General features: G+C 34.5%; 7 protein-coding genes across 9 annotated transcripts; 2 read left to right on the forward strand and 5 right to left on the reverse strand.

The window, feature by feature from the left end:
- Window positions 1-922: 922 nt before the first annotated feature.
- LOC128219753 (uncharacterized) lies at window positions 923-44,949 on the reverse strand. 3 transcript variants are annotated; one of them, XM_052927711.1, is made up of 23 exons: window positions 44,822-44,949; window positions 43,052-43,299; window positions 42,407-42,582; window positions 41,901-42,001; window positions 41,475-41,740; window positions 41,033-41,200; window positions 36,331-36,371; window positions 35,569-35,639; window positions 35,159-35,315; window positions 34,444-34,515; window positions 27,797-27,874; window positions 23,191-23,274; window positions 9,580-9,603; window positions 9,096-9,125; window positions 8,612-8,641; window positions 8,118-8,153; window positions 7,671-7,703; window positions 6,327-6,563; window positions 5,349-5,573; window positions 4,866-4,970; window positions 4,124-4,244; window positions 2,631-2,656; window positions 923-2,361 (listed from the first exon to the last, which is right to left on the reverse strand). In XM_052927711.1, the coding sequence occupies exons 1-23, from the start codon at window positions 44,930-44,932 to the stop codon at window positions 2,057-2,059; spliced, it is 2,745 nt and encodes a 914-aa protein (XP_052783671.1). In that variant the 5' UTR covers window positions 44,933-44,949; the 3' UTR covers window positions 923-2,056. The 3 variants fall into 3 exon arrangements, with proteins under 3 accessions (XP_052783671.1, XP_052783672.1, XP_052783673.1); XM_052927712.1 differs by lacking the exon at window positions 7,671-7,703; XM_052927713.1 differs by lacking the exon at window positions 4,124-4,244 and having other exon boundaries at window positions 2,254-2,361.
- Window positions 44,950-56,526: 11,577 nt separating this feature from the next.
- Window positions 56,527-67,059, forward strand: LOC128219446 (transforming growth factor-beta-induced protein ig-h3-like). The gene is made up of 7 exons (XM_052927256.1): window positions 56,527-57,054; window positions 59,503-59,506; window positions 63,323-63,430; window positions 64,418-64,650; window positions 65,142-65,298; window positions 65,798-66,043; window positions 66,941-67,059. The coding sequence occupies exons 1-7, from the start codon at window positions 56,527-56,529 to the stop codon at window positions 67,057-67,059; spliced, it is 1,395 nt and encodes a 464-aa protein (XP_052783216.1).
- Window positions 67,060-68,037: 978 nt separating this feature from the next.
- LOC128220537 (structural maintenance of chromosomes protein 4-like) lies at window positions 68,038-106,504 on the forward strand. The gene is made up of 26 exons (XM_052928970.1): window positions 68,038-68,239; window positions 72,974-73,116; window positions 73,777-73,971; window positions 74,982-75,161; window positions 78,280-78,444; window positions 82,166-82,293; window positions 83,179-83,319; window positions 84,496-84,646; window positions 84,933-85,076; window positions 85,895-85,972; window positions 91,097-91,218; window positions 92,585-92,693; window positions 93,140-93,271; window positions 93,847-94,049; window positions 95,436-95,620; window positions 96,793-96,902; window positions 97,699-97,821; window positions 98,430-98,556; window positions 99,160-99,211; window positions 100,199-100,336; window positions 101,941-102,085; window positions 103,178-103,351; window positions 103,968-104,147; window positions 104,569-104,801; window positions 105,165-105,348; window positions 105,902-106,504. Exons 1-26 carry the CDS (start codon window positions 68,104-68,106, stop codon window positions 106,070-106,072), a joined length of 3,849 nt encoding a protein of 1,282 aa, XP_052784930.1. The 5' UTR covers window positions 68,038-68,103; the 3' UTR covers window positions 106,073-106,504.
- A 1,743-nt stretch (window positions 106,505-108,247) lies between these two features.
- Window positions 108,248-109,537, reverse strand: LOC128219447 (zinc finger MYM-type protein 1-like). Its single transcript, XM_052927257.1, has one exon. The coding sequence runs from the start codon at window positions 109,535-109,537 to the stop codon at window positions 108,248-108,250; it is 1,290 nt and encodes a 429-aa protein (XP_052783217.1).
- Window positions 109,538-111,707: 2,170 nt separating this feature from the next.
- Window positions 111,708-117,494, reverse strand: LOC128220422 (uncharacterized). Its single transcript, XM_052928801.1, has 2 exons — window positions 117,301-117,494; window positions 111,708-114,093 (listed from the first exon to the last, which is right to left on the reverse strand). The coding sequence occupies exons 1-2, from the start codon at window positions 117,479-117,481 to the stop codon at window positions 113,390-113,392; spliced, it is 885 nt and encodes a 294-aa protein (XP_052784761.1). The 5' UTR covers window positions 117,482-117,494; the 3' UTR covers window positions 111,708-113,389.
- Window positions 117,495-120,231: 2,737 nt separating this feature from the next.
- On the reverse strand, window positions 120,232-124,057 carry LOC128220423 (uncharacterized). Its single transcript, XM_052928802.1, has 2 exons — window positions 123,784-124,057; window positions 120,232-121,117 (listed from the first exon to the last, which is right to left on the reverse strand). The coding sequence occupies exons 1-2, from the start codon at window positions 123,962-123,964 to the stop codon at window positions 120,414-120,416; spliced, it is 885 nt and encodes a 294-aa protein (XP_052784762.1). The 5' UTR covers window positions 123,965-124,057; the 3' UTR covers window positions 120,232-120,413.
- A 3,722-nt stretch (window positions 124,058-127,779) lies between these two features.
- Window positions 127,780-131,292, reverse strand: LOC128220424 (uncharacterized). Its single transcript, XM_052928804.1, has 2 exons — window positions 131,017-131,292; window positions 127,780-129,394 (listed from the first exon to the last, which is right to left on the reverse strand). The coding sequence occupies exons 1-2, from the start codon at window positions 131,195-131,197 to the stop codon at window positions 128,691-128,693; spliced, it is 885 nt and encodes a 294-aa protein (XP_052784764.1). The 5' UTR covers window positions 131,198-131,292; the 3' UTR covers window positions 127,780-128,690.
- Window positions 131,293-136,372: the final 5,080 nt, after the last annotated feature.

Below are 136,372 nucleotides of genomic sequence, written 5' to 3' on the forward strand. Positions count from 1 at the left end.
ACGCGTTGTTTGCGGAATACACTACTAGGGGCGTACCTAGGCATACTCCAGTACAATCAGGCGTATAAATGAATTAAGGTTCCCGCGAAATGGCAAGTAAAAATGTCCCACGTCAGGGGATATCGGTCCCGCTCCAACCCCATATATCATATTGGGACCAGAATATAGAAATACCTTTATTTTTTTCACCGCTCTCAAGTGTACGGGCGTACATTTCAAAATGCTTCAGGTACGCACCTGACTACTAGTCTAGGTATGTGATATTTGCATCATATTTGAAGCTATATAACCTTCTGAGAACAGACATAGGAATACCTTTTGTTATAAAATGTCTTCGTCTTTAACATAACACAATAAATATAACATGAACAAGACAAGAGGGCAACTATAGAGCATTAAAACTGGCAAAAGATCACGTATCTATAAATATTAAGTTCTGTCGTTTTCTATCCTTTACTTTAACTGAAAAAAAACAACAACAACGAATTCGACATTTGATTTTCCCCGCCAACTTCAAAAATTAGAAAAGTAAAATTTTGTTCTGAAAAATCAATCAATGGAATAGAAAGGAAATCATGCTTAATGAAACATTGTATAAGAGTAAAGATACTAATCGGCCATCGAAAATAAGTTCATGTTTAAACGATTAGCATTTATTTTTTATATTTAAAATAGCAGTGAACTATTGTAAGTGTAAAAATAATGTTGTTAATATCTGTTTTGTGCCCATATGGCCTATTTGGAGTCGCCATGTTTTACCATTGACAATCAAATACATAATTCAAATACCTGTTGAACCATGAAGTTCTTGATTTCGATTAAACAAACTTGCGAACGGCAATATTATAAAACGTGGAATAACCTTTTAAAGCTTTAACAAGTGCGCTCAACACCGTAGTGAAGCCAAAACATATCAATCAAATCAAATCAAAATCTTTATTTCCTCTTAAAAGGAGATATGCATACATATGTACTAATATATTTATATCTAATTTTTAAAGCATTTCAAGGAAACATGTCAGCAATGTGTAATTTAAAAAAATAATATAAAAACTATTTATTACAAATAAGGTGTCACCACAAAGAATCCCAATTAGTGGGCATCGTCATCATACAGTAGTACAATATGTTCGTAACAATTTACACACATAACAGACAGTCACCAATAAATTGGAACGATATCAGGAGAAAGTCCTTATTTTCATTATTGTTAAGCAGTGGCGCTAAAGGTGCATCCATCAGTTTCATAGTAAACATGGATTCGTCCAATTGAAGTATTTCTGATATAAACTCAATGCCGAAACATGCAATAGCGCACACATATTTAGTCCGCAATTCAGTTGTTGCTGCACATTCACAGACTAGGTGAACAATTTTGTCCGTGGTTTGGACATTACAGTTTTGACAAAGTGTTAAAGAGTCAAGTCGACAGCTGCGACACCATAGTTTTGCAACCTCGTGCATAAAGTTTCTATGTGCAGCACGACAACACGTCATGTACACAATTGACGGAGAGATAGTTGGTTGTAAAATTCTGAAACGAACAAAGTCAGAGTCTGTCATCATTCTGTATCTCCACATTTCTGTCTCGTATACTAATTGCTTGACAGTTCTTTTCCATACATACTTACTCGGCAATGTTGTCGGATCTACTAAAACATTGTTAATAACAGAATAAAGATCATATTTACAGAGTGTGTTACATATATATGGAATAAAACCGTACTTTATGGAAGTGTTACAAGATAGTAATGACAATATCTGTGTATAAAAATATTTCGACATGTTCCTTTTCAATCAAGGCTTAATATCTTGTGTAAAAACACAAGTTTCCTAACAATCACATCGCAGGTAAGCTTTTGCAGTCCAACCATTGCTTCCCACATATCTGATCTTGTCAAAATTTGAAAACCCTGTATTTTTTAACAATTAAATGCTGATGATGTTAATAGTATACATGCTATGTGCAGTGGTTTACATTGTCTGACTGTTCTACACATATATCTCCATAAAGGATTCCTACAACTGGTATCGTCTTTTTACTTGAATATATACACTATTGGTCTGTAGAAGGTTCATTGTAAGTTTCACAGTTCTGTGAAATCCGGCCAAATGCGTAACTAGTGTCGCTTCCGTCTTCTGTAGATACAAACTGCGGTGTATGGAGATCGCTGTTTATACTGTCATAATGGTCATTGTCTAATATTCCGCCGACGACATAAATCGCACTGCTTCCACCGCATGGTATCGCGTCGTTGTCGTCGTCAGGTAGGTGGTACGGAGAGTTTAATGAAGATTCCCTAGAACACTCAGTTTCTAAATCAATTGACAATTCATCGTAATGACCCGAACTTATTGAACCTGTTTTGAATAAAAATTGCAAAGCCTAAGTCGTCGTCAACATATTAAATTCACATTATATATACAATTCGAATCGAATTGATTTATTGTAAAATGAATTTTATTTAAAGTTAAAAAATTAAAACATTTCGAAAAGATAATAGTTTTTTCCCAAGCAAAATCAGTGTGATATATTTCATTTTTATTCAACAGAATTAGTTTGTATTTAACGCTTCAAAGTTCCCGTGTTGTTTTTTTTTGTCTCATTATGACCTCTAACCATAACGTACCGTTTTGTTCCATTGATGCAGTCAATCTGAAATAAAAAAATGTTGACATGCGATGACAAGACAGGCTTTTTAAATATACTGAAATTCTTGGTACAAATTGTTTGTTCTCTGTTTTTAACAATATTTAAACAACATCATCAAATTCAAGATATACACATTCTCATTTATCTGATGTTTGATAATGACAAATCTAACGTGGTACGCATAGCATCATCACTCTGGTGTACGAAAATGGATATATCAAGTATGAACGCAATCAAAGGATAAACTATGGTAATTGTACATAGTAGACCAAATAAAGTAGAAGAATAAACTAGAAGAATACTAACAAAACATAACAATCACGACAGTGTACAGAAGGAAGCTTTGAATCTTATATTATGTCTCGTTTCTAGTAGTTGTCTTTCAAAAATGCCCAAGCAGAACTCGGGTTACGATGATAACTGCACAAACAACACATTTTAAGATAGTTTGGTGCGTCGGTTGTTTCACTGAGTCAGTATTGTCATTGCGGTAGGAGTCAATTGTTGGAACTTGAACAAATGAAATAATAATGAAAATGGTCATCTTGTCATTGAACTTATTAAGACCTTGGACATTTTCTATGCGTTTACAGTAATTCTTCTTTGTGCATTCTTTCTGCACGAAAAATTCAACATGGGTGGCGTGTTTTTATAAGGATTTACAGACAGAATCGTTTTATTTTATTACAAGTGAAATTTCTGATGATTCAATTGATCGAATGAGTTTGAAAAACCAAATTCCTTTCTACGATACGTAGTATTGTATCTCCTTATTTCGGCAATAATGATAATTTAATATCAAAGCTCTATTTGTCTAAGGTTTTAAATGATAGAAATCAAGTCCGCTGAACAGTAAAATAAGATGAGGTTCAATCTACCGATTTTGAAGTTCCAAATCCTCGAACAGTATTTAAATTACACAGACAATATTAAAAAAAGTATGATGTAATTTCGATTTTTCTAAAATCTCTGGTTCTACGTTATAGTTACTGTTTATTTTGGTATTTAAAACTATTAATTGTTTAGAAATCAACAATATATAGTGAATATCTTCGCTTAGATTAACCTACATTTCCTGCCAATTTGATCGCCTTAGGGTTTTTATTAAATTTCATGATTAATTTTGAATTGTTAAGAATTACAGTTATAAAACTTAACAAACAGGACGTCTTAAATTGGTTCTCCGCATGCTGAAACCCCGTTATAAACTAAGTCAGTTTGGACATATTATATAAAATTAAAATGACTAAGAACGACTCGCTCGCTCCGTCAACCTTAATCATTTAGTTTTTACATGATATATACTAACTGTTACATTGAACCTTTAATGTCTCTATATTAGCCAGCGCGCACGCGCAAATCACTTCCGATCCAATTGATGGAGACGCGAGCGTAGATATTGAAATATAACATCGAATGGATTAAACTTATGTGTCACAAGAATACTTTTGAACATTCAAACATTCTTACTGCAATAATTTGTGTTGCTTGTGCTTGAAGAATATAAAGATGGACACTGCTGCAATGCATGTAGCCACAAACAAGCCAGCGGCGACGCTTGCAATGAGTAACACGTTGACTGTAGCTCCACCTTCAGTAAATAAATATGAAATAATCTTGTTCAGTTATGGCATATTCACCATAACAAAATTACACCTTACAACCAAACAATTTCAAAACATTATTGATAAAGCACAAATGTCAACATTATTGATAAAGCACAAATGTCTACCCACGAGTACACCTAATTTATGCATGAAATAGGCGGGATATAAAATGTGGACACTTTACTTCCAACAAAAGGAATACACTTCCATGTTATTTTAAGTTCGAGGATTGGGGGGGGGGGTAATAATACAGGGCCGGTCGAGAAACCAGAAACATGACTGTTTTGGTGTCTACACATTTGTTAAATATTTAGCTATATTATATTAACAACCTTCGTTGACAGTGTTCCAATAGGACAACTAGGTGCCCCTTCCACCTCAAGAAGGTCAATCATGATATACCTGTTTTAAGAAATTTAAATTTGTCTCGTCCATTCAAAATGTAGACAATATAAATCTCCAAACACATTCATTTCAGAACAATTTTATAACAGCAGCCAGACCAACATAAGCCCAATTGGAACATTCCGAAAAATGTGAGATGCGTAACGCCAACAGAAAGATAAGTTCATATGACGTTTGTGTTAAACTAACTTTTTACTTACCTGTAAATGTCTTGTGTACTGCAATAGTGATATTCGAAGGTGGGGCTTCACTGGAGATTGGAGGGGGCGGAATTTCAGGACAGTTCACGGTGTGCAAGTCACTGTCTGTAAAACAATGAAACATCAGATACGAAATGCAATGTATTTACCTACTATTTGAAAAAAAAGCAATTAACAGATCAAACAGATTAAGATGAATAAGATACTGATGGACAAATAAATAGCGGACAACGCTTATGCGATGGCGATTTGCCAGTAGCGAGTATTTCTAAAGGGATGCATGCAGTCACAGGAAAATGAAACGTTAATATTTAGAAAATAAATGGACACAAAAAAACTGCACAAAAATGACAGTTACCAAAACAAATAACGATAATATAGTATTATTGATATATGTTTGGGTATACACTGAAAATATGAATTAATTTCAATATATCTGTTGCATAAATATTTTGTGAATACACCTTTTTCACATGCATTTACCTTTGCTATAAACAAGGAGTTCACAGATAGTAAGCGTCCCATGTCGCAGCACTGTGATTTGTCTTGCACAATGCACTTTATCGAAATTTATTACGTGAACGTTGCGGTATGTTGTATTTTTGTCCTCATACGCCATAAAAAATTTCAGGTCGTCAATCGAAGAATTGATGGATCGATCGTTAGCAAAGTATATTTTAAACCCTCCGAGATGACGGTAGCTGATTTCTGATCAAGAAAGATGATTTGTTAGTGTACAGTTTGTTTGTTATCTCTCAACACTTGCTCATTGATATCAATGCTTCCTGAACATGAACAAGATGTTTTGAAACAGAGTGGTCTAGTATCATCCTCTATAAGCGTTTAGCAAATTAAGATTATCCTCTCACAGGCTTAAAATAGAAGAAGGATGTTATAGGAACATTCCCCGACATGAAAGGAGATGTGATGTATGTTCATTGAATGACATTGAAGATGAATATCTTTTTGTACTGATATGTGATAGATATAAACACTTAAGAGATCATGATATACCTAATTTTTATCGAACACGACTTAGTATATTAAAACTTATTACTCTTCTTAACTCTACGAATAAATCGTTGTTAAACAAACTGGCTATATTTTCTTTTAAGGCAAATCAGATCAGAGACAAAATAGTTAATATTACAGCCTAACTTAAACGGGATGTTATTGCTCTCTTCTTGTTGTTCCTTTTTGTTTGTATTTCATTGCAATGTAGTATGGGGGCCAAATTTAGCAAGGAAGACATACTTAGAATAAACTGCTTAATGCAACATAACAAACGAACGAAGTTTGTGAGCAATAAAACAACAGATGTATTTCTTGAATCAATATTTCAGAAACGAAAAACAAACGTTTCTAAATGGATTGTTAATAGAAGTGTACGTATTATCAAAAGAGTTAAAAGCATTTAACATATCAACTTAACCATTAACGGTCAACATAACAGAGTCATACCCTCACTAGCTGCGTAGAGCTTAATCGTGCTAATTGGGTGGGGTCGTCCAAGATCTATACTTAGCCATGCTTCGGCTTCGTTGATACTTCCAAAACAGCAATCACATAGTTCACAGTCACAAGATCCGAAATCGTCATCGATTGCCCTGCGAGCACTCCAACTATCATACTGTGAAGAGCTATGGCTCTGTATTATTTCCGATCCGAGATAATCAATGAGGTTTGTCATGGCATGACCTACAAATACAAACGAACAAGAGCATGTACAACAAACATACATTTTGAGTGATTAACCTTTAATTACTTACTAAATAATGCATTTATGGAAAATTACTGGTAACAATATTATAATCGTGTATTTAATAGCTGTAAACGTAAAACATTAAATGACTGGTGGTTGCTTAAAGATTTACTGTAATCCACTTTCGTCGCAAAAGGTAGGAATACCGTGCTTTCTACACCTTTCTTTCAAATTATCTCTGTATCCTTTATAAGAATCATTGTTTTCGACATTTATTCATCGTTTTGGTATATTCAAAACAATTGTATTAATAGTGGTTAATCTTATTTGGGAGATCCTTCCATTTATGCCTTGTGAGACTGATTGTAAACATATTATTACTGCAAATAAATTTTTAAAACACATAATATCCTTAAGGATGTATTTGTTCCATCTATGTATGAAACAAACTTTCAAAATATCACTATAATTTGAAAAAGGTCTACGTCAGTTAAAATAAGAAATACAAATATAGCGCAACAACGCAACAGCGTCACCACAGACACGGTCGGATGATAACGAAAGGACGGACGAGCTCACTGGCAAAATAAAGTGATTGACATATATATATATTTTTGATATATTTTGGAATAACGACATCTGCCATCGTCTACATGTAATGTTACAAAAAATGAAAAACGTAAGAACGATGGTGATGTCATCCTAGATTGTCTGGACATAGTGTAAATATAACTTTAAACCTTATCAATTATTATATTGTTACTGATTTACATTTTTCCTGCTATAGTGACTTATGAATATATATATATATATATATTTTTATGCCTTGTGAGACTGATTATATATATAATATAATTTGGATTATCGACATGTGCCGTCGTTTACATGGTATGTTACAGAAAATAAAAAATGCTAGAACGATGTGATGTCATCCTAGATTGTCTGGACAAAGGGTAAATATAACTTTAAACCTTATATAGTTCAGAAGAAATTATCTGTATGTTAAATGATCAATTTAATTTAAGATATGAACTTAAACATTTCCGGATTTTACAATGTAATAAGTAATGTTTCGCCATTGTACGTGTTTCGCTTATGTTTACCTTCGGTACTTGACACTGTAGTCCTGAAGAAACCTAACAAATATAAAAATACGTGCCACACAATATCAAAGTTTTAAAACAATATACCAAATACCTCTTATTTCTTCGTAGATACAAATTCTTATATGATACTTAAAATTATAATTTGAACTTTTAGATTTCCAACCATATAGTTAACAGTCACACGCCGTCAATATCGAACATGTAGTGACCGTAGTTGAAAACGATTCTTTAATGTACATCTGCTAAAGATATACTCTGAAATACTTTATTTCCTCCATAATGTTATGAAAAGGCAAACTCGGATCAGGCAACATACATCATTCATGTTATGAAGGTATGCAATTAAATATGATAATTTACAATAGTTATAATTATTTAAATATCGAGTGAATATATCAGCGCGAACAATACTGTAAAAAATTTAAAAGTCCATTTTTTACTTACGAACCGTTGTAGTCGAGCTTGGCGTTGTGACTAGAGCTAAAAACGATAGTTCACTTATCATATACTCAATATATACTTTGATATACTTTATTCCCTCCATAATGTTATGAAAAGCAAACTAAAGTAAAGCAACATACATCATTCGCGTTATGAAAATATGCAATTAAATACGGTTTTATAAAATATCTAAACAGATTTAAATTTAAAGTATATATATTGTTTACTTATATGTACCAACCGTAAAAGGAAGTTGAGCTTGACTTAAATTTTTATTTCAATATACATCTGCTAAATATATACGTTAACTTCATATATTTTATTTCACCCATAATATTATGAAAAGCAAATTACAATAACGCAACATACAGTAATCACATTATGAAAATATGCAATTAAATAAGGAAGATTACAATATTTATAATTATTTAAATATCGACTGAATATATTAGCGCAAACAACACAGTAAACGGTTTAAAAATCTATTTTTTACTTACCAACCGTCGAGCTTAGCGTTGTGACTGGAGCTAAAAACGACATTTCACTAATCATATACTAAATATATACTTTTATACACTTTATTCCCTCCATAATGTTATCAAAAACAAACTACAGTCAAGCAACATACATCATTCGCGTTATGAAAATATGCAATTAAATACGGTTTTATAAAATATTTATACAAATTCAAATTTTAAGTATATATATTGTTTACTTATATGTACCAACCGTAGAAGTTGAGATTGATTTAAATTTATATTTTAATATGCATCTGCTAAATATATACGTTAACTTCATATATTTTGTTTCACCCATCATATTATGAAAAGCAAATTACAATAACGCAACATACAGCAATCACATTATGAAAATATGCAATTAAATAAGGAAGATTACAATATTTATAATTATTTAAATATCGACTGAATATATTAGCGCAAACAACACAGTAAACGTTTAAAAGGTCCATTTTTTACTTACCAACCGTCGAGCTTGGCGTTGTGACTGGAGCTAAAAACGACATTTCACTAATCATATACTAAATATATACTTTTATACACTTTATTCCCTCCATAATGTTATAAAAAGCAAACTACAGTAAAGCAACATACATCATTCGCGTTGTGAAAATATGCAATTAAATACGGTTGGATAAAATATCTAAACAGATTTAAATTTAAAGTATATATATTGTTTACTTATATGTACCAACCGTAGAAATTGAGCTTGACTTAAATTTATATTTCAATATACATCTGCTAAATATATACGTTAACTTCATATATTTTGTTTCACCCATCATATTATGAAAAGCAAATTACAATAACGCAACATACAGCAATCACGTTACGACAATATGTAATTAAATAAGGTAGATTGCAATATTTATAATTATTTAAATATGGACTGAATATATTAGCGCAAACAACACAGTAAACGTTTAAAAGATCCATTTTTTACTTACCACCCGTTAAGCTTGGCGTTGCGACTGGAGATAAAAACGATATTTCACTAATCATATACTAAATATATACTTTGATATACTTTATTCCCTCCATAATGTTATGAAAAGCATACTTCAGTAAAGCAACATACATCATTCGCGTTGTGAAAATATGCAATTAAATACGGTTGTATAAACAGATTTAAATTTAAAGTATATATATTGTTTACTTATATGTACCAACCGTAGAAATTGAACTTGACTTAAATTTATATTTCAATATACATCTGCTAAATATATACGTTAATATATACTTGGCTATATATGTGACAAAACAGGGCCTAATTGTGCACTTTCTGTAAGAAGCACCAAATTTGACATAGTTGTAGTACAAAGCATCCTCTTTCATTTAAGTTCAGGAGACACGCATGGTAGTGGACATGTCTCTCACAATTGAGGCTCTAACAACGTACCTCGAATTAACTCTGTAACAAAATAAGATATAAATGTTATTTTTGTCGTTCAAGTTTACAAATTAGACAAAAATTGATTTCTCTTGGTTGTATGCCTCTGATAGGTGTCGCTAGTTTTGTACAGGAAAAGCACGAGGATTTCGTGCGTTTGTAGTGTGTTATCTCCATTCAGCCTTTGGGTACAGCTGTATACAGACGTTAATTTTTTCGCTTATCGATAATGCAGCAAAACGGTGGTGGAACTCCAACACGTGATACAAACGATAGTTTTCACGAAATTTTGATCGAGTTGCGAGGACTTAAAAGGGACCTTTCGTCATTGAAAGACGAGGTACGTGAAAATTCTGTCTCAGCAAGTGATTTAAAAAAGTTAAAAACCGAAAAAGACATTAATTGGAGGTTTGAAGGAAACCGTTTGCAGTACGAATTTTACTCGGCAATTGACGATAACTTGAAGCAGTTGGATTGGGCTGTTAAAGATATTGAACTCGAATATGCTTCGGAACTGCCGTCTGAGGTACGTGAGAAGCTTCGTGTCCGGAACATACACATTCGCATTGCCGACGGAAGTGAGGGCGGTTGGACGAGCGTGCGTGAATACGAGTCGCACCCTCTCGCAAGTGCCACGGAAGATGAATCCCGTCTCACTAAAGCTGAATCTCGAGCCATCAAAAAGAGGAAGAACAAGTCCATCAAGAAGAAGAAATCCAAACCTGCTGTTGCTTATGGTTATTCTGATAGCACTGGGTCTACTTGAGTGCTTGGTTCACAGGTCACCGAAACCGGGCATCCGTTTCTTCAACAGTCTACACAGCAGTACGGGGGGAAGCCTTATTCCTTTCGAGGCAACTACGGACCCAGTTTCGCTTGCGGAGAAGCCAACCACATCAGACGAAATTGTCCATTCACCAACTACCCGCTAGAAAGTGATACGTTCCATATAACAGGAAATCCTGACAGTGAGATTCAAGGTGAGTATTCTAATTTTAGAACTTTTACTTATGATCGGGACCGTTTCACGGATGACTTTTTTGTTTACGAGCAAGGTCAAAAAGAAATCATAGTTAGAAATAGGTTAAAAGAGCATTTTAAATTCTGGGAGAGTATAGGAGCAAGCCAGTTTATTCTAGACACTATATTTTTTGGGTACGAAATTCCCTTTTATATCTTACCTAAAAATAAAATTAATAATGAGAAATAATGCTTCGGCATTGAAAGAGAGTGCGTTTGTTGCACAAGCAATTAATGATTTATTGTATAGGAATTTGATTGAAAAATGCTTGCATGTACCTACTGTTGTAAACCCTCTTTCTGTATCCGTATAAAATAACGGTAAATAACGTTTAATTCTGGATTTAAGAATGGTGAATAAACATGTATGGAAACAATGTATCAAATATGAAGATCTCAGGCTTGCTTTGATGTATTTAGTAAAGGGTAGCTGGATGATTAAATCTGATATACATTCTGCATATCACCTTTTAGATATTTATTCTGAGCATACAGATTATTTAGGATTTTCATTCACCGATGAAAATGGTCATACTTCATATTACAAATTTTTAGTTTTACCATTTGAATTAGGTGTGGCACCCTTTTTATATACAAAATTTACTCGTCCCCTAATAGCAAAATGGCGGGGCGAGGGAAAAAAGGTGATTATGTTCTTAGATTACGGTTTTGGAACTTCAGGTAGTTTGGGTAGTACTAGACAGCTTTGATATAAAACAAGATCTGCTGTACTCCGGCCTTGTGGCCAAATTTGATAAGTCGATCTGGGAGCCAGTGCAGATACTTGAATGGTTAGGTGCAATTTTCAACATGATTGAATATACAATCTGTATTCCGCAGCGCAGAATAGATAAAGCCTTGGTCACACTAAATGAGATTAATCATCGGTCACGTGTCCCTGTTCGGACTGTTGCTAGTTTTATAGGCCAGATAATTTCCATGAGCATAGTTATTGGTCCGGTTTCTCAAATTATGACCAGGTATTTAAGCATGGATGTTTTGCAAGCTCGAACCTGAGGATAGCATTTTACAGTTAGAATTTTGGGAGAACACCAAGTTTTTGAATACTAAAATTCTTGATCATTCGGGTGTATGTTCGATAATTGTATATAGTGATGCGTCAGGAACAGGTTATGCCGGTTTTGAAGTTGGCACAGTAAATGGGGTATCCCATGGTACATGGTCTGTAGAGGAGAGTGTTCGATCCTCGACATGGAGAGAACTATGTGCTGTTTACAGGGTGCTAAGATCAAAGACACATAACCCCAGTAATCAGAGAATTAAATGGTTCACTGATAATACTAGCGTTTGCAGTATAGTTCAGAAAGGGTCCATGAAAGAAGATTTGCAAGATTTGGCAATGAAGATTTTTAACATCACTTCAAGGCATTCTATTCACTTAGAATTAGAATTTCCCGTAATGAGAATGAAAAGGCCGATTATTTGTCAAGGGTTATCGAAAAAGTGACTGGGGTATCAGTTATACCAGTTTATCTATGATTCAGGCTAGGTGGGGAATGTTAGATGTATATATTTTCGCCTCGGAACACAATGCTAAGTTGCCAGTTTTTTATTCTAGATTTTGGTGTTATAAATCGTCAGGTGTTGATGCATTTACTTATGACTGGGGTTCGGTTTTGGGCTTATTTGTTCCACCTGTCATAATTGTTGCCAGGGTGCTTACAAAAATGCGCAGTTGCAAAGCAAGTGGTGTTCTGATTGTCCCTGAGTGGAAATCGGCAAGTTACTGCATTTTGATATGTGATAAGTCCGGGATTTTCAGGTCAATTGTCAAGGATTGGATGTTCTTGCTCACTGATAAGACATATTATACCCCTTGCAGAAACGGAGTAGGTATTTTCGAGAAGGAAAATCTAACGTTCAATATGTTGGCTCTGAGAATTAAATTCACGTGATCAGTTACCAGTTTTTACGTGAATTGAAAGTCTGCTCTTGCTTTTATAGATGCAATGCAGTTACTTTTTCAAGTTTAGTGTAAGACGTATGTCGAAATTTTTGCAATGAGCTGGTATCGGCACATTGGTTTACTATGAGCGGGTATCTGCACATAGTGTAAATCTAGCGTATTTTGTTAGATTATTATATGCTGACATGTACATGTATATACTTTTTATGAGTTGTATAAATAAATTCGTTTTTTTTTAAATTAGGGCGTTTGCTATATTATTACAATGAGCTGGTATCGGCACATTGGTTATTATGAGTGTGTATCTATGCATAGTATTTAGATAATGAATTATTCATAAAGTAATGAATATAATAAAGCGAAACAGTTGTTTAATTTGATATTATTAACTTTAGTTATCAAAAAAGACACATAATTTATAACTCTTAATTTCGTCTATGAAATACTAATAAGTTTCTTTTCTTTTTTACATTTATTTTTTCAGTGTTATGCTGAAGATATTGAAGTCTTGGTGGACAAGTCTTTGCTGCCGGATTTACTTAAAGAGTCCCGAGCAAGAAATACGTGTTCCAATTACACTCGATGTTTTAAACGCTGAACAAAATGGGCTTTGAGTAACGGATTTAACAGTAAGAAGACCTTGCCTGCTAAGACGTTTCATGTGGCTTTGTATTTAGCTTCTTTAGTTCAGTCAGCAAAATCACCTAGTCCGATAGTTCAAGCATACTATAGTATAAAATGGTTTCATGATCTGTTTGATTTCCATTCTCAAACGGATTCTAGTTTAGTAAAAAACATCCTAGAAGCAGCAAAACGGAAACTTGCTAAACCAGTTATTAAAAAAGAGCCGGTTACTATTGATTTGTTAACTAAGATTTATGAAACATTATTTGTGGAGGGCAATGTTAAAAATCAGAGGACAATTTGTGCATTTCAATTAGCATATGCTGGCTTTTAACGTAGCGCAGAACTGTTACAGTTACGTAGAAACGATGTTGTGTTTAATCCTGTTTACATGAGTTTGTTCATAGAGTCTAGTAAAACTGATAAATATCACGATAGTGCGTGGATCCTTATTGTTAGAACTGGATCTATTTTGTGCCCAGTTATGAATCTAGAAAGATATTTTTCATGGGCGAACATTCAAAGTGATTCCGATACGTTTGTTGTTTGTAACTTAACAACAACTAAATCGGGTTACAAAGTTAGAAATGATAGTAAACATTTGGCATACAGCAACCTTAGAAGTTAATTTTTAGATGCATTAAGACCTCATGTTAAGGATACAAGTCAATATTGTTTACATTCTCTAAGGAGTGCAGGTGCTACATCTGCTGCGTATCGTGGTATACCTGATAGATTGTTTAAGCGCCATGGCAAATGGCGGTCTGAGAATGCCAAAGATTGCTACATTAAAGACTCGATAAAAGAAAGACTAAGAGTGTCTAAGTCATTAGGACTATAAGGGCAAAGTTTTTTTAGTATTACATATAGTTTGATTCATTCATACTACATTTGCCCGTTCTTTTATGTTCAGCCGGTCTGTTGCACCCACTAGACTAATACCAAAAAAATGTATACTTTTTTGTTTTGTTTTTGGTTTGAGGACATTAGACGGTGGTGGTAAATGTTGCAATGGTTTACCCTTATAGTGTTATGGGGTACCATTGTGACATATACCGCAGCTGGTTTGTCTTTGGGCTATCAGAGGTGTGGTCCATAAGGGAATTATTTAAAATTAAAGTATCTATTTTTTGACATTTTCAAAGTTAACAATTACTTACAACATTATATGGAATATTTCACATAAAAAACTAAGAAAATATAATTGGTTATGAATGCTAACTGAAGCCCATATAGGAGGGCAATGTAAAATAACAGCACTTAAGTTAAAAATATTTGTTTAAAACACAAATAAAAATCAAGAAACATAATTATAACATCACACTGTTAATTAACAATTTTTTTTTATAAAACACCCCAAGAATTTTGATTGATTAAAAAAATAGTTACTTTTTAGAGGCCCTAGAAGAGGTGCCCAATAAGGAATATAATTAATAAATAATATATAGATTTTTGTTTCATTTTGTATAATATACTTTTACAAGTTAATTATATTTATTGATTGCTTTGACATCGATTATAATTGGAGAAAAGTTTATGAAATAGTTATAATTTTCTTATAGTGTAATATGTCATTATGAGGCCCTGAAAGGGTCAAATTAACCTTCACATTATATATTGACACGTATTAATTAAAATTGCAATTTAGTTTAGTTTAAACATTATATATTTTACAACGATTGTGAAAAAAGTTATGATAACTTATACTAAGTCACTCTCGTTGGCACGATGTTGCGCGGAGTGTGGTCTTGTGTTGTGGGGGAAACCGGAGTACCCGGAGAAAACCCAGTTGTCCGGCTTGGTGACCACTAACCAAACTCTCATGGGCCCAGGCCTGGAATCGAACCCGGGTCGTCTTGGTGAATTAAATGCACACATACAATTTTAACATAATTTTGATAAAAGTTGAGCTACTGTAATTTGTCGAAAATTTCAAATCATCCATTCATATATGAAATAGAGAAGGCAGTTCAATTCATAATATACAAACTGTCTATGTAACGGCCACTAGTTACGACTATGTATTCATGAATTAACTTAACTCCTATTTGTAACGCTCAAAAAGAACTATATTTATATAAAAAATTAATTCTTAAAAACAACAAACATTTAAACATAAGGTCCAATATATGGGCTTTTTCAGTGTGTGAGGCCCTAGCAAAGGGTCAATGTTACACACTTATTATCATTATGTCATTTATCTTACAGTTTTAGAAGGCAGAAGTACAATCACCACCACAGAAATATAATTGTACGCATGGCAAATCAATCTCATTAAAATCAGATCCCCAATACACGCTTCACGACGTTACGCTATTCGGATCTGAGGACTTCGCGTAAGGGGTCACCTCAGATTGACCTCTCCACTAGCCAATGAAATTGCTCGTTACGTCGAAGGCAGACACGAAGCTAACATTTTCTCCAAACGTCATGGCCGAATTAAGCTGTGAGTATATGGCAATTTTACAAAAAATAGCCAATTCGTATGCTCAGAATGCTGTCGTTTTGATGAAACTTTCAGGGTTTCTTCCGAAACTACTTTTCTCTCTGTATACCAAATGCCATTAAAAGGACACCATTTTAAGATGCTGCAATAGCCGTTTATTTACGAGGTAAACACCTGCATCCGTCACTTGTAGATGTAAACCGATTGCTACAGGATTAAGTTTATAATAAATATTCCTTTCCATCCTGTATTTTCTTTTAACTGTTTTTTTACGTGTCATTGATTACTGAAGTATTCCCGTAATTAACACTACCAAAAAACAAAATGGCGTCATAATATTACGAACTATTGACCTATTATAAACGATGCGGATACATAAGCGTGAGTAAAATATTAAAAATGAATTGTTTAATACCATAATATTAACGGGTTATTCTGATGTCCATGAAAAGTTATGAACTTGCTGTTTGTCCAGTTGACTGACACTTTCATTTTCACCAAAAATATTACATTATTTATTCATTTCGTAAGTACAAATGTTATGACTCTGCTGCAGCATTCGATACTCTGTAAGGCCTGCTTGGAAAGAATTATTGGAATGAACAGTTTGATAAAAACACCGGAATATGAAACGTAAATACAAAATCGTATTGTGTGTGGGTAAGAACCAGCCGCCCGGTAAGCTCAGTTGTGTAGAGCGTCGTGCTAGCGTTCCGGCAGTCGTGGGTTCGAGCCTCAACCCGGCATACTTAACCTCGCAGGTTACTTTAATATTGTAAATTATTGTAGATCATCATAGTTGATGTGTGAACCAGGCCCTGGCGGAGACCAAGTGTTTATTTCGCCAATATATTGTAATAATAATGTAAATGATAATAATTTATGCCAGTCATAGATGAATACTATTGAATAAATGAGCTGAAATTTATTAATAACCATGTAATTTTATTTTTTTTACAGTTTAAATATGAGTCTTTGAGTTCTCTTCCCCAACCGGATATCCTACAATACAGATATCATAAAAGATTTGAAACCAGATGACCCCCATCTAGGATACAAGCAGAGTTTATTGGAATGTATTAGCAGTTGTAGATTAATTTAAAAATTCCTTAGATTGAAGCTTGTACACTGTCATTTCATAGAGTTTGAAACAAATATGATCTGAGCTATCTTCCCTGGTTGAGTTAACATTTGAATATTTTTATAATGTTTAGATTATTTTAACAGTTGTTGTGATCACATGACTACCACGTGATCACAGAATGAGAGGGCGCTGCAAGCAGTGCCCTGATTGGCTGGCTAGAGAAAAACTGTGGGTTACAACATACAGAACCAGACAGAACAGACGTATATCTTAGCAGTTACTGTATCAGGTATCATGGATGGTAAGTGCTGCTTAATCTGTGTGTAACTGTTCATTGTATTTGTACTTTAATAAATGCAATACAGTACTCTCCAAGTGTATTTAATCTTGTCCCATTGATGAATGTTACTGATGTACTTGTCCACAATAATACATTCTTAAAAAATAGATCTACACTAATATTAAAACAAGTAATTATAATTTCACTGCTTATTTAAAGAATACATTTTTTATGTACATGTTCTTGTGTGCAGAATAAGTTACTAACTAATGTTACATTGACATGACGTGAAATGAATGTGTGTGTTTTTTGACAACTTATTGCTTTTAGTTGAATAATTCAGGAAGTCCAGCTGTCTAAAAGTCTGAGAAGAAGGTGTTCCTGTATTTACCATATCCATATGGTAATCCTTAGGCACAAACAGAACAGGTGAATACATATTCAATTAAAATTTTCATCAAAATTTCTTTTTAATTTTATTTAAGGAATAGAAAATAGGTAGATATAATACTACTTGAAGTTACTGATTAAAGCATCTTTGGATTCCATGTGTTTGCAATATTTGTGTAAAGATAAAAAAAGCTTTTTTTGTAAAAATTTGAATGATATTACATTTCAAGTCTGGAAATATACTTGTTAAGTATTATTCTTTCACTCTGTCAAAGAGGGAAATCAGTGAAGAAATTTAAAGTAAATCATATTAGATGACTTAACATTTTTTATTACTTAGAATCCAAAACACAACACTGATGTAGCTAAGCATTTATCAAGAATTTATTTATTCAACTATTCTTTAAATTCATTTTTAAGGTACACTATGGAAGTGCAGAACAACTGGGACTCTGGCTGCCTCATAACAGCAACCATTATGTAAACCAATATGTTAAGAAAAAAGAAATCAGGAGTCAAAATATTTGAAGTTCACATTAAACATGATCAGCTATGATGAATTTAATCATTTATACAGATCAGTGACATTCACTTCATTAGCTATATATACTGCACATGAATACAGTTTGTCACCAATCATTAACTATTTTATTTGTTAATTGTTGTATTAAATGTGTCTCTTTATGTTATGTTTATGTTATGGTTAAAGTTTATTAGTTTGAATTTACCAAAATAATATGTCTTAATGTGACAGACACACCATTTAGCAGCTTAGTGTTTGAGATGATATTTTGTCAACTGACCCAGCTTCTGTTCAAACCTACTGATTCACTTCATTAAATCAATAAGTACTGAATGCTGATTTACCTTAATAAATGTTTACTAGATTTGAAAAGTACTGCCATCCCAATGGACAAAATATAGTTTTGAACACTAAGGCTACATATATCGGGTAAATCTATTTTATTTAATAAACTGCTTCCAGAATACGATGATCTCATTTATTTTTCCTATATATTTGAAGTATAATTAATCAAATCACCGAGTTAGATACAGACGTTTGAGAATAATTAAGTCACTTCATCCTCCCTCTATTTTGGCTGAAAGAGAATCTATGTTTTCTTTACAGATTGTTCCATTACATGTATAAACTATAAAAGAAATCGAAATATGATAGAAGTTTCTCTTAAGTGAAATATAATGCCTCAATTAATTAAGTAAAAAAAGTTTAGGTGTTGAAAGCATCTAAACACCCAACTGTTGACTGCTTTTAACCAGTTTATCAGATGTGTACAAAAGAAGGTTGTTGTTTTTTGTAACAAAAGAAAGTTGTTTTTTTTGTAAAAAAAAATTCCCACTGCTATGTGCGCTCAGTATTTTATCAATATCGCAAAATACTCCGCTCGAATGATGTGATTAGTGAATATGATGATGAAGTAGATTTTAAAATCTTCCATTTTATCAGCCGAAACACTTCCCAAATATCAAAACCTGATGTCGGGTTGGCAAAGGTGAAACCAGTTATGTCCAATGTATAAATTATTAATATTTAGAATGATAATCATAAACAATAACACCCTAATTCACATTTCTAAGTATAACTTAAATGAAATACCCCACAAAATATTCATATTATTCACCTGATTCAGTCTTTACTCTTCAATCAAAATATTTTTTTGGGCATTCTCTGAAAAATAGAAGAATGCAGAGGCTCCCAGCCTCCTGGGTTTTTCATATTATCTTAAAACCTGTTTGATGATACATCCTTCTCCTAATAAAAGATAATATAAAAAAAATCTTATTTTTTATTAAATGAACCTCACTCTTCTAAGTTCCAAAATATTGCCGCTGCAATGCAGTAAAAACAGTTTATACCACAGGGGTTTCCCTCGTAAAAATAACGAAAAAACCCGACTGAGCTTTACACAATTAAATACAAGTCAAGTTAAAACTTACCTGGCTTACAGTAACATTTACTGTGCAACATGATTAGCATAGATGATATTTTACACATGCTATACTTAGGTGTTTACATATAACATTAACAATGTATCAATATGAACACTTGTAAGCATAGATATGTGCAAATAATGACTAACTTTCAGCATTTAACTGGTCAATCAACGTGATTAACGTCTGAGAACGAAGTTCAGGTCCAGGAATCTAGACAACGATGTTGCTCGTGCTCGCGAATTTGTATTACATTGTCAAATTCAAAACATCACATCAGGTTTGTAGTGGTGTATCATCTATGGGTGTAATTAATAATGTTATTTATCCATTTACACGATATGCTCTCGTTTAAAAGCATTATATAACTTTCTATAATCCAGTTAAGTTTATATTGTCGTTTTCCGATTCAACTTAACTGTCATCCTTGACCTTGTTATTTATTTCACGCTTCGTTAATTTATCAAAGGCTAACAGTCACTGATTTTCGGAAAGAAATTGTTAAAGCGGGCAGGGAGATCCCGGGTCAGCATCGTCACCAACGACGCCATTTAAAGTTTCAACCAAACCTGCTACGTTACGAACGTTATCATTGGACATGATTTCGTGCACATGCTTATGAATATGCAAGTTATAAAGGTTAACTTGAGGTGACCGCTAACGTCATGTTCTCAGATCGTACATAACGTAATGAAATGAAGTGAACGTCACGATATGATTTTAATGAGATTGCATGGCAAATATGCTTTAAAGCATTTGCACCTACCAGTGCACGATGCCTTGCAATTACATTTAATCAAGTGTTGACCATAATGGTATTCATACGTCTTCATACTTTGTCCAGCCCCATTCAGATGGGTAAGGTATGGCTGGGGATTTGTTAAACATATGTCACTTTATTGATCCACTATAGTAGACTACACGCGATATTTGCTGGGTAAGTGCATTTCTTGTGGGTGGTTTAAGGTCAACTCTCTTATTGCTGTAGGCAAACATATGCTTCCTGGCGTCCGTAACCCTTTCAAAAGATGACGTTTTACTATATAATAGTACAACAAAACGCTTGAGTTTCTAATCATCAGATGAAACTTCTGAGGCTGATGATAAGTACTTGAACAGGTTATGCCATTCTGGCTGTGTCTTTCCAAATATTGAATGCACTTTTCATTCCAATTCCTGAAAAGGGGGAGACATAATCACATCCAGTCACGGCATGTAGAAATAGAAGACCCCATTTTCTAACTGACCCAAGGTCATTTGCAATCAGATGTGCGGGTATATATCCAAGATTCTTGTTATGAACATAGGCAATCCATATTCTAGCATCTCTGTACATACTGGCTATTGCCACGGCAAGAACAACCACATCTGCGTCGTCTGTTGATGTTATGCATATTCCTGTGTATCCAATGCTAAATGCATGAATTGTGTGTAGCAACATCCTGTAGTCGACTTCTTCTTTTGTACATGCCTCTATGCTTAAAGTGTCTACCTGTTGTATTTCGGCATTTTCATTTTGCTCTCTTTGTGCCTGAAGGCCAGTTTGTTCCAATGTCGTCAGAACAATGTTGGTTGTCTTCATGCCTGCTATGGATTTTGACAAAACGTTGAATAAACTGCTTTTGTTTTTGTCGTTTTTCAGAAAACTCTTCCAGTTTGGTAATGGGAGGACAGTATTGGATAAAACCCTTACTGTATCCCCACTTCCTCTCATATGCATGATGTGTGACTTCAGTCTGTCATCTCGATAAACATCCCAATCAATATCTTGTCCCTCTATATATAGATATATTGCGTCCAACCTACCAGAGTGGACACATATGAGGACAGATGTTTAACAACTACACAGCCTTACCTTCCCCATCAAAATGGGGCTTGAAAAAGTATGAAGACATATGAATACCGTTGATAAATGTAATTGCAAGGCAGCGTGCACTGGTAGGTGCACTTGATTTAAAGCAAACTTTCCATGTGCACAGCTATGTTTCTGTGGTGGTGTCAAAATGTGCTGCTTCCTTCTAAAACTGTAAAAAAGGGTTTAAGCTGAAGGGCTATGGAATTCTTCACCCTGTCCTCTTCAAAGCATACTTTTGCCTTCTTTTGCCAATTTCTAACATTTTCTGCAAAATTCATAATGTTCGAGTCATACTTGATTAAATGTGCCCTCTTTCCCCTTAACACCCTGTCCCTTTTTCAGCAGCACTCTCTCCTTTTAATTATGGCTAAAACCCTAAGTTAGGTAAGTAAAAACGTAAAACAGGGCCTCACTTACTGAAAAAGCCCATATTTTGGACCTTATATTTGAATGTTAATTTTATTAGTTGTTTTTAAGCATATCTGTATATAGGTTATTTCTTTTTAGGCATTACATTTTAGCAGTTAAGTTCATTTATGAATAAATAGTAGTTAATAATGGTTGCTACATGGACAATTTGTATATTATGAACTGAATTGCCTTCTCTTTGTGTATTATTTTGTATATGAATGAATGATTTGACATATTCGACAAATTACTGTAGCTCAACTGTTATTAAAAGTATGTTAAAATTGTATGTGTGAATTAAATTGCTTTTTTTTATTAAAACTTGTCAATATGTAATCTTTAGCTTAATTTGACCCTTTCGGGGCCTCATAATGACATATGTCGCAGTAAAAAAAAAACTTATTTTTTTTATAAAATTTTCTCCAATATAAATGATGTCAAAGCATTCAATACATATAATTGAATTGTACTGTGATATTATACAAAATGAAACAAAAATCTAGCGTTTTTATTTTTTCAATTCATTATTGGGTACCTCTTCTAGGGCCTCTTAAAAGTAAGTTTACCTTTTTTTAATCTGTCCAAATTCTTGTGTGTTTTTTACACAAACCATGTTAATGAACAATGTAATGTTATAATTATGTGTCTTGATTCTTTATTTTGTTTTCAACAAATACAGATATTTCACATTGTCCTCCAATATGGGCCTCAGTTAGCGTTGATAACCAATTCTATTTTCTTGGTTTTTCATGTGAAATAATTCGAGTTCCATATAGTGTTGTAAGTAATTGTTACCATTTAAAACATTCATTTTTTTATTTAATTTTACAATGATTTTATCTTTGTCTTGTTTTAAAAAGTTAATTTGAGGTACCTTGTTAGGGCCTCAATTGTGAGAGACACGTGCACTACTATGCGTGTCTCCTGGCCTTAAATGAAAGGGAATGGTTTGTACTACAACTATGCAAAGTTTGGTGCTTGTTACAGAAGGTGCACAATTATTTCACATATATAGCCAAGTAATACTTCAGTTCACCCATCATGTAATGAAAAGCAAATTACACTTACGCAACATACAGCAATCACGTTATGAAAATATGCATTTTCGATATTTATACAGAATTAGATTTTGAGTGAATATATCAGCACAAACAACACTTCGCTTTCTATAAATTTAATTTTACCTGGTGTTGTAGCTGCTATACATGAATTTCCGTAATTTCCAAATACGCACTGAGCCTCGCACCTGAGTATGCATACGTAGATATCTGAAAAAAACCACAGTATATTTCAATGCTGAAAGGTCTGGCTCCATACTTTTAAATGAGTTGAGACTGAGATTGAGATTTGTATTCTTGTGATATAAGGGCCTGGATTACAAACCATGCGACTCTAGGGAATGTACATTGTATGTACAGCAGTAATTTATTTGTATTGTTTTCTTGATCTAACTCGAAGTTACGTTAAGGCTTCCTTCATCACTAACTTAAAACCATCGTAACTAAAGCTGAACCGCAATTGCCACCTTCTTTCGGAGTTCCTCGGCCATTTTTATCGAAAACTACCTCGGATGTATTTGGAGGGTTAACGTACTCAGAAATTGGTATGTTTAAGTCCGCTGCAAGGAGATCGCGTATTTATTTAATTTAGCAGTTAAACTTAATGACTAAATTACTTAACTCTTGGGAATCTCAATTATGTGTACAATAAAACACTTCACTGGCAATCAATTTGAACTTAGGTCAATAAATACAAGCTAAAACTCTACATTTAATTAATAATATAATTATCTACGAACTACTTCAACTGATGTACCGGCGTACATCCGAGGTTGCTTTCGATAAAAATGGCCAAGGAGTCCCGAATTATGCCACCTTATCCTTAGCCTAGGTGACTCCATCGACTTCTTAGCGCTCCCTTTGTGCATTTTTAATATGATATTTGGGGAAAGACCCGCTTTGGTAAATAAAACAGGCAATAATTACGCAATATATTTGTTTTAAAAAAAATAGCATGTATAAATGAATTTTGATCATATCAATGTGTTATTAGTTAAGAGTATTATCCATTATTTGCAGTACGTTGTATATGTTTAAAATGTCATGAAGACGTTTATTTTTATAAGGTTAGAAAGCATACCAATTCTGACAATGCAAGGGGCATAATTCTGATGATTTAAATGGTATGTCTTATTCTATGGATCTCCAAATTCTTAATAATCTTATTACATTCGTGACACCGTTGTTGACAAGTTGGTTTGCACCACAATCAGGAATGAGCATTTGAGTTTGTTTATAATAGTCCGTGTCAAAGACTTGATACACTATTGTTTTTGATACGTTCAGACAAAAATAACAAACTAAAATCTTCATCGAATTTAGTTCATTCAGAACTAAAGCACGAGAGCTTTTACAGTATGCGTCCATTGTTTCCTATATCGCATTAGTTCTGGATGTGACAGAGAATCGTTTATAAAACTTTGAAATCTAAAGGCACATACGATTTTGCAAATACCATGTATACATCCTAATGTACCATTTCCATCTTAAATAAACTGAAAATATCTTCATAAAAATATGTTTCTATCTGTCCATGTTTAGTCAAGATAAAGAATCAAATGTAAAACATATCAATTCCTGATAATAACTGACAAGTACAAATTGTTTAGCCCTAATATAGACTCATCTAGTTCGTATATGAACTCCCTGGATTTGCTTAAACAATAAAATGTTAAGGCAGATTAATTGTAGTAATATCGCTGGCTGTAATTTATGTAAACAATATAAAACTACAATATAGAACAATTTAATTTTCACCATTGAAGGTAACAGTACATTTTAGATCGTTATAAGTAGATTTCAGCGTAAGAAGACAGTGTGTGTATACCCCGTGATAAATTACGTCATATACGCTACCGTCGGAAGGCAACATTTTGCTTAAAATAAAGACTTAAAACAAAGTTAACTTTTTATTTCATGCTTTACGATGAAATATGGGGTTTTAACAGTGAAATAACAACAGTGAAAACATCAATTTGATATTTTCACTGCAAAATAAGGAGTGAAAATATCAACTTTCAGAACTACTTTTAAATTCCTTTGTTGTTACATGTACTGATGTACTTGCCTTGATCAAAACAGAACACTGGACTTCAGTAAATTATGTCAAAAATGTTAAAAAGATAAAGAAATGTTTTATAAATTTAAATAAATATATAATTGGAAATAACAACTTACCGTTTATTACCAGTTATCCCGTTTATCAAACATTTTACTGATCTTTGAAGCTGAATGTTCGAACATTTGCTTTCATACCAAACAAATTACAGACAAAAACAACTGTTCGAACATAAATAACATTTGATATCATCGTTTAAATGTATTTTGAACTGTTAACCGTTGTTGTAAGTAAAATGAACTTCCTGGAGAATTCACACAACAATTTACAGATAGATCTATCCGATATTTTTTACCCCACCCGAACCTCAAAATGTGTCAACAAACTAGTGTGGCATTTACTCTTTATCTGGAAAACAAACATTTTAAAGCGAAACAGACTGGTCTCTGACAGTAAGATGACTGAATATTAACTTACTATAAAAACACGCGTACATATGCAGTCTTAAACTAAGAAAAATGGTTAAAATCCAATGAGTATCCACATTTGTTTTGCTAACACATTTGACCTTCCAAATTTTCATTCTTTAAATAGCGGCGTAGTAATTTGGTTATGTATTTATGCCCATCTTAAAATTAAAGGTGTTTTCATTTTTTTTTGGAACATATGTGCACTAATAATACTTCATTGTTTACTGCGAACGAGCGAATATTAAGCAATAAGAATGAATAGCAGAGAACTATTTTTCAGCAAACCGAAAGTAAAAAAGTTCACAGCTATAATTATGCATAAGCGGCGCCCCACGGGTAGCAGCGTAAAGCCTACCCTTTTAAAAAAAGGGGGTAATTCAGAAATAAATGAAAAACAAATAAAACTCCGAAAATAAGCATAAAAGAAACAGAAAATTTCTTTATTTCAGTGTAAGATCGTATTTAATTTCACTCGTGATCATAAAAAACTACATTTTCACTCGTGGCTTCGCCACTCGTGAAAATACGTTTTTCTATGACACTCGTGAAATAAAATACGATCTTACACTGAAATAAACAAATATCTTCTATTCCTTTACTACACCTTTTTAAATGACACAAAGGGCAGTCTATGCTTCTTAAAGAGCCCCGCCTTCGTTTTTTTACCGGAGTTTGATAAGGTGATTAGTTTCATCAAACACTTTGACAAAGCTGTTTCCAAAATAATGTTTTGACAGTGCTCCGTCAGACGGCCGTTTTGTGAAAAGGTTTGTCGAAGTGTTTTAAGAAACTAAACTCTGAATCAAACTCTGGTAAAAGACCGAAGGCAGGGCTCCGTAAGCGGCGTAGACTGCGCTATGCTTCATTTAAAGTAGTGAAGAAATAGTGAAGTTATCTTTGTTTAAAGTCTTCATTCGAAGCAAAATATGGCCTTCCGACGTAGCATTTATGACGCAATTTATCACGTGGTATACACACACTTGAAAAGCCTTCCCAACAAGACCAAACTGCCCAAGCTTGAGTAATATACCAACGTGCCATCGTTCTATTTGTTATAAAAATCGTTTTTTGTACATTAAACCCAGTGGTTACAAAACTGAAGCTCTTGCGGAAACTGTGCTGGTGTGATTCTTTTAAGTATCATTTTTCTAAGATTTTGGCTACAAGCCAAACCTTTTGTCAGCACTAACAGGCGTGCTTTGCATGTTCATTTATACATTTCTATACGTTCATATACGGCGTTTTTCTTAAGTTTTAAACTCTTCACTACGTTGGCAACTTCTTCGTGCATTACATCACTAGTTAACCCTTAAGATATTTCATAATCCTTTTTGTGAAGAAATGGCTCTAATTTGTCATCAATGGTTTTGTCGATTACAGCACACTGTTGCTCATTATTAGAAATTTACTGTAAGAAATCGAGACTAGAGGTCAATATAAGTATAATAAAAACCATGATATTTCGTAAAAGAGGTCTGTTAAAAATTGAAAAGTGTCTGTACAAAAACAATTGGATTGAAGTTGTCAGTGGGGGCTGTTTTCAATTACACGGGTAGATTTGCCAAGAAACCATGAACACCTAGTTGGAAAATCTCTTAAAGCCAAACCAAATTAATGTTTCGTTCCTCGGATTTTTGCCAAAATAAAATTGAGCGAGCGAGCGAAATTTTTTTTTATAATTTTGTCAGTTTTCATTAAATCCGAAGCGAGGGAATAGCGAAAAATGTTGTTTTTTTCCTTATAATCAATATAAAAAGGAAAGATTGTTCAATAGAATTGCCCTTAAACCCATTTAATTGCACTCTTGAACTGAACCTCTAATGGACATTGGGAAAATGTCGGAAAACATTATATTTATTCATCCGTGTTTAGAACAAACATTATATGTATAAATCAAATTTCTAATATAGCTAATGTTGTGCGACCTTAGTGTCACCCTAACTCGACTTTAAGAGAAAACATTAGCAACCGAATTAGGAAAGTTTGAGTTAGCGAGTCCCTGTATGACTACATACTCAGTTGTGATTTTTCCTAGTTCGCAAGAATCTTCCGCATATAAGTGCTACCATTTTTATAACTTGGTTAGCTGTTAAATGCAAAAAGGGTTTTGGAAATTAGAAACAATGTGTACTGTACATGCCTTTATTTTTTTCCATATCCAAGTATATATGTAAGGCTTTTTTTCGCGTCACGTGTCACGTACCTATGCAGCTCCTATGGCCGGCGCGGCAGATCTGACTACATCCGTTATCAGGGAAATCCGTCGCGCACTCGTTGTCATCTAAAATTAAACAAGTTAAACGGCGTATATTATTCAATATTTATTAAATGTAAAAATACAAACAATCTATAAAACAACTGATTGACAAAAAATATATATATTTATATAAATATTAACATAGATAAGCTGCATTTTTTTTATATATATTAGGGTATAGTAACAAGACAACCACTTTGCAATATTTATTTTTGTTAGAGCCAACGAAAAAATCAAGCCAAACTTGTTCGAGCAAACGGGATTCGGCAGCCGCGCTGAAGAGTATCTGCGACTTTTGAAATTAACATTTCGTACAAAATGAACAGAACAGAACAGAAGTTTATTTCGACTTGTGCAACAAAGCATCCCGTCAAACAAATATATACAATTAAATAAGATATTCATGCGTGTGATCATCGTTACAAGGTAGCCAATAACAATAACAATTCAAGAATAGCATAAGAAATATGGAGAATGTTCATGTATAACAATATTCTGAATAATAATAGATATAAGAAGCTGTTTATCTAGTTAATTAGATACATTATGGAAATTCAGATGGTTAGTGGTTACAACAGTGATTATACGATTACGACTTAAACAATATCATTGATTAATAGGTTTCTTCTATTATTTGCCTGGACCAAAAATTTACATAAATTTACAATTTTTGTTTTGTTATTGCTACTAGCTAGTTGAGTAAATTTAAACATGCTGGATTTTGCATAAAAACATTTTTTAATAAAAATTAAACGGAGGTCATCGAAACAGTTACATCTGATAACAAAATGGAATTCATCCTCCGTTTTCTGTATATGACATAATAAACATAATCTTTCATTTCTTGGCAGTCTGTTTTGTCCGTACCTACCAATACGTAACCTGTGCGCTGATACACGTAATTGAGTAAGGTATTTTCTATTAGTTTTGTTATATAATAAATTAAGATGAACGTACTGTGCAGATGCAAGTATAGACTATTAAGTTTCGCACTGTTGATCAGAACGCCACTTTTATAGAAAACTATCGATTAAACGTTGTTTAAAGACTGGGGCAAATAGTTTGACATTATATTTCCCCGGAATAACCCAGACGTCTAAAAATCCATTCTCCTCAAGTAAACATTTAACGTTAGATGCCCAAGTTGTGAGGCCTTCCTCGCTTAAATCAACTGATTTACGGTATAAAAAAATAATAAAATATTAATAGACTGTTGTACTTTGAACCAATATTTAATACTTAGCACGTATCTGTTAATATATATTGGATAACGACCTAATTCTCCGTAATTTGCTAAACTGCTAGAAGCGATATGCAAAATTTTAGGTGGATCCTTTCTATATTTTTCATTTTTGAAAACCCCCAGACAGAATTCGCATAGTTAAGAATCGAACCTACAAATGAGTCAAACAATGGAAGTGCAATTTTCGGAGAATCGTCATATTTGTTAATACTTTTGGTTAATACGTTCATAGCCTTTAGAGCCTTACCGACTACATATTGATTATTTAAAACGAAAGTGCCCGTATAGTTAAATACTATGCCTAGATAGTTTAAGTTGTCAACTACTTTAAGTGGTACGCCACTATAGACCCAGGTTTCATTAGCCCTAACCGGTCCCTTTTTACGGAATACTACAACCTTAGTTTTGGCTATATTTACTTCTAAGCCCCACGTTTGGCAATAATCGTAAAGATGGTCTAAACTTCTTTGTAAATCTTCTACTGGGTTTCCAATTATTACCATATCGACTGCAAAAAGCAAAATCTTAATACATAAATCGTATAGGCTAATACCACAGTCAACGTTCTGTTGTAGAAACAGTTCTAGATCTTCTAGGAAAAATGCAAACAATACCGGGGAATTATTTTGTCCTTGGCGTAAACCAATAGAAATATCGAACAAATCGGAGACGGAATTGCAATGTTTGACACACGATTTTACCACAGAATACATTGCTCTAAATATTTTAAGTAGTTTCCATCCAGCCCCATTTTGAAAAGTTTGTACCACAGAGCATTCCTATAAACAGAATCAAATGCATTGTTTAGGTCTACAAATGCGCATGGTAATTGTAACTTATTAAAGATGGCATTTTCGATAACATTATGTAAAACAAATATTGCATCTTCGTTTTTCATCCTTAAATTTTGCTGTTCTAAAGCTTTTGACTGTATTTTGGATTGTCGGAAGTCCAGATGCTCAACCTTTTCACAAATGCTATTGATTTTCTCATCAAAACCTTTATTTGAATCATGCACCAAGGTCCATAGCTTCTTCAAATCTCTATCAAAATCGTCAGCCTTTTTCTCAAAAGTATTTAGCGTTTCTAGTTTGGCTTCTACATTGTTAGTTTGACCTTTAATCTTCTCCAGCACATTCAAAATTGTCGAGATGTCCGCTTTAGAAATTTTCCGCGTTTCTGGCCATTGTAGCAATTGGGTTATTAATGATTTTATCTGAAGCGCTTGGACTTTTACAATTACTGTTGTTAAATAAGCAGAGTCATCAAAAAGTACAGAGTTTGTTTGATTCAAAATTTCTCAAAAACTTACTGAGATTTGACCCTCATTATTTATAGAACGCATGCTTTATAAAAAAGAAAGGCAAATTGTATGTTGCTTTTGTTGACTTTCAAAAATGTTTTGATACTATTGATAGAAACTATCTAGGAAAGAAAGGAGTTAAAGGAAAATTATTTAAGTCTTTACTTAGTATGTATAATTCTGTAAAATCATGTATAAGATGTAATGGATGTCGAAGTAACTATATACAAAGCTCTGTTGGTTTAAAACAGGGCTGTTTAGCAAGTCCAATATTATTTTCTTTTTTTATTGACGAATAAGTTACTTTTCTAGAAAGTAATAATGTCCATGGAATACAGTTGCATCCAGGGACTGTTAATCTGTTTTTACTTATGTTTGCCGATGATATAGCGTTATTGTCAGATACTGTGTACGGTTTGCAAAAACAGTTAAATTTACTTTCAGAATTTTGTGTCACATACAAGTTAAAGGTTGACGAAACTAAAACCAAAATTGTTGTCTTTAAAAAAGGTGGAAGACTCTCAAGAACTGAGAAATGGTTCTACAACACTACTCCTCTAGAAGTGGTCAATAAATTTTGTTATGTAGGACTTACGTTTACACCACAACTTTCATTTAATTGTATGGTACATGAATTTTGCATAAAGGGTAAACGTGTGCTGGTATCATTGTTATGTTCTTTATATAAATGTGGTCAACTGTCAAATGGAGTATTCTTCAAACTTTTTGATGCAAAAATATGCTCACAACTCCTATATGGAGCAGAAGTATGGGGTCTCGGAAAATATGATGACCTCGAAAGGGTTCATATTTATGCATGTAAAAGGTTTATGTGTGCTAAGTTACATACAACAAATGACACTGTTTTAGGAGATTGTGGTAGATACCCAATGTATATAAAATCTTATAAACGTTGTGTTAAATATTGGCTTAAAATACTAAAAATGCATGATCATAGATTTGTTAAGAAATGCTATATCATGATGTGTAATGATGACTTACATGGTAGAAATAACTGGGTAACAAAATTACGTGTATGTCTACAATCAATAGGTTTTGGTTACATTTGGGACAACCAAAACGTTTGTTCGGAAATATTTTTTATTAAGTCGTTTACAAATAGATTATATGACATGTTTAAACAAGATTGGCATAGTAAAGTTAGTAATAGTAGAAAATTATGCTCATATTTCGGGTTCAATATATAAGCAAAAAGCTACAGACATCATTTGGATACGACAAATATTTAGATGTTTTAAATATCAGAAGATTTAGATTTATATATGTATCTTTTAGAACTAGTTCTCACGATTAAGAAATTGAAAAGGTTCGTTATACTGATACCCCAAGGGAATGAAGATTATGCAAAGTATGCCACTTTGAACGTATTGAAAATGAATACCACTTTCTACTTGTTTGTGATTTCTATGAGGATCTGCGATCCCAATAAATACCACAGAAATATTATGTTAATCCTAGCATTAACAAGTTTAGAATACTCATGGCATCATCTAATATTAATATAGTTAAAAGTGTCTCTACGTATTTGTACCATGCATTTAATAAAAGAAAAGTTCGACTTGAAGAATGAAATTCTAAAAATCAATACCTATATAAAAACAATATTACTGTATAGTTGTTTCAATGTGTTTCATTGTACTGTTGCACAACATTGTAAATATATACTGTATGTCTGTATATTGTAATGGGCCGGTGGCCTTATAGCAAATAAACTTTGTCATTGTCATTATTTTCTACCGGGCCTCCGATTTTGGACACTTTACTCAGGTTTAAAAATTATTCATCCGTACTGCTTCCATTTTTACGTTTAGACACTTTATTCCTGCAAGATTTTCCGATAGCTCATTTAACACAGCTCCCACAAACACATCTTCCCAAAATAGTTCACCTTTTTTCACTGAACAATTGCGAAAATCCATAATACTATGCTAAAAGTCCAGAACAAATTTGAGACGTGGCCATCTTGTCACGTGATCACACAAACCTAACAATAATGAAAACATGATCGCCTTTTATTCATAAACACCGCATTTTTTCAAAATATAAAAACGAGTAGTTAAATTTAAAGGGCCAGGTGTGATAACAAATCGGTATGCAAAAAACGCAAACATGTGACAAGCGTCAAGCGTCTCTACTGAGATTCAGATTGACTTCAATTACCTACGAAAAATGTACCATGCCATTCCGTTTAAACATCCATTGCAAAATAAATAATTTCATGCGTTTGATGGATTCGCAAACAAATTATATTTAATTTAATTGATAATAAACTGTACATGCGTACATCAGAATAAACGGTATGTTATGTTTGAATATTTTTACGAGTATTTAAACTGTACTTTTTAATACTATCGCTGCACTGTTATCATTCAAAAACATGGAAGACAAATTGTGCGAACTTAATCAATGGAAGAAGTAGGAGAAAATGTTTTAGAGCGTTTATTCCGTTAAAAAGTTCATAAAAGAGTTTCCAAAAAGATTTTAATGCAGAATTGGGGGAAAAGCTTGAGAAGAAAAAAGCAGAAATAAAAAAAAACAACTATTTTTTAAAACAAAGTGAATAAACAACAAGCTGTATAAAACTTGTTATACTTGTCTAATATACAGTTTCGTTTCTTTTTCATTGTTTTATTATTTCTCTGTTATCATTATTTCACTAAGAAACAACAGCAGAATATTTCCTAGAAGTTATTGAGAACGCGTGTAGTCATAGTATAAACATTATGTTTTCGGAGTTGATTAAGTTGCAGTACAAGTCGTTGTCCTTAAGCGATTTTGTTCAAATCAATTTTACCTTGCTGAATTGAAAGTGGATTATAAAGCGTCTGACAAGACCCGCTACTGTAATGAGTAGTAAGATACGGCCACGGGAAAAATAACAATAGCGTATATGTTATTTAAAAAAAGGATATTTGATCCAGTTATTCACTGTGATTTTCTAAATGAAATATTTTTAAACCAATACGTACGGGTTAGTGTTTTGTGGAATAAAGATAAAGGACTCTTGTGAGCGTTAAACAGTATCGGATTTTGTAGTGCTCTCCTTTAACACCAATAAAACTTTTCCTGATAAAATAGAGTTTACACATCTGGCAATCATTGGAGTTTTGTTATACGTTAAAAATGTTCAAACGCATCTTTTGGTGTAGTGCCAAGTTGAAGTGGTACGTTGACGGTGTGTATGATCTCCTTTTCCATTTAAAGGTTTATAAGAGTAAAATTTATAAAATCAGGGAATGCAGTTCCACAGGATTGATATATAAATGTAAAACTTGCTAGACCCTAAGGTTGACAACGTCAAAATCTGATGTTCGTGAAAAGTGTTCAGTTCCGTATGTTTTATCAATTCTCGCAAGTATGTTTACCTTTTATTGCCAACGGTTGCCTTGCTACAAATTTAGGAACTTTATTTCATTAAAACAAATTTAAGTATATTTGCTGTTGAAAATCTCTTTTCTATACATTTAGAGCCAATGTATGAATGAAATGAAAGCACAGTATGAAGAATAATAACATTGTTTCATCCTGCACCGTTTTTGTGATATGACAGTGTCAAAACAGAAGATGTTAAAATGTAGATGAAGTTTGTATTGTAGTTTTTGAAGGCGGTGAAGTGTGACCTAGTTATCAAGGTATATTAGGTTATAAATACGTTGCCCATTTAAGAAAGATACGTTACGGGGCTAGAAGTTTCTTTCGACGATAAATAACTAAAAGCTATGAACATGATAGATATCAATTCAGTTGATCATTTCAGTTTATAGTACAAAAATATAGCAAATAACATACATGCCATATGTTTCTACTGGCATTCAGTGTAAATAAATACATAGTAAAAAGTTAGGTATTTTAAAACACACTTATTCGGTGCCTCTTCGCTTAAAATATAAACCAATCAAACCCACATGTAGCACAGCGTTTAATGCTCAACATTTGATTTGTCTAAATCTAGTTCAAACTACATCTTATTCAGCTATGCCAAATGCAAAGTATTATATAGGAGTACTTAGTAAATTGATAACTTACATGCATTTCGAACAGTCAGATTCATTTCTATTGAAGGTTTCAAACAAAATTGTAGTTGGTCGACCACAAAACCTGCAAAATAATTACACTTATTGTATTAGAAAACGATCGGCGTTTAAGTGTAATAACAATAATATTAGAATTAACAAAGGCTTTACAAGATTGTATTAATTGAAGAAAAAAATTGCAGTAAGTATCTCAAGTTTGAAAAGATTTTGGTACATTTGATGATATATGTACACATACTTATAAATATACAATAATAGTACATATGCATGTGCTTTGTTTTGAGTATTTATGCATAAAAACAAGAGTTATGACCATTGACATTGTGATAAAAAAATTCAAACATACAAGTGTTTACTGTTTACTGTCCGTTACATGCCGGTACCTATCAATCCTTAATAAACACACCTACTTTTTTATATAGTTTATATGTACTGTGTTGTTTGTGAAGTTGTGTGCTGTTGTTCCATGTTTCTGGATTGTGATTGTTTGTTTTTGTGTTCTATGTCTTTGGCGTTTACCCTATGCCATTAAGCGGGGTTCATGTTTAAACTTTCGGCTACTGAGCTTGTTTCTGTATTTTTCCATATAAATATTGTATAAATAGTTAACGTTATTAAAATACAGTTGAATGAAATCATGTACTTTTTGTGTTTGTTCCATATAATATATACATCAAATTGTAAAAAGTTTGTATTTATATAATTACCATCTGGAATGCGTAACCTATAAGAATTGGCATCCATAGGAATAGTTTCAAAGTGTACCCGGACTAAATGTTGTGAGAAGCGCTCGTAAAACACGCTTACATATTCCGTTTGTTGTGTGTATAGAATGACTTCCGGTGGAATAGATGGCAGCTGAAACTGGAAGGTCAATGTCAAGGTTACTCTCCGATTTGACACATTTTAACATTGTATATAAAATTCCCTTCCAAAATCCAACACTAATTTTGCCTTTTTTTTTACTTTTTCTACGTTGTCAGTTTCGGGATCTTCTTGAAATCATTTTTGAATAATTAAATGAGAAACACATAAAAGGGTAGCATCGGATAAAATAACCTAGATAATATACTTTTAGATTATATAATTAAATTTGTGGTAGGTAAATCAAACTTACATTTTTGTTCAAGGTCACAATAATTTCGCTGCCACTTACAAAGGCCGCCTCAAGTGGCCTCGGGTCGCCAACTGAAAGTACCATGAGATGGCAAATAGAACGACGTCTTTCATTGTCGTGCACCCAATATATACATTCGGTGTGTTTGCTTTGTTCACCAAAGCAAAGAAATTGAACCGTACACTAGTAAGATTATTTACCAGACATGGAATTAGAATTGGATTGTTGCATTCATTGATATTAGAGCAGTGTATATATTGAACTATTTCTCATATGTGCATGTAATATTTGTTGCCATGGCAATTTTCAATATTCTTTTTTTTTAATTAAAGTCGGTACCAAAATGAAATCATCTAAAACATATTTTAATGCAGAATTATTTTTGATGAATCATATTTGTTTGTTTTGACAATGAAGAGGAAATGTTTGCATGTATTCGAGTATATAAAGAGTATATTTTAATGATATCAAAATACCTCCAAGACATTTATAAAGCAATATTGTTAGCTTCTTAACCATGAACAAACACTCTCGGTACTTTGCATTTTGATGGAATTGGAAAACAATGATCAATATTTCTAATATGACTAATAACTTTTAATATTTGTATTATTTACATTTTTTTCTTTCAATGTTTCAATTTGAATGATAAAGTATGGTCTGTTCATAAATGATCATTCAGAGGTGCGTGCCTAATTCACTAAATCAGGTTTTATCATGAAAATTCTCAAATTTCGCAAGAGTGATCATAGTGACACGTACCTGATACTGGCAAATATATGCATCGTACCTGGCTTGAAATTCTGAAATAACAATACGGTACCTTAATAATAATTGAGTAAATATTCACATGGAGGAATGGAAAAGTCCTGTTGGTAATTTATTTTGACTTACGTCGTCATGAAATAACTGAATATTTTCAATAATGATACAAAGAAAACTAAATGTGTACTGAGCCGATCCTGTTTCATGGATTCCAATTCAGCCACACGATAAAAAGTGAATGGTAAGTGCTGTCACATAAGAATGTATATACATGTAGTATCTCAAATTGTGTAATCAGATTTTGAAATGCTGAATAATATCATAGAATAGACCCGGAAATGGACGTTAGAGAATAAATTCTGCAATTCACACACACTAGCTAACACATTTGATACTACACCCCTCGAAAGTGGATTTCAAAAATACCTAGTTTGATAGTTAATTTAAATGATCATTGTTCATAATTTAAAGAGAAGAGCTTTTCTTTGAAATATTGTGTTGTTCGTGATTCAAATACTTGTGGTGTTGTTTTCCACTCTGTTCCTTTGCTAGGATTACTGAATGCTGTATCAATTGATAAACTGTTTCCAATTTTTTTACCAGTCTTCAACTGATAAGCAACTTTTGCTTAATCTGAAATACTTTGATGTTGATTTTTGTTTTTTGTTATTGCGAGTGGTCATTTACTTGAATATTCAATTGCAGATCCATTTTCTGACAACCACCTTGATGATAATCTTGATGTTAAGATCAGCAATGAAAAGCTATCGATCAGCTTCGTCGTATTAGCATGGATCTTGTAAACTAGATACAAAACATTTCCACTGAGTATATGGACATTTGCTACACCAAATCACTCGTCATCAGATTGTTCTTTCAAACGCTAGACAATTCAAGTAGCCCAACTGGAAGATCCTTTTGGGATGTAAGTGTAAGTTAGATAGAACCTGTAAGACATGATAGATTAAAACGCCATCCATGAGGGCTAAAGTCCTTTCTGATCCATCGTTGTTATGGCTCGTTAGAAAGATTCTACTTTTATATGCCTATACACAAAATATTTATTCATGCTTCCTAGGTTCGATGACACTGTTGACTTTCTCGTTGGTTCAAAGTGTTTTCCAAACTTGGCATTTGTTTAGGTTACTGGTAGGTGAAGATGAAGGTTTCTGGCAATTCACTGTTTTTCTGTTGACAGTCTGGTTGTTTACTAGTATATTGTAATCGTATGGCTTCCGTTTTGGTTATTTAGTGTTCTTTGTTTTAGCTTTGAATGGAGAACAATGGGATATATTTACTCCGTGCCTTTTTGCGATGACTTTTCTAGACAGTGTGACCACAAATGAGAACAAGGCATCGCCACTAATCCCGAAATAAACTCTTCCATCACTGATTGGCCAGCTCCCTCTTTCAGTTCACACCTCCGTTACTTCTTAGGAACTGTCGCTTTTCGTCGCCACTTCATCAAGGACTTTGTCTTAATACCACAACCCATGACTCAATAACTTAAAGGACTAGGTCACAAAAATCTAAGTTAAAGTCAAAATCTTAACGCGAATAATTGTATACTTGGTATACATTGACGCCCAATATTTCTCTTCCTATCTTCTTCAGAAGAACTTCTCTCCATGTCAAGGGCTTATGGTGACTTTTGTAAAGCTTTTAAAGTCTGTTTGGGACAAATGCTTTTGCTAGAGCAAAAACAAATCATACAAAAAGTCATCATTTATTCAAGCCGAGGTATTCGTGGAAATCAAGCAGTGACCGACACATTCAACGACTACCTGTTCGGAAACAAGGTTGTGGTCACGATTTAGAACGATCCGTTGATATATATATTACTTAGACGCATGATAACAAACAGTCGTGGGGTCGAGTCTAGACTCAGACAAATAAAAACATTCTTATTGAATTATACACTTAAGAACCATCTTCATTCCATTCGTTTTACTGAAATAAATTTCAGATTCAAAGAGTGATAAAGTTTGATTGTCAATATTCAACAAGAAGGAAAGTTACAACGAAATTAAGATGCACCACTTGAATCTGAACACAGACTTGAGATTGTTCGTAAGTTTGGCCCATGGTCCGCTAATAAAAGATGGTAAGGGCGCTTGCTGACTGCTGACTGCTCTTAACCTTACAAATGCTTTTGCAGCTTCCGTAAGAGCAAAAAGAACAAAAAGAGACATCGCGGTATCATTCGTAAACAACGCAATTATCCGGCAAATTTATTTGGAATCCTAGCGCGAAAGCAGGCAGTGACCGACAAAGCTGACGACTACCTGTTCGGTAACAAGGTTGTGATCACAATGCACAGCTTCAAAGAGTAATAAAACTGAGCAAATTGCATTGTCAATATCCAATTAGAAGGAAACATTAGAGATTTGCAGTTTCGCCACTCAGGGTTGAGACTGTTCGTAATCATGGCCCCTGGTTCCCTATGTAAAGACGGCACAGGTCATGTGATTTCGTGATTTACGTTTGTCAACATATTATTCAAAAAGCTACAGAAACATGCTCAGTAGCAAAAAGTTTAAACATAAACCCGGTTTAGTGGCAATGGGCAAACGCAAAAGATATAAAACACAAATTCACAAACAAGAAACATAGAACAGCACAAAACTCTACAAACAGCACAGTGCATACCTTATTTCGATTGCAATGAATTAAGTTGGAAACTTCGTTTGTTATCTTGGGCAATGTAAGCTGTTTCTCTCGGTGATTTTGTTTACGTTTCTTATGTTGAATTTTGTCTGGTGTGACAGCTGCTCAATTGGCCAGAGAAAAGATTATATCCCACCCTTTCAAGCAGTCAATCTTGTAGATTGGAAGGCACAATTGTTCAAAGATTCGAACAATTCATTTCCATCCTTCGTTCCGGTTCTCCTCCAAGGGGGGAAGAGATGTCGAAATATATTAAATCCCTTTTCATGACTTGTCACATCTTTCACTCGAGAATAATGATCTATTTCCAACCGTCTGAATAAATTATCATAATGTTCAGCAGCTAATTACCGGACATGTTTTTTTATTTTATTTTATTTTTTTTTTTTTTTTTTTTTTTTTTTGGGGGGGGGGCGCACGACGACGTCGGTCATCCTGGTCGTGCAAAGTCCCTTTTGCACTCTGTCTGTGTTTCTACTGACCCGACGCCACCAATAGCCGTTCAACATCAATGCTCTTTCCTACTCATCTTCATGTCGCTTTTCATTCTCCGCATCATTAACTCACAGCTCGTATCCTAGTGACGCCGCCCTTTCCCCATTTTGTATTGTTAGTCCGCCCAAAGTCCACATTGTTAAAGATATAATTTATTTATTCATTAATGGTTCTTTTTTTCGGTTACTGAGTTAGGGAATTCAGTCTATTTGCTACTTGAAGTAGTCGTACCAAGTAATTTATTAATACAATATCCTGGAACATGTGTGTTTGACTACCAGTAGGAAAGAAACGACCAAATCACTTATACAGCCATATTTTTGTTCATAAATGTTCCTATAATTATTCGATAATTTAAGGATGTATTTATTTGTGTAGATGTAAATTTTGTTTCTTTAAAATTAATTTATCTCGATGTACTATTGTAGGATTTTTGGCAGTGGTGATTCGTATACCTGACAATTCTAGGGGAGAAGTATTGTAAAAAAACGCTTTTCATGCATGTATGTATGTGATCATCATAACGAAATGATTTCCCCCGCTATACTTGGTTCAGTGAGGAAATTCCTTCATTAGTATTGTTCTTATATTCATAATGCAGTTGTATTTAATCTTACTGTCTATTTGTTTTTATATCTTAGACAGAATTAAATTATTTTCATGATTCATTCTCCATAACCAATGTTCTGTTATAACAAGGCACGGCAATATTGATCTTGGAATAACTACCACTCTTCATTTACCATTATGTTTATCTGAAAGTGTTTAAGTTAGAAATGTAGGAGATATTTTAAACGAATAGGGGGAGTATGTTAACAGGCCGATCCCGCTTCAGCAGTCCATTTTGTATTGATCATTTGTTTTACACATGCTATCTTTATGTATGTATATGTGTGTGTGTGTGCGTGTGTGCGTGCGTGCGTGCGTGCGTGCGTGACCATGCATGGGATGTAGACTGAAACAGATTTTTTATTGATTTATCTTACAATTTTAATGGTCGATACTTCTATCTATACTGTTTTATTATAACTTGCTTCATACTATAATCACTTCATATTTTAAAGCCGAACTACGAAATTCATTTCCGATTTTTTGGTATCATATACCATCACAGAACATAATAAATTGATTTTGTCAACTATGCACAGCAGCTCAGATTCGAAAGATCAGCTATATTCTATCCATTTAATATAGAAGGGTTAAAAAAATATTTTTAGATTAAACGTAAATGCATTTGTAACGGAAACAATAAAAATGTCTTCTTTGAATATAATTACAATAACAAGTCGATAATTCTAATGTTAAACATGTGTTGATTGTGTTCCAGATACTGAAATATACACCCAGGGTATTTAAAATCCCTATTAAGTATTCTAAATTTCGCAAATCAAAACCAATTTGCATATTCTGTACACAATAATTGAACACATTTGAGGCACTATCTACATACAAACTCGTCATTCAACATGGAACATGTAACTGAGTTGGAACCCGTATGTCAGCATTTTAAATCTGTATATCGGGTGTAACATCTTACCTTGATATATCTACGACATAGAAACACAATATATGGTTTTCGTTCGTTTGTTTCGCAGTAGGGGTCCATGACATTGCAACAGAAGCAAAATGTGATCCATTTTCATACCCGCGTGTAAGACCGGACCTTTGCATTCCTATCGGGGATGAGGTAATGACATATTGCAGTCTGCAAGGTATACAAAACTTATTTCATGATATAAGGGTCATAAATACATTGCTATCCTTCTGGTCTGGTTTGATCGTATACAGTTTGTAGTATGTAATCATTTATGTGACATTATAAATACTTTATGTTTATGAAAGGAGAGGGTTTTCTTCAATTTCTAAGATGATAGAAGTCTATATTATGCTTATTTATTTGGAGAAATTAGAGCTACAACATTTTTACACAAGATAATAAATCCAATACTTTTCATGCCGTTATTTGCCAATTTACCTACTTTTGTTTGCCTTGGGCTGTAATATTTGCAGAAAACACTTCTCCAACATTCAATCTGAAGCACTGCTCATGCTCGGGGGTTGGCGGAAGAAAAGATGGTTCCGTACAGTTATCAGTTTCATCTAGCTTCAGTAGAAATTGCAGTGGTATGCTACTTAGTGGTGTTCTTTCGTTCCCCTCGTAATCTTCTATTTGAATTGCAATAGCGTAGAATCCAAGAAGAGTGTTAGAATTCTTGGACGGGGTATAATGCAATGTACAAGTGTCCTACCAAAGGAACAGTGTGTTAAATTAATATACATTAAACTGGAAGTTTTGGTAAGATGGTCCAATGATTTTAGAACAAAAACATATCGCTTCGAATAAAATATTGCTACATGTTTTCATATGTATATCGACGACTTGCTAAATGTTTTATATATATTACCTCGTTCAGAATTAGTTCGTCAAATGATTGGCACACGTCACCACATTCATCATTTGATAGTGCCTTTCTGCAGCGTACATTATCGCCATCGATATCTGAAACTATTTTCCAAAACAACGTTAAAGTATTAATCCTTTACCAACGTTGACGCTGTCTTCCAAGCCTCTTAAATCAATTTTGGTATGATTGTTGCAAATAATGTAGTATAGTATTATAATTATATGGTGCTTAGCTATAACTGTATATTGAAACTGGGAGGCTAATCCGGCTTCAAGTTGTCTATCCTACCTAGCGGCCGTTATTTACGCTGCAATTTTAAATATTTTGAAGCTTTTAGGAAATTAGGAACTATTAAAAGGCTTTTTATAGATAAATAGAGAGATCGTTTTCGAAGTTATACTATTGAAGGAATAGTATGTTAATATTCAATAGCTTCGATCATAACATGGAACTAGCTTTTGGTATGTCTTTCTATTGTTTAAACTTCAGGAGGAAACACAACTAACCAGGCAATTTTAACACATGAGAACATCCTCTATGGAAATGAATAATTGCTGGAATATCAACGGTAGGGGAATTATTCACTCTGCCTCCAGGTTTTTTTACTTTCAGGTTAACATCTGTTACCATTGACCAGCGTCGTCCTCCGGCAACCAGAGACACCCATGAATATCCAAACATCCTAAAAGAAATGTGTGTACCAGTGAACTATTGTATCGAAAGAAATAAAGCTAACTTTAAGCAGTTTACAACGAATTGTATCGAGGTTGTTACCAATTTTTGTATGGATAACCTAACTGGTTAAGTACTGGGAAGTATTCTTTGTTGCAGTACTGCTCAATATAAATTGGTTAAATGTTGACAATGTCCCGATTCCCAAATTTATCCGAAATTTCTTGTAAAAGAATCAAGCTAAGCACACTGTTTATGTTCTTCACAAAAAGTACGCAATGATCATATTTGAATTGTTTAGAGACTTTTAAAGTGTTTTTTTTTCAAAATGGTTATTATGACCAACTAATTTTTATTATGTTAAATCAAGCTTAAGTAATTTAGCTGATTAAAATAATAAAATACTTCAGCATGATATGCTTAAGATGTTTACAAGAAACTGAGACCTGGTGTTCATATGGATATGAATAAGACCTAACCTAAGCTCAAAATGTGGTGTATTCGACGTGTACGTAATAAATCCTTGGCCACTTGACACGTCTTCCTCCGCCACAGGGCTAAAATCTGTGCACACCGATGTTTGTACTGCAATGTCTTCCTTGCATCCAAATATACATTGTATTTGTTGCTCTCGACCAACCAAAGCTTGCGCGGTAACGTGTTCCTGATTGCAAAGTGTTTTGAACTCTTCCCTCTGACGCCATGATAATCTGTACCGTAACTGTATCTATGAACATTAAAAACTATAGAGTAAAACATAGTTTTTCATTTTCTGATCATTTTTGCATCATTTGACGGAAAAGGTGATTCTTAAAAATAGATAACCGCTTAGCAGGTGCTAGGGTGAGACAATAATAGTCTTACACTCACCATTGGGTCGGTAAATAAATATGCTAAATCCAAATCTTCCCGCTGGAGGTTCGAACCTGCAACTTCACTACAACTATCATAAATTGCCGGTAGGCTAGCGAACACGTCTATATGACAATTTGGTTATGATCGTTTAAGATCTACATTAACGATACGCTCCAGTGGCTTTGATAGTAAACATATTTAAAGCATTTAGGGTATCTTTTAAACAATTATGTGGCCTTACCTTGCAAAATTGGTTAAAATACACCAATATATATTACTTTTGTTCGACACGGTAGGTAGGCTTTTAAATTTTAGTGATCAAATTTATCTTTATGTATAAATATATATTCTCATTTTTCAATGAACTTCAGACTTTAAAAGTTTGTAAAAGAATATACATTTGTAGAAGCAAAATAATGGTCTAGACAATATTTATTTCAAAGACTGAAAATATAATACAAACATGAATTTAACACCTGAATAAATGAGAACATGTTAAATGTGTCATAATATTGATGCAGACATAATTAAATGAAAGCTTGTAGCTTTTCCTGATTGCTTTTCATCAGGCAGTGTATAGAGGGTTTCGTATAAGGCTTACATAACTCCTTCTTTCATTTGATGAAGTTACCACCGTTTTGTGCTAAGCCTTCAGTATATTTTGGATTTTAAAACATTTCTTTGGATCCAATAGTTTGATTTTTTCATAAGTGGTCTACTTCAAATACAAGTTATTTCAATGCAGATACAAATAAACATCCGTTTAATTTTACCTAGATATTATAGGATTATATAAAATGATATCCCTTAACAATGACTAAACCAATTGTTACGGCTCACTTATCGCCATAACCTGTCAGTCAATATTTTATTTACAGTAACTGAATGCTTCATGCATTTCTATTCATTATTTTATTGTGTTCTACTTTGTACATTTTAAACGAGGCATTAACATCAGTGTGCCTGGGTATATCTAAAATATAAGTCATGCATGAGTCGCATTATTCAAATCCATATACAGTATGTCTAAATCGGGCAATAGAATTCATCTTCATGAATACATGTAAGTATATTCACATCTTGTTTAAACAGATATACCATACTTGAACATTAACTGTAAAAGTGTATTGATACATTCTTTAAACATATATTACTATCACTTATAATAGGCCTATGAAAATTATAATAAAACAAACCATTATAACAATGTTGCAAGAAGTGCCTGTACTTCTTATATCGTAAAACAAAATAATTATAGTACAAAGAGTATTTATATACATGACATCGAAATTTCCAGTAATATTATAATTAACTAATTTCAATATAAAAATAGCAGTTTAGAAGAATTATCTTAGCAACATAGTACTATACTAAAACATTGTAAATATACATACTGTTGTCTCATTTATGAACGTCCATGACAAGGTTCCACCACGAAAATGTGACCCTAGAACGGTTACGTTAACACACAGAACGAATAATACAAAACATGTAGCAGCGCCCATTTTCTTTTCCGTAAACTTCCGTGTTGACGATTCAAACTATTAGTTGGGTATAACCTAAATTATGGGTTAATAATATGAATATGGGAGCTGGGCCATTGCGTAATAATTTGCCCGAATGTCTCAAAATAACTTGAAAACAAGTACCTCGTTTTTATTTTTATCGAAGTGTTATAAAATGTACAAAATTTAAGGAAGTAAAAATTTGCCTCTTCGTCGATTTGGCTTTTCAATGTCAACACTGAATAACAAAAGCTGGTAAACATCTATCTTGTAATGCTTTGGGATTGTGCATGAGATAAAACAACTGCAATGCTTCTATATCGACTTTATTATAGCAACTCATTACATATGTCTATAGGTGGCATGTGCATGAACATGCATGTCATATTACATTAACAGCTATAGACATGAATGATATACTAACTAGAACACAATCGATTTTAACATTATTTCATGAACTGCGCGCGCGTTTGCCTCCCTTAAATTTAACAATTATTTTGTTTGAAAAGTTCATTAGTTAGAGAAAAATACACATGTAACTATAGGAATTCGTTCGCGGCAAAATGATAATTGTTTACATCCGTGAGACTACTACGGCACGTGAGGGCGATAACGATTATGGTATTATTGCCCTGCGGAGACGATCTCTCGCACCTTTGACGTCATTTTCACGAAAACAAAAAATACCGACGGATAGGGAAACAATTGACACAAATTTACTGTTAATGACACGAACAAATATTTTTTATGGGAATTAAACAGAACTATCGATGCAGAAAAGTGAAATTAGTTTTACCGGTAATGACACACTCCATAATGCAGTAATGAGTACACAGACAACCGCTTATACACGTTTATAGAAGTATAAATATCCGATGAGGGTCATTCAATCATAGATTCTTAAGGAATTGTTCGTAGGCTTGACCGACCCTAGACGTGCTCACATATTCAAACGAAATATATGCTCCGCATGTGTAACTGTGTTGGTTTGTGTTTTGTGTTGTTTGTTCAAAGCTTAACACCATCCATTATTCTTTTCATTCCATCGACTCCTTTTTTTTCTTTTCTGGCCATTCCTGTCATTTCTGTTCATCCATAAATAATCTGCTTTCACTTTCGTTTTCATATTTGTTTTCAATTTCATTTATAATATTAAGTCTCTGGTAAATACTTTTTCCGTGCACGGCGCGCTTTGTCGATAGCCTTTAATGAGTTAACATCGTGGTTTATTTGATCGTTGTTTGTCATTAAATTTGTTGACTAGTGTTCTGGATACTTTCCAGGTATGTACTTATTAAGCTACGATCAACCATGATTATTCCAAAATGGCAAAGTCCGGTAATTGCATGAAAGCTGGCCCGAGTGTCCCATGATGGCCCGAGACGTTGTCGAAAAACATTATGAAACCAAGGGCATATCAAGCAACAGTATGGCTCCGCCATGTTTAACCTCTCTATCATATAATATTCCTTCTTTACAACTCACCTTAGCCATAGGCTGAGGGTGAGCTATTAGGATCGATGATTGTCCGTCGTCCGTCGTCTGTCGTCCGTCCACACTTAGTTTGTTTACACTCTAGTGGTCACATTTTCCCCTCAATTGTCACGAAACTTCGTCAGGATGTTTGTCCCAGTAATTACTCAGACGCGTTCGAATATGGATCATCTTGGGTCAAAAACTGGGTCACAGAGCCTAAATATGGAAAAACCTTGTTAACACTTTAGAGGTAACATTTTCAGCCAAAATATCCCGGAAATTTGTCAGAAAGGTTTTTTCGATGATTTCTAACTCAAATTCGAATATGGATCATCTGGGGTCAAAAACTAGGTCACAGAGCCCAAATATTGAAAAACCTTGTTAACACTCTAGAGGTGAAATTTTCAGCCGAAATATCCTGGAAATTTGTCAGAAATGTTGTTTCAATGATTTCTAGCTCAAGTTCTTAATTGGGTTATCTGGGTTCAAAAAATAGGTCACATAGCCCAAGCATAGAAAAACCTTGTTAATACTTTAGAGGTAACATTTTCAGCCCAAATATCCTGGAAATTTGTCAGAAAGGTTGTTTAGATAATTTGTAAGTCAAGTTCGAATATTGGTTATCCGTTGTTGTTTTTTTTGTTATTTATTGTTTTGAAACCATTGAAGGTACCAACTTCAAACTTCATGATCTTATTTACAGTAAATTGTTATTTTTTGTGACGAGTTATATAAAATCCAACCTAAACGTTGTAAGAGTTATTGCCCTTTGTATCTTTTGAAACAAATGCATATTCGTCATGTGTTAAAGACTGCTCATATAATAGTTCCACCTATGGTGTATGGAAAGGCAGACAGGCACCATCCAGTATGTAGTCCGATCAATTACTTTTTAACCCTTTGTCCAATCATGACCAAATTTGGTCAGAAAGTGTATGAACGTGTTTAATAATTAGCAAAATTGCTGTAGTTATCCGAGATTTATTGCGCTTTAATCATAGTAATTACCTAAAATAGCCCTTGTCCTTTCAATAACTTTTTAAGCATTTGTCAAATCATCACAACATTTGGTGAGAATGTGAATGGGCATATTACATCAGAGGAGCCAAATTCCTTTATTGCCCTTTAATAATCAACAAGTCTATAGCACAAAGTTTTACTGAGGTGAGCGATATAGGGCCAGCTTGGCCCTCTTGTTTAAAGTTTACTAAAAAAACGAACTTACTATCAAATTAAATATAGTTTTTGAGAGTGAGCTAAGTTGGAAGCAAAAGAAAAAAGGGTTGTGTTTTGCCAATTAAATTTTCCATTAATTATATTCCTCTTTTACATTAGAACTATAACAGTAAGTTTGAACATAACATAACATATATATAGGAATTTGTTCAATGCTTTGAATTTGATACGACTTAAGAGGAAAATCCACATTGTGGTCATCTGTAGCTTTTATTATGTAACCTCTGTACAGAAATTGTGAAAGTTATATAGCGCCTAAAAAACATCGCCATTTTGTCAAAAACACAAGAGTTACTGCTCTTTAAATAATGGCCAAAAATCATAATCACCAAGAACCATAACTATGAAAATTATTCAAAGAAAAATAATTAAACTTATGTGAAGTGTGTATAACAATAGTGTGGTGGTGCACCCGCAAGATCCATTTAGATGCATTTCTATGTACATATTTATGCAAAAGGCTACAGAAACATGCTCACTAGTAAAAAGTTTAAACATAAACCCGGTTAAGTGGCAATGGGCAAACGCCAAAGACATAGAACACAAAATCACAAACAAGAAACGTAGAACAGCACAAAACTCTACAAACAGCACAGTGCATAAATACTATATATATATATATATATATAAATAATTGGTATGTTTATCAAGAATTGTTAGGTACCGCCTTGGAACGGTCAGTAAAATGGAATTATATACCTCTCAAACGTAAAGCTTGAACTGAAAACTACATTGGGGTGATGATTGTACAAGCTTTGTCTAAATTTGGTACTTGATCGTTAAGTTATGTTCTTTTATTAATAAAAAAAATCATAAAATGTCCTTCGAAAGCTGTTTTTGTGAAACTTACAGATGTGATTTTGTATTGATTGTTTTTGCTTCACTACGGTGTTGAGCGCTCTTGTTCAAGAGGTATTTTAATTATTTATTTGATTTAATATCAATGGTAAAGCATGGCAACCATATATAGGCCATAAGGGCACAAAACAACATTATTCTAACACTTACAATATTCCACTGTTATTTTAAATATAAAAATAAATGTTAATCGTTTAAACATGTACTCATATTCAATGGCCATTTATTACCATTACTCAAACACAATTTTTCATTAAGCATGATTTCCTTTCCTTTCCTTTGATTGATTTTTCAGAATAGAATTTCACTTTTCCCATTTTTGAATTTAGCTGGGAAAATCAAATGTCGATTTTTTTCTTTCAGTTAAAGTCAATGATAGATAACGAGAGAACCTATATATATATATATATATTGCCAGTTTTAATCCTCTAAAGTTCCCCTCTTGTTTCGTTCATGATATGTTTATTGTGGTAAGTTAAAGACGAAGACATTTTATAATAAAAAGTATTCCTATGTCTCTACTTAGAGGGTCAGACAGCTTCAAATATGATGCAAATATCACATACTTAGACTAGTAGTATATACTGCGAACAACGCGTGTAGAAATGTTTGTGGTAGCTACAGTCTATATTCCGATAATACAGTAATAATACCAATCCAATCAGGCAGTCGAAGTGTTTAATCAGTTTTTGATATGCGCCTTCAGTTTATTTTAAGATTACCGAACATGAAAGGTTGTGGGTTTTTTTTTACTTATTTAAGGCCTTTGATCAGCGAAATGATGTTAAGTGTCACAGTATGAATTAGTTTTAATACGTGTGGTGGAAAAATGAGGTTATAGAAAAATAATGTTGTTTTGCAAACTTACTTATGATCATAAATTATAATGTTTATATGGGGAAAAAAGGTTCAGGGTTTACACCCTGAAATTATAATTCGGTAATAATTGATATTGAGCTCAGCATTAAAAGTATCAACATTCTAAGTGTTGTCCGTTTGTAGTCATTGTCTAGTCGGACTTGTTGTATTCCTCGAATATCATAAAGGATGTGTGTCCTTAGTAATAGATAACGTCAAAGAGTAATTTAAATATCCATCAGCCTCGGTTTGATTAAAACTGTTCATTGGTAATAATAATTGTAACGCTGTCAAAGCCCCATTTTAGTGGGGTAGATGTAGGGTTTCTTTAAGACGTATTCAATGTCCTCGAAAGACCAACCAATAAATTCTAGTAAATACACGGTGGATCTTGAAAGGAATTGTTTAAACTTTACTATTTAAGACTTACAGATCTATCTAGATCGACAGTGTTGTCGAAACACGATGTGTTCTTTCTTTAGAACCAAGTATGTTTTTAAAATGCACCTACATAGATAAATCAAGATCAACAGCACAGCCAAACTTTTCGTAGACAGAATCGTTATTATTTTTCTGATCCTTCTAAATTGTTGAACGTGCCTTCAATATTATCAACATGCTATAAGTACTGCTGGGAAAGATTGTCGTCAGATTGAAATATGTCAACGGAATGGATAATTATTTCAAAGCGTATGAAATGCGTAAGATATGATGCGTGAGATCGCGTTGTTTTCTCCATCGGGTAGATGATACTGAGAGTCTAGGAATGCTCCTTCGTACACTCAATATCTAAATCAAGTGTCAATTCATCGAAATGACCCGAACTTGCTGAACCCTTTTTGAATAAAAATGCAAAGCCTAAAGCCGTCATCATATTAAACACACTGTATTTCAAATATTGATTGAATTGATGTATTGTTAATGAATTATTTTTTAGTTAAAAACATTATTATTTCAAAATACATTGATTTTTTTTCAAATAAAAGTAGTAAGAATATTTCACATACTTATATAGCAGAACTGTTTTGTGTTTAACAATTCAAAGTTGCCGTATTGCTGTGTATTCTAACTTTGGATTCTTACGATGACGTATAATTGTTGACATGCGATGACTAGAAGTAGTTTGCATGTCAAAAATAAAACATAGATGGATTGGATTTAGCAGAACAGTCTCTGTGCATTTTCTTAAAATCATGGTTCTAGTAGTTCTCTGGTTAAAACAATTGTTGTTCAACAATGTAATTTACTTAGTTTGAGTTTACGAATTAGAAGTAAATTAATTTCCTTAGTTAAATGTAATGAACGCTAGGTGGCGTTGTAAGTTAGCACGAGGAAAACGAGGTATTGGTCAGTGAATTGGTCATTCAGTTTCGGACAGTCAAACGGACAAGACTTAACTTTCTTTAAAAGATTTACAGTTTTTGATGGGCCTTGTATTGCATGGTTATAAATGTTTCACGATTGTGGATATGTATAACAAATACAACATATTTTTTCATAGTTTGTGACACGTTTCAATTTGTAGAATATCTTAGTGTATTCGATATTGATAACTTGAAATATATGTATGTTTCTGATTGTATTTACATGTGTGTGCATTATGTTGTTCAGTTGACTGTCCAGATGCTTATTCAAATACAGTATTTGTATTTCTCAAAACGTTGTTCGTTTTTTGTTAGAAATATAGTGGTCAGTCATAAGTTTTAAGGTGTGTGTGTCAAGGTCATGAGGTCAATGAAATAAGTGAATGCAGTTGTACGTCAGGAATTACATTTCCAAACTCCAAGTTTGAGCTCAATCAAAGGATTAGTTATACTGGTTGAGAAGCAGTTTCCGACGGAAAGCAGTTTCCGACAAATCGCTTTTTCGCGTACCTTCCTTAGATCTTCATAAAGAAGGTACTGCAATTCAACTATATGGTAACTAGGCAATCTAAAGTTGAAATTCTTACCGAGACACGTAAGAAACTTTTATAATTATTAAATGTTTAATGTTTATTTTTCATTTTGTACACAAACTTGCACGTGGGGGATCTGCACGCGCAGCGTATTGCGCATGCGTGTGAACCTAATTTGCATATCTATGAATAGCTACAAGGTTTTCCTTAATTAACTTATACAAACGATGATCATTGTGTACATATTTGTGAACACTGGTGTCATGCTTGTTTCGCATCTTCATTCACTTAAATGTAAACAAACACAAGTTTCCATCAGAAATGAATAAAAAAATCATTGATATTCAGTCTCTGCCTGATTTTCGAGTATGAATTGAATGTCGTAAATTTTAAGGTTTAAATTTTTCGTAAATGCTGAAAAATTAAATAACATTTCTCTTATTACAGTCTTATATTTACTTTATTAAATAAACGGATAATAAAAACACACAACAGGCACCTTAAATATGCCCCGCATTCAAATTATCGGAAACTGCTTCTCATCATAAGCTAATCAGAACAGTGTAAGTACCCTCTTTGCGCCCCTATTAGATACACTTTATGTGACGTCACACATGTAAGAAATATATCGACAATAGCAGCTTGAGCTGTAGTTATATAAAATATTAACAATTTTAGTAGATATTTAAACACGTTTAAATAATTCAATAAAAACGTTTAAAAACTGTCGGAAACTGCTTCTCAACCAGTAGCGATAATACACAAAATGTAGACAAGTGATGTATGCCCAAAACAGCAGACCACAGTAAAATAGAGTAGAAAGCTTTTTACGTTTATATTATGTATCCATAATAATAGTTCTCTTTCAGAAGTTATCATGGTAACTAAGCAAACAACACAATGTAAAATAGTGGCTGTTTCTGTGCATGGTATTCTCAAATCACTTAGTCATTATTTCCTAGTGGTTAAACTTGAACACATATCTCGATCTTGAACTTAAATCTCCTTCGACATTTATCATGCTTTTCCAGTAAATCTTCGCCGATTCGCTATTTTTATTAGGATTTCAGGAAAAAAAGGATTAGTGTTTGTCTCATTGTAAGATCGTTATACCCTTCACCGAGTGAGCACCAAATGATATATTTCACGAGTGGCATACTTTTAATGTTCAAGGGGTGAAATGCATTGCGATCTTACACTCAAACCAACACTTTTTTTCCACACATATGTATCAACCCGAAATCTGCTAACCTTCATAACTTGTGAATGATAAAGATTGTATGAAATTTCAAAATATTTAATGTATAAAAATAAACGACCAAAAGTTGATTACTTGTTTATTATGTGTATCATAGAGTACCAAAACACATTTTTTCATGATTCTCAGTCCAAGAGATCACCCTAGGGACCAATCGCTCAACTGGCCAAAAAATGCCGTCCAAATACCAAGTAACTGTGCCAGTAATGTAAATAATTTCCGGGAAATCTATCATCCTAGAACCACGAAAGACAGACATCGCTCCATCATCCTAAGAGATAGAATGTTACAACATCGCAGACGACTGCAAATTGCCAGCTTGAAAAACAGAATAAGACAATTTCTTCAACAATGTAAAAGCACAGCATCTTCAGAGCCACCTCCATGAAATCCAACGATACACAACGAAGCACACTTCAGCGCCTTCGTCCAGAAAACAATCACTTCATTTTTTCAAAGTAAGGTAGCTTTTTTTCCAACTCCCACATGCGTTATTTAGTGGTTAAGTGTAGTGCTATGATAGGGGCTTAAGTCTTGAAATGTGCTTTTATAAAATTAATGTTCTGTGCTTTCAAAATGCTACTTTGTAATTAATATGATTGTTATGCATCGTTTTGTGACATCAATATTAAATGTTTTCTATGTCTTAATAGATTAAAAACGTTTGTATGAATAGCATTGAATGTGTACGGGATTAATTAAGAATGACACGGGAAACATGACTAGATATACAAATATGACTTTTGAGAAGTTTGGTAAAAACCTTTGAATATGCAATATCTGCTTGGCTCTGAGTTTTTATGTCACGAAGCTTTCTGATCATGGCGAATGCAAGTCAACGTAGTTCGACTGTTTCGTTATTTACACAAATCTGATTAATTTTAAAAAGATACTGAACTTTATAGAATAAGCAGTATAAATAAAACTTCCATCAGTTTGACATATCTACCAGAATTGGTACGGTCAAAAAAACATAACATTGCAATTTTTAATGTAAAGACATGATGTATTACAAGGCCATTAATACAAGTACACGTCTTACATTTCATTAAAAAAGAAACACTATTGATATGAAAATGAAAGTCTATCGTCAATGGACATGATTTTGTATTAAACTTGTGCAGGTTTCAGCGGTTTATGAATGAATACATTTAAAACCAATCTAAGAATATAATTAAAGTAAATTATCAAGAATGACGGCACAATTTCATCGAACAACGTTAATTTATAAATATATTTATTTCCACTCATTTGCAAACGATTAGGTAAAGGTGTGTCTAAGAAGGAAAAAAGTGATATTTTGTTTGTAGATGGCTTTGTGTGAGCGAGTTAGTAGCCTTTATTTAGACGATATTAATGTGTTGCCCATTTAAGAAGGATTCGCAATGGGGTAAGAAGTTTCTTTTGACGATAAACCACTAAAAACTATTAACTATGGTACTTTATATGTTGATTGTTTCACCTTATCAATTCAGTTAATATAAAAAAAAATATTCTGCAACAAGTATTTTATTTATATGTTTCTTCTGGCATTCATTGTTAATAAATATTTTTGTCTCTTCGTAACAAATATAAACCAGTCAAAACCAAGTGTAACACAGAGTACAATAAATGTAATTTGAACGAAAAAAACTAATTGAATTCCACTCATTTCGATAAAATTTGACATTATAAAAAACTAAACGAAGACAACCTAGAAATAATTGTTGGAAAACATACGTGTGATTTATTTTTAGCCAATATTACTCAGTTTTCGTAATAATTGTGTTAATGTGTGTGTTTAGTGATGTTTTTGTTTTTTCGTTCAAATGTAACCAAATAAGACTGAAATATGTCGAACCTAATTCAATCTTTATCGTAAAAAAAGTTCATTGTTTAATGAAAAGGGTCCGAAAATGTCTTAAAAATCTATATTGATAGTCCGGGTATTTTCTTAGTCCAGCCTCAATTATGAACAGTTAAAATAAAAAGAATCAGAAGATTTTGTTTCCGATTTAGGATTCAGCTAGGAAAATAACAACTTTGTTACCCAACCCAATTTGAAATGTTAGGTTGGGCGGGATTTGGTTCAGTAAAATTGTGTCTGAGAATCAAAATCGCACATCCAACAATACAGGTCTGGATTAATGAAAACAATACATGTAGGTATCAGGATACTTCCAGCGTCCTAAGGAGTGTATCTTAAACTACAAAAGAAATAAACCACGTCAAATGTAATAAAGCATTTAGGACCGACCGGAAAACAATGCATTGTTTGGTAACACCTTATTTATAATGAGGTGAGATTATGTGTGCATCTTAAGCATGATAAGAATATAACATTGGTCTCTTTTGAGGCAATATATGTGTCCTTTGATTACAATTATATCACAATTTGATGTTATTGTATGAAAATGGGTGTACAGATGTGTTGTATATATTGGGCACTGTTGTAATGCTGTGTGTATGTAAATACATTTATGACTACAACAAAAAGAGCACAACGGAATTTGTTTTCGGTTTTCGCGCTCCTTGTCGGGCGCAGGATTAAACAATACTTCACAATTGCCGGATGTGTCACGTTACAATGTTATGTATTTAACCTGCTTTAAGTTTTACGCACATGTGTTAACACCGAGAAAACGACGCCCATAGTTACACCAACATGTATGAGCCTATTCTATTTTCAATCCTATATTATATACTGCACGATGTTGCGCGAAAGTGTGCCTTTGTGTTTCGATAAAGACCGACTTGGTGACCACCTTTTTTAATCATTTCACCGCCCAGGATACTATTTACTTAGCCTTGTTGCTTTGGGTACGAAACCTGTTAAGTTATGAGGTCATTAAGGTTAAAGTCCCACCCTGCATGTGCATGTGGAGCTGATATTGAAGACGCCGAACACTTCCTGTTCCAGTGCAAAACATATTTGATAGAACGTATAGTAATGTTTAGGGAAACCCGTGCCTTCCAGCCACTTAATGTCGACAAACTATTGTTTGGCCTCGACAACCTAACCGATGAACAGAATGAGTTCATTTTTATACAAGTTCAATAATACATAAGTAATACTAGACGATTTTCGTTATAACTGTCATTCCAGTAAATTAAAAAGGGGGTAATGGCGACAAACTGTTCTTTCTTTTTTCCCTTTTATCTTGCAATCATATATTAACATCGTATCATTGTTGAACTAAGCTCATTTTAATATAATTTGTTTACATTAGAATTTCCTATACATAGCAGTTCAAATGTGCTATGTTAACTTGTTTATATGCAATAAAATATTATTAAACTATATATTACGTTTTCAATCCTTCTTGCGGATCTGCCACCATTGTTCATCCTAATTTCCTTCGCTTAGAAATAAGTTCCGAGCATCCCGAGTCAAGTCTATCAACGACTAACTGTTATCCATGTTTCATACTCTAATCATAGGACTCAATTGACGAGGTGAACTGTAACTCAACTCAAAACACGTGTATTATTAGGCACTGTTTGAATACAATAACAATTACAAGGACAAATAAAATATGAACATTAAATTAGCAATCAAAAAAAATATCTTAACAAACAAGTATTATTAAAGACAATATGAATGACTTATAAATGCGGTAATTTACAAGATGTATACAGTCGAAAAGAGACACTAAAGTCTTTAATTTCAAACTGCTGTTTCTCAATACAAATAATCGAGCTATTCAATGATTTTGTATTTCTAGCCTTTTCAGATTAAAGCGCGTTGTAGAATTATATATATAGAATTTTTAAAACGGTTTATAATCATTCATATAAGTTTATGTCTACAAAAGATATCTATTTACCCATCTATCTTTAGGTGAAAGAGCGTTTACTTTCAGATATCGGATAATTCAACCATTAATCTAAAGATATATTTGCGCAATGTCAATAAGCTTTTGCCTATTCATAAAATTGGCTCATGACCAATTGGTATGTCATTGTCAATAAGTTTAATTTATGAATTAGACTCATGAACTAGAAACTTATACCACAGAATTAAGGTTTAAAATGGCGACGTTTAGGAGGAATAGAAGAATTGACTCGAAACTTACAGAGGAATTACATGAGGAAGAACTGCGTGAGGAAGATGACTGGTCTATTTCGGGAATGTGCTTAATATCTGACGAAAACTTATTAGTTGTTTGTGATCGTCCACAGAAGCGTTTAAAACTGTTTGATATAGACAACAACATAATTATTAACCATGTCACTTTAACAAAACAACCTCGCTCCGTCGCGGCCATTGCTGGTGATTGCGTGGCAGTCACGATTCCAGAAGAATGCAAAATATTTACATACAAAGTATGTGACCTTAGATTAAATATGCATAAAATGCATAATTTCTCCGAACACGGAGAATGTTATGACCTTGATTACATGGATGGATACTTGATTGTTACGTTCTACCCTGTTGAAAACGGACTTGCAGCACTCATATGTAAGTATGAGGAGGAGGAGGTGTTACAGATCCAGCAAAGAATTTCTTCGGACGCGAATCACACGATAGGCTATGTGACATTTGACAGACCGGCTTATGTAAAGTGCATATCGTTACCCAATGCGACGCATTCGTTTAAAGTCGTAATTTGCGACGTAAGTGAACGATACGTTTCGGTATATACCGTGAATACCGAAAACAATTCAGAGACGTTGTTGCTATGGAAACAGAGGGACGATGTTCTAGAACTAAAAGAACCAAGATGTATGGTTTCGTTCAATAGCGATACTCTCCTCATGATTGGTAGGCTATCGGGAACTGTTGCTTCACTCAAAATTTGTAACGGACATTTGAAATTCAAGGGCAATATGATCACAAATCTGGTTAGGCCTTGCTCATTCTGCTATTCTCCGAAACGAAAAGAATTGTTCATCAGCTGTTCAAACATAAAAAACAAGGGACCTGATAAGGAAGAAAAGAACAAATGGGAGAGCAATCAAAGGTTTATACAAGTCTGGAGAGAACAGTGATGCATTAGAAAGTTTGGTTGTTGTGTTCAGTAAACCACTTAGAAAATATCAGTGTAATACTATACTTTGGCTGAGAAAAGCCGTGCTTATATTTCAAATAATTTTTGAACGTCAATATATTAAAACGCTTTTATAACAAACTATCAAAACGTGTTAAAGTGTATGTGTTGTGGGAAAAGGGAAAAGGCTCGTCAATGCTGCAATTAGAAAAGTAAAGTTTTTTTCAATCAAATAATAAAAAGTCGAGTATGCTAAAAATGTATTATACAGAAAATAGAAGATGAGCACGTTATAATTATTTGAAAGTGTGCCTTGCACGTATATGTAATTGCACTATGCTAGCTTAAACATCTTTGAACATTTCATAAAGCTATTTTGGTGCATGTGTGGTCTGTATGTGGTGTCCATACGTGTGAACGTCGCGTTTTCACTTTTATGTTGGTGTCTCTCATTAAGTATAGTAACAGGGTCTTTTTTTGAACGTTCGACTACTGGGCTTGTCACTGTATAGTTCATTGTATTGTTGAATAATTATTAAATATCATAGAATTCTTTGAGTAGTTATTAGTACCAGATTTATCAAGCATCTTTGTTTATTGCTTGGTGGCGATGTTTGTTCTATACTAGGCTTCGAAATAAATGAGAAAAAAATCCACTATTTCACCAATATGTATGCAATAAAAACATTTTTATTTAAACAGTTGTCGAAGAATAACGGTCTTAAAGTTGGTGCATTACAAGAAACACTCGGCATTTACGATCTACAAATAACTGTCAGTTTTATATCATGTCACAGGATCTTTTCGCCGAGTATATTTGTAGCTTATAACTCGGTGTGATCCATTCTTTTGATGTACTTGTTAAATTTCCAATATATCAGACAATTGATACAATTGATATATTATTTGGTCACGTTAATATCACCATCGTCAGGTAGGACGGATTTCGTGGTTGTCTAAAGTCACCTTTTTCGTGTAACTTAGTAAGTATTAATAAGTTATTTAGCTCTTCTTACGCTTTGTATGAGTGGTTCATATGTTTGCCCTTATTCTCTATTGTTGTTGTTTTGTGAAATAAGTCTATTTTATTCATTTAACATTATGATTATCTATTTAACATCTTGATTTATGTATATATTGTACTGTCATGCCTTGTCATGTGATGTGTGCTTTGTATGTACAAATGGTTGTATTTATATATGAAAATAAAGGAACCGTTAGGTCGAGAAAAAACTAGAGTAAACTGGAAAGAACATATCCATGTATGAACAAAGCATAGAGTTTGGGTCATTTATTGCTTGAAAATTAACAAAAATCACTAGTTGTTTATCTTTGATGAGTAAGATTGTTAAACTACGTTTCCATTTTACATTTTCAAATATGCTTTAGCATTGGACAATTTAGTACACTCTCACTTCTTTGTCTGATACTTCTATAATAAATAAATGTCTTCTTCCGAATGGTGCTTTTGCACTCACTTCTGGCTTAAATCATTACCTTTCTATTATATCCCTGTGTAAGGTAGGGTGAGCAAAACTTAAAATTGCATTTATGATGTGAATCTCTTAAACGCTCCAGCAGGCAGCTAAGCATTCAGGTACAAAGCGTACTGACTGGTCGTTGATGTATGCCAACAGTTCTAAAGAGATGTGTACTATCACAATACATGCTACTAAAAATGTGATATAAGTATGTTTTATAAGTAAAGAAAACGAGTGCGATATAGGAAATATGTTTACATATCTTATCAAATGTGATCTCTTTTGATACCGGGTCATATAGAAAGTTGGTGATGATTTTTGTACTGATTTATTTACTTTGATTGAACAGTCTCGTCTGTTTGCTTTGATGAAAAGACAATGACCCCAAAATACTTTTATACAGTAAGTAAAAGTATAAAATCATTTTTTCGTATTATTGAGAGAAAAAATGGTTGTCAATAAAAACATTTTTGTAGCTCCAATGTATTTTCTTTTCAAATTGAATTAAATGTGTATATTTACTCTGTATATTTCAGAGAGGTATACCATTATACCATGAGTTATAAGAAACCATACAGTGTGGTTGTCCGGTAAGCGCAATGGTAAACACACTTTAGAGGTTCGGGCTTCGATCCTTGGTCTGAGCTGGTAGTATTTTTGGTACCACTCTCATGACCAGATCGGTGGTCGGGCACTTTCAAATAGGATTTGTTTTCCTTGCATATTTTTGTTTTATTTACATTATTGACACTAAGTGTTTTCTTTAAAAGATCCAAAACATGCTCGATTTGATAGACAGACCTCCGATTGCTCAGGCAAATTGATGTTTTGTATTTTGTCCATTAGAAGTAACCAAAACTGGGCCAGAATCTAATAACAATTGATAATCTCGAAGTCAATATAGCTTTGTTTCAGTTATGCTATTTTGATCATTAATTTAACCAAAAGTCATACATTATGATGTGATTAAAAGTGTTTAAATGTCTTGAGCATAAATAGGTTCTTTATGATTATCATAGTATGATTATGTTTGACCCTTGAATAGCATAACAGTCATTTTCAGCATAGACGTCATTTGATTCTGTTACACAAATAGTGAAGATAACGTATTGCTACTATTTTAAAATGTGATATATTCTTTTCTATTAGCGTGTTCTCGAATCGTCACAAATATGCTTACATAAGTATATACATTGTATGTATTGCAGATCGATATTTTTGTTTTTGAAATGTGTAAATGTATAATGTGTAAAAAGTTCACTTTTCTCAGATTTCTATGTTGCACTATGTTGACACTGTATGCATATATAGGTATATATACTCCTTCTCCGTATATGATGTCGACTTGCACCTTAAAGTATTACGTTGTCTCTATTTATGTCCTTCGTTACCTGTAAAATCGTTCGTAAAATTTAAGCAAGCCTTATGTGCTCCACTCGCTATGTCATTTGTAAATGTTAAATCGTGTATTTTGTTTTTCTCACTGGTCATGTGGCTTATTGAACATATATTCAAAATAAATTATCTATCTACCATCTATCTATCATAATAGTCCGGTCAGTCTGATGACTGTATAATACAGCATAGATATGTTACAAAAGTACGCTTGGGATCTGAAAATGAATTCATGAAGGCTCCCGATAGCATGCTAAGATAATGAATTTCGTGGATATGCCACAAACGAATTAGTTCACTGGAACGATGTGGTTTAAACATGGATCCGATATAGCTACGTCGTGCCTCTGTAATGTTTTTCATTGTTTGGGTTGACAACAACACCACCGTTATGATTCTGAAGACAAAAATTGAAGCACAATATCAGCGCGGAGATTATCTCATTCCTACCATGGCTATAAGCGATCTTCCTACTGGCATAAATCTTGTTCATGTGTTGCTCTCGGTGGTTGTTTTGCTATTTGACAGGTTATTTCTAACGTTGTTGTATATCTACTAACATAATGTCTAAGATTCTTTCACTACAACCCTGCTTTTATTATGGCAGCACAAGACAGCTAGTAAAAGTGTGCAACACCTATGCATTGGGAATCACGACCGACATGGCAAACGTTTTGCCCAGAATTGCATGCCTTCATTTGTTTGTTCAAAATTCATGTTGTTGTTTTTTGGATACTACTATGTATCAAATTAATTCGCTTTCCAATTATTTATTATTAGTAATTATATTTCTAAGAATAAACAAACCTTATCTATCATTTCTCTGTGAACCCTTATGTTACCGTAATAACTACTCCTGACACTTTTGTAAATATGATTAAATGAATCTGTAATAGCTGACACAGACACCGGTCGAGGGATTTATTTTTATTTTCTTCTGATTATGTTTGAAAATATCCAAGACGGCTTTAAAATCGCAGAACCAACCAGTTTTTTTTTATTATCGTCCTTCACAAAACATAAGAAGTTGAATATTGTACATAGCAGTTCGGATTCAAACGATACGCAAAAAATCCATTTAACCAATTAAGATAAGTATGTTATATTAATAAATGCGTTTTTAGATAATCATTTTAAAATAGAATAATTTGGTGAAATTTCAAGGGAAACAAAAACAATATTTTGAATATATTAACAATAACACGTCGATATTTCGAATTTTACCATTTGTGCATGTGATTCATATTCTGAAAAATCTTGCAATGTATTTAAATCTCTATATATTTTTCCCGTTTCAAATCTTAACTAATTAGCTTATTTGGTGACTCGGAAAAGCCTGGGTCACTTTCCACAAGCAAAATCGTCATTTTAACTGTAAATGTCTGACTGAGTTGGTACCCCGTGCGCTCAAAGACACAATAATCAAATTCAGACGATACCGATAATGACATTATGTCAAAAGTCTAACACATGTATATGGGGTATAATATCCTACCTCTATATATCTACAACATAAAAACACAACATATGGTTTTCCTTTGCTTGTTTTGGAGAAGGAATCAATGACATTACAACAGAAGCAAAATAGGATCCGTTTTCATACAGGCGTGTAAGATTGGACTACTGCATTCCTTCCGGGGATGCTGTACTGACATATTGTAGTCTGCAAGGTAAACAAAACATATCTTAGAATATTAAGTTTGATCGTATACAGTTTGTAGTATGTAAGTTCATATCATGAATGAGGCATTCCAAATACTTACAATTATACAGGACCAAAGGGTATTTTTCATTTTCTAAACTTAATGTTTCAAGGATATAACAATATAATTATTATTAGATACTTTAACAATTTAACTCGCAATAATAAAACCTATACTTTCGATGCCGTAATTTGCCAATTTACCTACTCCTGTTTGCCTTGGGCTGTAATATTTGTAGAAAACATGTTAAACTAAAACACTGTTCATGCTCGGGAGTTAGCGGAAGAAAAAGTGGTTCAGCTTCATCTAGCTTCAGTAAATAATGCAGTGGTATGGTACTCAGTGGTGTTCTGCCAATACACTCGTATTCTTATATTTGAATTGCAATAGCGTAGAATCCAAGAGGGGTGTTTGAATTCCTGTCCTGGACGGGGTATAGTGTAATGTACAAGTGTCCTGTCAAAAGAACAGTGTGTTAAATTAATAGACACTCAGTGACACTGGAAGTTTTGGTATGGAATTTCATAGAATTTTGTAAGTTTACCAAAAATATTCATATCCTTCTTAAATAAGCATCCTTTGAAGTATTTTAGGAACTACTGGGGCACCATTCGCACCTTGTTTTTTTAATGTTCATGTTAATACTCTTTTGGAAACGACCGATATGGCGCTGACGAAAACTACAGATCGCAGTTTTGGCACGCTCTGGCGAAATTTTGGTGTCCGGTGACCGGCATTCACGCGCTCAATATCATTTTTCAAACCAGCAAAATACTGGTTTCATCACATTTACGTTTTTTTAACTTCTTCTTTAGAAGCACTTTTGTCAATTTTGAAAAAAGAGTCATATCTTTATACAAACATACATGACTACTAGCTTGAAATGGATTTGGCCGAGATTCTATCGGTTTCGAATCTTATCTTTCAGTACACAGCGAAAGCCAAATCAGAATCGTTGTATAATATTACAGGGCATTTAATGATAGTATCTAACCTCTCTACTAATGTATAATATTACAGGGCATTTAATGATAGTATCTAACCCCTCTACTAATGTTATGAAACATTTGTAAACACGTTCTTTTATAGGACATTATTACACAGCATTCCACATTTAGAACATTCTTAAACACCTACGTCAGTTGATTTATTCCAATATAAACCCTAACGTAGAATTTGAAGATAGCCTGGCATTGCTTCATCAAACGAATAGCAGTTATGCGGCGTGAAAGTTTGCTGTTAGGTATTTGCCTTGCAGTCTGTGTGTATGGGGAAACGATACCGGAACTAGCGACCAAACTCGGGGCCACGGAGTTAGTGAGGCTTGTTACAGAAGCAGGGTTGGCCCAAACGCTATCCGGACAAGGTATGGCTTTGCTAAAGAGGCAGGGTTGGAACAAACGTTATGATAACATGAGCTATGACGTTGATACAGAGGAAGGGAAACCACAAACGCTCTCATGATCAGGTAGATTATGTTATAAAGAGGCAGTGCCAATCAAAATATACTATGAAAAGGTATGACTCTGTAACTGAGGTGAGGGACAAACAAACGCTATCATGATCAGGTATGACTTTGTAACTGAGGTGGTGCACACAAAAACGCTATCATGACCAGGTATGAGCAGGGCAGACAAATGCGCCATTATGACCAGGTTTGACTTTGTTACAGAGGCGGGGCACACATAAACGCTTTTAGAACCAGGTATGACTTTGCAACAGAGGCAGAGCCGTCAAAATCGCAATCATCACCAGAAAATACCCTTTACCGAGGCAGGACTGACACAAACGTTATCAGGGCAATACGGCTTTGTTACAGAGGCAGGGCTGGCAAAAAAGTGACTTGGCTTTATTGCACTTTGTATTAGATATAACCTGAGCACATATATTGAAGTCTGTGTTAATGGAGCAAAATATGCGATGTGTTACCATAAAAAAGACATGCTATACTTTTTTATGCTCTATATACCAATTCAAAGAAGTTAAACATGTAAAACAAAGGGACATATACGTATGTATGGGATAATCTCCTGTTATTAATATTTAAAACAAATGGTTAAATACGTGTTTTAATAATTTTATTTTCAGTTAATGTATAAAGATAAACATAAATGAGATTAGAACAAACTTCAAACCTTCAGAGTAGAACAGTCTAAGGTGATGTTGTCCCTTTAAAAACATTATATTTACACTCGTAATCGGGATATAAAATGTCTAAATAAAATACAGAACTATTGTCATTTTCAGTATACCATTATAATAAATTTAATGATTTGGACCATGACAACAAAAACTCTAAAAAGAAATCGATTTATTTACGTTTTAATAACAATATTCTAATTAAATTTTGTAGGACCTTTCACGGTATTCGGTCCAACAAACGAGGCTTTTGCGAAGCTACCAAAAGCAGTCATTGAGCAATTGGAAAAGAACAAACAGCTTTTAGCGGAAGTGCTAAAGTATCATGTGGTGTCAGGAACAGTTTATTCTTCCCAACTGACCAATGAAATGACAGCTGACAGTCTGGTGGAAATATCTGCGAGCAGATATGCCAAAATACGTTTCAATATTTACAATGATGGAAAGGTGTGTTGGTTTTTTTGTTGTGTTTTCTTACAAAGACATTTTCAGAAACAATTTAACATATTGTGCCTTTAAACAGAGTCATCGTAAATTGTTTTGTTTTTGGCTTGTCCGTGTACTTTCATTTTATTGTTAGATGGATTACATTCGAAACTCCTCGGCCGTTTTAGTTGTTTTCGATAAAAAAAAATGGCCTAGGAGCTCCGAATGGATCGACTATTGAATGTTTCAATTTAAACAAATCGGGATTTTCACATACGGGTATGTCCGTAGTTGTTTATGAAACACGCTGTCATTAAGCCAGACGAGAGACGTTCTTCCACGTTCTCCCCCAACAACTCAATACCACACTCTCGCGTAACATCGTGCCAACGAGTGTGATAAATATAATGATGTAATAACTTGTTTCACAGTACATAAATAAAGTAAGTCAATGCTGGTGAGCAGCAATATATAAGTCTGTATATATAATATATTAAGAATATCTGTTTCAGCTTATTACTGCAGAGGGAAGCCCAGTTACGCTGCCTAATCAGAACGCGTCAAATGGTGTCATCCACGTGGTAGACAGAGTGCTGTACCCTTTCCCATTCACAGACATTCCAGGACTTGTCACTCAACAAATAGAGCGATTTTCAACACTTCTAACAGGTACATATACCGGCGTAAAACCCTCGCCTCGGAAAATTCGAGCCAAGCGGGAATGATTACGATCAGTTTAAAGAAATCGGTCCTTTACATTCAGTTCGAGCCAACCAGGAATTCGAGCCAAGCGAGTTCGAGCCAACGGGGTTCGACTGTAATTATGTAAAGTATATTTTAAGGGAAGTGGTGCAATACAACTGGTTGTTCATTCATGAACAGAGAGCTTTCGAATCTACACAATGAAAGCAGCAGTTTTTGGTTGATTGTAACTATAGAATAACCTTACCGATATTTGCAACACCCTCAAGAAGCATTGAGACATCCAATGATACCGCACGAGACCAGATAAGGAATTACTGTAACGTGCCGTAGATATCGCTAATTCATATTATATTGTGATAGATGATATTATACAAGTACGAATGAAATATGATACCGGTGTAGATTTAGTTGATAATAATTACATGGTACACTTAATATCAATGTGATATTTTATTTTCTGCAGCTGTGGAGGTGGCAAACCTAGCAAACACCCTGGCTGGTGGCCCCTTCACACTCTTTGCTCCAACAAACGCCGCTTTTGCCAAGATACCGACTGATGTATTGAACAAACTGTTGGCTAACGTAACGGCACTCGCTGACGTTTTGAAATACCACCTTGTCAGTGGCACGTACTGGAGCGCCAGTCTGTCCAATGATATGATGCCCAAAACTGTCCAGGGAGAGCCTGTCACCATTAAAATTGAAGACTGTAAGTTGGCTGTTAAATAGACATTTGCGAAGTAAAATGTTGATATTTGAAGCCTTTAAGATGGCCCATTGTGGACTATACACCAAGACTAAATGCACAAAAAGTTAACCAGCGTCCCTCAGTATAGTATGGTATATGTCGCATTAAGATTTAGTATTATATGTTCTTTCATCGTTACGACATAAAAAAGAGTTCGTCATAATTTGTTTACGTACATATGACTAACAACGGATCTTAAAAAAGATAGTACATGTATTACAATTGAAAATGTTTTCATTTTGCTTTATTGAACAAGCGATATTTCAGTGAGCGTAATTAACGTTAGTTAAGACTTTAAGCTGCACTCTCACAGATTGAACGTTTTGACAACTTTTTTATTTTTATTGTCTTGGAACGAGCTAATTTACGCGAAAATACATGTAAACCAGTCATATAAGACTGCTGACAAAAATAAGATAGCAAATTTTTATTTTAAGTTAAAAAATTGAAGTTATATGCAATTTCTTAAACCGATAGTAACGGTTATAGCCATAAAACATTAGTTTTGGAACGAAAATATGCAAATCTGCGATCTGATATTTTGTCAGCAGTCTTTCATCACTGGTTTGCAGATATTTACGCAATAATTTGCTCATTCCAAGACAATAAAAAATGAAAAAAAAAACGTTGGAAAAAAGGGTAAAACTGTGAGAGTGCAGCTTTAAATAACACTTGTTCTTACCTAGTTACGATAATATATATGAAATTTGTACAATTACTCTATAAATTTAAGTAGATGAAAATATTTCTTATTATGTTTCATCAAACACATTCATATACTCATTCATTAACGTTCGATTCTGTCTGTACATGCTACTACTATAACTATGTAGAACATAATTGATTTTCCTATTTCAGCCAAGGTTATGGTAAATGACGCCACAGTCCAAGAAGCCGACGTTCCAGTTACAAATGGCGTCATTCACGTTATAGACACGGTCCTCATGCCGCCCATGTTTGACTCGACCATTTACTAGATGCTTATATGCGACCAGTCATTTATTTGCCGTTTATTGATGCTTGTATGTTTAACGGTTGTATTTATTGATATATGTTGTGTTTACGCAATAAATGCAAAAAGGGAATTAACACGTGCGTTATTGAATACATTTAGATTATTTCGTTTCGCCAAATGTGAAAGTGCTCCATACATAAAAAAGTATTATGTGCAAGGGAGGTAGGCCTCGATGGCATACTTCTGTTTTCAATTAAAAAAAGTGAATTGAAATAAATAGTTTAATTATTAATTTACAAAAAAAGATATGTGCGATGTTGAAATGGTCCTTTTGAATATAAACAATGAACTTCTGATGTTACAGACTGTATAAATACAGGAAAGCAATCAGTTAACGTATCCTGAATGTTATATTTTGGTTAAGAAAGACGTTTGTGGACACATTTCAAAGATGGCCAAAATCTTATCAACGAGCATTCAACAATGATCATGGACCTATTTATTATCAGATGGTTTATATATATGTCCGTGGTCAGTTATTGGAAGACTGGTACCCTACGTTACTTTTTGGTAAAAAAGAGAATGAGGGTACCAGTCTAGTTATTGGGTGAAGATCACAAATTAAATCGAATATTGATTGTACTTGCAAAATCAAACAAAAGAGAAAAGGACTTTCATGGGAAAGGTCTTTCATAAGTTGTTCACCATCTTCCAGTACAATCCTATACTTTGATATTGTATATTTATGACCTTGCAAACATTGTTCCTTTCAATAATAAAATATATTTCAACCAATCAAACAAACTCAACGGTACGTCATGTCAGGTGGGTTTTTACAAACAAACTTTCAAAATCACACTTTAAAAGAACAGATATTTATTTCCGAGCGACGCATAACCGCCCTCGAATTATTATTATTTATTGACAATGCATGTTTACCGTTTGACAAGTTTATAACTGGACGTTTGACTAAATAATTGTCTTGTAGGGTAGCGAAAGTTACAAATGTTTATATTTACTTCCGGAACAAATAGCGCCAGATTTAACGTTTTAATTTGTCAACAAAATGCCATCAAAGAAGAAAGTAAGAGCGAGTCCGAAGAGTAAAGAAACTCCTATGGATGTAGAGGAAGACAATGAAAATATTCCACACATTGATCAGCCCCAAGTCTCGATCGGAAGTCGTGGTTTTAATCCGGAAGGTAACTTTGAAAAATGTCAGAAGTGGGAGGGGAATTGGATATTTTTACACTACGGTGGTTTATCTCTGTCTGTTTGGGTATCTAGCATGGCCACTATTGTCATAAGCTCTATTTGGAATAAGTTATGAAATTATTATATAGTAAAGCACTAAAATGACAATATAATTATATTCATTATCTGTAAGGTCTGTGTCCCTTATATGTCTTCCCATAATGTGGCTGTTCACTGGACATGTCAGGCAAATTTTGTGCGGGTCTGGCAGTGGTTCCATAAATGGAGGAAGGGATAACCAACATACTTCGAGACAACAAAATAGCGAAACGGTACCTGAAGCGAAATGTCTGTAAAAACTGTTCATTGATTATTTGCCTAAGGGGTACATAGAATTACCGGAATCTCCCTAACTACCAAAATCCACCGGAATCTACCGGAATCCCCTGCGAAATAACTTTAAATTTAAAACTTAATATTGTTTTAGTCTATATAAATGTTTGGTGGTGTTTTAATTATTTACTACCCATTATATATCATTATGAGCGTATGTACGTACATACTATCTGAAAGGGTACGGGGATTCCGGTAGTTTTCATGTCAGTATACAATGACTATAATGAGTATAAGTCTGTATTTAAGGAATATGGATAAGGATTCCGATAGTTAACCGCTGATTATGTTATGACCAAGCTACCGGAATCCCCTGTGAATTACTAAAATAACTAAATTTCAATATTATTTCAAGTATGTAATGTTAATGCTTGATTATAGAATGAAGTAAGAGTTTTAATCAGAAAATGACAAGGATTCCGGTAGCTTACCGCTGATTATGTTATGACCAAACTACCCGAATCCCCTGTGAATTACTAAAATAACTAAATTTCAATACTATTTCAAGTATTTTAATGCTTGAATATAGAATAAAGTAAAATTTTAATCAGAAAGTGACAAGGATTCCGGTAGTTTGCCGCTGGTTATGTTATGACCAAGCTACCGGAATCCCCTGTGAATTACTAAAATAACTAAATTTCAATATTATTTCAAGTATGTAATGTTAATGCTTGATTATAGAATGAAGTAAGAGTTTTAATCAGAAAATGACAAGGATTCCGGTAGCTTACCGCTGATTATGTTATGACCAAACTACCGGAATCCCCTGTGAATTACTAAAATAACTAAATTTCAATACTATTTCAAGTATTTTAATGCTTGAATATAGAATAAAGTAAAATTTTAATCAGAAAGTGACAAAGATTCCGGTAGTTTGCCGCTGGTTATGTTATGACCAAACTACCGGAATCCCCTGTGAATTACTAAAATAACTAAATTTCAATACTATTTCAAGTATTTTAATGCTTGAATATAGAATAAAGTAAAATTTTAATCAGAAAGTGACAAGGATACCGGTAGTTTACGATTATAAAGGTATACCTCTTAGTACATAACATATATTAAAGCTTAGAAACACCCCAAACAACATTTAAGTATAGTTTAATTACTATTTCTCAGGGGATTCCGGTAGCTTGGTCAAATCATTATAATCGGCAATCCGACCTACAAACCGGAATCCTTGTCACTTTCTGTATATGGAAATATGATTATAAAGGTGTACCTCGTAGAACATTACATATATTAAAGCTTAAAAATACCCCAAACAACATTTACGTATAGTTTAATTAGATTTTTGTACCAAAAACATTTCAGTAAAGTTTAATTATTATTTCTCAGGGGATTCCGGTAGCTTGGTCAAATCGTTATAATCGGCAATCCGACCAGCAAACTACCGGAATCCTTGTCACTTTCTGTATATGGAAATATGATTATAAAGGTAAACCTCTTAGTACATTACATATATTAAAGCTTAAAAACACCCACAAACAACATTTAAGTATAATTTAATTAGATTATGGTAGATTCCGGTAGATTCCGGTAATAAGGGGATTCCGGTAATTCTATGGACCGTTGCCTAAGCGTTGATTTGTTGATCTCACATTGAAATTTGACGTCACATTACATGGCCAAAAGTCGGCCATTTCCAATATGGTTCATGATGGTAATTGTCAGGGTTTAACAAGTTAATATGATGCATCCGTAACGGCATTTTATTACAACCCTTTTGATTGGTTCTTGGTTTGCAACCAGGCACAATAAAAATTGTCAGCACTTTGTCTCAATTTGTTTTGGCGGCCGTTGGTGGAAAAACCAGAAAACATCTAAATTGCAGCGGTGTTGCAATATTTTTTTGCGAGACTTAGTGTATTAAGTTTTACTTAACAACATGTCCATGTAGTGTTTATATGGTTGTTTTTTTGTGAATTAAATCAGGAACACATTAAAAGCAGTTGATATTCATTTTTTTTACTCTTTGTATACCATTTAATGACATATTTGTTCGGACATGTAAAAACTTCCAACATGCCCTCTTGTGGACAGGCAGAATTATAACGATTTCGGGAATACTGCTATATCAGGAGTACTGGGCAGTTGCCTAATTCCGGATCAATTTTGAAGTTTTCTTAAAAAAACTGTCGGAATTATTAAACATAAGTACATAAAATTTTGATATAATAATGCTGGGTCCTATATAAACCAAAATGGAAAAAGAATTAAAGAAAAAAAACAATTAATTATAAAATATTATTCAGAACGAAATGCATTCAGAGCCTAAATATTCGGATTTTTTAAAAGAACACAGTTAACATCATCAAGTCAATATACAAAAATTTAAATACTATTTAAATATTAATCATGCATTAAATGTTAACCTGTATATAAATTTTATCCTTCTCCGAAGTATTCGTATGTGTATTTTTGGCCTTTCCGAACTACTGATATGTCCGAATTTGCAAAATTTTGAAAGTACGAATCTGCTTCATTTTTGCTTCATTTTCATCAAATGCTACACAACACAAAAACAATCGCATTGTCAATTTATTTACTTTGTATGCATTTGGCATTGTATTTCATGATTGACGATAAGTCATAAACTTCGTATAGTAGGTCTAGTGTTTAAAGACAACCCTGTCGAACCTCAATATAAAAGCTCGGGCTGTTCGACGTCATTCCCCACGTGACTATATATTTACTTCTGGGAAAGCGAAAGGTTAGAAGTATTTATTTACGGGTTATACTAACATAGCTGCACTTTTGTGTTGTTTCTGTTTCTATGGAGGTCAGTTGCGTAGACTGTGATCATTCGATATTGATCACAGTCGCCGAAACGCCTTTTAAATGATTTCCGAATATTTAGGCAAATCCGGAATTAGGCAACTGCCCAGTATGCTATTTCTGTGAAATTAAAAACAATGCAATATTGTACACATGCATGGTAGTTTCCAGAGATAATTCTCACAAAAAATACATGATTCATGCAACAAAAATGGTCTAAATCGCCTTGAAAATACATAAACGTGAGATATTTTCGAACTTGCTCACAGTTTGTGTATTTTCTGCCTTTTCGCTTTTGTTCTTAAAAGAACCACACAGTCATCATCCAGGGCTTTTTCTATAGTACCCACGGGTCCGACTATCGGACCCATTCCCAAAGCAAAATATAAGATATTTTTCCCAATTTTCAGAAAAAAATCCCAATCAATTTTTTTTTTTTTTTTTTTTTTTTTTAGAAGTCTTTTTACATGTACTGGCTCATTTTCAACATCATATCAATTATGTGATGTTAAGTTTTTTTGATAATTGAATTCGGAAATCATTAATTTTCATCACATTCAGATATCTGTATAAAATATCATCTGTCATGATCGATTTATTGCAATAGATATTTACACCCAAGGATTGATATTTCAGCCATTTTGGGTATTTTAAAGGGAAATAAACTAATATAAAACCATTTCCTAATTCGCTGGAGACTAGACAGCTTTTTATTTTAACTGTAAAATTTCCCAATTTCGGCTTTTTCACGACGCAAAATTTCCCAAAATGTCTAGGGTCTTTTTCCCAAATTGGGCAGAAAAAGCCCTGTCATCACATTTCTTGTTTTTAATTGATTAACAGTGTCGCTGTCGACTATTGTCTGCCTGTGATTTATTGAATTTGTTAACTGTTGTTGTATACGCACTTGTTTCCAAGCGTTTTTACAACCCTGAGTAGTTTGATTTACCCGATTTCAATCAGCATTTAATAAGTGTCCACAATATCGGAAGCTTTCTGTAAACCTTCTGGCTAGAAGAAAAGGCAAAATACACAAACAATTGAAATGGAGACATAGTAAATAAAAAACCAAAATGGTTTAATTTGGTGAACTTGATTCAGTAGACTTATTTAACCAATGTTAAAAACTGATCATTATTTGCATGAAGGTCGATCATTTTTTAGAATGAGGAGGTTAAACCTTGCCAAAAATGTGTCCAATTCCCCCTATATTACCAGTTGTTAGTCATACTGCCAACAGTGATTCTTCTTTGTGCAGTTTATTGCCTTCTAAAGGCTTTTCCTCTTGCAAAACAAGGGTCAAAATTTCCCAAAAATTCATAATATTTCCATGAATGAATAATTGCATTGAATTACTTGAATTGAAAAAAAATCATCTTCAATATACTACGGTATTTGTGTTTGCGCAAAAACAAGAAAATCATGTATATTTTAGTACTACATGTATAATATTATTATGACATTAGTTAGATTGGAAGGCACTTTTGGACTGGTGAAAATGAGATCACGTGTCCATCATGGCTTTTTGTAAGGTAGATGTCTGTCTATGCAATTCTTTGATTCATTTCCAGATTATGGTGAGATTGATGTGCCAGCCGCGCCAGAGGGTGTTGCCTCGTACGATATCAACGGTCCACGTCTGATGATCTCAAAGATTGTCAATGAGAATTTCAAATCATATGCTGGAGTAAAAGAACTTGGCCCCTTTCACAAGGTACTAGTTTTGGGTTAAAGGCAGTTATTTAAAGACTAAATGTCGATTAATCATTATAGTTAAGACTCCTTTCACTGATATTTCATAAACATAAGATAAAGTCATTAAATGGATCTTTGTTTAAACTCTGAAAGCTTCCAGATAACTGCACATTTAAACTGGTAGCATACAACTTCAGGGTTTGCCTGGACTCAGAAAACCCAAGTCCCTGACTCAATTTTCAAGCAATGGACTCCCATTTTGAACTTATTGTCATAATTGTGTATTGTGCATGCATGGGGTCACCAAAGTAAACCAATTCCAGTTTTTTTGTCCTTTTTGTGAAAGAGGCCTGGGCACTTTGAGTTGTCAAAATAACAACAAAATTACTAAAATTGTGAGCTTACCATAGTATTTTTCAAACAAAAAAACAAGGCAAAGCCTCCTTTAAGATCATGGATTTGAATAATTTAAGAGAATAATACTGCTTTTAAATATATCTGTATTAGTTATACTTCATTGAGTGCAAACCATAGACTAGGACCCAATATTATTAGACTCCCAATCTGTCAAGCAAATCTGGAAATCCCTGAAAGGTATTGAAACTCAAGCCCTGACATGTGTCATTTGAGGTCATTAGCATCATTCTATTTTCTACTGCAAAGTTTTATTTTGTTTCAGAGCTTCACATCAATAGTTGGTCCCAATGGTAGTGGCAAGTCAAATGTGATAGACTCGATGCTTTTTGTGTTTGGGTACAGAGCATCTAAAGTTCGGTTAAAGAAACTGAGCGGCCTGATACATAACAGCGAAAACCATCTCAACATTGGAGGATGTACAGTGACGGTCTTTTTCCAAAAGATCATTGATAATGGGGTACATGTATATCAAATGATTTTACCATATTATTGAGATTTAAGCAGATGGAAGCCTTTAACTAAACCTATCAAATTGTATATGAATTAGATGTAGACAATTTTGGATAGAAGCTCAGCTTAACAGTAATACTTGTTTAATTTAAACTGTTTACATTGAACAATTAAGGATATTTAATCTCAGGACAAAGCGCTTTAAAGTTCAAGTTATTTTATTTTTTGCTGGATATCCCAGTAAGAAATACCTTAAAGGGACTGTACTCTGTATGATGAAATAGCTAAAAAAAAGAAAATTGTCGAAAACTGACATAATCTTGGTATCAATATGTACAATGCATTGAAACTTACTGACTGAAGTACCACATAGTTTACAATTAATTTATTTTTCACAGTGTTTTCGTATTTTTCCATTAAAACAGATAACTGGGTATGTCTACCTAGTAGAATTCATTCCTTATGCGTGATTGGCTAGTCGATGTTATCACGTGATATTACTGAGTAAGGTGTATAGCTCAATTATATCACCCGTTTAGAGTAAGCCTTTGTAGCTCAGTGGATACAACGATGGACTGCAATTTTGGCGACACCGGTTCGAAACCGGTCTTCTTCACAATTTTTTTTTGAAATTTTGGTATTATTTTTTTTACAATTATGATATCAACGAGTAAAATATTTTATTAAATAATTGCCCTGAGATTCGTTAGAGAAAAAACTTTTTGGTGCCAATCTGGTGTACAGTCCCTTTAAAATGGATTTGAAAGGCTTGGTAAGCCATTACTCGGGAGTAGTCCTTTAACCTTGAATCAAGCCTGAATCCTTTGTACTCGCAACAAAATTTTAAGGAGTGAATTTTCCCATCAGGCATCATAATTGTAAAATGCTAATTAGAAATGTAAGAATAAAATGTAATAATTTTATGAGAAGAATGATAATTATATTCAAACCTTTCTAGTCCAATAATGAGCTGTTAAAGAATTGAACACAGGCATTTATTCTTTCTTGCCTTTTCAGATTGGCGAAGATGACTTCACAGTTGTTCCTAACACTGCATTCAATGTGTCACGCACTGCGTTCAAAGATAATACATCTCACTACAGTATCAATGGAAAACGCTCCACATATAAGGAAGTTGCCACACTGCTGCGGGCTAGTGGAATTGACTTGGACCACAATAGATTCCTTATCCTTCAGGTAGGAAAAATGCTCATATTTTATTTATTAAATCAGGATGTGTAATTGACTTGTCAATCTCCAGACAACGTGAAAACTTTTTTTTCTTCACAGGACATTGCGACAGGTAAACACTGAAAGTTTACCTGTCGCACCAAATTTGTACCTGTCGCAATGTTACAAACAGTATTCAGTAACATCAGCCTAAACCTTGATTTAAATAAGTTTTGTAATTCCCCATTATAACAGGTTTAGATCTTCTTGGTTAGATGTGTCCTACTATTATATATTACATAAAAGAAGCTAAACATCAGGTCAAAAAATCAATATTTCGGATCTTAAGTTATAATATTTTTTTTCCTTCCTTGCCTCCCAAAAACAACTCATATCTGGTTCATCTACCCATGGAGCAGCTAGATCTTACTATTTTAATTCATCTTTAAATTAAAGATACAGTACTGTTATAAAATATAAAGAATTGTACTACAAGTCAAACTCAGACACAACATTTATGCGAAAACAAAAGTAGGGTTCTTGATATTGGCAATGTTAAACAGAGCGGAAAGAGTGTTAGCTCAGTATATTCATCATCATATTTAAATTAACACGATTGCCGGGAACCACTTCACCGAAAAAGAATTAGAGTACGAGCTGAAATCGGAACCTTACGTGTTTTTTCGGCTTTTACGGAAACATGTGCAAAACAGGGTTTACAAATAGTGATACACGGATTAACATGCTGAATAATCATGATATAATAGTTAAAAATAACTGTGAAAGTAAATTTTTTCGAAAATTTAACGGTGCTGACTGTAATTTTTCACCGGACATTTGTCCGACTGTCTGACGTACATTCGCGTTGTCTGAATCTCTAGATTTGAATTACAGGTTCAAACTTAAAGATGCACTCTATCTCTCAAATAAGACTTACCACAATTAATACAATTTTTTTTATTTTACCAAAATAGATGAATATGACATTGTGTAGAAAGCAATGGTTGTTGTGAAGGATACTTAGTTTTATTTGAAAAAAAGTGTGCAGAAAACACAGTATTATTTCCACCTTATGCGACAAAAATGGATCACACTTCATCTTTTAGCACTTACCAATAATTGAAATATTTTTGCTTGTTTACCAATTAAATACACGGCTTCAATGTTGTTTTAAGTACTGGTAATAAATATTTTTCATTAAATTAAGTTTTCCGAACACCGTTTATCGCTATTATCAAAACTATTTTTCAGTCCTTTGTTCTTTATTCCAAAATCACTATTCCGAAATAATCGCTATTCCAATGTAAATATTACTGCCCTATTTGGTTTTTCACACCTATTTATCAATTCTTATTTCGAACTTGATCGTGTCAAAAAAAATTCACACCATACTGCAAATGCACTCGGGTATCGGCTTGAGGTGACAATGGGGCACAATTAGTCCTTGTTAAAGAATTATCTTGAGCAGGCGTATGTTACAAACATTGATGTCAGAAAGTTAGCGATTCATTTAGGTGATGTAGTGTGTATATACAGTACACTCAACGAGTTAGACCCACTTTCCTCGCTCACTCCGAGGGATAAAGTCGACGATCTCGGGTTTCCTCCGAGGGTTAAACTGTTGCCCTCGCTAAAATCCCCCCAAGTTCCTCCGAGTGGCTGGCTTACCACCGAGTTTAATATGAACGATAGCGTTGAGAATCGTCTGATTTTATGATCCCGCGGCGGAACTCGGAGTCTAATCAGATAAGCAAGAAATCATTCTTGTTTAGAAGTTATTTATTTTTATGCTTATGCGCATTGTTAAGCGTAAAAGATTCTTACATGTACCAACATTTAATTTGCATTTATGTCCGTAAATGCCAATTGAATATTGTCTTGTATACATTGAATAATTAAAGTATATCCACCAAGTTATTGCATCATAAATCAGCCGACTATTTACACAATTCTGAACCATGACCTCTGACGTCAAGAGCGTGATCAATACAATGTAGAATATACTATTTATTATTGGTGGTTAAAAGTAGCTATGATGTTTCATGGAATTTTTCACAGAAAACGAGGCAAGAATGCCTTCAAAACCATGCGCTGTTAACTTTGAACGCGTGTTTGACCTCCTGATTTTCCGAAAATGTGTAACCTAGAATTTCTCGGAAGAATTAGAAATGTGTTTATCAGTAATAAGCAAAAACATGTTTATAAGATGCATGTGCAACTAGTGAAATACGACTGCATTCTTGTGGTAAGCTAACTTCATGCAAAACGGGCAGAGGAAAAAGAATATCGGTTGAAAATTTTAATAAAATAAATATAACTTTAGCGTAGATTCTTATCTAGTGTCCGCAGAGTTTCACGGAGTTAACCCCTCCGAGGAACACTGAGTTCGTTATTCTTCGGTCGACTGATCACCCTCCGAGGGCCTTAAATTCAAACTCCGAGGAACGCGGACAATCGATAAAATCATTGTGTTGGCCGCGATAGCAAAAATCCGCGGAGGGAAATGGAAAGTGGGTCTAACTCTTTGAGTGTACTGTAATTACTGGTTAACACAATCTAAATACCATTCGAAAATGTCTATCTCATTTAATTTGATCGCCGCATTGCTCACTCGACCTGCTACCGAACAATCCGAATGCATACATGTGCTGTCATTTTGTTTTAAATGTTTTATGTTGTTTTAATAAAGAAGTATAATAACGAATTATTTGTCAATTATTAAACACTAAATCAACAAATATTTTTGTATACGAAAGAAAACTCAAACCAAGTGTATCGTATTGGTAACGTGTATTCGACATGGCAATCTCACGACTAATTATTTCACGTCATCTATAATTCGCGAACGCTTTCATTTGCGGAAAATTGTTAATTCGAAACACCCCTATTCCGAAGTATTTGTTGGGTCCCTACAATTTTGGATGACGGTGTTCAACTGTATGACATATTTACCTCTTTGTGTGAAAGTTGGCAGTAGAAACTGTAGTGATAAACGGTAGGTTAAGTAATAACGCTTTTATGAACAAAACCAATTGTCCAGTGTAAAAATGCCAACATAAGGATAAATAACTAACATTAAAGTGCCTAAAAATAAGTTGTTACTTTATTTGAAATATGTCTCACTTGGATGAATTATGTTGGACAGGGTGAGGTTGAGCAGATTGCCATGATGAAGCCGAAAGGTCAGACTGAGCATGATGACGGGATGCTGGAATTTCTCGAAGATATCATTGGCAGCAACCGGTTTAAGGAACCGATTGAAGTACTTGCAAAACGGGTGGAGTCGTTAAATGAGCTGAGAGGAGAAAAGGCTGGTTTCTTGTTTTACTTTTTAAAATGGAATCTTTTATTTTATCTTGTTTGAGTATGTATTATATTAAAATGGTCAACAAATGTTTACCTGTCCCAATATTTCAAACAGTTTTCAGTAACATCAGCCTAAATCCAAATAAGTTTTGTAGTTTTACACTTTAACCTGGGACTAATACTCCCAGCCTTAACATGTTTATGTTTACGTGGAGGATGTGTCCTACTGTTAAAAATAACAAAAAAGGAAGCTAAACATCAAGACAAAAAAAATAAAATATTATGAACCTTCATTTTATTCTTCCCTTGCTTTCCAAAAAACTCCTCCCGATCATCCAACAGTTGTCATTCTAAAATGCCGTCCAGGCTTCTTTTTTAATGATATTTAGCCTGGACTAATATTATTAAACAAAAAAACTTGGACAGCATTTTTGAATGAATAGTCCCATACCATACAGTATGGTTATAAGATATAACAAAAAATATTACAAGGTAAAATCAGAAACAACATTTATGCAAAAACAAAAGTAGAGTTCATGTTATTGACAATGTTAAACAGAGCGGAAAGAGTGTCAGCATTGTATATTCATCATCAGTGCACATCTCTGAGAGCACATCACTTACACAATACACCTCAGTTTGGACACACCTCTGAGAGAGCACACCTCTTTGAGGGCAAATCTCTGTGAGGGCAATTCACTTACACAATATACATTAGTTAGGGGATACCTCTGTAAGGGCACATCACTTACGCAATACACCTCAGTTTGGGCACACCTCTGTGAGAGCATACCTCTGTGAGAGCACATCACTTACATAATACACCTCAGTTAGGGTACACCCCTGTGAGGGCACATCACTTATACAATACCCCCCAGTTAGGGCACACCCCTCTGAGGGCACATCACTTACATGATACACCTCAATTAGGGTTCACCCCTGTGAGGGCACATCACTTACACAATACACCTCAGTTAGGGTACAACCCTCTGAGGGCACATCACTTACATGATACACCTCAATTAGGGTACACCCCTGTTAGGGCACATCACTTATACACCTCAGTTTGGACACACCTCTAAGAGAGCACACCTCTGTGAGGGCAATTCTCTGTGAGGGCATACCACTTGCATAATACACCCCAGTTAGGGCATTCCTCTGTGAGGGCACACCACTTATACAATACACCTCAGTTTGGACTCACCTCTGAGAGAGCACACCTCTGTGAGGACAAATCTCTGAGGGCAATTCTCTGTGAGGGCACATCACTTACATAATACACCTCTGTTTGGGTATACCCCTGTGAGGGCACATCACTTACACAATACTCCTCAGTTTTGGCACACCTCTGTGAGAGCACATCATTGTAAGAGCAATTCTCTGTGAGGGCTCATCACTAACACAAAACACCTCAGTTAGGGCACACCTCTTAGGGCACATCAGTTAGACAATACACCTCAGTTAGGGCACACCAGTGTGAGAGCACTTCTCAGTTAGGTCAAATCTCATTGTGATGGTGGTTTATAATTAGTTATTAACTCACATAAATCATCATCAGAGTGACTGCCATTCAACTTAATGCAGGATGTTTGACATTCAAAGTCATGAAGAAATTACATTAAACGCTAAGAACAAAACACATACTGCTTGTGTTAAGCCATGATTTTTGTGCTATAATTCATGTATTATATAAGTCTATTTCCCTTTCTGAAATTTATGTCATTGAATGTTAACATGTGCTTCCTAGTTCCTACTATTGCTGAGATATGTGCAGATTGTTTTCACATCTTTTATTAACCAGGTTTTTAAAAATAGTGAAACCTGGTTATTAGAATGGCGAACGTCGTTGTTCGGGCCGGCGGGCGGCCGGGCGGCGTCAAACTCACCTTTGAAACTGAATAACTTTAGTAAGGGTTGACATATCTTGACCAAACTTGGTCTATAGAAAGAGTTTATGGGTACCTTTGATGGGATTGGGTTTGGGGTTCCTAGGGTCAAGGTCAAGGTCACTTTTACTTAAAATAGAAAAAACGGTTGAAACTGAATAACTTTAGTTAGGGTTGACATATCTTGACTAAACTTGGTGTACAGGAAGAGTTTATGGAGACCTTTCATGGGATTGCGTTTGGGGTCCCTAGGGTCAAGGTCACTGTTACTAAAAATAGAAAAACGGTTGAAACAGAATAACCTAAGTTAGGGATGACATATCTTGACTAAAGTTGGTCAATAGAAAGAGTTTATGGAGACCTTTCATGGGATTGCATGTAGGGTCCCTAGGGTCAAGGTCACTGTTACTAAGAATAAAAAAACGGTTGAAACTGAATAACTTTAGTTAGGGTTGACATATCTTGACCAAACTTGGTCAATAAAAAGAGTTTATGGAGACCTTTTATTGGATTGTGTTTGGGGTCCCTAGGTTCAAGGTCAAGGTGACTGTTAGTAAAAATAGAAAAACGGTTGAATTTGTATAACTTGAGTAAGGGTTGACATATCATGACCAAACTTGGTCTATAGAAACAGTTTATGCGTACCTTTCATGAAATTGCGATTGGGGTCCCTAGGTTCAAGGTCAAGGCCACTTACTAAAAATAGAAAAACGGTTGAAACTAAATAACTTTAGTTCAGGATGACATATCTTGACTAAACTTGGTGTACAGGAAGAGTTTATGGATACCTTTCATGGGATTGCGTTTGGGGTCCCTGGGGTCAAGGTCAAGGTCACTGTTACTAAAAATAGAAAAATGGTTGAAACTGAATATCTTTAGTTAGGGTTGACATTTCTTGACCAAACTTGGTCTATAGGAAGAATTAATGGATACTTTCATGGGACTGCATTTTGGGGTCCCTAGATTCAAGGTCAAGGTCACTTTTACTAAAAATAGAAAAACAGTTGAAACTGAATAATTTTATTCAGTGTTTACATGTACATATCTTGACCAAACCAGGTATAAAGGAAGAGTTTATGTATACCTTTCATGGGATTGCGTTTGGGGTCCCTAGATTCAAGGTCAAGGTCACTGTTCGTTAGCTATCGACTATTTGTATTTCACTCGACTTATAAAGACCAAAATTCGATTTATTTGTTCACTATTTATTTTCTACGACGTGGGGTGACACACAACAGTTATCCGAAAAACAACAGACAACATACAGGTTAACTTATACTATTATTCCTTCAGAACAGTCACTGTTACTAAAAATAGAAAAATGGTTGAAACTGAATAACTTAAGTTAGGGTTGACATATCCTGACACAACTTGGTATAAAGGAAGAGTTTATGGATACCTTTCAATGGATTGCATTTGGGGTCCCTAGGTTCAAGGTCACTGTTACTAAAAATAGAAAAACAGACACAGGTTGAAGTTCTTCTGGCAATCATTAAAAACCTGGTTTCGTTGCATTGCGACATTTCTTGTTATTATAATAAAGTTACGCAATGAAATAACCATTTCAGCATCATTTAAATTTACTTTTTCCTCACACACGTTTTTGTTTATATCGAGATAAATCCAATAGAAAATACATCCAATTTTAATAGTCTAAAATGCTGAAAGTAAAACCTTCTGGTTAAACAGTATTTATAGTACTTTGTGTGCTTACTTGCATTTTTTTTTGTTGGCAGGTTTTAAATAACTTCAATTATCTCAGAAATTTTATCTTAAAAATGTAATGTTATTTAATGCCAGCAATACAATTTATTTTACAACATTTATTTCCATTGACAGATGAATCGTGTTAAAGCAGTTGAAAAGGACAAGGATGACTTGGAGGATGCTAAGAACGAGGCTGTCGAGTTCCTCACAATTGAGAATGACATCGTGAAGCTGAAACACAAGCTCTACCAGAAATACATGTACACTATCTGTTTTTTTTTTATCCTTTTATATCATAAGTTTTGGACTCGTTTTTGTAGGTTTAAATGTTTGTTGTCGAGGATGTCAGTATCATATTTGTTGAGCATACTTGTGGTGAGGTTGACATGGCAATTTCATGTTAGTGTGTCTAAACGTCTGAACCTTGTCCATCTGTATCTTGACCATGCATTATATAGGACTTTCAAGATCTGTCATAAATGTTCACCATGATAAAGGAGCATCTCAAGCACAAGACCCAGGTCTGTACCTCAAAGGTCAAGGTCACACTTAAAAGTTAAATATCAAGTCATTCAATTGTCCATTCATTTCTGACAACATGACACTCAGGGTGGCATAATGTTTGACAAACATCTGCTTTTGGTGTTTAATTTGAATACACTTTTACTCTGAGTCTCCTTTAAAAGAAATTGCATACTTCCAGAAGCACAACACGCTTAAAACTCATCATTGATAAGGATTTCAGTCACAGTCAGTGATAACATTCAAAATCAAGTATGTGGCAATTTAGTGGATTTTTCCACCAATTAAGGAAGGGATGAAGGCCTTTTTGATAGGGAAAAAAAATAAAAATATCCAGTCCTTTTAGAGATTAAAGTTACAAAAGTAAGAATATTTCATGAAATGAATAAAGGAAACATTACACTAATAAGATTTTTTGCTTCACCATTTTTTTTTACATGCAAACGGTTAAATGGGTTTTCTAAATAAGGTTTCTTCTAACATTATGATGAATTTATATATGTTATGGCATTTGGAATATATCTGAATTTTGCCCCGAAGTTGGTCAGAAATAATATTGTAATTCAAGGTACGAGTATTTTGATGATTTACCCTATTCAATTTTGTTGATGCACATGTTGTAGATCTTCATGCCAGAGTAACGAAGAGAAATTCAAGGCCGAGTTTGACAAGGTGAATGCAGGAATGGAGGAATTCAACGAGAAAATGAAGGAAATAACCACGCAGAAGGAACAAAAGAGCAAGAAACAGAAGAAAATTATGAAGTAATGCCTCACTTGACACAGTAGACACTAGCTTAGGCATTCTTTATACTTTTGACAGTTTACTTAGGCAGGGATGTGATTTTTTTAAGCTGATAGAAGTTATTTGGTTGCTTTTTGTTGTTCGAGTTTGCTTCAAATTTGAAGTCAGGAGAGCCCTCAAAAGAGCTTCTTAAAAGCCAGTTTTTCTTCTACAGCAGTGAGCTTTTGACCCCAAGAGCTCCCCACCCCATGGCTGAAATGGTTTCAGCCTTCCAGCTGCCAGGTCAATCACATCCCTGTTAGGGTTTAAGCTAGTTTTTGTGTCGCCTGAAAATGCGGCATATAGGGGTAACTTTTGTTGGCAGCTGCGGTGGCGGCGGCAGTCGCGTCCCTTTTTCGCTTGTCCAGGGCATATCTCTTAAACTATTAGTGGTATCAACTTGAAATTTCATATGTAGATAGCTCTCATTGAGGGCAAGTGCACTGCACAAGAACTGTTACTCTTGCTTCAATATTTTCGGAGTAATTGCCCTTTGTAAATTTTCATGCTTAAAGTTTTGTCCGGGGCATATCTTGAATGATATAAGAGGTATCAACTTGAAACTTCATAGCTAGATAGATCTCATTGAGGGCAAGTGCATTGCACAAGAATCGTAACGCTTGCATCTGTATGTTATGAGTTATTGCCCATTGTAAATGTTTGTTGTTAATTTTTGTCCGGCTTAACGCTGTTACCTTCAGTTCAAATGCCACCTACACTTGAAAGTTAAATGGCAACATCAATGTCTATAAATGTATAAAATGCCAATCTTACAGCTTTAATGTCGACAGTAAATAATTCATCAGGCAATACATCCGGCTCATGGAGTTCTAGTTATAAATGATAGAATGCCAAGGGAGAATAGGGTACATTATACCAAAAGTGACTTGAACATTAAGAATTTGACAGAAAATGCTCGGAATTATGTTTACCAATTAATTGGATGGTATGACATTGTTATAATATATATGTTTATAAAGTTGAAATTATTATTTGTTGAGAATTTAGACATTCATTGTTCTTGATAACAATTTATTTTATTGTATGGTTATATATTAAGATAAGATTTTGAAATGACGCATGTTAATCCTTTTTTGGCACAAATTTACAAGATTGGTAAAATTTTATTCAATGTTTTTGAATTGCTCCAATTCCAGGGCTCATGACGATCTGACCAAGAAGTGTGAAGAAGATAAAGAGAGGTTCTCGGAGTTTGAGAAAACTGACGTGAAAATGCGAGAGGACCTGAAACATTCAAAGGCCAAGGGCAAAAAACTGGAGAAAAGTGTCGAACAGGAGAAGAAAAAGGTTGGGTTCAGTCTTTCTGTGGATGGTTATTAAAAGGATTCGAGAAGCAAGCCTTTTTCTGGACCAGATGTTTTGATCTATTCTCAATTATTTGTGCAGAATTGTAATTTGACAAGTCACTCCTGGAATTTTATATATGACAAGTTGGAAAATTCTCCCAATGATTTTTGGCATTCAAACTTTCAATAAACCTCATTGAATAAAATTCAGAAAATCAGGGCTTGCAGACTTTTGTAAATCCTGATATACATGCATATAAACTGGTAGCCTTGGTCACTATTTACAGATCGTAGAACTGGAGGAGGTCCCCGCCCAGGCTCAAAAGTCTATCGACGACCTGGAGAAGAAGAGATCTCGACTGGAAAAGGAGAAAGAGAAGGAAGAATTGAAGCTGAAGGAAGTCATGGACAGTCTTAAGACAGAGACACAGGTGGGTTTAAACATGTTTTATTTTTAAAAGAAACCTACAGTTTATGCAAGGTCATATATAAAATATCAAAATATACGATTGGACTGAGAGATGGTAAACAACTTATGAAAGACCTTCCTCACTGACACCGTACAAAGGTTGGGGAATGGATGAACTATATTTCCATTTTTAGCGTGTCTGTTTAGCGAAGAGTATTGTGATAACCTTGTTGTGGTTGTCATCATGCATACAGTTAATGTTCAATGGCACTAACTCAAAAAGTATTCAAGATATTCAAATGAAACTTGGTACGGATGCTGCCAGAGACAATACTCACATTTATCACAAGGCACGTTACTAATTATTGAGTTTTGCCCATTTTCGACTAAAAATCAACAGACAACCATTGGCGTTCACTCTGCCTGATCTCGTTTAGCAAAGTGTCAAATTGAAACATCAGATATTGCAAGAGGGTTATAGAGATATACATACTGGTAGTCTGAATGCCTTACCATTTTTGGAAACTTGATTGACCTATGCTATTTTGTCCTTTTCTCTAGTCGAACCAGCAGAATGCAGAAAAATGCTGTCTGACCTAAGATTTATATTGTGTTTTAACATTCAATTAAACAGGATATTCTAAAGATGAAGTCCTTTTCCAAAGTTACCATCTTAAAATGTTAAGAATATATGAAGATGTAAGAAGATATCATATCACTTATCATGAATGTATCTGTTTATAACATCACTTAACATGAATGTATCTGTTTATAACATATCACTTAACATGAATGTATCTGTTTATAACATATCACTTAACATGAATGTCTCTGTTTTAGGGTTTACAAGTTGAAAAAGACAAGAAAGAGGAAGAGCTCTTGGGCTTACAGAAGTCCGTCAATGAGAAGAAATCTAGGGTTGGTATTAATTAAGAGTTATAACATTTTTAATCAGAGCATTGATTTGCAAGATAGTTGAATGCTTGATAATATATTTTTATAGGGATTATTCTAGAGCGGAATAGCGGGGCGCTCCGCCCTGCCCTATTTCCGGTCCCCCACGCTGCCCCTATCCCTACCTAATTAGCGCCACGCTGTTTTAATCCCATCAACTGCCTTGTTTGACACTCGATAATCAGCAATTATGCACAGCTTGTGTCTGTCACTGGCTTGTTTACAACTAGCGTGTTTTAAAAATCGATACACACAGCATGCTATATGCTTTGAGCGCGGTTCCCGGTGTTAATGCTGTACTATTAGCGTATAGTGGTATAAGTGTGAACAACATGTCGGCATATATTGTTTGATGCCGTAGACAGAATTAAGAAGTTAGGAAAGTAATTATCGAAGCGGTATATAATGATAGAGCTGGGGAGAGATGAAATAGATTTATAATGAGGTTAAATAACGATAATTAGACCGAATTACCTCGGCTACTTTTTAATGTTTTTAAATTACTTGAACTCGCTAAAAGACGAAAATGGAGTTGAGAAAAGGTAAGGAAAAGGTAAGAAAATGTGAATTACTGTCCCATATATTCGATTTAAGTCTGATAGATAACACTACTTGTACGTATTATGATATTAAGTTCTAGTAATGCCTTCCTCTAAACGGAAGCTTGTGCAAAAAGATCGTGAGCTATCTAAAATAGCTAGGAATAATCGTTAGATTTCGGACTTTTTTGGAGGATGTAAAAGGTACGTAGATTGTGATTATTCATGATTTTGCCAGTTGTCTAGGTGGAAAAAAAACATTATTGTCTGTGCAAAACATGTAGACCCTGACAAGACATTTGATTTCAGACTCGGAAGACCGACACATATAAGATTATTCATACTTTATAATTTCATTTAGATTTATTGTTCCTATTGGAAAACAGTGAATGCCACTTCGGATATATTTATGAATCTGAGTGTAGACCATGATTACAATTGCAATAATGTGATATTTGATACTTTATAACCAAATAATCAAAACTGAAATATTTCATGTAGATTAACCCTCATTGTTTTCAATTTTCTGTTTATAAGTATCTATGTTTATACGTATCTATCTATGTTTTCAATTATTTAGAAAAGCCTTTATGGAATTTACAAAAAGCAGTGTAGATCTAGATCTGGTATCCCATTTTAATCTGGATCTACTGGATAATGTACGCCTAGATTAAACATTTCCCATGAAAAACCCAATGAAGTCACAACTTTTTTCCACTATGAATTTCACATATGATCAATAAGACACTGGCCCTGCATTCACAAACTTCTCAAAATGAGATATTGCTAAAAATTAAGGGTGGTTAATAAAATCTAAACACGACACCGAAAATAAGACAAAACTTTCCATTTTCAGTGTCGACCCTGGAGATTCTGATAATGGATCGTCTTCTATCGCAGAGACAACCAACTCCCAGCCTCCCACGGTGGTGGAACCACATACATCTAACATCTCAGTGGAAGATTCCCCACCGGCTACACCTACCAGAAAGACTGTAAAAACTAAACACCGGGTGGGGTTTGATTCTAAGTGGAAAGACACTAGGCCATGGTTATATACAAGAAGTGAAGAGTCTGACAAGGGCCAAGTAGATGTAATGTTTTGTAAACTGTGCCAAAAACATAACACTAAGGGTCTCAATGGCAGTGCGATATGGAACATTAAAGGATGCACCACCCTGAGACAGGACAAAGTCGCAGATCATGAGAATTCGGATATGCACAGTAAAGCTATGCGCATCGAGACTGAGGTTCAGTTGGACATTGGCACGGCCTTCCGGGACAGATTACCAATGGGACCAGAGGAGTTCAAGCTGTCACATGTGCAATGAAAATTCTACATTTTCTAATCAAACACAACGTCCCACACACAACCGTATTTAAGGACTTCATTGACTTTGCCACAACTGAACTTAAGTGTCCAGACCTTAAGCACTTGAAGGAGGGGAAGAATGCCACCTACACCAGCACCACAACAACAGACGAGTTTCTGCAAGCCATGGTGGAAGACATTGAGGAGACTGTGAAGGAGCATGTGCTGGAGAGCCCCGGTTATGCGGTTATGACAGACGAGACTACGGATATTTCAAACAAGAAGCATCTCGCCTTCTGCGTGAAATATGTCAACCAGGTGAGCGGTGAGACATGTGTGGACTTTATCAAGGATGTGAGAGTGTTTGATGGCAAAGCAGAGACAATCTTCCATGAGACAAAAACAGTGATAGAGGATCTGAGTGTAGATAAGTTTGTAGCCTTTGCGTCTGATGGGTGCAATACCATGATTGGTAAAAAGACAGGTGTGTCCACCAGACTGAAGGAAATGAAGCCGGAAATTGTGACCATCCACTGCCACAACCACCGCCTAGCTCTCGCCGCAAAGGACAGCTTAGAGTCCATCAAGGTGATGAGGGATACTGACGACCTCCTGACACACATCTTTAAGTACTACCATTCATCGGGTAACAGAACTGCTTCTCTAGAACGGATCCAGAAGATGCTTGATGACAGCGGCAAGAAGAAAATCAAGCTAGCTGCCCACACACGCTAATTGTCACATCTGGATGCAGTCACTTCCTTGAGAGACACTTACCAGGCAGTAATCATGGATCTGGAGAACGCCATAGAGGCTGGAAATGACAATGTGAGACTCAGCAGTGGCCCTAGTGTCAATGGACTCGTAAAAAAACTGAAGATGTACCAGACCATCCACCTCATCTTTTTTCTCTGCGATGCCTTGAAGCCACTGACAACACTAGCCATGGTCTTCGAGAAGAATAACATCGACCTGTCCACCATCAAGCCAAGGAAGGATTCAACAATTTCAGATCTGACTCGGTTGAATGAGATAGAGGGCCCAAGCACCAGGAAAGTTGTGAAGCTGTTAGCTGACCTGGACATCACACCAACAGAGGTCCAGATTGGTGCAGTGAAAGCTGCAGAACATGAATTCATCGACAACCTTATTCACCACATCAACATCAGACTTGCCTCATCAGACATCATAGACAACATGAGTGTGTTCAACATGGATGAAACATCGGCCTTCTACGGCAATGATGAGATAATGCGTCTGGCTGAACACTTTAAAATGGATGTTGACAAGGTTCTATATGAATGGGACAGGCTTAAGGATGCAGTTTCAACTCTGGACTCTGAAGTTGTGTCAGGACCAGTCAACCTTCTGAAAGTGTTCCAGAAGGTGAAGGCAACTACAGGTGACTTTGGGGCTGATGTGGAGAAGCTTTGTACTACAGCAGCAGTTATTCCTGTGAGCACTGCTGAAGTGGAAAGAGTCTTCTCAGACCTGGCCCGCACCAAGACTGACCTGCGCAACAGACTTGAAGTTGAGACAGTACATCATCTCCTGATGATTCACAGGAATGATCAGTACCTGGACTTCAACAGAGCTGTGAAGAGGTGGCACAGCCAGAAGCCCAACAGAAGGATTTGAGTTGATCCATTTACTTAACCGTTGCTAAGGCAGGCCTTAAACAAAATATTTGTGAAAACAGAAAACTTTTCTATCAAAGAGTCTTAATTCATTTTTTAATAAGTAGACCTTGCCCAGAGTGCTCCTTCTGGGTCGCATCTGTTTGCTCAATTCTGCATTTATTACATTGCAAGTATGGTTTAAAGTAGATGGGTCACTCAAACTGTTGTGTCTTGTGAAAAAGTGTTGTGATATGTGAAAAAGTGCTGAATTGTGATTTCAATGAATGGGCTGTTGGTAAAACTTAAACTTGCTGCATAATTTATAAATTATTTATTAGTTGTAACCCATACCACTCTGAAATATTTCCATTTGCTAGGCTTCTTTTTCAAAGACAAATAATTAAATTCTTTATTTTTTTAAATAATTTAATTTATATACTATGGAAAAAAAATGTGAACAATGTAGACTATGTTTTTCATAATTTTTAGTACATGTCTCAGTCAGTACAATTATTTTCCACATTTTCACATAAAACACTACAGGCATGAATATTATGGGAATATGTGTGAAAGAATGGTACTGGCTGATGATTTGATAGCCAATAGATTGTCTTTTAATTAATGTTTTGAGGATTAATGCATCTACATGAATAAAATTCTTAATTATCAACAATTGCTTGTCAAGTTGTTTTTGCTACTTTGATTTCTTGCCATTATTTTAAAATGAGCATGTGGACATAACACTTAATATGTTTAACACTAAACACATGTTGTACTTCTTAAACACTCTAACGACCGGCTGCCGCTACATATGCTACCCTGCCCTGATTTTGGTGCACCCTGCCCTTTTTTTGGCCCCCCCCTGCCCCTTTTTGGTCTCTAGAATAATCCCTAATTTTTAGTCACTTGTTTACAAGTACATTTTGATGAGAAATGTTTTTTCTTTTATTGATAAAAGAAATGGTATGATTAACATTAATTTAAAAGAGTTTAACATTACCACCAAAGGTCTTTGCACTGTATTTGTGAAACAGGTCATCAGGATTTTTTTCTGTCCATTTTGGTAAAAAGACCTACACAAATTGGGAATTTTGTGATGTAAAATTTACAACTTTGGGAAGAAATTGCAGGTCTTTTTTTTGTCAATTTGGGATGAAGTACTTGCAAGAATTATTATTTTTTTGAAGTTGTGTACCGGTAATAATTGGTAATAGTGGGAATAACAATAATAAAAAAAATCATTTTTGGCAACATTTCTCTGTGATATTAGTGTACTTAAGCATTAAGGCCAGTGGTGATCAAATTCAATGCATTTATAATTGTTTAGAATAAATTGTTCCGGCGCTAAAAACCCGGCTAAGGGGCAAGATGTAAGTTGAGAACCCTGGCTTTTCATTACAGCGATTTCATCTAATTTTGGATTTTTTTTCTTTAAATTGGGAAAAAATATATACATATTTGGCATTGAGAATGGGTCAGATATTCTGACCCGTGAGATGGGCAGAAAATGTCCTAGGGTCATACGGAGTTTGGATATTGGACAGTGCAATATGACTTGCTTTAATAAAAGATAGAAATTATGAAAACATTTTATAAGTTGAATCATTGACATGCCCAGTTGGAGGTAGCCCAGTCTGAGCTGGACCTGTACCTGCACAACCAAACCCAGGAGACGAACAAGCTGAACGACCTGACAAAGAAACTTGAGCGAACCAAGGACACGCTGAAAGAACGTTCCAAGTAAGCAGTCATAGAAATTTAACTTCTTGACCAACAAGTCCAATTCATTACATTACTTCTTGACTTGAAATTAAGAATTGAGCAAAACTAATATTTTACCAGTGCAGGGTGTGCAAACTTATTTTGACCCATGAGTAAACACTTTGTAAAAAAAATATAAAGTTTATTTTATTAAAAAAAGTCTGACATTTAGTTGAATTATTGATGAAATGTAATTTGAGAGTTTGATGAGATTTGAGGCAGTTTGGCCCCCATCTCTCTGAAGCAATTACAATTTTTCCTTATTCTTAATATGAATGATGTCATTCTCCACCTAGAAGTCCCCAGTTTGAGCCCAATGGTCCAGTAGCTAATTGAACAAAACTTGGATAAGTTGTTCACTGGTTATCTTTTGGCTAGTTTGCCGACAAATGATTTTCATATCTTGACCTATCAATAATCTCATTAAGATGACCAAACGAAATAGTCAACCAGGCTTATACACTAGGGCCTAAAAAAATAAAATGTTTGGTTAGGGTTACATCCTTTTCAAAAATAGGTAGGGTAGGTAGGCTTTATATAAGAATGTTATTTTCATCATTGGAGAATGGCGTTAAAGTTATCTTCTGTATAAGCATTTAAGGTTTTAAACTACATATTGAAAAGCAATTAAAAAAAAAAGATAAAAAAAAAATTGTTTTTAGTTTTTCATTTTTTTTTTCAAACTGACTATAAAAACGGTAGGTCGGCGCCTATTCCGTAGGTAGGGTCGGGTAACCCGAACCAAATGTATTTTTTTTTTTTAGGCCTAGAGGTGCAACGATTCGCTCCGATGCATTGATAAACCGGTTTTAAACTCGCCAATTTGATTCGATACGGAAACCCAAAATTTGATTTGATCCGCGTATTAAACATGCATGTACAAAATGACCCTTTGTATCCGTATTTTAAACAGACTTTTGTTATGTGGCGTGTGATTGGTTAATAGCATCCAATCAATAATAGAGTTTCATTCTTAATAGCCTAGTCACATAGCGTCTCCCTCATTGAAAGATGCCCCCAAAATACTAAAATCAAGAGAGTGTGCAGATTTCGGGCCTCGCAAGGGATTGATACAAAACGCAACTTAATATTAAATACAGCAATAAGTAAAACATGAATGGAATTGAAAATAATCGAATCGACATGGTTGATATCGGAATCGAATCGAATCGAGATTTGAATGAATCGTTGCAGCTCTATTATACACTTGGCTGCTTAGAACTTTGTAACTGCTTCACCAGGTATGATTTTTTCCCAAGAACTAGAATGGAAAGTGATTCACATCAGGTATCAGTCTTGCATTGGGCAATTTTGGCATTGAATTACGTTGTCTGATTGTTTACAGGGAGGTTAGTGAATTGGAGAAGAGACTACCAGGCCTAGAAAACAGTGTGGAGAAATCTCAACAAGACCTTGAGGCTGCTGGCAAGAGAGAGGGGGAAATAGCTGAAGAGGTAGGCATGTTTTGAGGTCGGGGAGTTCAAGGGGGCTCAGTTGAAGATTGGGTAACAGAGGAGACAAAAGACCATACCTTTAGATGGCTTGCAAGTAAAATTTTAAAAAGACCTTCAGATATCTGACAAGAGGAAGAGGAACATAATTTGTTCCCTTAACAATATGTAACTTGCACAGTTTTGCAGTTTTTAAATACCTGCCCACATTTGGCACCTCTGAGAGTAATTTTGTTGAGGAGGAAAAAGGTGCGCATGTTGTACTTAGTACCCATATATTCTAAATTCTTATTGCTATGTCATGGAAAGTTATTTCAAATCATTGCCATAAATCATAATCTTTTTCCCTTTCTCAAAAAGTGTGTGGTTTATAATATAGAAATACACCACAAACAGGAATAGTTTGTTGTTTAATGTAATAGCTTATCGAAGCTCTTACTCATTTTCAGGTTCAAGTAATACGTAGGAAAGTAGAGGAGGCTCGAAGTTCAATGGAGACAAATAAGAGTCGTGGCAAAGTGCTGGATTTCATTATGAACCTCAAGAAGGCTGGGACACTGCCTGGAGTTTGTGGAAGACTGGTACATTGGCATTTCCCTGTTTGTTTTTGGTTTTAAAGGTGGCCTGTATTCTTAGTAAGGCCTGAAAATGCAAATAACTAAAGATAGTCTTAGGCTTAATACAATTTTTTTTATAAAATGCTGGGAAAAAAGGGTAGGGTATTTGAGGGGCTCATTTCTGTACACATGCTTGAACATTCATTTTAATAAGTTTTAAAAAGGCAGAAATATTTTCGTATAACAACCACTGCTTGTTTTTGAACAGTTAAAGTTATTCTTTCAAATAATTGTCATTCTTTTGTCCAACATATTTTAAGGGTTAATCTTTTACATGTATTTCATAATAAAATATTATCAGAGCCATTGAAAACAAAACATTTCAGTGAGGGTGAGAGTGGTCCAGTGAAAAATCTGTCTATCACTCATGCAAGAGGTTGTTTGTTTGATCCCCTGCAGGGAAACCTTTGCATGGCCTTTCATATCTGACACCAGTTCTGGTTTCTACTTAGGGCACAGACTCATAACATGATTCTATAATATCAGCTTTTGCTACAATCAATCTAACATAAATTAGTATAAACTCTTACACATTTCAGGGAGACTTGGGTGCAATTGATGAAATGTATGACGTTGCCATATCAACGGCTTGTGGAACATTGGACAACATTGTCGTAGAAAACATGGAGACTGGCCAGAAATGTGTGGAGTTCCTCAAGAAAAACAATGTCGGACTGGCCACATTCTTGAGCCTTGATAAAATGGATAGATGGACACAGCTGGCTAATAAAAAGATTAACACGTAAGGATACAAATGGGACTTTGTGGAAATGGTTAAAAGCCTAGTTTAAGCCTTCTATAAGTGACCCCCCCCCCCCACCCCCCAAAAAACATCAACAACAACTGTATAGTGCACAACCTCTGTTTATTGATCTTAATCTACTTGCCTTGATCCCTCTTATCTGATCTCCGATCTGAGTATCCTGCTGTGCAGTTTTATTATAGAAATGGACCCTAAATGGCCATGAGCCAATATACGAATACACAGATTATCATGCCAAACATTCCTTAAACTAGGCCTTTAATTATTTTTTTTATTTTTCTGAAATCTTCCATGCAGAAGTTTTTTTTTATCTAGTCTGGTTTCTAAAGAAACAGTACCCAGTATATTTATTGTCATTAAGCCTTGGCGTTTCTTGGCCATATGATCAATAAAAAAGCGTTCAACGTATTTAAATCAAACATTGTATATATGTTGCCAGAGACAATACGCACATATACAGCAAGGCCAAAATAAAATGTTGGGTCATGCCTCTTGTTTGAATGAAAAAAACAGAGGAGTGATGGCGTTTACCCTGCAGCACTCTTGTGAAACTACAGTGTAAAGTATGGGAAGTGTGAAATATTTTTACATTGATTTGAGAAGATTTTTCAGCAACATAACACAGATATGTACTGTCCTGCACTACACTGCTGTTTAGAGCATGTAGTCAGCAGTTCTGCCAAATCTGACCATGATAAATCTCACTAAGACCTGGAGCCATGATAACCAACAGTCTCAAGTCTGAGTTTTGATTCAAGGGGAATAAATGCAAATTTTCATTTCATTGTAATTTTCTTTCTAGTTGTACTGATGATGAAATTTGCTGAATTATATAACTGCTTGAGATTGGACAATTACTTGCATTTATTTTTGTGAAAACAGATGGAATAAAGACGATTATTTGTAAATGACTAAAAGTGCTTTTCTGAATGTGAGTCTAGACTCAGACTTGCAACTGTTCATAAAACATACACAGAAAAATTGCAGGGGTGAGAATCTTTCTCAGTTTAACAGATATCCGTTTTTTGGGCTTGTTTTAAAACCTGGCCATTAATTAAAATTGACACAATGTGTAAAGTTCCGGGACTTTCGCTTTCAGCCATTCTAAACCCTGAAAATGCAACATGTGCATTCAAACTTTGTCATTTGAATACCAATTACTTCAATAAAATTTCCTCAGGATCCTTTTAAAACATGATTATATTAAGAGACTGGGGGTAGTTTCATCAATAATCTTACATCTAAAAGAAATTAACAACAGTGCAGTACTACTGCCGAAAAATTATATCCTTGGAACAAAATTGCTTCTAAGATTATTTATTATTTACAACCCCCAGATTCTTCATATTCCAGATTTTCTTTCAGGCCACAAAATGTTCCCCGTCTGTTTGACCTTGTGCGTATGAAGGACAATAAGTATAAGAACGCGTTCTACTTTGCCCTGCGTGATACCCTGGTAGCGAAAGACCTGGAACAAGCCACGAAGATTGCGTACGGGGCCCAGAGGTTCCGAGTGGTTACGCTCACAGGGCAACTGATTGACACTTCAGGTATTTTTTTGCGGGGATATTAAGTTTTAAGACCTGATCAGTAAATATAGTCAATTACTGCCACTCTTTCTGTGGTCATTATTATGCCCCGGAAGGTGGGCATATTAAAATCTCACTCTGTCCATGTGTCCAGCTCAACTTCTCGTGTCCTGGCCATAAGGGCATAGAGTATAGGATGTTAATACATTAGTGAGAGGTAATTAGTGTTTTTATATATTCAACTTGTTCATAAACATTACTTTCTTGATCCACACATTTCATTGTTATTTTTTTTCCTTTTTTATTTACTGACATTGTTAGTTTAAACATATTTATTTTACAACGATTGTGAAACAAGTTATTACAACATTATATTAATCACTCTCGTTGGCACGATTTAACGCGAGAGTGTGGTCTTGTGTTGTGGGGGAAACCGGAGAACCCGGAGAAAACCCACTTGTCCGGCTTGGTGACCACAAACCAAACTCACATGCGCCCAAGCCGGGAATCGAACCCGGGTCACCTAGGTGAGAAGCGAGTGCGCTAACCACTGCGCTAACCGGACAACATTGTTCAAAGGTCAGTGCCACATTCAGGGACATTCTTCACATACTGTGACAGCTCCTGTTGTCTTATGTAATTTCAACTACATTTTAATACATGACCAAGATGCTTAAATACATGTATAAATGGCTTAAGAAATCATGGGAGACACATTACTTTGTTCGTTGTCATTGTCATTCGCGTCATACTTCCGTTTCCGATGTGGAACTTTTGAACGACTCTGCGTGAAGACTTTAAACTTGGTATGGTCTGTAGATCACCTCTGTTAATTTGGGGTGAGTAGGTCAAGGTCACTAGAAAAAAAGCAGGCACTTTTGATTCTGATCAATTCCTTGCGAAAAACTTGGTTTAAAGTCTTTAAACTAGGTTTTTCGCATTGGTAATTGTTAGTAGATGACCCGTTTTGATTTTGGCTAAAAGGTCAAGGCTATGGTGACCCTGATTTGAGAAATTATAGGTGCTCCTGAAAGGCTTCTGATATGTGGACCACTTTAAATCTGCAAATTTTACTTGAATCAAATAAAACTTTGTGAATCAAAAAGCAGTACATACAACCCTTTTATAAGTCAAAGGGCACTCCAGAATGAATGGTGTTATTTTTCAATCAACCTTCACTTCTTCCCACCCAGGTACAATGACAGGTGGAGGGAGACAGGTGTTCAAGGGTCGTATGGGCTCCAGCGTTGCCACAGATGTGGACACCAAGGACCTCGCTAACAACGAAACTAAACTGAAAAAGGTAATACTGACATACCTTTATATCATTAAATTGACAAAAAGCCAGCTAGAACAGGCATAAAAAAATATGTTGTTTATCTTAGTAGAATAGTATTTTGTGCATTTATGCAATTTGAATGCCCAGGCTTGATCCTGCTTATTCATGAAGTTTTCATACTGAGAAATAAATAGAAATAGAAGGGTTGATACTTTAAAGATAAAGCTTTATGGTGGTTTTGTTTATGTGTTGCCTGTTACATAGTTTTGTAGCAGCATCTTTAACATCATGCTTTTGTTTCTAATCAATAATTAACCTTTAATTTGTTTTACTGGTATTTTCATTAAACTTGGTATGCAAATTTGTTATGGTCAGTGGAAGACCTCTTATAGTTTTGGGGTCAGTAGGTCAAATGTCAAGGTCATACTGAATCATAATATTTTACTACAGCTTTACTGTGAAAAAGGAGAATACTGAATTATTATTTAGTCAGTTTCCTGGGCAGAAACCAAAACTATATCCTTTTTGTGGGGCCATGAGAAAATACCCTTGGTAGAGATTTAACCAACAGCCTCTTAGGGTGGACATCTATATCACTAGACCATGCTCTCTCTGGTTGAGATCACACCCACATGTTTTTTGGGAGGTGGACACAGATACCACTATACAAGTCTCAACTTAGGAGGGATGGCACCAACAACGTCTTGTTGATCTTCGCTGAATTATGGTGTGCTCTCTATTGGTGACACATTCAATTCAAGGAATTCTAGTTTTTTATGGATATAGATATATAATAGTTTAATTTGGGGTTTTTTGACAGTTAATGACAGAAGGTCAGCAGTGCCGAGGCAATAAGGAGAAACTTGAAGATCAGATCAAACAGAACAAGAAGGATGTGACCCATGTACAACACTCCGTACAGAAAATAAACAACGAGATTAGGGTATGTATGTAGGAGCATAAAAAGGCAATGTTGGATGAATTTTGTGCTTTAATACATTAACAGTTAAAGTATATACCATTGAAGAAAAATTATCGCATTTAATTTATTTTATTGAATTGTTTATTCAATTATTGTCAATTGCACATATTTACAGTGTCAAAACTGATGGTCAAATCTGAATTGCCTAAATTTTTTAAGTTGTTCATATTTTGGAAGAAAAGATAGTATTGTCGTAGCCTTTAGAGGTAAGAATTTTTTCTGGGATTTTCCACATTGTTTTTTCTCCTAGGGAAGTTGTTTTGTTTTTTTACTCTTCACAACACATAGAAATATGTTTAAATGCATGCTTAGTCTCTTAGGATGCTTAAAATGCAGGAGCTTAGTGACCTCCCAAAAAGGCCCTTCGTTAAATAGTGACCCCAATCAAGGCACTGCCATAGACTAGCCAAGTGGACTAACTTGGCCCCTTGAAGCCCTGTTCAAAAGTTCAGGGACTTTTCAGTCATTGTTGCTCATAAGCCTTGGTATTTTATTGGGCAGCAGTGTCATCCTCTTACAGCACTTTAGTCTTCAGAATAACCACTCGACAATGTGTTTATATACTGTAGGCACTGAAGGAGCAAGTTACAACGCTAGACGGACAGATTGTGGACCAGAAGGAACGGGTTAAGGCCGCTGCTCCCGATGAGAAGGAATTGAAACAGCTGGAGAAAACTGTGGCAGAGTACAAGAAAGGTAATAAAACACACTCAAGAACAAAATCAGTATTGCAGTTAGGTCCCTTTACAGTGATAAGAATTAGCATGACTTTTTATATTAACTAGTTTAATTCAATAATTGATTATAAGTTGCCAAAGTTTGATTTAATCAGTTTTAAACAAAATGTTTGTTAATTCCGTGTGGAATGACTATTCAAGTATAATCCTCTTTAAAATAATACATTTATATAACTTTTAGAATTCAGACACTTAACTTTAATAGCTGTCTTAATACTAAAATTTAATTCTCAAATTTAAGATAAAGTTTAGGAGTAACAATTGCATATTACTTCCTTGATGTTTAAAATACTTGATAAGATTAAATGGGATGTTATATAACAGCTGTCAAATATTGATAGAAATAATTACATGGTAGTTAAAATTTGGATAAATTGTGCTTTTTAGAAAAAAGTACCGTCATAGTTTTGGTATCAATGCTGCGGTTTGTTAAAACTTCTGTTGGGGAATGACATTAAAAATATTCTAGCTATTTACCTGATACTTTAAACAGTTGGTTCTCCTGGTATCAGTGACATGTGTATAGCAAGTCCCTTTACTCCGGCTGTTTTGTTTATTTCAGATTACCAGAAGGTTGCTGATGTTGCTAACAAACTTGAAGCTGAGGTTCAAGAGTGAGTCAAGTTCTGTTCAAGGTTTTCACATAACATTTTGTGTCACCTGCCAAGCATTGCAGACACACATTGATTGGAGGGGATTACTTTGTCCAGCCTTTAGTGTTACACTTTTGTTTCCAATCGATAACTTTTGAATCTAATTCTAGACTCCATATTATTCCTATATTTTGATAATAATTGTTTCAGATTTTGATACTCATGGAAAATAGGCATTTGATGTACTTAAAACATAAGTTTCAAGTTTGTCAAATGCGATAGAAATAGCGAAGAATGATGAAAAATGTTTACAACCACTTCAAAAGTAAAGAAAACAATTGATTATTGTATTTTCCATACTAGAGGGGTCATAATAAACATTGTTATGTTTTAAGCAGACAGTCATCGCAGGCATTTTTAAATATGGGCTGGGTGGCTCGTTGAATATCTTATACTGTCAAATGTTTGATAGATTTGTGACGTTTGCATGATACAAGTTTGTTTTGAAACCACAAGAATAGCTTTTATGCTCTTTGACATCCAGTATTTCCATAATGTCTGCTATGTCAGAAAATAGCAGTTTGGCGAGACTACTGTTTTGTGTCAGTACAATTTTCTAACATTCCACTTTGTGACTACCATGGATGACCAAGAGAATAGGGTTATTCAGTATGCCACGAATGAAAGTAACTGAAATTGTCTGTAATACTGTCATATCCACTTTGTTTCTGTCATAAGCTTTGAATGATTTTCATATCAAGATTCATCTGAGTCTTTATTTGTAACTTCAATTATCATTCCATTGTTTAAATGCAATCTTAGACTCAATATATATATACATTTTATATATATTCTCAGTTTAATGCATTTTGTTACAAAATTCATAGATCTAAGGGCACTGGCCCCATTAAAAACACTACATTCAAACTTCTTGTGAATTGATTGCACTCAAACTTCAAATGTTTGTTTCACTACGGAACAAAAAAAATATCCTGAAAACTGTTCCAGACTACACAACCAGATTATGGATATTGGTGGGTCGAAGATGAACGCTGCCCAGTCCCGTGTCAACTCAATACAGTCGCAAATTGACCAGGTTGAGGGTCAGATCACTAAGGCAACCGTTGGAGTGAAGACCTCAGAAAGGTAGGCGTGTGTTTGGAAGTTATTTTGAATTATTGAATTATTTTTAATTGTGGTTTGGGAACTTGTAATGTACTTGAAATGATTTATTTATCAGAATATTGACAAAGGTAATAAACCTTAGTTAGAAGGCAGCCTATTATCATCGAATGTTGATAAAGCAGAATAAGTCCCTTAGATTTGATAATGATGTCATGTTTAATTATGTAAGATGCAGTTTGTGTTTGTCAGCCTGTTGTTTTTAGCTCTACTGGCCAAAGGCCAGAAGAGCTTATGCGATGGTAATGTGTACATAGTATGTGCGGTCATGCGTTCGTGCGTCTGTAAACAATTGGTTGTGAACACGATACAGTCTTCAGTTTTGATTGTATCTCGATGAAACTTCTACAGTATCTAGATATCCATAAGAGCTCGGTTCCTTTCGAATACCAGCCAGATCCGCCCATAAATGCCTAGATTATGGGCCATGAAAGTTTTAAAGAAATGCTTTCTATTTTTAGCCAGGTCTGCATGAGCGAATTCTATTTTTAGCCAAGTTTACATGTATATGTAAATTCAAGTCTAGAGTTAAGGGAGACAATTTGCAAGTCTAGGATTTTGAGAGACAATTTGCTTTTTGCTTCTGCAGTTGATTTTGTGAATTACTCTGCCTTGTTCTTGTTGTTTTTTAGCTTTAAGTTCTGTAGTTTGCACATTCATCTTAACAAAATTGGTTGTGAATGTTTAAGTTATGCACCTGGTGTCAATACTGGCCACACCCAGGGTTCACAGGTTTGGTAAACATAAATCTGGAAAGGTTTGAAAATCTTTTTGTGTGTTCGTGCATCCATCTCAGCACAATTGATTGTGAATGTTTGTTCAAATTGATCAATGTTGTCCTAGGATGCCCTTGACTTTGACCTTTTGACCAACTTTTTTTAACTTTTAAAACTACAGAAATTTTTACTATGAGTACAGTTTTGAAAGCATTTTTTTTTGTCAGATGACTTTTACTTGGCACATATTAAAAAAGTTCATGCAACTAATCTGCTTACAATACTTTCTGGGCTCAGATGTTGAACGTGCTACGTTTTCAGGTAACCCAAACACAAAACATAAACTATATGTCTGTTGCCTTTTACCCATACATACATGCTGTAGATTGATATGACCACAAAAGCCATGCCAGTAGAGCATGTTTTGAGCAAAATTAGATCAAGGTATCGTCATAGAGAAGGGCCATCACAAATGTTGTTTATAATGTGGCCCAACCCTTCATCATTTAAATAATAATGACAACCATAATAGAAAACATTTTCTATATTTGTATATACTTATTTTGACATAATGGCATGTTCCAACAGTTTTATTAAATAAAATAATATTGAATTAAAACAGAGGCGATTTGTCATCGTCCCAGCATGAATGAAATTTGATGTCTTCTTATCAACGAGGGTGTGACAAATATTGTGAGATTGAATAGTTCAGTTGAAAATTGTGTGAAGGTTACCATTGAATTGAAAGTTATATGTATATATTTAAGTAATTGTGTCTTATGTGACCATAAAAACAATCCGGTTTGCAATGGACAATAGACAAATTTGTATTGTGTTTTTTTTACATATCAGAAATCTCAAAAAGGCACAGGATAAAGTTGAAAGCCTTCTAGTTGAGATAGAGGAAAATAAGGAGAATGTGAAACAGCTGGAAGAGAGCCTTACCAAGTTAGAGGAGGAGGCGACTCAAGTGATGGAGGCCTATCAGGAATCTCAGGTAAGGAAACATCGATGATAAAATAGTTTGGTGTAGGGTAGCAAGTTTAACTGTGTTGGGAAACATAGAAAGTTAGAACAGAACCTTACTATGTTAGAGGAGGAGGCATCTAAAGTGATGGATGCCTGCTAGGAATCTCAGGTAGGTAGACATTCTAGCTTGACTATTAAAAGACGATCTGCCATCAGCATTGCTCAAGCAGGAAAGTTTTATAAAAACCTTTGGGTCAGATGTGCAGAGCCCTAAATGAGATTATGATTTTACCCAATGATTTGGAAACCAATTGAGAAAAAGTTCATACAAAATAATATAAAGAGATGTTGTGTTAAAAGTGAAAAGTTTCGATAAATGTCCTTAAAAGTGTTTGTGCTTTATTAAAGCATGTATCTATATGACCATCTTGTCAATACATGTTAATTTATTTTTTCTGCAAGAGAATAAGCAAACCACTGATAATGTTTATGATTCATTATACCATACTTTCTTTTCAAATGATAAACAACTGGTGACAAAATGCATTGTAGAACTTGTTTCAAAAATCTATGTGAAATGTATGAATACCAACAGTTGTGAAAATCATTTTTTGTATGCATTTTTTATACGCTTAAAATTAATTTTGTATGCATTTTCTGTGATTTGAATGGCATAGTTATGCAAATACACTGCCTATATCGTCTGGAGCTCTGGAGTTGTCATGTTGTTAGACAATGTAGTGTCTGAGATATGATTCAAATGAAGTAGAATGGAAAACTATTGCTATTGCAAGTTCTACAGAAAGTTAAACTGTTTCATTTTTCATACCAAGGACACTACAAAAGCAGTGGAGGAAATCAACCAAGACGGCTTTCACCAAGGTTAAGAAAGACCTTGACAAGCTCAAGGATGAAGACAGATTAAGAATAATAAAATGATGAGAAGTTGCACTACAAAAAAACTTTATGTATTTCTTTTTCATTCTCAGTAGACCATGATGGCTTTGACGGAGGTGAACAGAGATCTTGCCAAGCTTAAAGAGGAGGAGAATGAATTTCATATTTTTTAAACAGGTGTTAAATCTTAAGAAAACTTACATTATTTCCCTTTCATTTTCAGGACACCATGAAGGCAGCGGAGACGGCATTGACGGAGGTGAACAGAGACCTTGCCAAGCTGGAGGATGAGGAGAATGAGATACAGAAGGAGGTTATTGATGTGAAGGCAGAACTAGACAAGTTCCAGAACCATATTAAGGAAAACCAAGCCAAGATCAAACATTGGAAGAAAGAGGTGAGTGAATTGAATGATCTTGCTTGTACCAAATTTAGACAAATAAACAAATCTTTAACCTCTGCATCTTTGTGATCGCCAAAGGGTTCGGACAAATTTAAACAATTGTGTTATCATTATTGAAATTGATTACATGTACAAAAGGATTTGGAATTCGATATAAGTTTGATAGTTATTTATCTGAAGAGTTGAAAGTTGAGATTAAAACCCTTGCCAAGGAGGAAAACTGCCTGATTATGTCCTTTAAAGAAGTGCCAACCAAATTCTGTGCTACCTGCTGTCTTGATACAAATGTTTCACCTCGCCTTTGCCCCTATAGATCCCCAGGAGCCTGAAGAGTTGCCTTAAATCTTGCCCAAGGTGATTGAATTACTAGACTAGGACGGTAAAAGCAAACAGATCACCTGTACTAAATGCACTCTAAAATCCAATTATTATTTTTTGCCATCTCCAGATGTCCTATCTAGCTGTAAAGCCGATGGACAAACAAGAACCTGAAGAGTTGTATGAAATCTCAACTAAGGGAATGGAGCCACTCAACAAGGAAGGTTAAAGCAACCAGATCACCCCTTTAATTATATACAAACTAAAATCAAATTATTGTTTCTGTCCCCAGATGTCTCACCTCGCTTTGACACCCATAGACAGACAAGAACCTGAAGAGTTGCCTGAAATCACAGCTGAGGAGATTGAATCACTGAACAAGGAAGAGACGAGTTACCAGATAACGATTCTCGAGGAGAAACTCACACAAATGAAGCCAAATATGGCGGCTATTGCAGAATATAGGAAAAAGGTCAGTCTTCTTAATGGTGGCAATGGATTTGTACTCGAAATAAATTTGCAACATCAAAAGACATACATGTAGACATGGCAGCTATTTTGAAAGGCCAAGTTGCAGCAATAACTTTGGTGACTGGTAAATTGTACTTCATGATGGTATACTATACAGTGCCATCTTAGCAATCAATGTTTGACAAGCAATCGTAAGATTATTCAATTCAGTTGAATACTGAATATAAGCTTGTCAGTTCAAATAAACCTCCTCTAACATCTGCAGTCTTATTGTTTCAAAATAAATCTTAATGCAACCTAGAAGAAACTATTTGAAATATTGAATGTATTTTTCCATTGATGATAAGGTGACTGTACTTACATTATTATGTATTGGATACACTGTCCCTCTTGCATTCTCATCATGTATATTTGTTACATAGGAGGAACTATACCTACAACGAGTTGCAGAACTCGACCAGATCACAGAGTTCCGAGACAAACAGCGCACTTACCATGAGGATCTGCGTAAACAAAGGCTTGATGAGTTCATGGCAGGCTTTAATGTGATTACGTACAAGCTGAAGGAGATGTACCAGATGATCACGCTGGGAGGAGACGCGGAACTGGAGCTGGTGGATTCCCTTGATCCATTCTCAGAAGGCATAGTTTTCAGGTTTGTGAAAGAATGTATTTGTCATGTCAATAATGATGATTTAGAATTCGAATAGATTACTGTTTTGTGAATTGTTAATCTCCTAGGTTTTTTGTTGCACATATTCTTCTTTCATGAGAAAGATTGCTCTTGTATTTGCACATTTCCTATTTAAATTTATAAGCCTTTTGCAGCAAGTGCCAAGTTAAATGGTTAATAAACATGCTGTGTACTTTGGTACATGTTCTTCCAGTGCATCAAAAATTTGATACAGTAGTCAGGCTATTTAATTATAATATTGAGTGACATTTTGGGACAGAGCAATTGATTAAAAAAAACAGAAGTAATAAGATCCCTTTAGAATTGTATGATAACTTATTCCAGTGTTCGACCACCCAAGAAGTCTTGGAAAAACATTTCTAACCTATCTGGTGGTGAGAAAACTCTAAGTTCCCTAGCGCTCGTGTTCGCTCTTCACCATTATAAGCCTACGCCCCTGTATGTGATGGACGAAATTGATGCCGCTCTCGACTTCAAAAATGTCTCCATTGTGGCCAACTATATAAAGGTGAGTCTTGTTTAATTGACAGTTTGAATGATATAAAAAAATTATTGGTTAACATTTCAACATTAGTGTTCATGACCTTCTGTAAAGTTGTAATATTATAGGATTCAAAGCATACAAATTGATGTATTGTCACAGCCTTGGTGTCATTTCCAATCAAATACTGAACCCTTTGATTATAATACGAAGATATTCACATGAATTGTAGTAAACATGTTACCTTAGGAAATGCCCATGTGCTTAGCAAGGCCAAACATGCCATATGTCTTCACACTTGGAATATCAATCTATCGCCTAGTCACCAAACAGAAAATTATTAGTATCCCCTGCCCCTGAGATGTAGAAGTGTTACACTTAAAGATGCTTTAAAAAGTCTGATTATCTGAGTATAATCCCCTTGGGAAGTCCCCAGAAATATGACAGGTATGCAAAGGTCATATCAATATGGCTTAATCAGTTGTTGAAGTATCCCCTTTACTAATTGAGAAAAACACAGACAAGCTTCAGCATCTTGTTATAAAGCTAAATTCTACATATCGATAATTGAATGTTTCAGGAGAGAACGAAGAATGCCCAGTTCATCATCATCTCGCTGAGAAACAACATGTTTGAGCTTGCTGACAGACTGGTTGGCATCTACAAGACAGATAACTGCACAAAGTCGGTCACCATCAACCCAAATAAACTCTCCATACCGTTGAAGGAGGTTGACGGAAACGTGGCCTAAATCAAATTATCTTTTGTGACTGTATATATTATACTTATGGCATGATATTTAGCATGTCTAATGTTTCAGTAGACAATGATGAATCGTTCACATTTTCAATATTTATTTGGCAACATTGTTTAAAAATAAGCAGATGTGCATACCGAACCTTTAGCCTGGTTCATTTGATTTCATGTTTGTAATAAATTATGCCCTCATTGCCTTCATTGTAATACTTCTGCTTCTTTATACGCAAAATGTATATACATAAAACAAGTATGTCCATGTTTGCTTTTAATGTCACTCGATTTTCTATTTCCTGTGCCTTTTGTATTTTCTGTAATTTTTGTAAATTCTATTTCTAGTAAAATCGTATAGTCTGCCACCTCTGTCTTAATCATAACCTACCACATGTGTTCATTTATATATTGTTTATTAAATTAGATCATACTGTTTTGTTTTATTTTTGCTAGGCAATAACCTGCTATTTCGAAAACTAGCTACCTATTGGAAAAAATCTAATTAATGAAAAAGACTTAACTCAGATAATGGACAATGCATCAGTTTAGATGTTTTGATGAAAGATACATGCCACAATTAAAACGAACTTTGACATTACCAGAACTCTAAAATTGTGATTATCTCGAATCTTGTACAGATGGATCTCATTGAGGAAAAGTGTAGTGAACAAGAGCCATAAATCTGGATGCAGTTTTTAGCTCTACTGGCCAAAGGCCAGAAGAGCTTATGCGATGGTAATGTGTACGTAGTATGTGCGTCCGTGCATCTGTAAACAATTGCTTGTGAACACGATATGTATGCCTAGATTATGGCCGTTGATAGTATAAAAAAATGCTATTGTGTAAACACTAGCTTGTGAACACAATACAGTCTTCAGTTTTGATTGTATCTCGATGAAACTTGTACAGTATCTAGATATCCATTAGAGCTTGGTTCCTTTCAAAAACCAGATGCGCCTATGCGTGCCTAGATTATGGGCCTTGATAGTATAAAAAGATGCTATTGTGTAAACAATTGCTTGTTAACACAATACAGTCTTCAGTTTTGATTGTATCTCGATGAAACTTGTACAGTATTTGGATATCCATTAGAGCTCGGTTCCTTTCGAAAACCAGCCAGATCTGCCCATGCATGCCTAGATTATGGGCCTTGAAATGATAAGATTATGGGCCTTGATAGTATAAAAAATGCTAATGTGTAAAAAATGCTTGCGAACATGATACAGTCTTCAGTTTTGATTGTATCTCGATGAAACTTGTACAGTATTCCGATATCCATAAGAGGTTGGTTCTTTTCGAAAACAGTGATGTTGACCACACAGACCCAGCCAGTAGAGCATAGGCCCTTTTGGGCCTCTTGTTTAGTGATTGCCCTAAAGTAGGATTTTAGCTAGAGGGTTATGGGAGGGTGCTGCAACCTGTCCTTTTTTTAATAGCCCCAGAATGTGCACCCTCCTGCCTTGAAAGAATTTAATGCTTATGATAATCAAATATTTCTTTTGTTTTGATTTAAACTTGAAATGCAGTTATGAATTCAAACGAACTTTACATAATTTATTTAGTCGTTGAAACCTAATATTACATCAAAACAGCACAGTTTCTAACATTTTCTATGAAATTCATAATGCTTTAATTGTTCACTGCCCGATTCAACGTGACCTTTTGTCCCTCAACATCCTGTCCTTTTTGAAACCTGGATAAAACTCTACCTAAAGTTGTTAATTGTGTATTTTAATTTTTTTTTGTCCGAAGCATAACTTAAAAGTCTAGTTATTTGTATATTGCTCTTTGTTAATTTTCATTGTGATCAGGGGCGTAGCTTGGGAAAAATCAATGTGTAGGCTCCGTTGTTCTAGGGTGGTCAGAAAATTTTTGAAATCCTATATCGCCGCAGCTGTATTTTGGGGCACTTTTTGAAAGAAAAATAAATTTAATAATTTTGCAGTTTTTGTCAAGCTGAAAAGTATATTCCATACTTGTTCTAAAGCAGTTAAAATTTTCAACAAAAAATAAATTAACGAGTATTGAAAAACTCTCCGTACTGTATTCAGAATATATAAATAACATGAATATATAACCGACCATGTAAATAAAAGTAATCAGACTAAGAGACCGGAACAAGATAGTAATCGTACAAATCAAACACTTTCTGTAGCAATGGCCGGCTACACTTGCTTCAGAAAAATTTAAGCTTCCTGCACTTCCTTGAAGCGAATGTATTTATAACATTATTAATGTCGACGTCCATGTCCTTGTGAATATGCAGTAGTGCCAACGATGACATCCTGTCTGTGCTCATGGTCGACCGCAAATAGTTCTTGATTCGCTTCATAGCACTAAACGATCGTTCGCATGATGCTGATGTCGGTGGCATTGTCAACAGTACTCCGAGAATGCCATAAATACACGGGTACAAATCTTTGCTCGTCTGTCGGAGCGTATCTTGAAGCCGAGGTGGTCTACTTTCCGAGATATTCCACCGAACTCTCCACCTCGCAACTTCGTTACCGAAAGCTTCAAACGAATGCTGGAGATCTGGAGCATATGCGGCATATATGGACGGAAGCATTTCATCTTGTAGACCTGGCAATCGGTTTGGCAGAAGATACTGTGCCACGAAGCGGTCTTCGTTGCTTAAAATGCGGGTCTCCATTTCCTGTATCAAATGGTCAAGGAATGCATTGAACAGTGTTATTCTCCAATAGTCGGAAACTGTATCTACATCCGGGTTAGCGCGGTGATTTTGCCTACCGGCCCTTCTTGGTCTCGACGGGATTATATCAAATTCCGCGGCAACATTTGTAGCTTTTTCACAGAGAACGCCCCACACTTCTGGGTCGTTTCGCTCATTGTTCATTAGCTGAATGACGACCTTAGCCTCGCCAATTGCATGCAATAGATCGTTATCTTCCTTTTGCAATAGGTTTGTTAATGCAACTGTGGAACTAAGCACATGTTCAGCCACTATCAATGCTATAATGAATTCAAAGCAAAGTATCCCTGCCAGATACTGCCCTGCTTTGTTATCTCCGTCGTCATTTAGTGTTTCAAGCGAGTGAACTACAACTGGAAATGCGTTTCTGAAAGTCGCCAGGGCATCGGCGCGACTCGACCACCTTGTTTCGCACAAAGTACGCAGTTTCGTTCGCTGCTCCATTTCCTCTTTAGTGGTCACATCTCGAGACAACTCGTCCACGAAAGCTGCTAGTCGTTTCGCAGAGTAATCGAACAGAAAACTTATGTCCTGGACAGTTGACATCATTGTTCGAACACAAGGAAAATTGGAGCTGTGAACCAACGCGAGATTCAGGCAATGCGCTTTGCAGTGTATGTAGTTAGCTTGCGGTGATCTTTCACGAACAAGAGCCTGAACTCCTCGATATTTCCCCGACATGTTTGATGCCCCATCGTAACACTGCGCTCGAACTTTTAAGACATCAGGGTCGGCTTCCTGGAAAAATGACATTTCCTTGACATGTTCAGCGCAAATGTCAATAAGTTCGTTTTGGATGTCAGGGGAAGTGTACTTGGCATTATATTGTGCGCTAGATATGTGCTCCGACAGAATTTCATCATTTTGTGCAAATGCAGTAAGTATTGCGTAGAAATTACTAGTTTCCTCTGTATGCCCTCGTAGTGGTTTGTTTTGCTTTGTACAGAGAACTATTATTTCAATTATTCTATGTAAGGCATGTCTGTTGTTCTCAACTGTTGTCCTAGCGGGGTCCGACAGTTTCTTGTTAATAGACTCACTTTTTCTTGATAACTTTCAGCTCGAGCGGAAGCATTATTATGACAAGTTTCATTTTCATGACGTTTAATCAACGATGACAAGTTCTTCCAAACAGTCAAACCAGATGTAAACGTCTTCTCTCGGCCACCAGAACCTCCAAACAGGCAACAGTCCACACAATATATCGCATCCTTTGACTTAGAATACCACAACCATTTGTTCTCCAATAGCCATTTACCATTCAGTTTTCGTTGTTTGCCTCCAAATGTCCTGTAAAGCAAATATTTCAGTGTTAAACATTTTTGAGATAATTCTAGAAAAATCGTTTCGACGGACGGATGGACGTACAGACAGACGAAAGTAAAAAAAAAACACCAACTGGTTACAAAAGTATTATGAGTGGTAAAAATTTTTTTATTTAAATTTATATGCTGGATCGAGGAATCGAACTGGGGACGCTTGTGTGGTATTAAAACATTATACAACTACACCACATTCGATTAGCCAATAATGATCTTGTTAAACTAGTACATATTAATTTAACGCATTTGTTTCGCAAGTAAAACAATAAACATTTTATTTTTCAAAAATAAATAAGATCAAAGGCAAATTTAAATTAAAATTCTGCAATAAAAGCAGATGATACATATTTATTATGAGTCTGTTGAATTATTTTATGTTTTACGCTGTTCACATGTCGCAAGGTCAGACGCATTCATTTTAAAAACTATGAGACAGAAATGCAGTAGGCACATACCGAAATGGGAATGGGTAGGACAGACAAGACGACCAGGTTTCAGTCAGAAGACGTCGCTTCGTTTCCTCATCAGTGGCACAGAAGCTAGAACCGCCAATATCCGGATATGGAGGGTCTTGGTCGGCCATGTCAAGTTGTTACAATTTCAAATCAAGCGCTCAAAAAACTTTGATCTGACTTCCTTGGGCGCTTGGAAGTTTCGTTACCACACTATTTCGAACCAGTTATGAAAACCTTCGATTTTTTTAAATAGTGTTATTCAATACGGACTTATTTTCACATTTGGTGTGTTCGCCGCAGATCGACACTATACCCCTTACCCCCCTAACCCTTCAATTTTTATTGCATTTTTGAAACTTTTATTATTGTTTTTTCATTTTTGAGAAAAATGTGTAGGCACGTGCCTACAGTGCCTAAAGGAAGCTACGCCCCTGGTGATCCTTTTTTTGTAAGGCGAAGTTGATACTGTTCTTAATTTGGCGTTGGATATTGCAGTCTGTGACGGCTCTTTGTTAGTTTAATTATGGTAAAACCCTAAAGAAAAAACTGTGATTCCAACAGCACAGTGTCTAATGGCAACATGATAGCTCAGGGTCACCTTAAGCATGCATTTCCATTCATTTATCGTCGGTTTAACTGTTGATGATCGTCATCTTTCAAGAGGCATGGGAAGTCGAAGATATTACAGTTTTTTTAATGTATTAATCTTTTTCCCCCATAGAAATCAATGCTTAATAAAATCTCAATATTGCATTGTCTTATCATAAAATTTTGTATCATAAATGTACATCTATCCAGCCTATGGATACAGATTTTAAGACCAACACTTGATTTAACTTTATTTCACCCCCTCTTGTCCTGTCCTTTGACCAATTCGTATCAAATATACAATGACATCTACAGGAAAAAGCCTTGTAGACAAAAAATTATGAAAACTTTGTTTAAAATACAATAAGGCCTCAATGGACACCTAACGAGAGACGCACGTCACAACTTATACGTTACCTCATTGAAGTATATTTCTTTTCAAGAAATGATTCTATCAATGTTGATACCAGTGACCCCCCCCCCCCCCAAAAAAAAAAATATATATAAATAATAATAATAATAATAAAAATGTACAGTACACAACCTCTGTTTATTCATCTTAATCTTCTTGCCTTGATCCCTCTTATCAGATATCCGATCTGAGTATCCTGCTGTGCAGTTTTGGAAGTTTTATAGTAGAAATGGACCCTAAATTGCCCTGAGCCAATAAACGAATACACAGGAAATTGGCCCCTACTGTGACACCAGTGTAATTAGCAGGAGACGCACAGCAGGGATTATCATGCCAAACATTCCTTAAACTAGGCCATTAAGATAAAATTATGAGAGTAAAGCAATTTCAGTTGTCCAATATCGTTAAATGAAACTTAAAACGACTTCATTTTTACGTCATTGCTATTTGTATTTGTCAAAATAATAATATTCCCCATTTATGATTCTTGATTCATAAGTACAGGTTTCAACTATTGTTAATCCGTTTAACAGATAAAAGCTTTGTTTAAGAAAACACCATGTAATACAATTGTTTAGCATATTACTATTTTGGCAACACTGTTATGTAAAGAATAAATTCTGTGGGACCAAAATAGGCTTTGCTTTAAAAAATGCACCCTTACTCCCAAATAAGATTTACCACAATTAATAACATTGATTTTATATTCCAAAAAGAATAAATAAATGTCGAAAACAATGGTTATTATGAATTTTACCAAATTTTAATTTGAAAGAAATAAGCATAAAACATCTTTTAGCATTCACCAATTTTTTCGCTTTCTGCTATTAAATACACGGTTACAATATTTTTATCAGTAGTTAATATTTTCCATAAATAAATTATTTAGTAAGAAAATAAAGGTCTATCAGTCAAGCTTTATGTTTGTTATACATGTGCATGTATTGATTTTGAATAAGTGTGTCACTTTAATAGTGAAATATTAATTTCTATAATGTGATCAATATGACTGTTGCTCAGAGAGGGCAATGGTGCAAGAATCAACGTCACGGTTCACGTAGTTCACTACATACTGGATCAAAACACTAAGCAGAAAGACAACATTCACCTTTTTTTTAAAGATAATATACATATCTGAACTACTTAAAGGGGCTAGACACCAGTTGGTCCCAAAAGTTTACATGATTTAAAGAATATTTTGCCCGTTTAAAAATAGCGCATACTGGTTTCCCAGTTTAAAGTGTGAATATTTAGCATGTGAGAGTCACGTAATTAGAAAGATACATATACCGACGCTTTCTTATAATTAACTGGGATAAACGTGGTGGACAAACCCAGTTAATTTCGATTTGGAAAAAATACGCAAAAACTGCGAAAGATACATATGTGGTAAGCGATATGATACATCAGAAAGTAAGATCCCATGCGTTGTACACAGCGGTATCAATTTTAAGTTGTTGACAATTCCTTTTTATCTTGCACTTGTATAATCTACTGTCTAGTTCCTTTAAACCAATAACAGCTACTTTGTTACCTTAAAAAAAACTTAACATGTTTGGGTTACCGGACATTTTACAGGATAGGTGTTTTGTTAGTATCGCATTTTTTACGGATTTTCCTCGTATAACCACGAGTGTTGTTAATACCGACCTGTATCGAGATTTCGCCTGCTTATTGTACATAACAATAATGACCATTATCTTCAATACTATGTAGACTTCATTTGCATATTTCTCAGATAATCATGACATATAACATAATGAAAAAGTTGTGATATATGCATTCACTAGTCTCAAAAATAACTCTTTAGTTGAAAACTTAAAACCGTTTACACAATATTTGCAGTAGTGGCCCATATTTTATCCGTGTTAACAACAATGGCGCATTTGGTAAATAAGCGAATGAGATCTTCTCCTTGCCTTGCGCTTTTCATACAAGTTGGTAGTCCTTTGCCTTTTGGAAAGACAAATTGGCACGCAGAGCCCTGGGCAGCATGTTGAAACAACATCTGTATAATCTTCTCAGCTATCTCTTCGTTCTCGGCTAAAACACTACGCAAACCAAATAACCCTTCCTCCTTTTTATGTAAACTGCCAAACCCAACAGCTTTGTCTTGTTCTAGTGCTACTAATGTCGTAACATTAGGTCCAACAAAGAAGGCTCGCAGTATCTTTTCTCTGTCAACCGTAGGATAGACGGTTTTATCGTATTGAAGTATCCCTGGCCAGTGGTCGTTCTCAAGAGGCTTTACTTGAATATTGGTGTTGTCTTGGATGGGCTTAAACTTGATGTCATTATCAATTGCTATTGTAAACCTCACGGTATGTACACCTGGATAAATGAAGCCATATTTCCTGTAGGTATCAGCCATCTCGGGTTCGCTGTCCAACACGCCATTTCTGTTGCCCAGGCGTTTCATTATTCCATCTCTAAAAAGTATACGACCAAATCCTTTTCCTCGTAGATCCGCTCGCACGATGTAGTTGCCCACATACACCAGGCCATTCCCACAGGCTACGACACTTCCAAATCCTGAAAATATACTTGTACATCTGAAACATAGTTATATATTTAAATTTCAGTTTCATCTGCAATGCCTTTATCGTTTTTTATAGAAACCCCTTTGCATCCGCTAATATTGGGCTTACATTTATTACATTTTACACAATCTTCATACAACTTTTTCATAACTTATCCTTGTTAATAGACAATCCCATAATCATCGTAATCGATGATTTGACCGTCGCCATTTTGTTGGTCACGTGACCAGTCAGCCATGACAGCACTGAAGATTTCTGAAACTACGATAATGACAACTCAAACATGTGATAAGTACGGTTATAATATTGTCAACTTTTGTCAATGAATTATAAACTTTATATGTAATGTTAGAATGTTATTATTTATTATTTATAATAAAATTAAAATGTATTCACAGTCAAACAGTCTAATGGCTATTCATACTTCGAACAATGATTACAGTTATACGTTTCACTAACTTCTTAAACTTGTTTAATATCCGTATACTTCGGATTGGCATGTATTCATTTCTGATATAACTGTGCTTAGATTTTATATTTGTTTGCTACGACAAATTCCATGAAAGGAAACCACTATTGACAAATACAAAGCACCACAGGCCAGCCAAAGGACTCATTGGAATAGTGTGATATATTGTAATAATTAAATTATTGTATGTAGACATGCAATTCTGTCATATTCATTTTAATTCATAGAGTAAGATACATTATGCAAGATATAAGAATCTATATAGAAATTCGGGTATATATATATTTGGACTGGAAGAGAGTAACCCTTTCATTCAATTGAGACGTTTTGAACCTACATATATTTTTAGTTGTGTCTCATTCCCTAGCCTAAATCGAAAGCGAAAATGAAAGTAGGCTAGTACTAGGACGAGTTAGATAAATTATTTCAGCGGCATTGAAATATAAGTGCCTTAATGATTTGAAATAACATCTCTTAAAGAATAATCCTATAAAAGATATATGGCTGCAGAGTGTATTATTTTATATAGAATTCTGGAACAATACAATTATAATAACAATAAGTTGTAGTTATCATAGGTTTACTTTTGCTGATTTTTCTTTGGGTTACGTTGTTTGTTACATTGGGTTTTAAATAATTAAAAGTAAGTGTGTTCACAAAAAACACAAGAGCTGTCACAGAGACAGGGCGCTCGACTATTCCGCCGTTTTTCAGTGTAAGGATTAAAAAGTGTTGGCGAAACATGCATGGATCACTGTATTAAGTCTCAATTCAATAAACCAAGTAGTTGGTGAGATATTAACCTATGTGCTTACACGCAAAGCATTGACCAGAATTTTTATGTCGAATAATAAAGGGGCAAAATTTATATATTATACAAGATAGAGTTATCTAACTTGATTATTTAAGAAGGTTGAATGGCTAGGAGCCCTTGTAAAAAGTTACGATGCAATTCATGACGTATTTGCTGAGATATTAACATAAATGAGGTTACATGCAAAATTTAAATCAGAATTTCTAAGTCCAATAAGGGCAAATAAGTGTTATATAACTTTATTAATTTAGTAAGTAAGATAGTTGGGAATACATGTCAAAAGTTTCAATGCAATAAATGAAGTATATACTGAGATAATTACTTAAAGGTGCTTACATGCAAAACCTTAACCAAGGTGTGACGCCTACGCCAGGGTGAGCAGTATAGCTCTCATTATTCTTCGAAAAGTCGAGTTAAAACGGGGAAGTTCAATTGTTGGTCACGTTTTGTCAATAACTAGGTCACATCTTGTCAACTCCATGGCTTCTACATGTACCCAATATTTATTAAAAACCAACGATGGGTCAGAAAATGGGTCTCTTATTTTCTATAACAGGTGTAAAAATGTAAGGGTCATGTAAGGGTGAAAGGCCGAAAACTTTCCATTATGTGAGAGAATGATCAATCCGAGACATGTAAACAAGTTATAACGAGGTCCAAATCATGAAATTTATGGCGCTATTATCAACTTATTGGAGACACTGTTACACTTACACCCATTGTAAAGATACTAATCATGTGATTCTTTTCGGCAAATCGAAATATTATACATATAATACATATAAATTGAAATTTAACTTCTATGGATTTATAACATGTGCATTATGTGTTTTATTGTGCAGCATTTGCTTATTACGGAAACTTAAAGTTAAGATTTTTTTATTTCTACTCTTTAAGGGACAAACAGCAAATAGACAGTGTCCTTTTTCCTAACGGCTGCACAGACCTCAGTCACATCTTCATTGGGCATTAAGTTGTTACAACCTAAAAAAACAACGGAATTTAAAAAAATAACATTTTATAATTAGTTATTAATTTAAATCTAAATAAAGCAAAGTTTCTAAAGTTATTTTTCTTCGAATAAGTGCATAATTTTACACAATGCAAGACAAGCAAGTCTGTCAACACACGTCTTGATTCTATGTTAATCATACCATACTACTATTTCCTATGACTGTCCATTATGAATATTAGAACAATGACTGTCCATTATGCATACTAGAACAATGGCTGTCCATTATGAATATTAGAACAATGACTGTCCATTATGAATATTAGAACAATGACTGTCTATTATGTATATTAGAACAATGACTGTCCATTATGTATATTAGAACAATGGCTGTCCATTATGAATATTAGAACAATGACTGTCCATTAAATATATTAGAACAATGACTGTCCATTATGTATATTAGAACAATGACTGTCCATTATGAATATTAGAACAATGACTGTCCATTATGAATATTAGAACAATGACTGTCCATTATGAATATTAGAACAATGACTGTCAATGACTGTCCATTATGAATATTAGAACAATGACTGTCCATTATGAATATTAGAACAATGACTGTCCATTATGAATATTAGAACAATGACTGTCCATTATGAATATTAGAACAATGACTGTCCATTATGAATATTAGAACAATGACTGTCTATTATGTATATTAGAACAATCCATCGACTGTCCATCATTTGATTAATATATGTCCATTATTAAAATATTGGACAGTCCATTCTTTAAATATTGGACAGTTGGTAAAATTAAAGTACAAAACGCAGTCCAAAACACATATAGATAACAAAAGAACAATGGATAACGTCACAAACATGTTTTAAGTCAGATGGATATGAAAATGGCAGAAGTATATTGTACATACATGTATTTAAACTATCATTGCACTTACCAATTGGTTTATCTTCTTTGTCAGCTGCAACCAGAAGGCTGTTTGGGTCAATTTTCAGCTGTGAAATCGCGTCATACGTTGAAGAATCCCAACCAATATCTTTAATCCATGTTTCTAGAACTTGGATCTCCTGCTGCTTTGCTTGACGAATGGTTACATGGTTTTCTGTCGTAATCTCCATCGCTCACTTTATTATGTCGTATACTACACTGAATAGTATAAAATCACGCTTATGTCAACATGATATACTTCCTTACTGCATATATACTGGAGTGCAGGCGTTTACACCGTGATATTTACTCAACTGTAAATATAAACAGAGCATGTACCCATAAAACAAGTGTTCCACGATTGATTATATTGTTACTCGACATACTCAATGACTTTCTATAATTTTGTGGGGGTTTTATTGGTTTTTTGCTCCACATACTGTCTTTTTAGATAATAATTTGCAACATGAGTACAATGGTAATTTGTTTTGTTCTTTTTGAAAAATGAAAAAATAAATATGGCTAAAAATGGCATCAAAGTCGAGCTAAAAATGATATCAGAATAAAAGTTCCATTTTCCATTTTTTTCCAGGGAAATTCCCCCTCCCACACCCACCCCCGTTCGTGCGTAACAGTCAGTAAAGCCTGGCTGCTACTTTTGTTTTCAGATCGGATAGTCAAAGGTTAATGAAACGTCGTATTTCGTTCTTAAATATCTACTGCACTTTAACAAATAATGAAATTCTTCACCAATAAGATCATTATCACAAAAATGTCATTTAGGTTAATATTCCATCAGCCTGCTACTTTTATTTCGAGATTAGACAGTCAAAGGGCATGGTCGCAGTGACATTGAAGTAAAAAATACGGTTTACCCTCAATAACTGAAGATCCTTGAAATGCATTATGTATTGCATTTAACCCTCATACATGTGGTCCCAACAATTCAACCTTCTTGATTAATCAAGTAAGATTACTCTATCTTGCATATGATATAAGTTTTGCCCCTTTATTGTTCGACTTAGCAATTATGGTTGAGGTTTTGTATGTTGGCACATGTTATTCAATAACTCAGCAACTACTCGTTGTATTGCATTGAAACTTTAAACAATCAAGTATGATAACTCTATCTTGCATATGATAAAAAAAAATTCTCCTTTATTATTTGACTTAGAAATTTTGGATAAGGTTTTGAATTTAGTCTTATTACAGTGATCCATGCACGTTTCACGAAAACTGTGCAATTCTTATCTGAAAGGCCTAGTTTAAGGAGTGTTTGGCATGATAAACCCCTGCTGTGCGTCTCCTGCTAATTGCACGGGTATCACATTAGGGGCCAATTTCCTGTGTATTCGTTTATTTGCTCAGGGCAATTTAGGGTTCATTTCTATCATAAAACATCCAAAACTGCACAGTAGGATACTCAGATTGGAGATCTGATAAGAGGGATCAAGGCAAGAAGATTGAGATCAATAAACAGAGGTTGCGTACTGTACACAATTTGTTGGGTTTTTCTCAACTTTTTTTGGGGGGGGGTGGGGGAGTGTGGGGGGGGGGGGGTCACTTAAAGGAGGCTTAAACTAGGCCTTTAATATTCAAAATATCGACATCAGCACAAAATGAGATTGTATCAACATTGATAAAACCATTTCTTGCCCCCTATTGTGACACCAGTGCAATTAGCAGGAGATGCAGGGGATTATCATGCCATGAGAGTGAAGCAATTTCAGGTGTCCAATATCGTTAATTGAAACTTACAATGACTTCATGTTACGTCATTGCTATTTGTATTTGTCAACATAATAATATTTCGCATTTATGATTCTTGATTCATTAGTACATGTACTTATTGTTTATCCGTCTTACACATAAACGCTTTGTTTAAGAAAACACCATGTGATACAAATGTTTAGCATATTATTATTTTGGCATCACAGTTATGTAAAGAAACAAAATAAGATTAGCTGGCACCAAAATTAGGCTTTGCTTTAAAGATGCACTCTTACTCCCTAATAAGGTTTACCAAAATTAATAATATTGCTTTAATATTCCAAATTGGATGAATAAATGTCAAAAACAATGTTTCTTTTGAAGGATACCGAGTTTTAATTTGGATAAAACACGCTCTCTCAACATTATGAGACTATAGCAGACTTGAGTAAATCTTTTAGCATTCACCAATCATTTAATATTTTTTACGCTTTCTGCTATTCAATAAACGGTTACAATCTTGTAATCAGTAGTTAATATTTTCCATGAATGCATTATTTAGTAAGTAGTTAAAGGTTTATCAGTCAAAATTTATGTTTGTTATACATGTGTATGTATTGATTTTGAATAAGAGTGACACTTTAATAGTTAATTATTAATTTATTCAATGTGATCAATATGATTGCTGCTCAGAGTGGGTAGTGGTGCGAGAATCAACGTCACGGTTCACGTAGTTCACTACATACTGGATCAAAACACTAAGCAGAAAGACCTAGCACTACTTACAACATTCACCTATCTTTTAAAGATAATGTACATATCTGAACTACTTAAAGGCGCTAGACACCAGTTGGTCCAAAAATTATACATGAATTAAAGAATATTTTGCCCATTTGAAATAGCGCATAATGGTCTCCTAGTTTAAAGTGTGTGTATGTAGCATATGAGAGTCACGTAATTAGAACAGATACATATACCGACGCTTTCTTCTAATTAACAGGGATAAACGTGGTGGACAAACCCAGTAAATTTCGATTTGGAAAAATACGCAAAAACTGCGAAAGATACATATGTGGCAAGCGATGTGATACATCAGTAAGTAAGATCCCATGCGTTGTACACAACGACATCAATTTTAAGTTTTTGACAATTTTCTTTTTTTCTTGCAGTTGTATAATCTACTGTCTAGTTCCTTTAAGCCAATAACATTAACTTTGTAACCTTAAAGATATAAAGCATATGTGGCAGAAAAACCGCCTGTTTATTGTACATAGCAATTATGACCATTATCTTCAATACAATGTATTCATTTGCATATTTCTCAGATAATCATGACAAATAATATAAATGGAACGTTTTGATATATGCATTAACTAGTCTCAAAAATATCTCTTGAAAACTCCTTGGAACTGTTTACACAATATTTGCAGTAGTGGCCCATATTTTATCCGTGTTAACAACAATGGCGCATTTGGTAAATAAGCGAATGAGATCTTCTCCTAGCCTTGCACTTTTCATACAAGTTGGTAGTCCTTTGCCTATTGGAAATACAAATTGGCACGCAGAGCCATGGTCAGCATGTTGGAACAGTATCTGTATAATCTTCTCAGCTATCTCTTCGTTCTCGGCTAAAACACTACGCAAACCAAATAAACCTTCATCCTTTTTATGTAAACTGCCAAACCCGACAACTTTGTCTTGTTTTAGTGCTACTAATGTCGTAACATTAGGTCCAACAAAGAAGGCTCGCAGTATTTTTTCTCTGTCTATCGTAGGATAGACGGTTTTATCGTATTGAAGTATCCCTGGCCAGTGTTCGTTTTCAAGGGGCTTTACTTGAATATTGGTGTTGTCTGAGAAGGGCTTAAACTTAATGTCATTATCAATGGTTATTGTAAACCTCACGGTATTTACACCTGGACAAATGAAGCCATATTTCCTGTAGGTATCAGCCATCTCGGGGACGCTGTCCAACACGCCATTTCTGTTGCCCAGGCGTTGCATTATTCCATCTTTAAAAAGTATACGACCAAATCCTTTCCCGCGTAAATCCGCTCGCACTATGTAGTTGTCCACGTATACCAGGTCATTCCCACAGGCTACAGCACTTCCAAATCCTGAAAACACATGAAACATGTTTGTTTTTTATGGAAACCCTTTTGCATCCGCCAATATTGGGCTCACATTTATTACATTTTACACAGTCTTCATACAACTTTTTCATAACTTATCCTCGTTAATAGACAATCCCATAATCGATAATTTGACCGCCGCCATTTTGTTGGTCATCTGACCAGTCAACCATGACAGTACTGAAGATTCTTGAAACTACGAAAATTGACAAATTCAGCATAAATAAACTTTAATTATGAGCGACCCGTGTAGTATTCTTAATTGTTTTTTATAGGCATTTGTATGGAATTGATTAGTTGAATAGCACTATACATATAGTCAGATAGGTATTTGTTTGAATTTAGGAAAAAGTTGTATTCAAAAACGATATCATTAACATTATTTGTTCCAAATACATGTAGGACAACATGATCAATGATTTAATCATTTCAATGCGCACAAAACATGTTTCTAAAACAATAATATGGATGGACATACAATTGAATAAAATGACGACTCAAACAAGTGATATGAACGGTTATAATCTTGTCAACTTTTGTCAATGAATTGGTAGTAGGTTAGTACTAGTACGAGTTAGATAAACTATTTCAGCGGCATTGAAATAATAGTGCCTTTATGATTCTTAAAGAATAATCCTGTAAAAGATATATGGCTGCAGAATATATTATTTCATATAGAATTCTGGAACAATATAATTATAATAACAATAAGTTGTAGTTATCATAGGTTTACTTTTGCTGATTTTTCTTTGGGTTACATTGTTTGTTACATTGGGTTTTAAATAATTAAAAGCAAGTGTGTTCACAAAAAACAAAAGCTGTCAAAGAGACAGCGCGCTCGACTATTCCGCCGCTTTTTAGTGTAAGGATTAAAAAGTGTTGGCGAAACATGCATGGATCACTGTATTAAGTCTCAATTCAATAAATCAAGTAGTTGGTGAGATATTAACCTATATATGTGCTTACACGCAAAACCTTGACCAGAATTCGAATAATTAAGGTGGCAAAATTTATATTATATGCAAGATAGAGTTATCTAACTTGATTAATTAAGAAGATTGAATGGCTAGGAGCCCTTGTAAAAAGTTTCAATGCAATACATGATGTATTTGATGAGATATTAACATAAATGAGGTTACATGCAAAATTTAAATAAGAATTTCTAAAATACAGTTATCTTACTTGGTTATTCAAGTAGGTTGGATGGTTGAGTACCATTGTATAAAGTCTTAATGCGATACATCAAGTAGTTGCTGAGATATTAACCTATGTGTGCTTACATGCAAAACCTTAACCAGAATTTCTAAGTCAAATAATAAAGGCCAATTATTTGCATTATATTCCAATTAGTGTTATATAACTTTATTAATTTAGTAGGTTACATAGTTGGGAATACATATCCAAAGTTTCAATGTAACAAATTATGTTTTTACTGAGATAATTACTTAAATGTGCTTACATGCAAAACCTTAACCAAGGTGACGCCGACGCCTACGCCAGGGTAAGTAGTATAGATCTCCTTAATATTCATCGAATAGTCGAGCTTAAACGGGGAAGTTGGTCACGTTTTGTCAATAACTAGGCCACATCTTGTCAACACCATGGCTTCTACATGTACCCAATGTTTATTATAAACCAACGGTGGGTCAGAAAATGGGTCTCTTATCATCTATATCAGGTGTAAAAGTGTAAGGGTCATGTAAGGGTGAAAGGCCGAAAACTTTCCATTATGTCAGAGAAAGATCAATCCGAGGGACGCAGTGTAAACATGTCAACAAGTTAACGAGGTCCAAATCATGAATTTCATGGCGCTATTATCAACTTACTGGAGACACTGTTACACTTACACCCATTGAAAAGATACTAATCATTTGAATCTCTTCGTCAAAGCAAAATAATTATACATATAATACATATAAATTGTGAATTATTATTTTTATTATTATTTAAAATAACCATTTTTAAAATTTAACTTCTATGGATTTATAACAAGTGCATAATATGCATTATTGTGCAGCTTCCGCTTACGGAAACTTTTAAGTTTAATATTTGTTTTTGTTTCTACTCTTTAAGGGACAAACTGCAACAAATATACAGTTCCTTTTTTCTAAGCGGCTGGGCAAACCTCAGTCACATCTTCATTGGGCATTAAGTTGTTACAACCTAAAATACAACGGAATTTATTAAAAAATAATAATTTATAATTAACTATTAATTTAAATCCAAATAAAGCAAAGTTTCTAAAGTTATTTTTCTTCGAATAAGTGCATGGTTTTACACAATGAAAGACAAACAAGTTTGTCAACACACGTACGTCCTGATTCTACAGTATGTTAATCACACCATACTACTATTTCCTATGACTGTCCATTATGAATATTAGAACAATGACTGTCCATTATGCATATTAGAACAATGACTGTCCATTATTTTAACAATATCTGTCCATTATTCAAATATTTGACAGTCCATTCTTTAAATATTGGACAGTTTGTAAAAATAAAGTACAAAACGCAGTCCAAAAACACATATAGAGAACAAAAAGAACAATGGATTATGTCACAAACATGTTTCAAGTCAGGTAAATATGAAAGTGGCAGAAGTATATTGTACATACATGTATTTAAACTATCATTGCACTTAGCATTTACCTATTGGTTTATCTTCTTTGTCAGCTGCAACCATAAGGCTATTTGGATCAATCTTCAGCTGTGAAATCGCGTCATACGTTGAAAAATCCCAACCATCATCTTTAATCCATGGTTCTAGAACTTGAATCTCCTGCTGCTTTGCCTGACGAATTGTAACATGGTTTTCTGTCGTAATCTCCATCGCTCACTTTATTGGGTCGTATACTACACTGAATACTATCAAATCACGCTAATGTCAAAGTGAAACTTCCTTACCGCAGATCTATACATTATAAACTGGAGTGCAGGCGTTTACACCGTGATGTTTAATCTACTGTAAATATAAACGGAGCATGTACACATAAAAAAGCGTTCCATGATTGCTTTTAATGTCACTCGACATACTCAATGATTTTCTATATTTTTGTGTTTTTTTATTGGTTTTTGCACCATATGTTGTCTTTTTAAAGATGCACTCTTTCTCCATAATAAGATTTACCACAATTAATTAATAATATTGTTTTGATATTCCAAAAAGGATGATTACAAGTCGAAAACAATGGTTCTTATGAAGGATACCGAGTTTAATTCGAAAGAAATGAGCATAAAACACGGTATTTCAATATTATATGACTATAGTAGACCACAGTAAATCTTTTAGCATTCACCAATCATTTAATATTTTTCGCTTTCTGCTATTAAATACACGTTTAAAATCTGGTTATCAGTAAGTAATATTTTCCATAAATGCATCATTTAGTAAGTAATTAAAGGTTTATCAGTCAAATTGATGTTTTTTTACATGTTTATGTATTGATTTTGAATGAGAGTGTCGCTTTAAATAATAAGTTACCACATGTGTTCAATTTGTTTTCTTTAAATTGAGATACAAATGTGTACATGTATTCAGACATTGAATAATCATTAAAGTCGAACTCTTATTTAAAATCAATACATACACCTGTATAACAAACATCGATTTTAAGTGGTGATAAACCTTCAAGTAAGGGTGAAATGCCGAAAACTGTCCATTATGTCAGAGAGTGAATAGTCCGAGGCACACAGTGTCGGGGTTGTTTTTTTCGCTGACATAATGGACAGTTTGAGGCGTTTCACTTACTTAAAACATGTAAACAACGAGGTCCAAATCATGAATTTCATGGCGCTATTGTCAGCTTATTTGACACTGTTACATCATATGAAAATATACTAATCATACAAATCTCCTAGGCAAAGCAAAATAATTTTGTGCTCATTTACGTGTACATATAAATCGTAAATATTGTTTTTGGTTACTATTTGAAATAATTATTTTAGTAACTACCTATATTTACAGCCAATAAAACTGCAGTTAGGCAATCATTGTTTTAGAAGATCAGGCATGTTTAATGCTTTGAATTAGCTGACTGCTTTATCGACGTTTTTGAAAAAAAAATGTTGATAATCGCTTCAATTTGTTAATGTGTGAATAAAAACAGTTAAAATGTCATTGTTTTAGAAGAAAATGCATTATACATGTTTTGAAATAGGATTCAATTAAGGCCGCTAGGCCGCCAGGCCGTTAATTTCACGCCGTCAGGCCGCTAGGTCGCTAAAGTGCTTGATCGACTTTTTTGAAAAAAAAAGTTGAAAAGGCTTCAGAGTGATAATTTGTGCATAAAATAGTTAATTTAAAATTGTTTTAGAATAAAAGGTAAAGAAAAATATTCTGAATAGATAACAATTTAAGGCCGCTATGTAACTATATGAATAAAAAACTTTGATTTATCATTGTTTTTAAAAAAAACAACGCATTAACAATTGCTTGGAAATAGAAACAATAATTAGGCCGCCAGGCCGCTAGGCCGCCAACTTCACGCCGCTAGGCCGCCAGGCCGCTAACTTCACGCCTCTAGGCCGCTAACTTTACGCCGCTAGGCCGCTAGGCCGCTAACTTCACGCCGCTAGGCCGCTAACTTCACGTACATATTAAAAAGAGGGTTTAAAGTGTGGATTTTCTTCAAAAAACTAGTTTTACACAATACAAGAAAATAAGTTTGTCAACACGCGTCTTGATTCTGCCATACTACTATTTCATAAGAACCATTATTTCCGATATTTCGTCATCTTTTTCAGTGAATTAAAACATTTGTATTAACTGTGGTACATATTGGGAGTAAGAGTGTCTTTCTAAAAAACAACAACAGTGTTGCATTTCTATACCCCGGAACTGAATATCAGGAGATATTCGATTAATGGAGTTGGGCTTAAGTGCCATGCCATGTCTTGTCTTGTGCCAATTTGAATAAAACAATCCTTATTTCCGATATTTCATTGCAATAATCATTTTTTATTACTTGATTACCATTAATTACTTAATTTTCAGACGTACTTTCCTGAATTTTAAGTTTTATTCAGTAAACTCATGTTATACCTGGGAGTATGATTTATTATTATTATTATTATTATTATTATTATTATTATTAGTAGTAGTAGTAGTAGTAGTAGTAGTAGTAGTAGTAGTAGTAGTAGTAGTAGTAGTAGTAGTAGTAGTAGTAGTAGTAGTAGTAGTATGAGTAGTAGTATAACTATTATTTTATTATTATTATTATTATTATTATTATTATTATTATTATTATTATTATTATTATTTATTTGTTCCGGGTCATTAATAAGCATTGCAATGAACATATTGTACATATTAAGTGAACTTTGAGCATTTCTAATTCTTCATATCACATCACAAAGACAAAACGTTAACTTTTCTTACAATATATTTCATGAACTTACACAACTTTATAACATAATATTGGTGTCATTTCATAATATGTTTAAGTGCTATTTACTTCTAGTTATTTATAACACGTCGTATTTTATTATCAAAATATCTGCTGCACTCTAACAAATAATGAAATATGATTATTATTACAAAGATGTCATTAAAGTTTATATTCCGCCAGCCTGCAACTTTGATTTTGAGATCAGACAGACAAAGATCAAAGGTCAATGTGACCTTGAGGTAAAATAGTGGTTTCCGCTGACTAATAGAAGATCGCGTGGGCCCAGGAACTACATACTTGGTTTGCTAGTTGGTCTCAACAAGTAGATGACTCCTATTGATTTCGCGGTCAGTAAGTCAAGGTCACAGTGACCTTCAGGTGAAAAACAATTTGTTGGTCAACAGTCCTTACGCCACACTTCTTTCCGCTCAACAACTAAAGAACGCTTGGAACCAGGAACTGTATTCTTGGACCCAGGAACTTCATACTGGGTATGCGGGATGGTCATGACCAGTAGATGATCCCTTTGTTTGTTCCTCTCCAGTTATAAAGGACAAATATCATGTCCATCATTGATTACTTCTCATCTACAACCACACAATGGGGAGACAAGCTCTTTTAAAAAAAAATCAATCTATAATATTATAATTATTTTACTTTTAGATACCGAAATCCGGGTTTTAGTAGGGATCGGTCCTACACCTGTACACATTCGGAACTCCTCAGCCAGTTTATCGAAAACAACCTCGGATGTATGCCGGTACATCAGTTGAAGTAGTTCGTAAATTTTTGAATAATATCATTAATTAAATGTAGTGTTTAAGAGTTGTATTTATTGATCTCAGTTCAAATTGATTGCCAGTGAAGTGTTTTATTGCAAACATAATTAAGATTTCCAAGAGATAAGTCATAAAGTTTAACTGCTAAATAAGATTACTACGCGATCTATTTGCAGCGGACTTAAACGTACCACTTTTTGAGTATGTAAACCGTCCAAATACATCCGAGGTTGTTTTTGAAAAAAATGGCCGAGGAGATCCGAATGACCTGTTCAGTCAAGAAAAAAGAAAAGAAAACAAAACCGTTACCCTACAAGGACTCTTATATAACACTAGGAGATAATTTTACCCTATAAGCCTTTTGGTGAAAAGCGTTACTAACGCTATTTAAAATAGTTGACGTTGAGTCAATAAATGAGCATATAGCAACATTGTCTGAAGGGTACCAGCCGTCAGTATCTTAGTTTGAACAATTCTTATGATTTGCCACACTTTATTTCGTCATAAAAAAATAAATTTACAAAACATGAGCGAGACTCTTTATCATACAATGACAGTCTTTCATTATATTTCATAATTGCCATTTATTTCAATAATTGTAGAACTATGTACACATAATTTGTTTTTTGCAAAACATGAGCGAGTCTCGTGAACATACAATGATAGTCTATTTTTTCATCATTGTCATGTTACTTCAATAAATGCACGTTGTAAAAACGGTTTATACATTTCCTCCTTAGATCAGCACAACATGGCCATATACAAATACAATACATATAATATCTACAATATTACAAACCAGCACTATCTGTCGTCACGAGGCGTTCCATTTCGGATAGTCTACATTCTGAGTGACAGATAGTTGAAGCCAAATGATGTATAAACGTAGGCTTTTCAGCAAACGATCAAAATACTTTTTTATTCAAAAGTTCCTTTATTTTTTTTATACATGATTTAAACAAAATTAGCATTATACATATCTTACCATTCTTGCTTAAAGGTAACTACCTGTCTACTTATACATCCATGCACAAATATTATTATATATAATGGCAACATTGTCAAATATGTAAGAGAAACCATAATCATCTAATAATTTCTAAATACTGGATACCCAATTTTTTACACAATAAAATAATATAATCAGTATTAACTTAAACCAATATTCACGGTGGCACATGGGTGACATACGCAACATTTAATTGGTCACAACTTAGAGAATTGTGGCCACAACTTAGTAACTTAAGGCCATAACTTAGTAAATTGTTGCCACCACTAAGTAAATTGTGGCCACAACTTAGTAAATTGTGGCCACAACTTAGTTACTTAAGACCACAACTTACTAACTTGTTAATTGTATATATGTATAGGTGATACATCCTCAAGCTGTTTACACAATATGCACAGTAGTGGCCCATATTTTATCCGTGTTAACAACAATGGCAGGTTTGGTGTATAGTCGAATGAGATCTTCTCCTTGCCTTGCGCTTTTCATACAGGTTGGTAGTCCTTTGCCTTTGGGAAAGACAAGCTGGCACGCAGAGCCATTTCCAGCATGTTGGAATAACATCTGAATAATCCTCTCAGCTATCTCTTCATCCTCGGCTTGAACACTACGCAAACCAAATAAACCTTCATCCTTTTTATGTAAACTGCCAAACCCGACAACTTTGTCTTGTTCTAGTGCTACTAATGTCGTAACATTAGGTCCAACAAAGAAGGCTCGCAGTATCTTTTCTCTGTCTATCGTAGGATAGACGGTTTTATCGAACTGAAGTATCCCTGGCCAGTGGCTGTTTTCAAGAGGCTTTACTTGAATATTGATGTTGTCTGACAAAGGCTTAAACATAATGTCACGGTCAATAGTGATTGTCAACAAAACAGTTCGTACACCTGGATAGATGAACCCATATTTCTTGTAGGTGTCAGCCATTGCGGGCAGGCTGTCCAAAACGCCATTTCTGTTGACAAGGCGTTTCATTATTCCGTCTTTTAAAAGAATACGACCGAATCCTTTTCCGCGGAAATCCGCTCGCACGATAAAGTTATCCACATACACCAGGTCATTCATACAGGCAATGGCACTTCCAAATCCTAAAAAATATATATCTGAATGCAATGTAATGTAATTCCTGTTCGGTAAAAACTTAATCTTCATCATGTGGTGCATTGGACGCTTTTATTTGCATACTTGGCAGCATAGACAGTCACTTTTATCATCATTTTTTAAAATCATTTTTATATTATAGTTACCCTGATACTGGTTCAGAATGTTTCCTTATAAAATTTAAGTCAAGTTGAATTTGTTTTCAAAACTGTACACATTGTCCAGGTTTAATCGTTGCTTTAAAATAAGTATGTAGGTCAAAAGGTCACAGTCAATGTCATCCTAAAACAAACATTGATATTATTCTCAAACCTTTTCATGTGGTCGAAATTTCATTGCTGTAGCTTAAAAAAAGGTAGGTCAAAAGGTCATAGTTAAGGTCAACATTGAATTTAGTTTTTAAAACCGTACACATGGTCAAAATTTCATTGCTGTAGCTTAAAAAATAAGAAAGTAGGCCAATAGGTCACAGTCAAAGTCGTCCAAGCACTGCATCGATATTTGTTTTCAAAACTGTACACATGTTCCAAATTTCATTGCTGTAGTGTTAAAATAAGAAAGTAGGTCAAAAGAGGTGGAGCCAAGTTTGACCCTAAGGGCATTATTGAACGAAATTGGAAGATGGTCATCATATGATGCTACATGACAAATATCAAAAGTCCGGGCTTTGTAGTTTGAGACATGAGGATTTTGCATTGTTTTCTCTTATATAAGCCTATAGGAAATTCATGACCCCTTTTGCAGGGCCAGTTTTGACCACAGGGACATAGTTTGAACATCTTGGTAGAGGACCACTGTCTTATACTACATACAAAATATCAAAGGTCTGGGCCTAACGGTTTGAGACAATTTGGGTTTTTAGATATTTCTTTAAGTCAGTCTTTAGGAAACTTGTGAACCTCGGGGCATGGCCAGTTTTGACCCAAGGTGCATAATTTGAACAAACGTTCACAAGCAATTGTGTACAGACAGACACATAAACGACAGACACTGAGCTATCGCATAAGCTCTTTTGGCCTTTGGCAAGTAGACCTAAATTTGACAATTTATCTTCTACTGTAATGTTCACCTCTTAAACAAAGGCAAGGGAGAGTAAAAAAAACACACAACAACTTCAAACTATATAAATAGGTTGTCTCTCTTAGATTGTAATTGTTGACCTGGCTACAATAGCAATTTTTTTTTAACTTCAATGGCCATAATAGAGTTTTGCATGGGCGGGTCTGGCTGGTTTTTGAAAGGAACCGAGCTCTTATTCTTATCTAACTATTGTATATGTTTGATGGAGACGGTATGACGTGCACAAGCACTTGTTTACAGACGAACGGACGCAAGGACGCACATACGACGTACTACGCAGCATTGCATAAGCCTTTTGCCAGTAGAGTGGTAACCCTTAAAAATTGCATGTAAGTATGTGTTTGAACATTTTATTTATTGTTTAATATTTAATTTAGAAGCTAAATATAAAAGGCTTTGTTCTACAAGCCAAAATATGTCAAAATATGGGTCATCAAAAAAATGAAGGTCATATCATGTCAAGCAGAAGGTTGCAAACTGACTGCACACACCATTATTATGACCATTTAAACTTCCGTGTATCACTTACCTACTGGTTTATCATCTTGGTCAGCTGCAACAAGCAAGCTATTAGAGTCAATCTTCAATTGTGACATCGTGTCATACGTTGAATGATCCCAACCTTCATCTTTAATCCAGCGCTCTAGAACTTGGATCTCATTTTGTTTTCCTGGACGGATATTCAAATGATTTTCTGAAACGAACTCCATTGCATTATTTTTACTGCACTAGACCATTATCAGTCGATTTGATTGTAATTCTTCAGCCTTTTCACAACGCAAAAGTAAACAAGTTAATCTGAAACGAAGGTATGGTGGCATGTTACTGCCGTAAGACAACCTGAAACCGTTCACTAATTGTTTCGTGTTAATCGGGCGATACTATTCCACGGTCCCGGTCTAATCTGGTTTCTCTTTTACAAATTTTTATAGTAGGTATCGGCCATGATTGAGAAGGTGTAAATGACCGGAAGATAACAGGATTACAATTGATTAAAGTTGTTAAGAAAACAAAACAACATATTTAATATCAATAAAACAAATAATTATTAAACAAATAATAATTAAAGCATATACAATTGTCAATTTTGTTAACCAGGCATCGGCAAGACAATCCGTTGCCTGACGCTATACATTATTTCAATTCTTAGGGACCGGGAATTAGGAGGCCGGATGATACGGCGAGAGACCGGGAAATAGTATCGCCCGTGTTAACCCTTAATTTCCACTTAATAAGTAACATAATAACTAGTTTACTAGGATAAGATTTGTGTTTCCACCTATTTTTAAATGCATTCCAGATTCGGGCACTTCCAGGTCACCTATTTACGATAATAATCGAGTTACCACTTACTCAATTAAATTCGCAAATCATAAGTTTGCATAAATATATTTATAGATAACTGGCAACACGAATCTCGTCTTGTTAACCAGTTATTATATGTTACTTACTAAGTGAAAACCGCAAATCATAACTAGATATCTAGTTACTGCCAGAAATGCATTTATATATATATAAGTGGTAACACGAATCTTATCTAGTCAACCATTTATTATGTTACTTAATAAGTGGATTTCGCAAACCAAAACTAGATAACCAGTAAGTGTCATGCAGCATGAAAAGGTAACAGATGGCAGTTCTGGGCTTCCTCAATCCTGTTTTTAGTCTAATGTTATTTATCTTACCGAAAAGTTTTCGCGAATATTAACTATATAGCTAGATAAGTATCGCGGAAATTGAGGTGTTTACACGAAACAATTCGCGAACGTTATCATGTTATCTTACGGCGGTAACAGGCCACCATACGAAGGAAGTACGAATACAGTGGTGATTTTTACCTACTCACCGGTTGGAGTGACAAACGATTTTTAGCTTAACCACATGCGTTAACTGATAATAAAGTTCCTCATAGATAATATCGTATTATGACAAGTGTTCGGAATATCAAACAATATGGACCACTAGCGGATCCAAGGGGGTGCAACCCCGGCGCCCCCCTCCCCCTTAAATTGACCGAGTTTACTTTTTTATTTTAATGTAGGTAAAAAAGTAATAACATACGTCCAAACGGCACAATTTCGGACTAGACGTATCTAAAAATGTCTAGGAGGAGACTCCTGCCAACATTTTAAACCAAAAAAAATCGGTTCTGAGGGAAGCCGGGGTGCAATTCAAAAGATTAATTACGCCCCTAAGTTACGCCCCCTCTAATATCAAATCCTAGACTCGCCCCTGTGGACTATGTTTCTAAAAAGAATCCCTACAAGAAGAATTCCTATAGGGAGACTGGTTTTTATACAGAAATGTACATTCTTCCAAAAATGATATTAATCGACAACGAAGACCCAAACAACACCGTACAAGCTAGCATTTATATACTGCATGATATTGTGAAGAATATTGTTGAAATAAATGTATGTATATACATATTATTTGTTGAGTATTATAGAACATAACCAATTAGGTTAAACGAGTGACATATGATATATTGCAAAGTTGTTTACATATATCTAATACAGCTGCACATTGTGAGTCATTCCATATATGGAAGTCATTTAAACTGGCGTTTTCATAAATGTAATGGTATAAGTAATTATGCCTCAGATAGAATGGAAATTGTGGAATATTGTGAAAAAGAAATACAATAAATGGTTGTTCGACTTATTAACTTGGCTGCAGACCAACTACGTGAATGAATCTAACTACCTTTCATCACTTCCTTAAGTTTGTATTTATCGAAGGGTAAAAACTAACCAGGTCTCTTGTTTGTTTAAAGTCGAACCAAAACCAAGTGTAAACTGAATCAGTATTGAGGTAAAGCGCTCCGGACTCAGTGTGTAAATCAAAGCACTGATAGTGCTGAATGGCTTGAGCAAAGACCGTCACCATCATCATCATCACAACTACCATCCTGAGCACCATCGTCTTACCGTTATAATTCTTCATCATCTTCATTATCATCATTCAGATTTCAACCAAACCTGTGTACTAAGGTGCTATTAGGTTATGCCTACCAGCCGAAATCTCAAGAGAATATGAACACTTATAGTGTAAATGATACTGTTTGTATTCCAAACATAGCTTGCTACAAATTAATTTCTTATATTGACCAAAAATCCGTAGCAATGTTATATGGAATTGAACATGATTAAAATGTTCATAAAATATAAGACGTACATACGCAAGGATGGATGATATTTCAACTTGCACAACAATACAAAGCAATGCAGAGGAAAATTACCCAGATTAAAATTGTAAGAAGATTGAGTATGAACGCCAATATATGTTTGCAAAAATTCTTACTATCTCCTAAAAAGGACATACTAAGTCATAATTTTGACTCACTTGTGCCTAATAAGGAGATATTTGCTCATTATTATGACTTTCTTAGACATAATTAGAGGATACTATCTCAAAATTACGACTTGCAATTTCTTTTTAACGACTTTCTTTTTCCGAATTGGGAGATTTTTACTCATAAATATGACTTACTAAGTCCTTATTACAACTAAAATCTTTTAAGGTTATTCTAACTTTAGCCGCTGTAAAAATCCCTATGACTGAAGTTTATAATGTTTCGTTTGAATCCGATTTTAATAATTTTAGTTTGCAATATGATTAACAAGTCGACAAGTCGCTAAGTTTGCATCGTTTCTATCTCATAGTTTAGAAGCCAGTGATTCGAGACCCACTCTAGCCACATATTTTGTGTACATATGTACAAAATGTTATTATTTGAAAGGCATTTAAGTATTTATAATCTGAAAAATATTAACGATGAAAAAATCAACCCTAAAATGCAATACATTTGTTTAAAAATACTCTTTGTGTATTTCGATATGTGACTTACACAATGCGATGGGAAAAAATCTGTCAAATTCAAAATTATTTTCCCACATTCCCAAGCAATCAATACAAGAACATATTAGAATCGATAACAATCAAGCAATGATGCCTTTACCATTTTTAATCAACACAGCATAATGAAGAACAGATAGCACGATATGAAGTAGTCATACACACATATATAGCGGGAAGTAGTCACACACACACACACACATATAGCGGGAAATAGTCATACACACACAGGTAGCGGGATAGGAAGTAGTCATACACACACATATAGCGGGAAGGTGTCATACATAGACAGGTAGCTGCGTGTCGCGTAATGCCACCGTTCACTTAACTTTCGTGATAGTTCTTAAGTTCACAACCAACAACAGTTCCCGTGTTTTAAAGTCTTTATTCATATTCTGTTCTTTCTTAAATATCATATAGACTATAAGTCTATTCCATGCCCAAAACCTCCTCTCTATTAACATTACAACATGTGTTCATATATACTACTTTTTTTTGTCTAGCTCGTGACAGGTGTGCATATTTAATTTCTTGTTATACTAGTATACAAAAAGAACGTATTCTACAGTCATGAACTGTCAAGCTAATTGGACTAATAGCCAGCGGCTGTCAACAGCTAAGTGAATCTACATTTGATAATCATGATGAATTATTTGCTTTTTGTTCCAAATAAACTTTGAATCTACTATTGATTTTTGTTATTACTTTAAAGAGTTTCAAACGTAACTTTTATGTTACGTGACACTTTAAAGTGTTTATACGTAACTACGTTAGGTGACATTCGTCCGATTTTTCTTAAAATAAATATTTCATCATGGGAATTATTTCATCGTACTTAATATACTTTAATTCAATTTCACTTCGAGATCTGGAACCAGAGAAAATAAAACAAAAATTGTTTTGTTTTGCCACCAATAACCCTTGCGTTATACTTTTTATCACAATTTAATTTTTCATCACCATCTAATTTAACAAGCGCCAATTTAAATCTAACAAGCGTTGAAGTTCAACGCGTTCGTTCCTGCCCTTATCTTATTTTAGGAAGTGTCATAAAAAGGTGCGAATTACTTCGGTAAAGATCGGAGAAATTATCATTACTCAAACCCGCAGGGTTAATTGGTGTCAAGGTTAATTGCTCGTGAGGATGATGACACTTGCTAATGATTAGGTGTCAACAGGAATGGTGTTAATGGAGACTCCTGATCAGAGAGAAATACTCTTCGGTATTTTAACTTGATAAAAACCCGTCAACTATAATTGATTAATGATAAAGTAGATGATCGGAAACAAAAAATATTTTTTTTTAGTGAATATGAAGGTACGGTTTTGTTTTGTTTTTTATATGAACAATGAAGAAAACAATAATACATGCAAATAAGTTATACCCGAAACCAAATATGAAAAATAATCAATAGAAACAAACACAATACACTAAAACAGAAATAAAAAATCATAAATGAAGCCAACACTTTGTAATAGGTCACTGAATTAGTCCCTAGTCGACACTGTTGACGTCTACGGTACTGTTCGTGGATGGTTACCGTGGGCGGTCACTCGAGCATCCGGTGCACGTCCATGTGAGCGGCAATACCGGAAGGACGGGCGAAGCTGCTGGTCCTTGGGGCGGCAGCTCGAGATTCGCTGTGGCACGTGTCCAAACGCTTTGGAACACGGCCGTTTTCCTGGTGAGGGCTCTCACCGACCTGCGAGAAACTGTGGCCTCGCAGCAGCAGACGCAGACATGGACCTGGCGTTGAGCCGCTACGATAATAGATAAACAATTCTTATGTACAAGTCCATTAATGATGTCCATCACTATTGTGGTATCGTCGGCTGACGATCTGTTTAGTGACATTTCAGAAGTCCCGGTGGCTGTCAACAATTTTAATTGTGGCCCTCAGGGTTTAAATCCATCCGATCCAAGCAGGGATAAAGTCTTTTGATGGTTTCGGACATCGGGGTTGATTGGTTGCAGATACCCGGTTTTTCAGGCCTCGCCTCTGATTGGGCGAGAGTAGATTCCTCAC

Source organism: Mya arenaria, chromosome 15 (genome assembly GCF_026914265.1).
Source record: "Mya arenaria isolate MELC-2E11 chromosome 15, ASM2691426v1".
Lineage (NCBI taxonomy): Eukaryota > Metazoa > Mollusca > Bivalvia > Myida > Myidae > Mya > Mya arenaria.

What these genes read in the sequence shown, in the direction of transcription:
- LOC128219753 (XM_052927711.1), bottom strand. Translation starts at nt 44,932, where the DNA reads ATGGGCGCTGCTACATGTTTTGTATTATTCGTTCTGTGTGTTAACGTA. An exon ending in AACGCTAAGCTCGACGGTTG is followed by an intron (nt 8,154 to 8,611) that starts GTAAGTAAAAAA and finishes TATCGTTTTTAG; the next exon opens with CTCTAGTCACAACGCCAAGC. An exon ending in TACAGTGTCAAGTACCGAAG is followed by an intron (nt 6,564 to 7,670) that starts GTAAACATAAGC and finishes TTGTATTTGTAG; the next exon opens with GTCATGCCATGACAAACCTC.
- LOC128219446 (XM_052927256.1), top strand. Translation starts at nt 56,527, where the DNA reads ATGGCGACGTTTAGGAGGAATAGAAGAATTGACTCGAAACTTACAGAG. An exon ending in CCAAACGCTATCCGGACAAG is followed by an intron (nt 63,431 to 64,417) that starts GTATGGCTTTGC and finishes TAAATTTTGTAG; the next exon opens with GACCTTTCACGGTATTCGGT. An exon ending in ATTTTCAACACTTCTAACAG is followed by an intron (nt 65,299 to 65,797) that starts GTACATATACCG and finishes TATTTTCTGCAG; the next exon opens with CTGTGGAGGTGGCAAACCTA.
- LOC128220537 (XM_052928970.1), top strand. Translation starts at nt 68,104, where the DNA reads ATGCCATCAAAGAAGAAAGTAAGAGCGAGTCCGAAGAGTAAAGAAACT. An exon ending in ATAGATTCCTTATCCTTCAG is followed by an intron (nt 75,162 to 78,279) that starts GTAGGAAAAATG and finishes TATGTTGGACAG; the next exon opens with GGTGAGGTTGAGCAGATTGC. An exon ending in ATGAGCTGAGAGGAGAAAAG is followed by an intron (nt 78,445 to 82,165) that starts GCTGGTTTCTTG and finishes TTCCATTGACAG; the next exon opens with ATGAATCGTGTTAAAGCAGT.
- LOC128219447 (XM_052927257.1), bottom strand. Translation starts at nt 109,537, where the DNA reads ATGTCATTTTTCCAGGAAGCCGACCCTGATGTCTTAAAAGTTCGAGCG.
- LOC128220422 (XM_052928801.1), bottom strand. Translation starts at nt 117,481, where the DNA reads ATGGAGATTACGACAGAAAACCATGTAACCATTCGTCAAGCAAAGCAG. An exon ending in CAAAGAAGATAAACCAATTG is followed by an intron (nt 114,094 to 117,300) that starts GTAAGTGCAATG and finishes GTATATTTTCAG; the next exon opens with GATTTGGAAGTGTCGTAGCC.
- LOC128220423 (XM_052928802.1), bottom strand. Translation starts at nt 123,964, where the DNA reads ATGGAGATTACGACAGAAAACCATGTTACAATTCGTCAGGCAAAGCAG. An exon ending in CAAAGAAGATAAACCAATAG is followed by an intron (nt 121,118 to 123,783) that starts GTAAATGCTAAG and finishes ATGTGTTTTCAG; the next exon opens with GATTTGGAAGTGCTGTAGCC.
- LOC128220424 (XM_052928804.1), bottom strand. Translation starts at nt 131,197, where the DNA reads ATGGAGTTCGTTTCAGAAAATCATTTGAATATCCGTCCAGGAAAACAA. An exon ending in CCAAGATGATAAACCAGTAG is followed by an intron (nt 129,395 to 131,016) that starts GTAAGTGATACA and finishes TATATTTTTTAG; the next exon opens with GATTTGGAAGTGCCATTGCC.